This window comes from Silene latifolia, chromosome 10, assembly GCF_048544455.1.
Source record: "Silene latifolia isolate original U9 population chromosome 10, ASM4854445v1, whole genome shotgun sequence".
Lineage (NCBI taxonomy): Eukaryota > Viridiplantae > Streptophyta > Magnoliopsida > Caryophyllales > Caryophyllaceae > Silene > Silene latifolia.
In genome coordinates this window covers 161,999,573-162,143,751 of record NC_133535.1, presented here as the reverse complement: position 1 = coordinate 162,143,751, position 144,179 = coordinate 161,999,573, and the positions used below count along the sequence as shown (strand labels likewise).

At 36.9% G+C, this 144,179-nt stretch overlaps 10 protein-coding genes and 4 long non-coding RNA genes across 17 annotated transcripts in view; 9 read left to right on the top strand and 5 right to left on the bottom strand.

Moving 5' to 3' along the window:
- Positions 1–5,321: 5,321 nt before the first annotated feature.
- LOC141606796 (receptor-like protein EIX2) lies at positions 5,322–8,113 on the bottom strand. Its single transcript, XM_074426102.1, has one exon. It carries the CDS (start codon positions 7,938–7,940, stop codon positions 5,556–5,558), a length of 2,385 nt encoding a protein of 794 aa, XP_074282203.1. The 5' UTR covers positions 7,941–8,113; the 3' UTR covers positions 5,322–5,555.
- Positions 8,114–36,818: 28,705 nt separating this feature from the next.
- On the top strand, positions 36,819–40,626 carry LOC141609507 (uncharacterized). The gene is made up of 4 exons (XR_012527448.1): positions 36,819–37,220; positions 39,057–39,266; positions 40,122–40,214; positions 40,290–40,626. It is a non-coding gene; the product is annotated as an uncharacterized LOC141609507 (long non-coding RNA).
- A 6,191-nt stretch (positions 40,627–46,817) lies between these two features.
- On the bottom strand, positions 46,818–49,196 carry LOC141608814 (receptor-like protein EIX2). Its single transcript, XM_074428159.1, has one exon. It carries the CDS (start codon positions 49,194–49,196, stop codon positions 46,818–46,820), a length of 2,379 nt encoding a protein of 792 aa, XP_074284260.1.
- A 1,814-nt stretch (positions 49,197–51,010) lies between these two features.
- Positions 51,011–61,071, bottom strand: LOC141606795 (putative prolyl 4-hydroxylase 12). Of its 2 annotated transcripts, none has more exons than XM_074426101.1 (7): positions 60,744–61,071; positions 58,788–58,912; positions 58,597–58,654; positions 58,428–58,505; positions 51,923–51,980; positions 51,657–51,829; positions 51,011–51,536 (listed from the first exon to the last, which is right to left on the bottom strand). In XM_074426101.1, exons 2-7 carry the CDS (start codon positions 58,802–58,804, stop codon positions 51,168–51,170), a joined length of 753 nt encoding a protein of 250 aa, XP_074282202.1. In that variant the 5' UTR covers positions 58,805–58,912; positions 60,744–61,071; the 3' UTR covers positions 51,011–51,167. The 2 variants fall into 2 exon arrangements, with proteins under 2 accessions (XP_074282202.1, XP_074282201.1); XM_074426100.1 differs by having other exon boundaries at positions 58,793–58,912.
- Positions 61,072–61,752: 681 nt separating this feature from the next.
- On the bottom strand, positions 61,753–68,804 carry LOC141606793 (uncharacterized). Its single transcript, XM_074426099.1, has 5 exons — positions 67,323–68,804; positions 64,951–65,009; positions 64,159–64,287; positions 63,682–63,817; positions 61,753–62,623 (listed from the first exon to the last, which is right to left on the bottom strand). The coding sequence occupies exons 1-5, from the start codon at positions 68,025–68,027 to the stop codon at positions 62,291–62,293; spliced, it is 1,362 nt and encodes a 453-aa protein (XP_074282200.1). The 5' UTR covers positions 68,028–68,804; the 3' UTR covers positions 61,753–62,290.
- Positions 68,805–70,261: 1,457 nt separating this feature from the next.
- LOC141606791 (uncharacterized) lies at positions 70,262–79,445 on the top strand. Of its 3 annotated transcripts, XR_012526824.1 has the most exons (6): positions 70,263–70,485; positions 70,949–71,137; positions 71,222–72,851; positions 72,901–73,053; positions 78,677–78,934; positions 79,194–79,445. It is a non-coding gene; the product is annotated as an uncharacterized LOC141606791 (long non-coding RNA). The 3 variants fall into 3 exon arrangements; XR_012526823.1 differs by having other exon boundaries at positions 70,262–70,485; positions 78,677–79,416; XR_012526822.1 differs by having other exon boundaries at positions 70,262–70,485; positions 70,949–72,851; positions 78,677–79,416.
- On the top strand, positions 77,815–78,351 carry LOC141606792 (uncharacterized). The gene is made up of 2 exons (XR_012526825.1): positions 77,815–77,903; positions 78,088–78,351. It is a non-coding gene; the product is annotated as an uncharacterized LOC141606792 (long non-coding RNA).
- A 919-nt stretch (positions 79,446–80,364) lies between the features above and the next one.
- Positions 80,365–82,977, top strand: LOC141606790 ((+)-borneol dehydrogenase 2-like). The gene is made up of 2 exons (XM_074426098.1): positions 80,365–80,536; positions 81,999–82,977. The coding sequence occupies exons 1-2, from the start codon at positions 80,487–80,489 to the stop codon at positions 82,795–82,797; spliced, it is 849 nt and encodes a 282-aa protein (XP_074282199.1). The 5' UTR covers positions 80,365–80,486; the 3' UTR covers positions 82,798–82,977.
- A 995-nt stretch (positions 82,978–83,972) lies between these two features.
- On the bottom strand, positions 83,973–88,012 carry LOC141606789 (signal peptide peptidase-like 1). The gene is made up of 4 exons (XM_074426097.1): positions 87,869–88,012; positions 85,870–86,783; positions 85,058–85,243; positions 83,973–84,285 (listed from the first exon to the last, which is right to left on the bottom strand). The coding sequence occupies exons 2-4, from the start codon at positions 86,665–86,667 to the stop codon at positions 84,169–84,171; spliced, it is 1,101 nt and encodes a 366-aa protein (XP_074282198.1). The 5' UTR covers positions 86,668–86,783; positions 87,869–88,012; the 3' UTR covers positions 83,973–84,168.
- A 4,821-nt stretch (positions 88,013–92,833) lies between these two features.
- On the top strand, positions 92,834–101,138 carry LOC141606788 (pectin acetylesterase 9). Its single transcript, XM_074426096.1, has 12 exons — positions 92,834–93,230; positions 93,578–93,660; positions 96,397–96,526; positions 98,622–98,701; positions 98,785–98,871; positions 99,318–99,442; positions 99,579–99,639; positions 99,723–99,779; positions 99,866–99,943; positions 100,259–100,364; positions 100,464–100,612; positions 100,814–101,138. The coding sequence occupies exons 1-12, from the start codon at positions 93,083–93,085 to the stop codon at positions 100,916–100,918; spliced, it is 1,209 nt and encodes a 402-aa protein (XP_074282197.1). The 5' UTR covers positions 92,834–93,082; the 3' UTR covers positions 100,919–101,138.
- Positions 101,139–102,832: 1,694 nt separating this feature from the next.
- LOC141606787 (tripeptidyl-peptidase 2) lies at positions 102,833–120,308 on the top strand. Its single transcript, XM_074426094.1, has 34 exons — positions 102,833–103,336; positions 104,770–104,848; positions 105,438–105,511; positions 106,197–106,306; positions 106,385–106,465; positions 107,218–107,304; positions 107,387–107,529; positions 107,647–107,797; positions 107,883–108,005; positions 108,394–108,477; positions 108,643–108,830; positions 108,963–109,137; positions 109,233–109,354; positions 109,445–109,524; positions 110,622–110,680; positions 110,771–110,925; positions 112,326–112,504; positions 112,983–113,095; positions 113,254–113,424; positions 114,815–114,943; positions 115,419–115,519; positions 115,613–115,730; positions 116,049–116,128; positions 116,270–116,342; positions 116,524–116,609; positions 116,695–116,746; positions 116,836–116,970; positions 117,078–117,149; positions 117,253–117,345; positions 117,691–117,786; positions 118,835–118,933; positions 119,317–119,409; positions 119,613–119,795; positions 119,989–120,308. The coding sequence occupies exons 1-34, from the start codon at positions 103,000–103,002 to the stop codon at positions 120,142–120,144; spliced, it is 4,077 nt and encodes a 1,358-aa protein (XP_074282195.1). The 5' UTR covers positions 102,833–102,999; the 3' UTR covers positions 120,145–120,308.
- A 2,343-nt stretch (positions 120,309–122,651) lies between these two features.
- Positions 122,652–123,512, top strand: LOC141608812 (uncharacterized). Its single transcript, XM_074428158.1, has one exon. It carries the CDS (start codon positions 122,652–122,654, stop codon positions 123,510–123,512), a length of 861 nt encoding a protein of 286 aa, XP_074284259.1.
- Positions 123,513–131,983: 8,471 nt separating this feature from the next.
- Positions 131,984–139,502, top strand: LOC141609506 (uncharacterized). The gene is made up of 4 exons (XR_012527447.1): positions 131,984–132,441; positions 133,043–134,026; positions 138,929–138,974; positions 139,129–139,502. It is a non-coding gene; the product is annotated as an uncharacterized LOC141609506 (long non-coding RNA).
- Positions 139,503–143,227: 3,725 nt separating this feature from the next.
- Positions 143,228–144,179, top strand: part of LOC141609505 (uncharacterized) — a 2,821-nt gene continuing 1,869 nt past the window's right edge. The window contains exons 1-2 of the mRNA XM_074428547.1: positions 143,228–143,396; positions 143,679–144,179. The exon at positions 143,679–144,179 is cut by the window's right edge and continues 691 nt beyond it. Of these exons, the coding sequence (XP_074284648.1) occupies positions 143,834–144,179 (346 nt within the window). The 5' untranslated portion in view covers positions 143,228–143,396; positions 143,679–143,833. The remainder of the gene's footprint in view (positions 143,397–143,678) is intronic.

Genomic DNA, 144,179 nt, shown 5'->3' with positions numbered 1-144,179 from the left:
TAAAAATATGCGATGAAGACTTTAACTTGAAATATATGATGACTTTTAAGTTGTGTGTGCCTGCTGAAAACACGTCTAATAAGTGTCTTTGCATACATATGATAAATAGTATTTTAGTCACTTTTTACCCCGCATTTATATCTTATTACGACTCGATTTTGCGTGCTTAATTGTCTAATTAGCTCATTTATTTACTAATTTATAATAATAGTCGTCGTAGTTATATTTATTAATTAGTCGGAATTTTTATTCAATATTAATATTAATATCACTTTGTTTTAATAATGTGTAGGTAAGGAGGAGTAATGAGACGGAAATTGCGGAGCAAATTGAGTCGAGACGGTTTTGAGACGGGCCAAATGAGAGCTGGACTAAAGAGAAGTCAAATACGAATTGGAATAGTCAAGGCTACAATTGACTTTTGACTTATTATATACATGAACAACTCATTCCCATCATCTACAATTGAACCAAACACGCACTATTATATCAAACCATCATTGTCAAACCAGAAGCATCCCCTGCATCTCGTCACTAACATCCACCATCATTAAACTCGTCATTCCTCCATTAAACCAACAGCAACAATATTCACCACCATTAACAACCATAACCCAACACCACCAAAGCACTTCCCCTGCCATTTCCCTTCCCCTGCCATTCCTCTGATCAACCCGACCCTATTCCACAGCAACAGCCATCATCATCAACCCAACTCCATTCGTCCATCACCATTTTCGCCCACCACACGAGAATTCAGGCCAAACCCGAGTCCAATTCATCAATTCACATCACTCACCTCCATTCTCCATTAACAGCCACCCCGACAAACACCATTTCCACCATTAATCATTATCACCATTCATCCCGTCACCAACATCAATAATAACAGCAGCAGCAACCTCGCCTTCACTCACCTCCACTCGTCCCACATCCGACCACCAATTCACCACAACCCATCATTCCTACTCCAATCACCGTCATCACAACAACCACCCACGACAATCAACAACAACGGCAACTCCACCATCACCAAAGCACAATCAGATTCGAACTCGGGATCCAAACTGAGCTTTTATGAAGCTATGTTGCTCCATGCCGGTGCCCCGGCAGTCGACACCCTCAACCGGCAGAACACACCCAGTTTGTTCCCTTTTTGTGAAGACCTCGCTACCGGTATAGGGACCGGCAGCCGTCTAGCCGGCAAAACGCACCAAATCAACTACCTCGCATCATTTTTGTGATCTTCTACCGGTGCCCCGGTAGCCGGCCTACCAGCATAACGCACACCCATCCTTTTTCTGCTCTTTCTTCACTGCCCTCGCTGCCGGCACAAGCCCCGGCCGCCGGTGGACCGGCAGGACACCACATTGCTGCGTTTTATCCTCACCCGTGTTTCCCCTTCCCCTTTTTCCTTTTTTCTTTGTTTTTCAATTGTTTGGTTTGTGTAAACTTTGTGTCGACAAGAGATTATTAGGGTTATTATTATTATTATTATTAGGATTATTAGAATTATTAGAATTATTATTAGGATTAGATTATTATTATTAGTCTAATTAGATTTGTTATTAGAGGGTGCTTATAAAGGCTCCTCTCTCAATTGTAAACACAACTACTCATTACATTACCCATTACCACCTTAGAAATTAGACTAGTGAGATTACTTTCCTCTCTAAATATTTTGTAGAACCCTAAATTTATTTTCCTCTTACCCAAATTGTAATCTTTACTCAAAAATTAATTCAATTGTTCTCTTGTTTATCCAAGTTCTTCATTCGATCAATTCAAAGTTCCCATGTTATTGGTATAATTCTTTACTCTTATTTCTCTCTTTAATTTCATTTGTTTACATTTTGCTTTTCTCTTAATTCTTGTTTAATTGTTCATGTTAGACTTCTTGTTGTTTAATTGATGCTATTATCTTTCTTGTTCATCTTTTCTTTGTTTTCCATTGTTGTTGCTCTCAAAGATTGAATCTTTGAATTTCTCATGTTAAAGATTGAGTCTTTGAGTTTATTGAGTTAAAGTTTGTGCCTTTAGTTTAATCTTCATTGTCTCTTGAATTAAATTGTCTTTCCTTGTAATTTGAGTTGGGTATTTGCATGATTAGTAATAGAATTTACACTTCCATCATGATTATGCATAAAGAAACCATCTTTGTTATTTTTATTTCTCTTGGTACCATGATTTGTGAGTAGTCTTTTACTAGGACTCGGTTTGACCCAACATGAGTAATTTCACTAATTGATTCACATAAAGGCTAATTATTTGGGGAAATTGGTGAGGGTAGTTTAGAGGAATTACATGTTTTAAGGATCGATTTTGGGTAGTGTCGAGTTGTAACCCTTGTCCACCAACGGGAGTTGGTTAGGTTGTAAATTGGATACCCGAAATTTGACCTTGTCACCAACTAAGGTTGAGACCAGGAAGGAGAACCGAGGAGGGTGCCTCTAGACTAGCGTTTGAAATCGACCTCCGGAAGGAGGAGTGGGATGACCCGGAATACGATGAGTACTTAATGATCTTGACCAAATTCTTGACCTCCTTGGAAAAATGCATGTTTTCGTGGTTGTTGGGTTTTGAGTAGAGCTGTTCATGGGCCGTCCCGTCCATTAAACCCGGCCCATCCCGCCCGCTAAATAAGCGGGTATGGACAAGGCATTTTAAGAAAAATACAAAGGCCCGGCCCACTAACCCGTCCCGAACCCACTAACCCGCTTGTCCGTGGGCCAAAATTTGAACACGAGCCCGGCCCATGTCCGGCCCAAGCCCGCATTTGATCACCTCTAGTTTTGAGTTAGGAATACCAACTTTCGAACCCGGGAGGGGGGTTAGTTGGAGTAGCTAGTGTCCTTTTGCGAACCCGGAAGGGAGGTTCTAGGCGAATTAGAGCCATCTCCTCCTTGCCCGTTTACCTAAACGATTAGCCTAGGGAATTAGTATGTGGAATTACGAATTGTTGTGGGAGAACCGAGTTCTAGGCCTTTTATTCATTTGATTTACAACTTTATTCCTCTCTTACTCATTTATCATCTTTAGTTAATTTGCATTTTATTTCATTTATGTTAGTTGTTTAGTTTAACAATCTCATCTTATATTGCCGACTTAGTTAAGCACGAGAATTTAGACAATTAGTAATCACCCATGCTCCCTGTGGATTCGACCTCGACTACCCTACTACATTAGTTGAGTTAATTGTTTGATCGGGGGAGTGCGACAAACCCCGCTATCAACATACATATGAATTTGAGATAACGAAAGATCTCGTTGAATGTTCATTCTTTCTTAATGGAGTTAAATATTTTCAAAAATAATATCAATGCATTACTATTCAACTTGACTCGACTCTAAACCGTAACAAATAGACCTGGAAAATGAGTCAATCGGGATTGGGTACAGGTCGGATCAGTATGCCATGATTAGTCACTCAATTTTCCCCATTTACATTTTCATGTGGGAAAATTTACCAGAATTATAATTTGAGTGAGGAATTGTTCGGTAGTTAAAAATTCAATGTGAAACATAATAATTTTACATGCACTACTTTAATTGCACATCAATTATAGTGTAAGACGGTCTCAGATCCTTTATGTAAAAAGAAGGCAAACCAATTAGCAATTATTATTTAAATAAAAAGGTAAAAATCATACCAAGTGATTGGCGATAGAAAGGAGACAGGTAGCGGGTGCAACAATGGTGATTGATTATCTTGATTATAATGATGTCCTCTTGTTTTCAGGAGCAGCCATTGTTAAGTAGATGAAGTTCGGAGTAATTGTTATGGAGATTAAGCAATTAGATAGATTTCCGAATGGAAAATGAGAGGGCGTCACCGAGTGACACCCAAAAATTAAAACTAAAATAAATAAGCACATCTCAAAAATAATTTTATCATGGAATATCAAGTAGTTTATGATAATTTTTTTTTCAGGTGTGAAGTTTAAGATAAATTATAGTTCTTAGTATTTACTCATTTCTTCCCTTATCTTTTCTGCATAATAAATAAGGAAATCAGTTTGGACTACGCAGAACACACAATCCACATGTAATTGATTTTGGATTAACATGAATATGGAAAGAGGGAATAATTGAGTAAATCGAATGCCATATGTTTATAACCTGACCAGGAAGTGACTTTAACTAAACCAGACTCCAATTTATCTCCCAATTAAGACTCGACAAAGGGATCTCTCCACTCAACATGTCGTCATTCAAATGCAAAAAATAATTTGTGCCGTTAGCATATTGGTGGAATTCACCATTATTAAAGTCGAATTCATTAATATTAAAGTCGAATTCACTAATATTAAAGAGGGGAATATTGCCTTTGAGCTTGTTGTACGAGAGACGTACAAGTGAAAGACTTGGCAAATTGGTGAAACAATTTGGAATTTCGCCCGATAAACTATTATTATTAATATCCAGAGCAGTCAACGACGTAAGTTGGCACAAAATTCTAGCTTAACACTAAAAGTGTGTTTCATTACTAGTTTAGATCTCGTACACTATATGCACGGTACATATAGAGGTTTATCATTTTAGTGTATTATTTTTGAAATTTAAATTAACTATTCTTTTTTTATTTTTACGTTTCTCATCGTTATATTTTGATTTGAAAGTTCAAAATCAAAATCGTATCAAGCATGAAATGAGTATTTCAATGAAAGTTTTCTTTTAGCAAGAGATTAATCGTGTAATTTTATAAAATTTTACCGATAATATATTTTTAGCCGCAACTTTTTATCATAAGAAATCAATGAATTTTATCGTATGATTCTTTAAACAAAAAAAAATGAATTCGTTTTTATATCATAAAAAGATTGCGGATAAATTTGATAAAATGTTAAATACTAAATGACATAAATATATAAATTTAAAAGATTATGTGTATTATATCTCACCATACTTATAGAATATGCTAAAAAAAAACTTATTTTAGGAAATATTTTTAGGCGGGGAAATTTAGACTTTCACCTATTCATTTAGTAAATAGGGGATTGAGTAGAATACAATTTATATAATCGGTTATCATACGTCACAGTGGGATTTGAACCCACGACCTTTAAATTCAGAGTCTAACGCAATATCCACTCCGCTATGTGTTCACACTGCTTGTTTCTGGCCTTGTTAGTTGTTCCCCACAATTGATATTCATCCGCATCCGGACAATATCCAAAACACACATTCGCAATTCCAAACATCGGATCAAACACATTCATGATTAAAAGGTAATCAATCACAATCAAGTTATGTCAATTCCAGTTTATCTACAATAAAAAACACATTCAGCTTGGTCGATAATTGTTTTAATTGAAACAAGGTTTACTTCTGGTTCCGGCAATTTTTATGGGTGCAATTAAGTTGCTAACAAAATCCTTAAACCACAACATCAATCAAAGTATAATAAGATGCTATAGTAGACTGACTGACTGCTAGAGCACAACAACCAGAAACTAAAATGTTTGTGAAAAATAAGAAACGATACAACATGACAGATTCCCTTATTGTACAAGCCAATTACTTGGATACATCACTACATTAACAAATGAACCTTCTTATCTCCTGATGATTCTCCTAGCCTTGGCCACCCTCACAGCAACTATGACATACAACCAGTTATAGCCATCTTCGACACGCCGGAAAACTGCATGCCTCCACCTCCTATTCAACACCAAACCCCCAACAACACCCCAGAAACCAGTAGCAAATCCTGACATCACTACCAAGCCGAACCCCATTTTCTCGAGCTTCTCCTTTTTATTGCCTTTGCCTTTATTGTTGCTACCCTTATCTTTCTTGTCCACTTTGCCTTTACACTTCTTAGGCAAAAAATCACCACAAAGATAAGGATTTCCGGCATATATTGAGGCTTGGTCAGACAGAGTTTGTAGCTGATTACCAGTCGGGATTGGGCCTGATAAATTATTATAGGACAGGTTAAGGTGGCTTAACATATAAAGTTCACCTATGCTTGTTGGGATACTTCCCCTTAGTTTATTGTTTGACAAGTCAAGTGATTCCAATGACTTCAAACCCCCAATATTCACGGGAATGGTTCCGGACAACTGATTATACGACAAGTTGAGATTCAACAAACCGGAGATCTTTGTCATGTCATCGGGAATGCTACCCACCAAGTTATTGAAGGAGAGGTCTATATCCACCAAATATGGTAGTGTTCTCGTATATGAATACTGTATTCCTTGAATCACCTCACGAACATCATATGTCTCACTAAACATATTTGTTCCGGTCATTTGCGATGGATTGGGTGAAGTCATGGATGTAAGGTTACTTAAACAAGGAGGAATGTATCCTGTAAAATGGTTATGTCCAAGATCCATAATTTGGAGATGAGGCAAGTAGCATATCTGTCTAGGAATAGTGCCACTAAACTTGTTTCCTCTAAGCCTAAATATTTGCAGTGCTCTAAATTTTTCGGCACTAAACCACTTGACCATTTTGCCTGAGAGTTGATTTCCACCAATGTCTAAAACTTTCAGATTTGTGAGATCGTTCAAACAAGAAGGGATCTCTCCGCTCAACATGTTGTCATTCAAATGCAAATAAAATTCCAAGTCTAAACCACCTTGGTAGGTATCACGATTATTAAAGCAGGGAATATGTCCTATGAGCTTATTGTACGAGAGACGTAAAAATGTTAGACTTGTAAAATTGGCAAAACAATTTGGAATGTCGCCCGATAAACTATTATTATTAATATCTAGATAATTTAACGATGTAAGTTGGCAAAAAGAATTGGGGATTTGACCATTAATTTGATTATTGGAAAGCAACAGAACTATCAAGTTAGGCATTATATGAGTTAATCCTTCTAAAATTGGCCTAGAGAATAAATTATCTTGGACATCTAAATAGTCAGCTTCACGATATACTCCTGTTTTACTGCCATTTGATAAAAATTCTCCTGACAGAGAGTTATTAGAGAGGTGGATTTCAGAAAAGTGAACGGGGAAAATAGGAGACCCGCTAAGGTTGTTGTTAGAAAGATCCACCATGTTAAGTCGTTGCATTGTATGAAACCAGCTGGGCATGTGCCCGGAGATATTTGCATTAGACAAAGAGAGCTCTGATAGGTTCTTTTGAGTTTGAAGCCATGGAGGAAGTTGTCCGTTGATGTTACTGGCTGAGAATGATTGAAGTTGGAAAGGAGGAACCCAATCAGAAGACAGATTGAGTGTAAGCATGGTCTTATCCATGTATAGTAATTTCAAGCTTGAGAGGTTACTAAAGTAGGATTCCGCCAAGATTGTACCTTTCAACGGATTGGCACTAATATCTAATGATTGCAGCTTGTGAAGTTTTCTTATTACTGTTAGTATTTCTCCACTCAAGTTATTTTCGGAAATAGCTAGGCTCTTTAAATTAGATAGCTTTCCTAGAGATGCCGGAATCGCACCCGATAAGTTGTTTTGATCAAGGTAAAGGACTAGTAGGTTAGTGAGGTTCCCTAATTCATAGGGAACTAACCCACCAATAGAAGAAGATGCGAGACTGAGATACCTGAGTTGCTTCATCGAACCCATGAATATCGGAATTGAGCTATAACTGAAATCATTGTTGCTCAGGTCCAAGCTCTCCAATTGTCTCAGCTCAAGCAAATACACCGTGGATTCAAGCTTCTCCATTTTAAGTAAGTGATTAGAGTCGTCTCCATTAAGATCAAGCTCTAGAATATGGCCAGTAGTGTTATCACAAAACACACGTCTCCATTTGCAGCATTCATCACCTTTCCACGAAGATGAAACGTGTTTGTCGAAATAGGTGAGGTTGTGCTTGAAGTTGAGCAAGGCCGCTCTTTCAGAAGGTTTACACTTTACGATTGAGCTGTTAGGTGAATTCCCCTTGCAGCTACACCATCTTGTATTGAAAAATATAAATGTGAAAATTAAAAGGGATGTTAATACTACGTTTCCCATTGGTATGAAGAAACAGTGGTAATTGAATAGATGAATTAGATTTTAGTTAAATGTATAAAATTCATTTAAAAAAGGAGGGAGTATATATAAAACAAACCAAAACTACACGTTGCACAGGCTTGGCCGTGGAAGTGCTAGGGGGCCAAAGGGCTACTAGAGAAGACTACTGACTTGAAAGTATGAAAGTCGTCGTCTGTTGTGGGTGGAAGTGCCGTGGAAGTGCTAGGGGACCAAAGTGCCAGGAAAATGTACGCTTGAAAAATTAGTGGATTACATCATGGGTCCCTTCCCTATAAGTACTGTAACAAACAAACAAAACTAAACTAGACGTTATGCAGATTTGTGAGTAGAAATGTACGCTTAACGACCGGGCGAAGACCTTGACTTAAAATACACATTGACTGATGACTACTAGACCTGACAAACAGATCGGGTTGTGTCGGGTTCGTGTTCGTGTCACGTGTTGTGGGTGCCAGGAAAATGTGGCAACAAAACTTTCGTTTTCTTGAAAAATGAGTGGATTACATTTGTTCATCCTAATGCATTGGAGCTAAAAATTTAGATATTTCTTTTGTACGAGTAAATATCTTACGGCTTCCAAACCTTAGGAATTGTCGCATTTATTTTTGGCACTAGGATTAAGGGCTTGCTTGGATTGAGGGTAATAGGAGGGGAATGAATAAGGGAGTAATATGTGAGGTGTATTTCCTATGTTTGGTATGCGGGTAATTATTCACCTCCTGGAATTATTACCCATGTGAAGGGGTAATACATTACCCACCCTCCCCCGGGTAATGATTAAGGGAGTAAAAGATCTACTCAGTAATCATTACTCTTATGCCAAACATATCATCAAGGAACTCATTACCCCACTAATTAATTTCCCCAGTAATTATCGCCCAATAAAACTTACCCCCTTAATAATTCCATGAATTTCAGGCAAGCCCTAAGGAATGTAAGAGATTGTGAATGGAGTAGGGAGTTGTTTCCACCGATTTTTACGCAGTCTGGAATTCGGCCAGGCTATTCCAGGGTATTCCGGTCAGGGTTGATTATGGTAAGGTTAACTAATATGATCCTATTATGATGGTATTGTGGTCATACCTTTACAGGGTTTTATTATAAAGTAAAAAGAGATAAATTAAAAGTAAAGAATAATAAAAGAAGACATGACACAGAGATTTATACGTGGAAAAATTCTTAAATGAAAAAATTTACGGGCACTAAACCAGGAGAGAATTTCACTATGAATTTTGCAAATGACAAAATTCAAAGCCTATTCAAGGTTAGAAATGTATTCATACTGTGATATTTTCATACATTCATTACACGGATAGTGTTCTTTGCGGAGGAAGGATTGTTGGGAGGGGGGGGGGGGGGGTGGTGGTGGTAAGGAAACTCGAAAAAGTTCTAACCCCCCCCTAGCCCTTTCCTAACTCCACCACCATTGATTCTCATGATATGGTTAAGGTTTACATTTCTTTTCCCAAATGTCGCTACTTTTCTCAAAAATAATTTATGTGGCTCATATATCTCTTATTCGCGAGTTTATTAAGCCACAATACGTTTTTCTAAAATCGTAAATCTCGGAACGACGGTCATCTTGAAAAAGAAAAAAAAAACATTTTATGAATGTATGCCCAAACTTTCTTTAACGACTAAACTTTGTCCGATTGAAGAACTCGTAAAGAGGACAATTTAATTGGGATTAATTTTGAAAGGAGAAAATAAAGACAATAAAAATGGGATGGAGAAGCAATATATAGTGAAATATTGTTATGAACTCATATCATTATGATTACCCTTTCTTTAGAATCGACCTCACCGTTGGAGTAGAAAAGCTCTTTGTCTATTACCACTCGAGCTAACTCTTGTTCTTTATCATTATCGTTTCTAATCAACCAAATTTCCAAGAAGTGGTCACTGGAGACGACTTTGACTTAAAAATATGTGATGAAGACTTTGACTTGAAATATATGATGACTTTAAGTTGTGTGTGCCTGCTGAAAACACGTCTAATAAGTGTCTTACATACATATGAATTTTAGATAACGAAATACCTCGTTGATTGTTCATTCTTAAGGAGTTAAATATCTTCAAAAATAATATTAACGCATTACAATTCAACTCAACTATAAACCGTAACAAATAAACCTGGAAAATGAGTCAATCAGGATTGGGTATATGTCGGATCAGTATGCCATGTTTAGTCACTCGATTTTCCCCCATTTACATTTTCATTTGGGAAAATTTACCTGAATTATAATTTGAAATTCAATGTGAAGCATAATATAATTATACATGCACTACTTTAATTTTACAGTAATTATAGTGGAAGACGGTCTCACGGTGTGAGACGGTCCCTTAATGTAAAAAGAAGGCAAACCAATTAGCAATTCCTGCATATACCTACTGAATAGATTACACAAATTAGGCCGAATTCTAAGGTTTTAGCGTATTTGGGCGAGAAAATTGAAAGACTTTGTAAATAATGGGAATTGTAAAATTCCATGAAATAATATAAAAGGGGGAGTGTTTGGTGGTCAATTATTTGGCAAAATGTAGGCATTCAATTTTTCTAGGCATTTCGAATTCCTACTACACGTTAGCCAAAATACGACGACCAGACTAGACCTTGAAATAAAAATGCGATGACTGATGAATTATACGATGCCCTCAACACATGTCTAAGGTTCCTAGTTTCCATGCATTCCCGCACCACCACATGGACCATGTAAGCCACCTCTATCGGGGGCTGCAGTGGCCAAGTGATCATCGCCCCAGCTGGTAGAACCTGAGACCTCTCAACTCCTGTATTTCTGCAAGCTTTAAGGTTTAACCCAGCTACCACTGAACTAGCACCACCTGGTTAGTTTCCTACATATATACTTACACAATATGTATATCTTCGATAGATTACTAATTGTAGTGGATCGTCTACTGCACTTTCCTAATCCTCCTATTCAATAGGCATATGAGTATGTAGGGAAAAAAAAGGTAATAGTTTCGAGGTAATACCCTTTTTTTGGTCGAGGTACATGTCTGTCGAAAGAGCTACCAAAATTTTTTGGACGAAATAAAATAGCATACCTGTATTGGAATATGTGTCCTCCGACAATAATGCGATCACAATTGTCGATCATATTGATCACATATTTAAATCTCATTACAAGAATACGAAAGGATGATACATTACATATATAGTCAACTGGTCCACACATATCGGTAATGATTGGCTGGCTAGAGTTTGACATTACTGTCGTGCGACGGTGGTGATCAGTTGATCCCTTGAGGTCACACCTAAAGAACGATTCCCTTAATTGAAAAAGGTTAATCAATTGTATGTCGATACAGATTAATTAATTCCTTAAAATTGAAAAAATTATTATCATAAGAGAAAAAAATGACATCTTATTATAATGTGATTAAATAAGATTTTATTTAGTAATTTAAGAAGTTATATTACTAAAATTAATCGGTGTTTGCGAAACATGCGAGATGAGAATGATAAGTTAGTTATAATTACAAGATGTTGTGAATTATACTAACTAGTATTTAAATGACCATTTTATGTGAAAGTAATTTTGAATTACTAGTCAATTTGTTAAATGTGATTTATTTAATTTGTAAATGATATTTAATTTGTTAAATATGCATTTTAAATTAAAACATGACATAAGACATGTCACATGTCACATGACATACAATTGTACAATTGACAAAAATAAAATGGACTCCATATTACACTTAATAACCGAAATTATTGGTGGGCATTTTAGTAGCTTTGTCTTATTCATTTATCTTATTCATTTGTCTATGACACTTGATAGTGACATGACTATGGACAAAGGCTTACACAATTTGTCTTGTGAAGAAAAAAAAAGAAAAAAAAAGAGGGTCCTAATACTCCCTCTCACCACCGGTTTTAGGTAGGACAATTGAGAGATTTTTCTCTCAAATTTTCCATTCTCTCATGTTTAAACAAAAACATAAACTTCTCTCTCTTGTTCTTCATAAAATCAAGTTTTATGAATCTAATTTATATAAATCAATCACTAATAATTATAGTAGTAGTATATGAGTATTAGTAATCAATTTTAAGGTAAACCACATTACAAATATCTAGTACATATTAGTTTGTGAGATTTTGGGATAGTCTTGGGTGCAATCAAGAGGAGAATCTCTACTTTGGGATTTTTGGAGGATCATCCAAACATTCATTATAGCTCAATAACCAACAAGTAGGAGATCTTGTTGGTGCCCAAAATGGCCGAAAATTTGATGGTGAGAAAACGATTTTCTCATCTTTTGTTTTTTATTTTGCATGCATAAGATTTGTATTTAATTTTATGACTAAATTAAATGTAACATATATGAATATGTAAAGTAATGAGATATAGATTTCTAATAAGCGGTATCATGAGCATTGGTTGTTTGCATGCAAATCGGTTATTGTTTTTCCGAGTTATACGATTAACAAACAAAACTTATAAATTTGTGTTTATTATGAAATATCACGAAATTTATTATGCATGTTAAAGTTTTTGATTTTATTGTTCATTTTTAATAATAATGGCATTAAAATGTGATTTTTATGATTAAAATGTCATTTTTGGACGAAAAATAGCTAAACTTCGATTTTTACAGTGATTTTTGGATATGTTTTCACATATATTATATTATGATGGCCTGTAAGTTTTCATAATAATATGAGTTGTTATGCTCGAAATATGGATTTTTCAAGTTAAAATCATATTTAAATGGTTAAATAGGTTAATATGAGTTATATTTCGAATCTGGTCATGGAAATTTAGTATGTTGTCACATGCAATTTTACAAGATGTGTGTAAAATATTTGGCTATAATGAAGTCTTTATGCATGATTTATGAATTTTTGATGAAAAATCACATAAATAGTGACTTTAATTAGTAAAAATTGCTAAAACATACTCCATGACTAAGAAAAAACGTCACATTTTGCATTTTATCACATATTTCAGATCTAAAAGTGAAAAGTTAAGAAAAATATTTTTCTCATATTTGTATGGTAATAATTGATAAATCGGATAAACCGCAACATTGTGTTTCTCGATAAATTTCGAAATTTTTAACCTAAGTTCTTGAACATTATGAGTGTGATGGTATTTTTTCAGAATGTTCATGAGTTTAAAATTTCAAATTTCAAATTTATTTGAAATTTTTATGATTTATTTGAAGTTTATGACATAATATTGTATTTTTAAGTCCTTTTATGAACAATATTAAGAAATATAAGTTAATTATTGTCAATATGTTAGTAGAGACTAATTTTGAGCCCTAAGTTGGTTAGGATAATTAACTTGTACATAAATATGAATTTATGTAATTATTGTGATTTTAAAAGGTTAAATCGCGCAAATCCGTAAAAACCGATAAATATACGATATTGGCTCCTTAAAGGCGATTTAGCATAAAATTGGGCATGTTCATACATATTATAATGCTGCATTTTATTTATGATTGTCATAATTTTAGTATTAATTTTATTTAGTATGACCTTAGTTTTTTAATTGATATTACCCGAAATGTATGGGAATATCGATTCGGTTGTAATTTATTGTGATCTCGTATCACCGTTTTGTAATTTAATAGATTTATTTTATTTTAATTACAAATGTATAATAGGAAATTATGTAATTTATTATGTAATTTATTTATTTCGGAGTACCTTGAAGACGGTGCCACTCGAGAAGGCGATCCATTAAAGAAAGTGTTGCCTTGAAATGCGTGCCAAGACCGAAGTTCAAGGGACCAAAGGAGTTGGTTTCCAAATTTGTAATAGTTTATTAGATTTACTATTCTAGGAAGGCCATACTAGGATTTTATTTATGCTTTGCATTTTATTTATATGTTGCATGCATCGCTAAATCGCCATAACTAAACATGCATTTTAAATCGAGTTTATCGACCGTGTCAATTACAATTATCGTAGTTCACCGCTTTAGTTCACTTAAAACGTGATAGATAATAAATTGACATGACATCTCGCTAAAAATAAACAATTGAGACTTAGCCTTACCAAAAAGTAGAAACCATGAAAACCTATTTCGTGAGGGAGTGCACTCGGCCACACCGGGGTACAAACCTTGTTAGGTAGGGGAAGTGGGTGATAAATGTTTATCCACCGAATTCATGTTGATGAGGGTTTCATCGGCTACACCGTGCCCAAGTTAATGTGGGTTTGGATCATGGACACATTTATTCGAAATTTGGATTGAGCTCAACGGAAGTATTCGTAACCGTAGTTGCATGTGTTCCGGGCTAAAGATATATGTTAATGTAATTTTATCGACCAAGAGTTCTAAAAGTAGAATCGATTAAAGAGTTAATCCACCGAGTTATATTGATAAGGGTTTCATCGGCCACACCGTGCCCAAGTTAATATGAATTTGGGTCTTGGAATCATTTATCATAGTTGGGTAGACGTCACTATGTAAATGCTTTACTTGTTATTTACAAGTATTATTATAACGATGAATGTTTTGTTTTCATTATTCCGTTATCATATTGTTCTATTTCTTTACCACAATTCATATACGATATCATTTCGATTTTTGATTCAAATCTCCATTAAAACATCGTAACTAAAGACAAATATGAATTTTTTTCTAAAACCTCGTATTATCCATTGCAAAGATCTCTTGTGAAGAGTATAGATAAAAGTTATTCATTATCAAACAGGCTTTTGATTCTTGACTAACACATCTACTTACAATGGATTGTTTTTCATATACTTAATTGAATTAAGTACCTTGAAGCGATAAATTATTTTGGTAATTAGATTTGTCAGAATTCATAATTGACCAAAATAACGCAACCACTTCAATGAAAGTTTTAAGACTAAAACGATTGAATTGAAGAGTAGTCTTCATAAGATTCAACTTTGCTTTTCTAAGTAAAGATTCTTTGAATTGAGTGGGAGCATTCTCTTAAACCGTTAAGAAAAGGATAAAGGTTTTGAAGAAGTAAAATTAGAATGGAATTGATACAAGGTAATGTTAAAGTAAAGTTATTGAGAATAACGATACTAAACCTATCAATCCCGACCGATAAAGTTTCCATTGTCTTAATTGTTGGACGCTAGAAAGGAAACTACCCCAAATTATTGAAGAATCAACGCTAACAAGTTAGTTGTGGGACATCTAATGGGACCTTCTTCTTTAAATGTTTATTTGATTAACATAAATTTTGCTAGTACTACTTCGTCAATATTAGAAACCAGTGGAGGTTTTCATCATTGTATTCGATACATAAGATGATTATAATATGACAACTAGCATCAAATAATGTCGAGAGATAGAGTCATTGTGTAATCATTCTAGTTTAGGGTTTATAGTTGTACTTAATTATGACTATTAAGTGCATGAACTCTAAATAAGAATATAAACTTGTTAAGATACAAAAGAGGTTTCACTTTTGTGACCCTATACACCACGATTTGATGTATGGCTAGCCCATTATCAAGGTGAATATATTCTAAACCAAACTAGAATGATACATCATGAAGATGATGCAAGACTCAAATTGGTATCACAAGATTAAACCTTAAATTTTGGAATGATGAACGCAAAGAGTTATCAAGTACTCTTGAAACCATTAGATCTTATGGTATATGCGTATCTTGTATTCAAAGTAAGATGTCTCGTGCCTTTTCGTTGAAAAGGAGATCGAGGTTGTAAATCATTGATCCAAAATAGGTTGATCATTTTATTTTACCAACGATTTAAGTTGACGCTAATGTGTTCACTTAATAAGGTAAATAGAGAAATCTTTGAAGAAGTTCAAAGAGTTCAAGGAATCACGATTTAGTCGTGATGGGATTATCAAAGTGAAGACTTTGATATAAGCCAAATGAAATGTGATATAGTATCACAAGTTAATCTCTCTTAACACACATTATGGGATAATGTGTGGTTGGATAAGAAATCAAACGTTATTCGATATGGTTTGGACTTCGATCAAGTTACTTTGAGTTACTTGATCCTTTTGGGGATTTTATCATTTTGTCTAAATTATTTTTCCACTAAATCTAAAACGAATCATATGAGATATGAAATGGTAGGGTACCATGGTTGTAAGTTTTCAAAAGAAACAAATGCTCATTTTTCCTTATTATAATCACGAGTACAAAAGGTTTGTGGCTCGTGAAGCTGTCTTTCTAAAATACAAGTTTATGCTAGAAGACAGAGTGGGAGAAATTATTCAAAGAGCCACAAAGAATGTTATGCCACAAGAAACTGGTCTTTCTTGGCTACACAAACTGGTCTTTCTTGGCTACATGAGACATTTTGTGTGAGACGTTGTTTCTTCAAAACCTAGGAGGTTAAAGCCATCACTTGTTGAAGATGATGAATTAGTGTTACTTTTAGAAAGTAAAGAGCTTGCAACTTACAAAGAAATTGCTTGATTCAAGTTGATTACTTCTGGAAAGTAATGAACATATGACTTACATGAGAACTTACATAAGAGTGTTTAAATCACAACTCAATACAAGGCTTAGTGCCATGAAAATCCGAAATAAATTCCAAGTGAATTGTTAGATATCAAAGCTTGATTGGTAGCAAAGGGTTTTGCACTAGTTGAAATGCTTAAGTCTATTTGGATCTTCTTAGGGATTGTGTTTCATTATGATGATATACATATAGCGAGTGAATCTAAAACCCACTTATTCAATTAGAAGGAATGTATTCAATACATGTCTTGAGTTTTTGTAGATTCTTGCCATCCTAAGATAATGTGAAACTTAAGAGAGAGTCTTAAGTAGGACATCAATGAGTTGGAATCAATGTTTTGATCATGTTATAAAACTTTTCTCGATAAGTCGAGAAATTGTGTTTATACATGGAGTTTAGTGGGAGTTACGGAAATTTTAATTAGTCTTATATGTGGATGACATATTGATTATTGGGAATAATTTAAGACTAGGAGAAAAATAATACATCTTAATATCCGGATTTATGGAGATAAATCCACATGATATTAATGTCAAATAAGGAGTCTTATGTTGATAAGGTTCATGACTAGTTCAATCGAATTGAACATATTTGATTGATTCTATTTGCTTCCATTTTGCCGAATCAATTAAATAGGAAATGATGTATAACACTTCATATACTTTGAGTATGATGAATTGTTTCAAATCGAATTTAAGTAATAGTTACCAAGTAAGCCATAAAGATTACCCTTAAGTGCTTGCAGAAGCATTAAGGATGTAATGCAAAGTGTTTTTTATGCAATTTTGTGTAAGGGTGTTACACAAATGACAATTGACAATTGAGATTGCGCATGGTTTCCGACAAAACCATAATCAAAACACATTAGGATGGTTAAGATACCATTGTGGCTATGTTATTTAAGAAATAGATTTTCTAGAATCGTTCTAGGCAATAAAGAATAAATGAGAAATATTTACAACGGAAATTGAGTACACTTGCAATCATGAGATGTGCAAGAAGGATGAGTCCCGCACACTGTGAAAACAATGGGAGCTATTCTATGGCTAGAGGGCCTATGTCTTGATTGGATCTCGACACGTACTCAGAAAGTTTTGTAATACAAATGTATACATTACAAAGGAAAACGGGTATGTAGTAAGGTTGAGTAAGGTACAAGAAGTTGATAAAACCTATTAACCAAAGTCTTCTCATAGGCTTAACATGATGAGTCATGTCATTTCAATTGAATTGAGATGAACAACTACATTCAAGATCAAACTGGATTATAGAATATGAAATAATAATCAGGTATTGACTATTCATATGTGATAATCACATTTGTCGTTCGAGTTTTTAAAATATGAAAACTCCTTTTATACTTTGTTACATCCAAACGGGTTGTAGAGACAATTGAACCACGTTAAAGTGAACACGGATTAGCATTGTATTCGCCCATAGTTACTTACATGAGGTGACATCTCGAAGTGACTAGAGTGTGATGCGATTGATGGCAAGTTCAAGTGTCATGGAGTCATGTGAGATAACTAGTCGATCACATAGGCAGACTGTTAGGAACACTTTGTCGCACAGTGACCGCTTATAGAGTTCTGGCAAATTTATAAAGCCTGGTCGTGGCGAGAGCTACTATAGTATTCTAATGAGTCGATTCTTTTGACTAAAGACTGTTCGCCTAAGATGGCACAGTTTTAGATTAGCTTTGATTTATTTTACTACGACCTTCGTAAATGGGGTCAAATGGGCATATTTTGGGTTATGATGGCTGTGGCTAGTCGAAGGGAATAGTGCGATAGGAATTGTCCACCCCTTTGTCAGGGTTAAAACAATATCTCAGGGCCACTCGAGGAGTAATGAACTGGAAATGCGTGGCCACGCTCGGAAGGTTTCTATGGTAGAAAATTCCGGTCAATCAGTTATTCTCCAGATCGAGGAAACCACTCTCGATATGATCACTTGCAAGTACGACCCGAAAGACACCTTGCATTGAGTGGGAGATAGTAATAGGACAAGAGAATTGGTGACGCACACTTTTCGAGGACAAGTGGGAGATTGTTGGAATATGTGTCCTCCGACAATAATGCGATCACAATTGTCGATCATATTGATCACATATTTAAATCTCATTACAAGAATACGAAAGGGATGATATATTACATATATAGTCAACTGGTCCACACATATCGGTAATGATTGGCTGGCTAGAGTTTGACATTACTGTCGTGCGACGGTGGTGATCAGTTGATCCCTTGAGGTCACACCTAAAGGACGATTCCCTTAATTGAAAAAGGTTAATCAATTGTATGTCGTCTGATTAATTAATTCCTTAAAATTGAACAAATTATTATCATAAGAGAGAAAATGACATCTTATTATAATGTGATTAAATAAGATTTTATTTAGTAATTTAAGAAGTTATATTACTAAAATTAATCGGTGTTTGCGAAACACGCGAGATGAGAATGATAAGTTAGTTATAATTACAAGATGTTGTGAATTATACTAACTAGTATTTAAATGACCATTTTATGTGAAAGTAATTTTGAATTACTAGTCAATTTGTTAAATGTGATTTATTTAATTTGTAAATGATATTTAATTTGTTAAATATGCATTTTAAATTAAAACATGACATAAGACATGTCACATGTCACATGACATAAAATTATACAATTGACAAAAATAAAATGGACTCCATATTACACTTAATAACCGAAATTATTGGTGGGCATTTTAGTAGCTTTGTCTTATTCATTTGTCTTATTCATTTGTCTATGACACTTGATAGTGACATGACTATGGACAAAGGCTTACACAATTTGTCTTGTGAAGAAAAAAAAAGAAAAAAAAAGGAGGGTCTTAATACTCCCTCTCACCACCGGTTTTAGGTAGGACAATTGAGAGATTTTTCTCTCAATTTTTCCATTCTCTCATGTTTAAACAAAAACATAAACTTCGCTCTCTTGTTCTTCATAAAATCAAGTTTTATGAATCTAATTTGTATAAATAAATCACTAATAATACTAGTAGTAGTATATGAGTATTAGTAATCAATTTTAAGGTAAACCACATTACAAATATCTAGTACATATTAGTTTGTGGGATTTTGGGATAGTCTTGGGTGCAATCAAGAGGAGAATCTCTACTTTGGGATTTTTGGAGGATCATCCAAACATTCATTATAGCTCAAGAACCAACAAGTAGGAGATCTTGTTGGTGCCCAAAATGGCCGAAAATTTGATGGTGAGAAAACGATTTCCTCATCTTTTGTTTTTTAGTTTGCATGCACAAGATTTGTATTTAATTTTATGACTAAATTAAATGTAACATATATGAATATGTAAAGTAATGAGATATAGATTTCTAACAACCTGGTATGTCGAGAAGAGGCTAAACCAAGTTGAAGCAAGAAGAGTAAAATTAGAAATAATGACAGAGCTGATACGCAATGCCAGGCTCAGCGAGGTAATCAATTACACAATGCCTGGTATGCCGGACTTCTTCATCATTCCTCAAGTGCAGCCCTTTTCTGGCATACCTCATTTGACGTTCAGTTACACATGATGGACTAACGTAGTAACCTAAAACAGTAAACATAATCAATAAATGCAATTCAACCTTGGAAAAAGGCGTCCTGTGTACAGCGAGAAACGAAGTAGAAAACGGTACAACTATACAAGGATATAGGCCATTGACAATAACTATACGAGTGATAAAACATGACAGAAACGAACCATCTTATCTCCTGTTAATCTTAGCCTTGGCTGCTCGCAGCCTCACAGCAACTCTCACATACAACCAGTTATAACCGTCCTCAAGACGACGGAAAATGCATGCCTCCACCTCCTATTCAACACCAAGCATCCAACAACACCCCAAAAACCAGTAGCAAATCCCGACATCACAACCAAGTCGGACCCCATTTTCTTGAGCATCTTTTCATTATCAACATTGCCTTCATTGGTTGTACCCTTATCTTGTTTGTCAACTTTTCTTTTGCATTTCTTAGGCAGAAATTCTGCACAAAGATAAGGATTTCCGGCATATACTGAGGCTTGGTCAGAGAGGGCTTGTAGTTAATTTCCAGTCGGGATTTGTCCTGAGAAATTGTTGTAGGACAGGTTAAGGTGGCTCAAGGTGTATATTTCACCTATGCTTGTAGGGATAATTCCCCTGAGTTTATTCTTTGATAAGTCCAGTGAGATCAATGATTTCAAGCCCCCAATATTCTCAGGTATCGTTCCAGATAACTGATTATACGACAAGTAAAGACCCATCAAGCCGGAGATCTTTGTCATGTCATCAGGAATGTTACCCACCAAGTTATTACATGAGAGGTCTATATCCACCAAATATGGCAGAGAGCTCGTATATGAACGCTCTATTCCTTGCATTACCTCACTAACGACACCACGGGAGAAATCCAACAATGGAACATGTGAAATCATGCCTTTAATGTTACTTAAACAACGAGGGATGTATCCCGTAAAATGGTTATGTCCAAAGTGTAATACTACGGTTTTATGAGTCTTTGGGTACTCTATCGAGTAGGGCTTACTCTGTCGAGTAAGTAGTTTTTGACGCAAATCAGTAGTCTGCCTGTATGATACTCGATCGAGTAAGTTGGGTACTCGATCGAGTAGGGGGCACTCGATCGAGTAAGTCACTTACTCGATCGAGTAAGTGTCTTTTACGGGTTTGTTTTGACGGGTTTTGCTAATAACGCGAGATTAATATAAAAGGCTTCCGTCATTTTCTTTAATCACTTTTCACTTTTCTAAACCTTTCAAAAGAAAAAGAAGTTACGTAGTTCTCTCTCGTCGTGTTGTTGACAAATCCTAAGGGCTAGAGTCATCGGATCGTTGTGTTCTTTACGCCGTTGAGAGTTGAGACCGTCGTATTGTGGGTAAGGTCCTAGTACAATTTTTATGTTGTTTCATTGATTTTAGTTGAAACCCTAATTGGGTAATTTGGGGGTTTTGGGAGTATTGTGTTTATTAGATGTTGATTGTATGATTGTATGTTTGATAGGAGGTGATTGTATTGAAGAACGATTTTGATTAGCTGTTAGACCGTCTGTGGTGGTTGCATTCCAGGTAGGGTTTCCCTACTCGGTATTAGTTACATGATGTATGTGGTGATTGTGCTGTAGTTAGTGATTGTTGATTGATTCAGACGGTTGTGATTTCATATTATTGTTGATTGATTCAGACGGTTGTGATTTCATATTGTTGATTGATTCAGACGGACGTTGATGTTGTATTGTGGTTGTTGTTTATCTGTCTGTGTTCTTCGGGGTGCGTCCCTGGCTGAGTGGAGTCACTTGAGGGAGTGGCTTCACGCCCTTGATTCGCCTTCTATGGAACCCGCCACAGAAGGGATGTGCACATTAATGAAAATGGGTTCATCGCTCGACAGAGATGAGCGAGGCTTAGGTGGGAACGGCTGCGGTCCCCCACTGGCGGCGATGAGTATCTGTTACGATGGGTACTCTGGCAGGGCTACACACTTTAGTGTGTAGTCAGTTATGAGGTGATTAGAGATGGAGACTGAGATTGTGTGTGAGCTGTTTGTATGATTGTTTCAGTGTGGCTTTGATTGTGTAATTAGTACTGACCCCGTTTATTGTTTTAAAAACTGTGGTGATTCATTCGGTGATGGTGAGCAGTTATTGAGCAGGTTTGATATGATGCGTATGGGATAGCTGGGATGAGTCATCACGTGGCAGTTAGAAGTCTTCCGCTGTGCCAGACGATATTTTATAGCTTTGATAGTTTTAGTAGTAGACCGTCTGAGAACCTTGTATTTCAGTTTAACAGTTTTGGTTTTGATTGTGTAATCACGTTAAACTATATTGTTATTTAAATCGTGTTTCTTCATTGTCATTCGGTTATCATTGCTCGGGTAACCGAGATGGTGATGTTCTCATACCTTAAGTGGTCCTGGTAAGGCACTTGGAGTATGGTGGTGTCACACAAAGTCCATAATTTGAAGTCGAGGCAAAAAAGCAAATCTGCCTAGGAATAGAGTCACTAAACTGGTTTCTCTAAGCCGGAGTATTTGCAGTTTCTTCAATTTGTCGACACTAAACAAGTTGAATATTTCGCCTGACAACTGATTACCACCAATGTCTAGAACACTCAAATATGAGAGATTGCTCAAGCATAAAGGGACCTCTTCGCTCAACATGTTGTCATTCAAATGCAAATAAAAATGAGGATCAAACCCATTTATGTTTTTATTATTAAAGCATGGAATATGTCCTTCGAGCTTGTTGTACGAGAGAGTACGTACACATGAAAGAGTTGAAATATTGGTCCAGTATTTTGGAATTACCCCTGACAAGCTATTATATTCAATAACTAACTCACACAATGATGTAAATTGGCACAAAGAATTGGGGATTCGACCATTAATTTGATTATTTGTAAGGTAGGAGTGTTTCCAAGTTAGGCATTATATGACCTAAACCTTCTAGAAATGGTCCATAAATGAAATTATGTTTTTTTGGTCTAAACCATCTGGTAATCCGACCCACATTGGGTCGACTAATCCGGATTTCGGGGCGTGTCCAAAGATTACGGTATTTAAACCCCTCCCAATCGCTGTTGTGGGGGATTGATCTGCAGATCTCCCTACCAAGCGCAGCCCCATGCTACCACTGCGCCAACCAACGATTGGTCATAAATGAAATTATGTGAGATATATATCTAAATCTCGCGCTTGATGATAGACTTCAGTTTTACTGTAATTTGACAAAAAAATCCCAAGAGAGCGAGTTATTAGAGAGTTTAAAGCAACTGAAGTTAATGGGAAAAATAGGAGACCCGCTAAGCTTGTTGTTATAAAGTTCCAACCAGACAAGTTGTTGCATTGTGTGAAACCAGTTGGACATGACCCCGGAGATGTTTGCATTAGACAAATCGAGATATGATAGGTTATTTTGAGTTTGAAGCCATGGTGGAAGCCGTCCGTTGATTTTACAGTGATTGGCAACTAATGATCGAAGTTGAAATGGAGGCACCCAATTAGAAGACAGGTTGATTGTTAGCATTGCATGATCCATGTATAAATACGTCAATCTTGAGAGGTTAGCGAAGTGTGGTTCAGACAAAACTATACCTTCCAATGGATTGTAGCTAATATCTAATATTCGCAACTTGGAAAGTTTTCCTAATGATACTGGTATTTTGCCACTCAACTGATTATTATTAAGTATTAAGAACTCCAAGTTTAATGGCCACCTAAGAGATGAGGCTATAGAGCTCAAATTGTTTTGGGAAACATTTAGTTCTTTCAAATTTGATAGATTCCCTAAACATGTTGGAATCTCACCAGATAACTTGTTAAAAGAAAGATCAAGGACTAGCAGATCAGTGAGGTTACCTAATTGACAAGGAACTAACCCACCAAGAGAAGAAGACGAGAAATTGAGATGCCTGAGTTGCTTCATCAAACCCATCAATATCGGAATTGAACTATAACTGAAGTTATTGTAGCTCAGGTCCAAGTGCTCTAGCTGTTTCAACTCAAGCAAGTAAGCCAAGGACTCGAGCTTCTCCATTTTTAACAGGTGATTATTGTTGACTCCATTAAGGTCGAGCTTGAGAATATGGCCGGTTGTGTTATCACAACCCACTCGTCTCCATTCACAGCATTCCTCACCTTTCCACGAAGATGAAACATCTTTGTCGAAGTAGGTGAGGTTGTGCTTGAAGTTAAGCAGGGCAGCTCTTTCAGAAGGCTTACATTTCACGGTTATTAAGTGATTCGCCGAGTTACCCGCCTTACAGCTACAACATCTAGTAGTATTGAAAAAGATGAATGTGTAAATCAGTAGGCAAGTTTTTACCAAATTCTCCATTGCATATAGTGTGTATATAATTGTTTTGGTTGAAACAATTAGGTGTTTATCTTCCTAACTCTTCATGAGTTGTTGGGTGAGTATTTAGTATTTTAGTTATATATAGTGTGTATATAAACTTACTTCAATTCATTCGCCTCAAATAATTATCATGGGGTTGAAAACAAGCAGAGCAAGAGAAATACAGAAAGAGGTCCCAGTGAGAAGCATTATTCTAAATCTGTCAAGGTTGAAATCCATTTATATACGAAAGTTGGTGATGATGAGCACCAACAAGAGGGTGACGAGGGCGTCACAAAGTGAAGACAAGGGCTTCACAAATTGAGATGGAGATAAGTACTCCGTCAATTGATGTTGGTGACAATGGGCATCAACAAGGCCGGTGACAAAAAAAAAATGGGTCACAAAGTGAAGATAAGGGCTTCACAAAGTTAGATGAAGAAAAGTCTTTTTGATCGAGCAATTTCCGCTTTTTGGAGTCCAAGCAAAGAGGCTCAGTTTAAGTCTCGAAAGGAGGCTATGTTTGAAGTTGGGTGTAGAACCTAATATGTGCGGGTGTGAGAAGGATCACAATTCGTTTGAAGGTAATTTGTTCATCAATGGAGATAAGAAGAAATTTGCAAAGCAAGAATTGCAACTAGTTGGTAGTCTCGGTGAAAGATTTGCTAGAAGAAAGGAGTTTCATTATTAAAGAAAATATGAAGTTAAACAAGGTCTCCGTGAAAATATTGACTTTGTATTGGTAATGTTTTTGTATTGTGAGTTATTGATTGGTAGTGGACTAGTGGCCTAGGAGGGCATAATGTGACGATCCGCACACTTGAGCCCTTAGATTTATTTTATGCTTATGTAATTTCATTTTCCTTGTACATTTGTAGTAAGTATTTTCTTAGTAGTTTTAGAATAGGTTTCCATAAATAGGTATATCGCTATTCTGAACTAAACTTGTAAATTCAATGTATCCTGCTACCAGGACCAAACTATCAAATTTGCCTCTTTGAGAGGTGCTAGTCAATGAAAAACCGCTTCTCATCCAAAAGCTTGTTGTTGCTTGTTGCTTGCTTTCAATAATCGTATTGCTTACTTTTATTGCTTTCGTGTGCCGGACTTGATAATCGTGACTAGGATTCCCGACACACACCGACCCGAGACCCGAGTATCGTGCTAGTGGGCGATCCCTCACTAGTACGAAGATCCTTGTCGCTTGCATCTTGCCTTGAGACGGGCAAGGGTGCGCGCCACGGTCCGGCAAAAGTAGCGGACCGTGACATTTTGTATCGAGCCCGGTCTTCGGACGGCGCTGCAAGCCGCATTTGTTTATCGAGATCGAGAAAATGGGCGAAAAGATCGAGGACCGAGTGGATGCCTTAGAGGACGCAATCGACGTCAAGCTTCCCAAACTCGAGGACATCGTTATGCGGATGGCTGCGAGCCTCGAGGAGTTGCAAAAGACGGTTTGTGACCTTGAGACGAAGGTGGACGGGATGGATACCCGCATCCAAGCGATCAGTGGTGCGATCCCCGACGATCGGGAGGAAGAGATCAATCATCTGCATCGAAAGGTCGAGATGTTAGAGAACACTTGTGCCACGCTCGTGAAAGCGGTGGCCAATGACGGGAAATCTGTGGGGAGCCATAAGGTGAAGGCACCTCCACCTCGTGCCTATGATGGGGCGAGGGATTCGAAAGCGGTCGATAACTTTATCTTCGATATGGAGCAATACTTCCGAGTAAGTGGGCTCGACGAAGACGCGGAAGTTGTCACGACAAGCATGTATCTAGTCGACGATGCCAAGATGTGGTGGAGGGCTAGGTACAAGGAAATCGATGCGGGCACGATTACGGTGACATCGTGGGCCGACTTCAAGAGGATCTTGAAGGATCACTTCTACCCCGAGAACACGGAGTTTGTTGCTCGGAAGAAGTTGAAGGAAATCAAGCACACCAAATCAATCCGGGAATATGTGAGGGAATTCTCAGCGTGCATGCTTGAGATTAGCGAAATGTCCGAGACGGATAGGACATTCGAGTTCATTGACGGGTTGAAGAGGTGGGCACAACAAGAGGTCATGAGGCAGAATCCCAAGACTCTGTCTTCGGCCATATCGGCTGCGGAGCGCCTACTCGACTTTCACGGGGAGCGAGAGGCACCAAGAGTTGTGGCACCAACGGGGAATATGGGTGCGTCACAAAGTGGGTACAATGGACAAAGGCCACAAAATAGCGGCATTTCAGTTGGGAATAGTCGGTTCCGTTCGCAAGGAAGTCAAGCCCAATCGGCGAGCACTACAAACTCGCCCTCAAGCTCGTCTTCGAAGGCGGGAAACTCTACTGCTTCCACGACGAAGAGACCGTTCGCGTGTTTTGTGTGCAAGGGTCCTCACAAGATGGCCGATTGTCCGAGCAAAGCGGAGTTCAATGCCATGTTCAAGGAGATGCCGAAAGGGGCTCAAGAACGTCTTGATGGGGCGTTGGCCGACTATCACCAAGAGTGTAACGAAGACTCGAGTGATGGTGAAGACCAACCACGGATGGGCTCACTCCAACGGATCAGCGCGATGGGGAAATACGAAGATTCCTCCGCCAAGAAATCCAACGGGCTCATGTACGTGGACTTGATGGTGAATGGGAAGCAAGCACGAGCCTTGATCGACTCGGGCGCCTCCCATAACTTTGTTACGAAAGAGGAAGCGGATCGGTTGGGGCTAGTTCTGCGGGATGCTAACAGCTGCCTGAAGCCGGTCAATGGGAAAATGAGACGCGTCCAAGGAGTGGCTAAGAAGGTCGCGGTCCAAGTGGGTGAGTGGGCAGGGGAGCTCGACTTCACCACCGTTCCGTTGGATGACTTCAAGTTAGTACTCGGGATGCAGTTCTTTCAGAAAGCATTGGTAGTATTGAAACCAAGTGATGGATCGATGCTACTAATGGGGTCTATCGTAGTGAATACGGTAGATGGCGACGAAGACAAGGGGCAGCATCGAATTTCGGCTATGAGGGTGATACCGATGCCGAAACAAGGGATGCGACCTTGGAGAATGCCTAAAGGTTCGGTGGAGCCGAGGGCGAACAAGACCCAGGCTAACTACGATGCTAAATTGCCTGGGGGACGAAAGAAGAGTCTACCCCCTCACCGAGGAGTAGACAATGAGGGCAGAGATGCCCAAAGAAGTAGGCCTCGTACCATCAGGGGGCCGCGTCGATGTGCTGAATCGACGTCCTGGTTTGCGGGTCAGTCGACCCAAGAGATAAGGCCTCGTACCATCAGGGGGCCGCGTCGATGTGCTGAATCGACGTCCTGGTTTGCGGGTCAGTCGACCCAAGAGAGAAGGCCTCGTACCATCAGGGGGCCGCGCCGAAATGTTGATTCGGCGTCCTGGAGGACTCACATTCCCTTGAATGCAGATGTTGAAGTGACGAGAGACAAGATGAAGGTCCGTTGGAGCCAGTACTTGGAGAAAGCCCGAAAGAGTTCTTTTCAAGCAGCGGCAAAGTGGACTTTCCCGAGAGACAAGGAGCATGTGGTGGACTTGGAGAACATGATGTTCGGCAGCTTCTATGTCAAGGAACTCCAGCCTATCCTTGAAGGGACGAAGAGGCCAGTCATTGTTTGGGACGAAGTGCACATTCAAGCCGAGTTGTACAAGCCAATCCCCAACACGGCATGGGATCGAGCTCACCGAGGATGTCTCATTTGAAGCACCATTCAAGATTTTTTGTGTTGCCGAGGGCGGCAACAGATTAGGTGGGGGAGAGTGTGACGATCCGCACACTTGAGCCCTTAGATTTATTTTATGCTTATGTAATTTCATTTTCCTTGTACATTTGTAGTAAGTATTTTCTTAGTAGTTTTAGAATAGGTTTCCATAAATAGGTATATCGCTATTCTGAACTAAACTTGTAAATTCAATGTATCCTGCTACCAGGACCAAACTATCAAATTTGCCTCTTTGAGAGGTGCTAGTCAATGAAAAACCGCTTCTCATCCAAAAGCTTGTTGTTGCTTGTTGCTTGCTTTCAATAATCGTATTGCTTACTTTTATTGCTTTCGTGTGCCGGACTTGATAATCGTGACTAGGATTCCCGACACACACCGACCCGAGACCCGAGTATCGTGCTAGTGGGCGATCCCTCACTAGTACGAAGATCCTTGTCGCTTGCATCTTGCCTTGAGACGGGCAAGGGTGCGCGCCACGGTCCGGCAAAAGTAGCGGACCGTGACACATAGCTACAATACTCCAACATGTTGGCATAAGATAAATGGTACTCCGGACTGTTTTTGAACGTGTGCAAATATGATTGAAGACGGGTAGGAAAAACCCGATGATCGAGTATGTGACGGTACCGAAACGCGGTAGCCGTAGAATCGGAAGGAGACATTATCCTGCGAAGATTTTCGTCCTATCGGCATGGACGAAGTTTGAAGAAAACGAGAATATGAAGGTCTCGTGAATTTTGGATCTGATAAATTTTGGATCAAGGGGGTATGTTGGATTATTATCATCCAAAATAAGTTTAAGGTGTTTCCTAATTATTAGCTAGTGGTTTATGTGCTTCCTAATTTGTAGTTAATAGTTATTATGAACTACTAGTTAGCTTAAACCATGATTTGAGATCATGGGATAGTGTGTCGTGGGTATCATCCCACTAATTTAGGATATTTAGTTTAATGTGTAAGCCTATAAAAAGGCTATAGTAATGTATCGGAAATAATTAAGTCAGTTTACGAAAACTTTTTCCCTATATTTTACTCTCTTCTCTCATTTTTAGTCTATCAAGCTCGCTATACATCCGAAATATCATTACAGTAGCTTATATTCAGATTAAAACATCCTTATCGAAATATATAGGTGAGGTTGTGCTTGAAGCTGAGCAACTCACCCAACTCATCCTTCGGGTCAGGGGGTCGAGTAGTGATAACGAGTACAGGTCGGATAAGTAACCTCAGTTACTTAAGTAGCTTAATTTAAGATTAATTAGGTGTGAAATCGAAAGCTCGCTATACTTCAAAGACATCATTACAGTAGCTTAATTTAAGATTAAATCAAATTTACACCATTTAGCCTTACCATCTCTATTTAGGATAAGTAATTTCTCAATACAGTATCTTGTATTGAGAAAGATAGTGTATGAATGAATAAAACAGTAGGCAAATGATTACAATATTCTCCATTGTTATGAATTAAGTATGACGCTAATAATTACGGAGTATTTAGTATTTTAGTTATATATAGTGTATATAAACTTACTTCCATTCATTCGCCTCAAATAATTATCATGGGGTTGAAAACAAGCAGAGCAAGAGAAATACAGAAAGAGGTCCCAATGAGAAGCATTATTCTAAATCTGTCAAGGTTGAAAGGTTAGCAAAGTTGATGGATACCCATTTATATACGCAAGTTCATGTGTTAATATAATTACTGTCAAGGTTGAAAGGCTAGCAAAGTGGACACCCATTTATATACCCAAGTTCAGTAAAGACATGTTAATATCATTACTGTCATTTGTCCATTTATATAACTTGAATTAACAGTCACGGCCGTACAATTATTGAACAACAATAATGTTGGGTTCCTTATGTTGATGATAACATGCCCATTTGATTTGTGTTATCTTAGTTTACCTTTTCAGGATATATGATCATATCAAGCTTGAATTAAGAAGTGTTGAAGTTGTTAATCATCCCATTGTATTAAGTCAAGTGTCATCTAATGTACAAGTGAGAAAGTAGAGTATATTAGAGTAATAGAAACAGTCCAGACGACTGTTGCTTTTACAAGTAAACAGCTGCTTGGATTGTTGCCACAACTCGAGAAACTTGAAGTCCCTTTTTATCTTTCAAAAGCTTTCACGTGACTATTATTTTTCAAAGATAAAAATCAGATTTTTATTAAGGAGATGGTATTCAATAAAGAGTGGTTTGAATTATTATTATTTTCAAAATGTTTCCTCTTTATGCAAATTCAACCCTTTGTTTCTTTAAGAAAACAAAGAATGCTTTTTGTCATTTTAGTGTCAACTTGTCATCATGTGACTTGTCTTTTCTCTCTTTGTTTTCTGAATTTGCAAGAGCATTTAAGGATATCTTTCAAACCATCTTTCTCTATTCTTACCTTTGCAAAAGAGGCCTTTTTGGTGCAAGTTTTGGGTGGTTGTTATTGCCCTTCACATGTGAGGTCTTTGACCCTTCAAAACCCTAGCAACCCCTTCACTCACCTCCTCTATATAAACCGTGCCTCTCCTTCATAAATCCCCAAGACTTTTCTGAAATAATTCTTTCATCTTTGCAAATTGTTTTTAAAGCATAAAAATCGTGTTTATTTGCAAAAACCTTTAAAAGTCTTCAAGTTACTACAGTCGTGGCTACTGTTGCTTTTCTATACTAAACTCTCTTGCTTAAGAATTGTTGATCTTGTAAAAGTTGTCCATCTCTATTCTTTGCTAAGAATATGTTAGTGGAAACTTGATCCCATAACATTCTAAGTGTGTTAGTAGAGTTTAGGACGGAGTAGTCTTAACTCTTGACAACCGGAGTAGGTTGTGAGTTGACAACCGGAGTAGGTTGTGAGTTGGCAACCGGAGTAGGTTGCGAGTTAGCTTGTCATAAGAACGGAGTAGTTCTTGTACTAGCTTTACAACCGGAGTAGGTTGGTGTCTTTTATTACAAGGGTCTTTTAGTTGTCGGAGTAGATCACTAAAAGAAAGTAATAAAAAGGTAGATTGGACGTAGGCACTTGAGTATTTGCCGAACCAATTCAAAAATCTCGTGTTCATTGTTTTTTTTACTTTATTTCCGCTGCAATTTACTTTGTTTGTTTTGCTTTGCTTTGCTTAACCTTAGAATGTGATTCATCATATTGTCGCATTTGGTCTCAGATCATATTCCACAAACTGAGACAAATAGATACAGTCAGAACGAATGTTGCTTTCATACTTCAGCAAACATTCATCGTGATACTTGTTTAGTCTTTCAATATTATCCAAAGTATCTCCTAATCTCTTTTGTCCTCGTAACTCACTTTAATTCAATAAAGTTGGAGTTATAGATTTTTAAAAGGGTACCTAATTCACCCCCTCCCCCTCTTAGGTACTTGAATCCATAAACTCAACAATTGGTATCAGAGCCTCGTGCTCTTGATCGAGGCTAATCGCCTTAGAGTTTGATTCGTGGGTAATGGATTCCGAGAAACACTCCAAGATCCCGGTCTTTACCGGTGCGAATTTTGGATGGTGGAAACTCAAAATGGAACATTACATCAAAAGTATCGATTATCAATGTTGGAACATCATCCAAAATGGACCTCTTGTTATTGAGGAAACCGATATTCTAAACGGTTTCACCAAGACAAAAGAGGAAAGAAATTACAATGAGAACGACTTCAAGCTTGCCGAAAAGAATTCCAAAGCAATGTCGATTCTTCAACGTTGTGTTGGTGAGGGGGAAGTTAGTCGAATCTCCGGGTGTCCTACGGCAAAATCTATTTGGGATTCCCTTGTACTTGCTTATGAAGGGACGTCCCAAGTAAGAAAACACCGTATTGACCTTCTCATGCAACAATATGAGATGTTTAGAATGTCAAAGGACGAGTCTTTAAATAGTTTCTCTTCGCGTTTTTCTTGTATTATTAATGAGCTTAAAAGTCTAGGAAGGAATTTCGAGTCTGAGGACATCATTCGAAAAATCCTTCGTAGTCTAACTCCTAAATGGCAACCTAAAGTCACCGCCATAGAGGAAGCTAAAGACTTGTCAACCCTATCTCTTCATGAACTAATGGGATCACTAATGGCTCACGAGTTTAACCTCGATAAGCATTCTAGTGAATCATCAAAGGGAAAGAGTCTCGCCCTCACATCTTCTTCAAGTGATGAAGAAGATGAGGAGGAAGACGAGTTTGCTATGTTCACAAGGAACTTAGCCGGGTTGGTCAATGGACAAGGTAACAAAAGGTTCACTAATAATTACTTGAAAAAACGCTTTCCTAAGAGACGACCTAACTCCACCGTGGGATGCTTTAAATGTGGTGATAAAACTCACCAAATTAAAGAATGTCCCAAGTGGGAAGAAATCAAATCTAAGGAAAGAAGAGAAAAAGTTAAGAAGGACTATAAACATAGAGTCATGAGTGCTATTTGGAGAATGTCCGACTCCGAGGAAGATGAGGAACTCATCGAGGAGGAACTTGAGGCTAAAATGTGTCTTGCAAATCATGGTAAAGAAAAAGTCTCAAAAACCTCAAAACTTGAACACTTAAGATGCCTCATGGCTAACCCCGACGATTCCGACTCCGATTCCGACAACGAGGTAAATCATTTAAAGGCCAAGGCTAGAACTTACTCCAAAGAGAAAGTATGTAAGCTTCTTGATCAACTTTTTGATAAATGTCGGTCCCAAAATGATAAGCTTAATGTTATGCAAAATGAGATTGAGGAAATTGCTCAAGAAAACTTTAATCTGAAAAATGAACTAAAAGCAACAGACTGCGTCACTGTCACTTCTGAGGCTTATGACGAAGTTAAAAGAGTCAACAAGTTAAACAAACATTTGACTAGAGAACTAGAGCGTCTTAGGTTGACCCCCACGGACGTCTCTGACCTTGAAAATGTCAACACTACCTTGGTGATGCAAGTTTCCTCACTAACCAAGGAACGTGATGATATTTTGAAGGACAAAGATGCTCTTGAAAATGAGATCTATGACCTTGTTGTTGAAGTTGTAGACTTAAGAGAAACAGTGTCTAAGACTGTTGCTTCTGACCACGATTTAGACAAGTTTAAAAGAAAAAGTGAATGGTTGGAAAATGAAAACGAGTGTCTTAGGAGTGAGGTTGTTTGTCTCAAGAATGAAATAGAAGATCTCCATGATAGGCTTACCTTCTTTCAAAAAGGTATGCCCGAATGTAGCCCTTCTAGCTCTTCTCCTCACCATAGATCCGACGAAGTCGTTGATCTAAACAAAAGACTTGACGAGATGACATCTAAATATGAAGAGTCCAAAGAAAGAATCATATATCTCGTGTCTAAGCTCAATAACCACACCCACGACTTCATTGTTGAGAAAAGATTGTCCATAGAAAGTGTTAACAATGATGAACTTAAGAGAGAAAAGGAAAAGAATTTGCATCTTCTCTCACGTGTCAATGACTTGACCAATGAACTTGTTAATGCTAAGAACATCACTGAAAAATGGGAAGGAAGTCAAACCGTGTTAAACTTCCTCACGAATCAAACCGATAAATGTGATAAAACTGCTGGTTTGGGGTTCAAATGGAACAGTCAGACTGACTGTTGCGTCCAGAAGCCTAAAAACGATTTTAGAGGAAGGAAGTATGTAGGTCTTCCCGAATATATCATTTGCAATTATTGTGGTGACAATGGTCATGTTTTTAATGGATGCACGAAACGATTTGATGACATTGACAAGAACACCAAAGCATTAAAAGAAATGAGCATTAAGAAAGACACCACAAGTTATGTTGATCACAAAAAGGGACCCAAATTCATTTGGGTTCCTAAACTCAAAAACTAATCTTGTGTAGGGCTTGGTGAGAGGCGGCCGCAATTGGTACTTGGATAGTGGATGCTCTCGTCACATGACGGGTGATAGAAGCCAATTCCTCTCACTTAAAGCGTATGACGGTGGCACGGTAAGGTTTGGTGACAACAAGAAAGGTGAAGTAATTGGTATTGGAAAGGTTGGTAAGTCATCATTACTTTGTGTCTACAATGTGCGGCTTGTTAAAGGTTTGAAACATAATCTCCTTAGCATCTCTCAACTTTGTGATAAGGGTAATTTTGTTGAATTTCGTGCCAATATGTGTCGAATTTTTGATGCCACTACTAATGAACTAATACTCGAAGGAAGACGTGTCAAAGATGTTTACCTAACTAATTTGAACACTCTATCCGGTCACACTATGTCTTGCATGAGTGTAATGAACAATGATCCTTGGTTATGGCATAAAAGGTTTGGACATGTTAGTACAAAAACTCTTAACACCCTTAAAAGACTTGACTTAGTTGAAGGCATTCCTAATATGAAATTTGACTTTGATAAAATTTGTGATGAATGTGCTAGAGGAAAACATGTTAGAAGTTCCTTTAAATCCAAAAAAATTTTGAGTACATCTCAACCTTTGCAACTTTTACATATCGACTTATGTGGACCAATGAGAACTAGAAGTAGAGGTGGTAGTCGTTATGTGTGTGTCATTGTTGATGATTACTCTAGGTTCGTTTGGGCACTCTTCCTAAGCTCTAAGGATGAGACATTTGATGAGTTTCTAATTTGGTTAAGAAAGATTCAAAACAAACTTGATTTAAAACTTGTTTCAATGAGAACCGATCACGGAACCGAAATCGAAAACTCATCATTTGGTGCTTATTGTGATGACAATGGTGTAGACCATAACTTCTCGGCTCCTAGAACCCCACAACAAAATGGTGTGGTTGAAAGGATGAATAGAACCCTTGAAGGAATGGCTAGAACAATGTTATTAACTAGTAAGTTGCCTAAGAACTTTTGGGCCGAAGCGGTAAATACCGCTTGCTACATTCATAATCGTGTCATGATAAGGAGTATTCTAAATAAAACTCCATATGAATTGCTACGTGGTAGAAAACCCAATATTTCATATTTTAGATGTTTTGGAAGCAAATGTTTTGTTCATAACAATGGTAAAAATAATTTGGGTAAGTTCGATCCACGTAGTGATGAAGGAGTATTTATTGGGTACTCCGATCATAGCAAGGCCTATAAAGTTTACAATAAACGAACCTTGTTAATTGAAGAAAGCATCCATGTCATTTTTGATGAATCTAGTGTGCTTGGACAGGTACAAAACATGGATGATGATGATGAGGATGAGGATGATGAGTTTGAGATTGGTCTTGTTCGAAAGGACTTTATATTCACGGATGAAGAAACTCCCAGCACTGAATTGCAACAGACACAGAGACTGTCACCTTCAAAGGAGAGCAGCAACTCAGGGGGGAACACGTAGCACCTCTGCTACTGTTTCTTCTCTGGAAGCAATGAACCAACGATCGTTGCATCCACCTCGAATGAAGAAACCCAAAACAGTGAGGATGAAGAACCTTCCAGGCCAATAGAAACAGATCATCGTGGATCGATGATCTTTGTTGAGGGGGAACAAGAAACCATTGTTCCAAAGAAGTGGAAACATCAAAGCTCTCATCCACTCACTAATCTCACAAGTGATCTCAACTCGGGAATTCGAACAAGATCATCCGTCAACAATCTCGCTCATCTCAATGAGTATTGTGCCCACAATGCCTTCCTATCTCAAATTGAGCCTTCAAATGTAACAGTCGCCTTGACTAATGCAGATTGGTTGCTTGCTATGCAAGAAGAGCTCAATCAATTCAAATGAAACGAGGTATGGCACTTAGTCCCTAGACCGCCTAATCGTACCGTCATTGGTACTAGGTGGGTCTTTCGCAATAAGCTTGATGATTCGGGAGAAATTGTAAGGAACAAGACTAGACTAGTGGTGCAAGGTTATAACCAACAAGAGGGTATTGATTACGATGAAACCTATGCACCGGTAGCTAGACTTGAGGCCATACGATTACTTATAGCTTTTGCGGCTCACAAAGGCATTAAACTCTTCCAAATGGATGTCAAAACCGCTTTCTTAAATGGATATTTGGAAGAAGATGTCTTTGTAGAGCAACCACCGGGTTTTGAGAACAATGATTTGCCTAACCATGTTTTCAAATTAGACAAAGCTCTTTATGGTTTAAAACAAGCACCTAGGTGTTGGTATGATAGATTGTCTAAATTTCTTATTGAAAATGGTTTTAAAAGAGGCTCCGTTGACAAAACATTGTTCTTGAAGCAACATGATCAGACGAAGTTGTTGGTTGTACAAGTATATGTTGATGACATTATATTTGGTGCAACAAATGAACTCCTTTACTTATATTTTTCGGAACTAATGAAATCGGAGTTTGAAATGAGCATGATGGGTGAGCTAGGATTTTTCCTTGGGCTCCAAATTAAGCAATCAAAGGATGGAATCATGATCCATCAACAAAAGTATATTAAGGAAATGCTTAAGAAATTTGGGATGACTAATGGTAAGCCTCATGATACACCGATGGTAGCCGGGTCCAAATTGGACAAAGATGAACTCGGTAAGAATGTTAGTGATAAGGTGTATAGAGGTATGATAGGCTCACTTCTCTACTTGACCGCAAGTCGTCCCGACATTCTCTTTAGTGTTTGTTTATGTGCTAGATTCCAAGCAAATCCGAAAGAATCACACTTTAAAGCCGTTAACACTACTACAAATTTAGGCAAAGATGACGCTATTTTAAGAACGGTTGGACACGGAACCGTCTTCTACTATCCATATAGTTTTGGCGCCATTGATCGTCATATAGATATCACGGTTAATACTGTGAACCGTCCTTATTGTATAAATATTAAGGACGGTTGGTCAAAGCAACCGTCTTAGTATAAAAACGAGGATGGTTCAAATAGACAACCTCTCTCTTGTGTTTAATAAAGAAGACGGTTCCAACATCAACCGTCCTCTTTCTAACACATTACATCATCAAGCCCCCAAATATTTTCATCTCTAATTAAATTTCACATTCTTGCTCCTCCACCCTAACATACTCCGTGCCTAACCCACCACCATCAACAACCACGCCCTAAGCCATCACCATCAACCACCACGCGATCATTCCATCTCCGTCAGCCACCTTCCACCGTTTTCCCTATGTTGTTTTATCCCAACCACCCGAACCTATTCGCCCTAACCCTAACCCATTCACACTAACGCCAATCACCAGGCACCAATCGAACACTTTCTTTCACCACCATGAACACGCCACTGCTGGTCATCCACGCCGCTTGTTATACACGTCGTCGGTTGTCGTAGCGTCCCGCCTCTCTTTTTATTGGTACCACTTCTACTTTGGCTATATTTATATTGTTATTTGTATAAATGTTGAGTAATTTGTTTTGTGATATAAAGTTTATAAAGTTGTTAGTGTAAATACGCTGTAATTTGTGTTGGATTCTATTTGCTAGTGTTTGATTGTGGTCAATTTAGGGAAATTATATCATTTGTTTGAAGGTTAATGGTAGTCAATTATGCGTTGTTATGTGTGTTGACATGCCTCTGCTGTTTTGGGTTCATATTAATTTGAGTCGAATTGGTTAATAGCCAAGTTACAGTTCAACAGAAGAAATATAATTGTGCTCTACTACAAATTAAGACTTATAGAATGGTAGGGAACGGAAGCGTCTTCTATTTTCTATCGAGTATGCTTGAATGTGATCGTATGTAGTAAGAAGACCATGAACACGAGTGTAAAACTACAATGATTGAGACTTGTGAGTCGTTGTTTGTAGTTTGAGACCATCATGAACTATGCATAAAGTTGGATATTAGTGCCCCAGTTAAGCACCAATATATACCATGAAAAAATGTAGGAATAGAAGCTGATATCAAATTATTAGGCGCATCAATAGAAGGGACAATATCTCTACTGAAATTTAGCCTTACCCTAACTGTGTGAACTCTTGCATAACTGCTGCAATTTCCCTATCAAGCTGCATAACATGGATTGATTGCTAAAATAGAACATTAGATATATTAGTGCATCACAACATACATAAGCTTAAGTGGTTTAGTACCAACCTTTTTAAAGGTAAGTTAGAGACTATTAAAGAAGTGGCTACAAGCACCATCACAATACTTTAAAGCTATACTTATTCAAGAGACAGTGAAGAATAGACAATTTCAATAATAGTTTTCATAGTATAAGCGAAGACATGAAGTCTTGTGCAACTATAAAAGCTAGAAATCAACCAACAGGCAAGAAAACAACTTCTTACAGGAAAAAGTTGAGGCCTTGGGATATTCAAGTCAAACAACCCAACAAGATCACCATGAATGCAATTATGCAAATACATGGCTATATGTCGACTGAAAAACCAGAGAAAATAAGTTCTAATAATACAAAAAGAAAATGACATTATTGGCTACACCTTGTACAATTTGATAGATAATAGTACACGCTCAAGACCATCTTACATAAACTATAGCTTAAGGTCGTCTTATATAAACTATAGTATGCCAGAATGTGATGTTGATACTGCTCATGAACAAGTATTCCAGAATGTGATCTCGAGATTGATTGTTGTAACATGGTCTCGGTCATGACATATATCATGTTGAACATGATTACATTACCTGTTAAAAGTTTATAATTCAGTCGTATCACCCAAGTGTTGGATGTTGAACAGGTCTCGAGTTCCAATTATTTGCTGATTAAATTTTATTTTAATCTTGCTGTCACATGAGTGATCTTTTGTATTCTGATTATGGGAAAGGTGGAATACTGCTGGCCGATGAAAAGTCTCATAGTCTCATTTTTCTATGCGTTCATAGTGGGAAAGAAGTTATCTGAACTGATAAGCGAGTAGTCAGACGCCTGGAACAGAGGCTACAGAGCAGAATCGCTGGCGCAATCTGAGCTAACACAGGCTGTTATAGAGTTGATTTAGTTATGACTATAACTTTTACAAGCATTTATGGTCATTGGTGTAGCGGTGCCTCGTGTAAAGACTGTAAATATGCTTGTCATGAGGTGACAAGAGAAGATATATTGTATAGTAACACAATAAGTAGACGTAGTTTTAAAATATCATTTATGTTTTATCTGGACAAAACGTTAATGTGTTTCAATTTCTTTAACTTGCTGATTATATGTTTATTTTGACTCGTGCAGGGGGCATTTGCAGTTAAAAGGGAACGTGAAAATTGGTGTCTTAGTAAGGCAGGAGAGTTCTGGAGAAAGTGAAAGACTAAGTTAGTCCGTGAGTGGTTATACGATGAGGAGACGAGGCCTATCCAGAGGACAAAACCGAGCTTGTGGCAGCAGATAACTCAAGATGAGTGGAACGCATTTGTGGCCCCACATACTACCGATGCATTTAAGGTAATTTTAATGACTTAACAAGCTTAAATAAATTTTGTCCCAGTTCAAGTTTATATGCTGTGAGACGGTTACTTAAGGTATAAAATGATGTTTAGAGGCTGCAAATTGATGTTCTATATTGTCAGACGTTTTTCTGTGATGTAAACTGAGCTTTGGAGGCTACGGATGTTTTGATGTTGTCAGACGGTTTTTTGGTGAATATAAAAATTGATGCTGTCAGACAGTTTGTTATGATGTAAATCGATGTTTTGAATTTAATGTTTAGAGGCGCTGTTGATTTAATCCAAATATGTTACTTCCAGCACAAGTACTAATTACTCCTGTCATCGCAAGCAAGTTTTTAGATCCTAGAATTAGTAGCAGATTATATCAAAATTTGATGGCTGATTAGAGTTAGCATCCCGAATTACTTTAGTATGTCATATGCAAATATTGATGATCATTAGGAATGGCCTTTTCTACACTTTATAACTTATAATGGTTTTCCATTTCTGTTAAATAAATTTACAGTATTAAGGTGTTAAAGTCGACCTTTTGAACTAGCGACAGAGAGTAAAACTTCATACTAATTTACTTCTTTGGGCTTAGATATCTCTTGAAAGCAACAAAAATAACAAGTAAATAAATTGCTTGTTTTTCTTATATGCACCTGTAATCCTTAGGGGGGTTAAATTGATCATCAAGCAGTAAGGAAAGGATATTTAACAAATGCTGAATCAATGGCCCCCTGTAGTTTTTTCTGATGTGAATTGATGGTTAGAGGCTATAATAGATGACTCTATGCTATCACTACCTGTCAGACAATTGTTTTTTTGCTGTAAACTTCTGTTTTGGGCTAAAAACTCATATTTACAGGCAACTAGTGAGAAAAACAAGAAGAATGAGGTCAAGAAGAAATCAAAATACCATGGTTCTCGAGGAGGATATCGAGGAATTGAGAAGAACGTTGTAAGTTAATATTTTTTATTGTTCAAGTCTTTTGCCTTCACAGTTATTTAATATTTTAGCTAATGCTTTTTTTAGAAAGGGAACTTTGTTGCAAAGGGATGTCCATTGGAGAAACATGATCGATATTTAACCTGGCTAAGCGCTCACAAGTCTATGAATGGAGATATGACAGATTACATATGCATTGCGGTTTACGACGACGGTATTTGAAGATAATGTTTAAAGTATTAGCTTAGACAGCTTAAGTAACGCTGTGTGGATGGAAGAACTTGTGTTGGTGATTGAGTTGAACGATCAATTGTCGATAGTTTGTATTTTGCCGGGTGAAACTTATTCCATTTTGTTTGGTTGGATTTAGACTGTAAATGTAAAACTGGCTTGATTTATGAAATCTACAACGATTTTTCAGCTATACGACTATTATCGTATGGGGCATGAATGAAACGATTTTATTTCAAAAATCTAGTGGTAAAAGACCACGAATTTGTGCCAAAACTGTGCTGGATATATTCATAAATTCGCGCTAAATTGATTTTAAACAAATGTAAAGATGACGGTTCCTTAACAAAGCGTGGTGAAAATAGCGCAAAAATAAGGTGTGCCATGTATACACAACAAGACGGTTCATGACAGGAACCGTCCTCTTATGTTTTTGAAAAGAAGACGGTTCAAGACCACAACCGTCCTCTTATTAAATGTAAAAGAGGACGGTTTGACTTTACGACAACCGTGCTCTTAGGCAACGAGGACGGGTGAAATAAGGACGGTTTGTTTTACATTTAAGGACGGTTTTTGACCGTCCTCTTTGGCCATTTTTGTAGTAGTGTAAACGAATTCTTCGGTATTTGATTGGAACACAAAATCTTTACTTATGGTATCCCTTATATTGTCCTTTTGATCTCATAGGCTATTCGGATGCGGACTATGCGGGATGCACGGTGGATAGAAAGAGTACCTCCGGAATTGCAACGTTCTTGGGTCCTTGCTTGACTTCTTGGGGCTCAAAGAAACAAAACACAGTAGCTCTTTCTACGGCCGAAAGTGAGTACGTTAGTGCGGCACATTGTTGTTCTCAACTCCTTTGGGTAAAACAACAACTCTTGGATTTTGGTATTATTTTTGACTCCATTCCCTTAATGTGTGATAATACGAGTGCAATAAATATTTCCAAAAATCCTATTCAGCACTCTAAAACCAAACATATTGATATTCGTCACCATTTCATTCGTGATCATGTGGAAAAAGGACATATTAAACTTATATTTTGTAAAACCGAAAATCAAATTGCCGATATTTTTACTAAGCCACTTGCAAGAGAACATTTTGAGAAATTTAGACTAGAAATTGGGTTAATTAATAGCTCGTGATTTTTAGTGTGAGTTTTACAAAATTCCTTAATTGATTAAATTAAAATTGGATATATGTTATTAAGTGTTCTAAGTGCATTGACATCATGTTTAGACCAAAAATTGACACCGTATTTGTGAGTCGGTAATCACTCAACCTCATATCTAAATTCACGTTTATTATATGCTACCTTGCGTTTCTATTTCGAGTGATTAAATATGTTTAGTTGGGCCAACCACCTCACATACCACATTAAATGGGCCATTAACTACCTCAACCCAAAACCTATGCCTACCCGTCCAAACATCCTAATCCACTAACCTTTCATCTCCAAATCCACAAAACTCCCTCATCTCACCTACCTATTAACCCACCATGGTCAAAACATCTTTCAATACCCACATACCCATCAAACCAACAAACTTGACCTCACCACCTGTCACATCACACCCACCGACATCAACAACACCAACAATGACCTCAACCAAAACCTCCTACGCATTCCCTCCTCATACCTCAAACACGACTCATTCAACAAACCCAGATCCACCAAACCCTCAACCATCACCGAATCCCACTGATCCTCCATCATCCGACGACATCTCTATCTCCACTATGGTAGGACGACGCACACGAGGTGGTCGAAAGAAAAGTTCCACTGTTCCGAGCTCTTCCTCTGAACCGGTTACGGTAGTTGTTGAAGATGTTGAAGAAGAAACCGAGTTTGATTTGAATGAGAATCCCTCTAAGTCCGGCGAGTCTGACCCGACTCCGGCGAAAAAGAACCTCAAAAGAAAAGAAAAAGCCTCTTCATCCCAATTACCCCCAATTTCAGAAAATATCGAGCAGAGTAATGTCGATAACCCCACTGTTGATACTCCAATTGAAAATCCTAGTGAACCTCCCCAGAAAAAATCGAAACCTTTGAAGAAAAAGCTTGTATACCTTTCTCCCTCTGATCCGGTCTCCCTAACCTCGAAATGGGACTTGGCCATTGTTTGGGATCATCTTGAAAGTATTGACCTCCCTACCTCCATTTACAAAAATTGTGAGAGGTTGATGAATATCAAAGCAATCCACTCTCCTCGGGTGTACAACCAAACCTGGTTTGAGCCGCCTGCTTTTCATTCGGTCCGTGACATGATATTGGCTCAAGGTTGGGAAAAATTATTGGAAATTGTTGAGTCCTCCGCAGCGGGCTTATAGAATTAGGTGCATGAGACCGGCCCACAAGCAAGTGAGGTTCCATCCTAAAACCAATTGGTGATAGGAGGAGTAGCCCACTAACTTATAAGCTAGCCTCTTCACTATTATTCTACCGATGTGGGACAATATCCCTCACACACATATGGGAAGAGACCTCAACAGAAATGCGTCAACCGGTCTTTGTGAGCGAGGTAATTCAGTTCTTTGCTACTGTACGTATTGATAAATCTGGTGAATTTCTTACGGCTAAGGTAAACGGTAAGCCTCTTAAACTTTCTCAATCTGATTTTGCTACCGCCCTTGGTATCCCCACCGGAGGTTATGACAAACTCCCCTCCGAAACTTGGGTTGCTTTACCTTATGCCTCACCTCTTAATGTTGCTCAAACCGTGTGTCCTAAAGCCGCTTCTCCTGGTCCAATTAGCAATACCCAAATGCCACCTTCCCTTCGAATCATCTTCAATATGCTTTGTCGGTCTCTTTATCCCTCGGGTGATCGGGGAAAACTCACCATAGCCTCACAATATTTAATCTATCACATTGCTACCCACAAAAAGGTGAACCTAGTCGGGTTAATGTTTAAACGTTTTCAACTCATTTCGACCAAGCTTCGTCGACCTTCTTCTAGCATGATTCACTTACCCTATGGAATGTGGTTATCGGTTGTGCTCAAGGCACAAGGGGTTTTAGTGAATACTAACTTGGGTTCGTTGGATATGTGTGATGTTATGAGTGATGGGCAAATGGGGAAGATGCTTATTAAAATTGAGAATGATGAATTAATTTCGGTGAAAATTAAGAAGGATCCGGAGGTTGGGTCATCTAGTCAGGTGAATACGGGTAGTATGCGGGAAGTGCTTAATGTCGTGGCTGAGTTGGGTGCGTGGCTTAAGGAAGATGCTCGTCAAAAGGACTTGGCAATCTCGGCCCTTGCTTCTACTATGGACCTCATCCGTGGTGAGGTGGATATCATTTCCACCCTTGTGTCAACAAAAGAAGTTGGTGATGATGCTCATGTGGATGATGATCCTTTGGGTAGTGGCTCGGATGGTGAACAAGCCTCCTCCTCTTAGCCTTTCCCTTTCTTCTCGGCCCCTTTAACTTTTTCCCTTGCCTCTTCATTTTGTTCCACCCGTGTTGTGCCCTTCTAAAACAATATTTTCTTTGCTTGTTATTTTGACATTTGGTGGTGTATTTTAAACTATCTTTAGCCATGTTGAACTTTGATTAACTTATGTTTAATCTTTGTTTATGTTGACCTTGTTACCTTGTTACAATTACATGTGTCTTTTATTGTTTTCGTGTGAAATATCTGCACTCTAATGCTTTTGACATCCCTATCCGTTTGATGATGTCAAGAGGGGGAAAAGGTAAACTCATGCTTTGAATCTCTTTGCTTATTGATTAAACTAATGGCTTGTCTAACCTTCTTAGCTTGATTCTTGTTTTGGGGCAATGTAAAAGTGTCATGGTAATTTGATTCTAACTTTTGCCTTAGGTAAGGTAATATTGTCCCTTCTCTATCATTTGATCTTGCTTGCTTAAAATCTTGAATTAAGGTGTTTACATTGCTTAAACATTCGTTTGGGGCTTGTCATCATCAAAGGGGGAATTTGTTGGGTTCCTTATGTTGATGATAACATGCCCATTTGATTTGTGTTATCTTAGTTTACCTTTTCAGGATATATGATCATATCAAGCTTGAATTAAGAAGTGTTGAAGTTGTTAATCATCCCATTGTATTAAGTCAAGTGTCATCTAATGTACAAGTGAGAAAGTAGAGTATATTAGAGTAATAGAAACAGTCCAGACGACTGTTGCTTTTACAAGTAAACAGCTGCTTGGATTGTTGCCACAACTCGAGAAACTTGAAGTCCCTTTTTATCTTTCAAAAGCTTTCACGTGACTATTATTTTTCAAAGATAAAAATCAGATTTTTATTAAGGAGATGGTATTCAATAAAGAGTGGTTTGAATTATTATTATTTTCAAAATGTTTCCTCTTTATGCAAATCCAACCCTTTGGTTCTTTAAGAAAACAAAGAATGCTTTTTGTCATTTTAGTGTCAACTTGTCATCATGTGACTTGTCTTTTCTCTCTTTGTTTTCTGAATTTGCAAGAGCATTTAAGGATATCTTTCAAACCATCTTTCTCTATTCTTACCTTTGCAAAAGAGGCCTTTTTGGTGCAAGTTTTGGGTGGTTGTTATTGCCCTTCACATGTGAGGTCTTTGACTTTTCAAAACCCTAGCAACCCCTTCACTCACCTCCTCTATATAAACCGTGCCTCTCCTTCATAAATCCCCAAGACTTTTCTGAAATAATTCTTTCATCTTTGCAAATTGTTTTTAAAGCATAAAAATCGTGTTTATTTGCAAAAACCTTTAAAAGTCTTCAAGTTACTACAGTCGTGGCTACTGTTGCTTTTCTATACTAAACTCTCTTGCTTAAGAATTGTTGATCTTGTAAAAGTTGTCCATCTCTATTCTTTGCTAAGAATATGTTAGTGGAAACTTGATCCCATAACATTCTAAGTGTGTTAGTAGAGTTTAGGACGGAGTAGTCTTAACTCTTGACAACCGGAGTAGGTTGTGAGTTGACACCCGGAGTAGGTTGTGAGTTGGCAACCGGAGTAGGTTGCGAGTTAGCTTGTCATAAGAACGGAGTAGTTCTTGTACTAGCTTTACAACCGGAGTAGGTTGGTGTCTTTTATTACAAGGGTCTTTTAGTTGTCGGAGTAGATCACTAAAAGAAAGTAATAAAAAGGTAGATTGGACGTAGGCACTTGAGTATTTGCCGAACCAATTCAAAAATCTCGTCTTCATTGTTTTTTTTACTTTATTTCCGCTGCAATTTACTTTGTTTGTTTTGCTTTGCTTTGCTTAACCTTAGAAGAAGTGATTAAATCATCATATGTCGCATTTGGTCTGCAGTCATATTCCACAAACTGAGACAAATAGATACAGTCAGAACGAATGTTGCTTTCATACTTCAGCAAACATTCATCGTGATACTTGTTTAGTCTTTCAATATTATCCAAAGTATCTCCTAATCTCTTTTGTCCTCGTAACTCACTTTAATTAAATAAAGTTGGAGTTATAAATTTTTAAAAGGGTACCTAATTCACCCCCTCCCCCTCTTAGGTACTTGAATCCATAAACTCAACAAACAACAACATCGACGTGAATTTGATAGCGACGATTAGCAATGATAATGACTTTGACTTAAATTATGCCATGATTGATGCCTTATGTTTAAGGTTCCGTCCTCGACGTAAATTTGATTAAACAGAATAACATATACAGAGTAGACGACTGACTACTTGTGCAACCTTTGCCTCAATGGATTGGAGTTAAATAAAACCTAACTCCTAAATCAATCAAACTAATCTTGGAAATTTCAAGCTGATTTTCAATTGTACAGCTCCAGTAGATAATTGATTGCATTTTGTTACTAATTTGGTGTACGGATTTTAATTCAATTCAAATTTAGGAGATGATAATCTACACTAATCTATTATCAAATCAAACAAATCTTATTTCAGTCAAAATTCGGGTTTGAAATAGTAAAACTGCATTGAGAAAATTGTGTGTTGCGAAAATAAACATCAATATTTGCTCCTTTTTTATGTGATAGAAATGCATTCATATAAATTTTATAATTTAATTGTACGATTGTTGACGTAATACTAGTATAATAAGGTTTGCAAGTCCTACGGAGTACTAATACTAGTGCGTGCATAATCCAGAATTTGGTATTTGAAACAGCTTCGAGGAAAATGAAATTATATACTACTGCGTGGATAATCCAGCCTGATTCTAACAGTGGCAATTACACCAGGAAAATTAAACTTATCAAACTCACTCAGCTTTTATGTGCCCGATTAACATGCTGACGAACTCCATAAACAATAACACCAATATCGACATTCATTTATCAAGATTATTTAACTTCTCAAACTCACTCATGCTTTTATAATACTACATGACAAATTCCCCTACTGTGAAAGTCAATTACTTGTAAACATCACTACATTAACAAATTAACCATCTCATTTCCTCTTGATCCTCCTAGCTTTGGCCACCCTCACATACAACCAGTTATAACCATCTTCGACACGTCGGAAAACTGCATGCCTCCACCTCCTATTCACCACCAAACCCCCAACAACACCCCAGAAACCAGTAGCAAAACCTGACATCACAACCAGGCCGAACCCCATTTTCTCGAACTTCTCCTTATTATCGCCTTTGTCTTTATTGCTCCTACCCTTATCTTGCTCATCCTCTTTGCTTTTACATTTCTTAGGCAGAAAATCACCATAAAGATAAGGATTACCGGCATATATTGAGGCTTGATCAGACAACGTTTGTAACTGATTGCCAGTCGGGATTTGACCTGATAAATTGTTGTAGGACAAGTTAAGGTGGCTCAAGCTGTATAGTTCACCCATGCTTGTTGGGATACTACCCCCGAGTTTATTGTTTGATAAGTCTAGTGCGAACAATGACTTCAAACCCCCAATATTCTCAGGTATCGTTCCAGATAACTGATTATACGACAAGTTGAGACTTATCAAGGCAGAGAGCTTTGTCATACGATCAGGAATGCTACCCGACAAGTTATTGTAGGAAACGTCTATATCCACCAAGTATTTCAGATTGCTCGTATATTCTCTCTCTATACCTTGAATTACCTCACTAACACCAGTTGTATCGAAATGCTTATCAAAATACTGTGATGTTATGGGAATAGTCATGGCTGTAAGGTTACTTAAACAACCAGGAATGGATCCCGTAAATTGGTTATGTCCAAAATCCATGAGCTGAAGCTTAGGCAATGAACAAATCTGCCTAGAAATAGTGCCACTAAAATTGTTATCTCGGAGCCTAAGTATTTTAACTTCCCTTAATTTTTCGGCACTAAACCAACTTAGCATTTTGCCCGAGAGCTGATTTCCACCAATGTCTAAAACTGTGAGATTTTTGAGGTCAGTCAAGCACGAAGGGATCTCTCCGCTCAACTTATTGTCATTCAAATGCAAATAAAATGTATTGCCCAATGTCTCGAGCTCGTTCGAATCTTTATTATTAAAGCAGGGAATATGTCCTTTTAGCTTATTGTGCGAGAGACGTAGAAAGTAAAGAGTTGAAATATTAGCCCAACAATTTGGAATTACTCCGGATAAGCTATTATTATGAATATCCAAACCAATCAACGACTTAAGTTTGCACAAAGAATTCGGGATTGGACCACTAATTTGATTACTTGAAAGGAAGAGCATTTTCAAATTAGGCACTCTATGATCTAAACCTTCTAGAAGTGACCCATAGATGAAATTATTTGAGAGATCTATAAAGGTAGCATTTCGATATACTTCTGTTTTACTACTATTTAGCAAAAACAATTCCCCTGACAGATAGTTATTAGAGAGAATGATTATGGAGAAATTAATGGGAAAAATAGGAGAGCCACTAAGATTGTTGTTAGAAAGATCCACCGAGTCAAGTTGTTGCATTGTATGAAACCATCTAGGCATAAGCCCCGAGATATTTGCATTAGACAAAATGAGATCATATAGATTCTTTTGAGTTTGAAGCCATGGAGGAAATTGTCCATTTATTTTGCAGTTATCGGCATAGAATTCCAGAAGTTGAAAAGGAGGCACCCAATCAGAAGACAGGTTGAGTGTTAGCATCGTATCATATATGTCTAAATATGTCAAGCTTGAGAGGTTCGCTAAATGGGGTTCCGACAAAACTGTACCTTCCAATGGATTGTAGCTAATAACTAAACTTTGCAACTTGGACAGTTTACCTATTGATGTTGGTATTTTACCACTCAACTGATTATAATAAAGATCTAGTGTTTTCAAATTTATTAGATTCCCTAAAGACGCTGGAATCTCACCCGATAACATGTTACTATTAAGATCAAGGAATTCTAAGTTTGTGAGGTTACCTAATTCATAAGGAACTAATCCACCGAGACAAGCAAATGAGAGATTGAGATACCTGAGTTGCTTCATCGAACCCATGAATATCGGAATTGAGCTATAATTGAAATAATTGTTGCTTAGGTCTAAGCTCTCCAGTTGTGTCAGCTCAAGCAAATACACCATGGATTCAAGCGTTTCCATTCTAAGTAAGTTATTATATTCGTCTCCATTAAGATGGAGCTTGAGAATATGACCGGTTGTATTATCACAAACCACCCTTCTCCAATTGCAGCATTCCTCGCCTTCCCACGAAGATGATACATCTTTGTCGAAATAGGTGATATTTTGCATGAAGTTGAGCAACGCCGCTCTTTCATGAGGTTTACATCTTAAGATTGAGTTATTTGCTGAGTTTCCATTGCAACTACACCATCTTGTATTCAAAAAGATGAATGTGGAAATTAGTAGGCAAGTTATTGACTGAGTTTCCATTGTTAATGCTATATAAGTTTGTGGAAAACACAAGTTAATAGATACCTTACAATCTTACATATATAATGTACATGTTAATGTCATGAGTTGGAGATCGACAAGGCATATAGTGCCACTAATTTGGTTTCCTCTTAACTTGAGTATTTTTAATGCCCTAAACAGTAAACTGTTTTCCACCAATGTCTACAACTTTCAAATTTGTGATTTCTCCGCTCAACAATGTTGTCGTTTAACTGCAAATAAAATTCAGCGTCCATCCCATAATTATCGGAACCTTTTGTTATTAAAGCAGGAATACGTCCTTTGAGCTTGTTGTAAGAAAAGCGTAGAAATGGAAGAGTTGAAATATTGGTCAACAATTTGGAATTACATCTTATACTAAAATCGTAACGTATATTTTTGCCGAGTGTTAAGTGTATTAGGGCAGAGTACGGATCGGGTATTTGATCCAAAGTGCTAGTTCGGATCGGATATCCATATTAGAAATCCTAAAGTAAGATATCCAATATCCAAACCAATTGTCTCGGATATCCAATGTTCGGGTATCCAAAATAATCGGATCGGATGCGGATATCCATCGGATATCCATACTTTTGAATTTACTTTAAAATTAAGTTTGAAACACGTTCATAGTTTTACATAATGATTTTCCTTCGTATTCTTTTTCCAATGTTCTCGCTATAAAATTTAAGTACCACCTAGATATTTCTCTAATATTTTAAACATTAATTAAGTTGGTGTATCAAATAAAATTTTATTTTCTCGAAATTATACTAGAAAACTATAGTTTCGAATCAGATCGGATATCCAAATGTTTTAATTCTAATATCCATATCCAAACCAAAACCAAAGATTTCGGATCAGATATCCAAACCAAACTTAACTTTTGAATCGGATATCCAAAAAAACGAATCGGATTCGGATCGGATATCGAATAAGTTTGGATAATTGGATTTTTTGCCCAGCCCTAAAGTGTATGGCTAATGAATAGAAATGAAACTATTTACACAAATATTTACATCTACTCCATAAGGCATCATTTTTTTTTTTGACAAATGCAAATATAGTGCGCATTGATGCAATGCATTATTCTTACCTCTTGTCCTTGTGTCCACTGTCCACTGTCCCTCGCTCCCTTAATGACTCGTGAGTGGAAATGTTAGCGAGTGAATGACTGACTTTACTTCAAATATACTCATCCTATTCAGCCTATAGTTCCCTTTTCTCTAATATATGTGAGGAGTATTATAATGAAAGGGGAACTATAGGCTGAATAGGAGGGAGTATGAATGATGACAACATATTGAGCGTAGCATGTACGTGGCAAATGGGCCAACGGATCTGATTCAGGTCAGGTCAATTCGGGCCTGTCGTTTGTATATTCCATTATACAAACGGCTTCTCTAATAATGTGATGGTCGGATTCAGGTCAGGTCAATTCGGACCTGGTAAGTGTGTTTAAAATAAGTTGGGATAAAACGGTTCCACACAAATCATATTTGCTTCTAATAATGTGATGGTCTGATGGTGGGATGGATGACTCGACTGGTATAAGGTCGTTACCAGGATATCGACAATCAAAATAAACGAGAAAATTAAGGAAATCAGGAGTGTGGTGGGAAGAAGTGGCTGTGGAAAGTGAAAATGAGGAATAAGAGTCATCCATCTCTCCCAAGACAGTAGAGTATCCCACTTCCCTAAATTTCCGTTACCGCGATAACAATTATCCTCATCTCACACAGCTAGCTCTCTAATGAGTTTGATGAAACAAAACACCATACTTGCTATGCAAGCAGCATGGGAACGAAATCAAAGAAAGAAGAATAAAAAGATGAAATAATGAGAGAACTGATAACAAAATGTCGGGGATCAGCTAGCTAACCGAGTAAACAATGGCATAATACGGTAAGGTGCTAAATCATGTGTGAACCAAGGATCGCTATGTAACTATCCGCTAGTGAGTGGTTTGGATCAGCAGACTTTACAGCTCTTTCGACATGTCCCGTAATAATCAGGAGACCCAACCATGAATACTGCATTTCTTTGGCATTCCCCTAATGCAGCCCATTTTGGGCAGCTTTCGTCTTCATCCGTGCAGTCACTGTTTTCGTGATCAGTTGGAGCAGTAATCCCACTGACTGCTCTCAGGTAAAATATTTTGACAGCAGACCACATTCCGCCTTCAGTCACCGGGTTTCTCTCGTGGAGGCTCCTTTTGTCAGGAGATGCATTTGGGTGGACATTGAAGAAGAGAATAGCATTTCCTTTAACGGGTTTCAGTAAATTGTTACGGCTAACAGAGTAAGGCCACAACTTGCTCTTCAGTCCTGAGGTTTTGATCTGCATTATTGCACAAAAGACGACTGAAGATGACTAATGTAAAACAAATAAATTGGACAAGCTTCTCATATTGTGGAGTGCAGGGTAGCAAGCGGACAGTGCAAAAAGATTTATTCTCACCTGAGATTCTGGGAAGGAAATATCACCACCCCGAGAAGTGTTTGAAAGACTCAAGATTACAGTCGCCATCAAAGGTTCATTAAGTTGCCATGCCGATTTGTTGCCATAATAGTCGTACTTCTCATTTGTCTGCTCATTGGCATAATGCAGGATTTGTAGAGGCCTGCTATTGCCTGTCAAAGTAGCATACAAAACATGATCATCATAGAAAGATGAATAAGATAACCGAGTTTTAAAGTCAAAACACTGGATTGAAGAAAGTATACCTAAAGGAAGAAGTGTCCAAGCTGAAATCTTTTCCTCTACTCGTGCTACTATTTCATCCTAACAGCAAGAAATATGAAAGAATGAAAGATCATTCATCAGAACAAACAGAATCATATTTGCTGAATTTTGGTATCGGAATTCAGAAACATCATCGAGGAAAATAAAAGTGTATATTACTGCGTGCACATTCCAACCCAACTCTAAACAGTAGCAAATACACCCGGAAAATGGGTTGATTGGGTTGGGGTACAAGTCTGATCAGTTATCCATGTAAAAGGTTGATAACTCTTTATTTTACTCGTTTTTTAACCCACATTTTATCTCTCATTCATCCGAATTAATAACCCGAGTTAGCCTAATTCACCCTTTTTTGTCTTATATAGCACATTACCCATTTAGTTTTAAATGTTGCTATTCTATATTACTTTTTGGAATTTGGTATTGATCTCGTGTTTTCTTTTGTGTAATTGTAGGTATCAAACGGAGCGGAAACTGTAATAATCTAAGTGGATCAACTAAAACTAATTTAAGTAGATCAATTGGGATCAAGTGGATCATGTGAATGCAGGCCTCGGCAATGCTTCACGTGGACTTGGACACAAATAAAGGAAACAAGCCCACTTGTGTCCTCTTGATTAATTTTTCATCAAAAGCAAGTATGCAGCAACATTGTCCAGGGGATTGAAAAACCCTCATTTTTTGTCTTTGGTTCGGGGCAGCTGAGAGACGGGAAAACAGTAGGGAGTAGTTCTAGTATTTTAGATCTTGTTCCTTAAAAATTCCAATCTTTCCTTCATTAGTCTTAGATCAAGCTAGCTTATCCTTCAAGTTACAATAATTGTATGAAGATTTACTTTCTCATTCCCTTCAATAAAAGTTTGGTATAATTTCTTTATCTCTTCTCTTTCTTATTGTTATTTTCATAATTGTTATGTTTTAATTAGTTTAATTTCTTTAATTAGTTAAAACTTTAGTCTTTATTAGTCTTAGCATGCTTAGTGTTAATTTATTCTCATTAGATTAGTTAAAGTTTCAAGCTTTATCACTTTACTTTGTTTAATATCATGTCTAGAGTAGTTATTTATGTATCTTGTGTTGGCTTAAGTATGATTAGTGAGTAGTAATTTTAGCTAGGACTCGGTTTGACCCGACATGAGTAATTTCACTAATTGATTCTCATAAAGGCTAATTGTTTGGGGAATTTGGTGAGGGTAGTTTAGAGGAATGACATGGTTTAAGGATTGATTTTTGGGTAGTGTCGACTTGTAACCCTTGTCCACCAACGAGAGTTGGTTAGGTTGTAATTTGGATACCCGAAAATTGGTCTTATCACTAACCTAGGTTGAGACCGAAAGGGAGAACCAAGGGAGGGTACCTCTAGACTAGCGTTTGAAATCGACCCTCGAGAGAGGGAGTGGGATGACCCGGATTACGATGAGTACTTAATGACCTTGACCGATTTCTTGACCTCCTTGGAAAAGTGCACATTTTTGGGGTTGTCGAGTGTTGAGTTAAGGATTCCGACCTTCGAACCCGAGAGGGGGGTTGGTGGGTAGTGCTAGTGTCCTATTTCGAACCCGAGAGGGGGGTCTTAGGCGAATTAGAGTCATCTCCTCCTCACCTAGCTACCCTTATGATTAGCCTAGAGATTTAATTAAGCGAAGTTATGAATTGTTTTGGGAAGAACCGAGTTCTAGTCCTTTTATTCATTTGATTTACAACTTTATTCCTCTCTTACTCATTTATCATCTTTTGTTAATTTGCATTTTATTTTATTTAGTTTAGTTGTTTAGTTTAAAACCTCATCCAAACTCAATTTATTCGACTTAGCTAAGCACAAGAATTTAGACAATTAGTAATCACCCTTGCTCCTTGTGGTTCGACCTCGACTACCCTTTACTAGTTGAGAATTTGTTTGATCGGGTACGACGACCTCTACCCCGCTATCAAAATGGCGCCGTTGCCGGGGAGCAATGGATCGATATTAGTTGTTTTGTTCTAGTTTAGACTAAGTCTTTGTATTATTTGCATCTCCCTCATATCCAAATGTAGCATACTAGTTTTTGCATTTAGATTATTTTGTAATTTATTTAGTATTAATCATCATTTAATTTGCATTCATGTAGGTTGCATTAGATTTTAAAATTTGTTACATATTGTCACATGTAGTTGCATCCATTTAAAAAAAAAAAAAAAAAAAAATTGAAAAAAATGAAAAGCTAAAAAATACGTCCTTTTATTTTGAATAAAAGTGCCTCTTAACCACACTTTATCCGTCATTGGATGTTGTAAATAATAAGTGTGGGGAGGAGGTTCAAAAAAAAAAAAAAAAACACAAAAACAAGTTCTTTACTTTTTCGAAAACTCAAAAACAACAAAAATATGTTATTTCATTTCAAAAACAAATTTAAAAATCCAAAAATATGTTATTTATTTTTCCTATTCTCTCCCTATGCTTTTGTCCATTGAGGACAATGTACATTTCAAGTGTGGGGAGGGAAATATCCACTCTTGTGAATATTTGTATATATTTGTAAATGCTTGTAAATTTAAGAAAATTCAAAAAATGCCTAAAATTGAAAAATTTCGAAAAATTACAAAAATATTTGCATTGTATATATTTGTTTTGGCTAACAAAGTGACATAGGTACGTTGACATTCCGTGGCAAAAAGGAGACTAGAAGACCATTTGGTATACACGTTCTTATCTCTTTCTCCTTTTTCATTCTCTCTCTTTTTATATTGTTGTATAATATGGAGGAGGATGGGTTTTTGTGCCTTGGATGTTCCTTTGGGGAACTATTGGATTATTGGTGATTGATGTGCTGTTAGGTTTAGTTGACTTGTTGCATGTTTCTACCCTTGTTGTGTTCAATTCTTGCATGCATATGTTCTTGTATATACTTGTTTTTCAATTTGAAATCTTGCACCCGTTTGTAAATAAATGTTTTGCATGAACATGGTCTAGGAAGGGAACCGTGATGAGTTTTTGTGCCCAATTGTGCCTTTCCCCTCCCCGTGACTCGCACCCGTGACCTCTTAGTTAGCCAAAGGAAGCGGGCGTGACCACTGAGTTCGGACCGACCTTGTGAGACCTAAGGCCGTAGGCTAGACCTAAGGCTCGACTTAGCTACTCAAAGGTAAGGGTAGAGCCTCCTAGGGTGGGTACATTCATGCCCCGCCCTCATCTAGGTTTGAGAGTAGGCCTCCTCGCGAGGCGTGTCAAATCAAGACGCATAAGTGTGTCATTTTGTCCTTAGACCATGAAATTGCATTACATTTTGCGCACGTGATATGAAGGAAAATCTGTTTGTATTAACCTCACATAGCCGAATAGCCTTGTTTTGTCCCTTGCATTATCTCCCTTTTTGTTTCACCCCCTTTGAGCCTTAGCCTATTCATTTGGCAAACCCACTTAAAATAGCTACATTCCCATAACCACCCTTCCTTAATCAAGAATTGGTCGGTTTTTGTAGTTGTGTTGTAGGAGGTGATTTGGGTCGTGATGGTGGATGGCTTGCACGTCCACTTGGGTCGGAATTCGGTGTACATTTGGCATTGTATATAAATAAGAGGTTTTGAAAAAGAAATGAAAAGCAAAATAGAAAAGTGAAAAAGTAATGAAAAATCCAAAAAATGAGTTATTTGTGTTGTATAAATTTGTTGTGAAGAGAAGAAAAAGGCAAGCAACACCCCTCCTCATCATTAAACGGGGTAGAAAAAGCCGTTGCTAAATAAAAGGGCAATTTGATGTTTTTCCAAAATGAGTCGGGTTTACACAATTTTTGCATAACTTGGGAAACCGGGTTTTTGTTAGGGTGTAGACGTTACCATTTGTTGAAATAAGAGGAGTACTTTTGAATTTTTCCAATTTGAGTTGGGTTTATGCAATTTTTGCATGGTTTGGGTGATCCTCGCTATGTTAGGGCATAGACGTGTCTCATGTGTTGCAATAAGAAATGGGTTTTTGATGTGTCGGCAATTCTTGAGTTGAACTCCACATATCCAAACGGTGCTTGCACCAATCCCGTTTTGACCTACTCCCTAGCCCCGTTACAACCCTTGCTTCATATCGTGTGCACTTTACTTTTGTTTGCATTTCGTTGGACATAGGACGATTTTACACATTAGATTGCGGGCACGTTTTCGCTAGTCGAGTTAGGAGAGTGATTTTGGTTACTTTTTGCACAAAAATCACCTTGTTCTTTCATTGAGTGACGAGTGAAAACCGCGAGGATGTCGTTGCCTAGGTCCCCTTAGTCATGGGCCGGTGGTTGAATCTCGTAACGGTTCGGTAATTCTCTTCGGACTCGCCTACTTCCCCTTTCCCCGCTCTTGAATGTGTTTCTTGAGTATTGGTCACACTAAGGTTGCTTGAGCCATGCTTAGGGGGTTGGCACCTCCGTTGGAACTTCTGAGACGGTACTCCCGACCAAGACCATGTTTTGTTGCTTGAAAATCCGGCCACTTAGATGAGGAAAGTGGACCATTTTTGTTAGATGCATTCTATTATTTGCTTATGTACTTACATGTTTGATGCATTGCCAGTTTTGTGCAAGACCTTACTTGCCTTGCGAATTTTGCTTTTCCCTCATAAGTAAAATTACGTGAGTTGAAAGGGCGTTGAGTGCGCTAATACTCATTCGGATATTATAGTAGAATAATTAAGTTATGCTTATATTGTGCATTCACTTGGGGATTGGAGTCCTCACTTTTGTTGCATTTTGATCATACTTGAGCTTACTCGAGGACGAGTAAGAGATAAGTGTAGGGAGATTTGATAACTCTTTATTTTACTCGTTTTTTAACCCACATTTTATCTCTCATTCATCCGAATTAATAACCCGAGTTAGCCTAATTCACCCTTTTTTGTCTTATATAGCACATTACCCATTTAGTTTTAAATGTTGCTATTCTATATTACTTTTTGGAATTTGGTATTGATCTCGTGTTTTCTTTTGTGTAATTGTAGGTATCAAACGGAGCGGAAACTGTAATAATCTAAGTGGATCAACTAAAACTAATTTAAGTAGATCAATTGGGATCAAGTGGATCATGTGAATGCAGGCCTCGGCAATGCTTCACGTGGACTTGGACACAAATAAAGGAAACAAGCCCACTTGTGTCCTCTTGATTAATTTTTCATCAAAAGCAAGTATGCAGCAACATTGTCCAGGGGATTGAAAAACCCTCATTTTTTGTCTTTGGTTCGGGGCAGCTGAGAGACGGGAAAACAGTAGGGAGTAGTTCTAGTATTTTAGATCTTGTTCCTTAAAAATTCCAATCTTTCCTTCATTAGTCTTAGATCAAGCTAGCTTATCCTTCAAGTTACAATAATTGTATGAAGATTTACTTTCTCATTCCCTTCAATAAAAGTTTGGTATAATTTCTTTATCTCTTCTCTTTCTTATTGTTATTTTCATTATTGTTATGTTTTAATTAGTTTAATTTCTTTAATTAGTTAAAACTTTAGTCTTTATTAGTCTTAGCATGCTTAGTGTTAATTTATTCTCATTAGATTAGTTAAAGTTTCAAGCTTTATCACTTTACTTTGTTTAATATCATGTCTAGAGTAGTTATTTATGTATCTTGTGTTGGCTTAAGTATGATTAGTGAGTAGTAATTTTAGCTAGGATTCGGTTTGACCCGACATGAGTAATTTCACTAATTGATTCTCATAAAGGCTAATTGTTTGGGGAATTTGGTGAGGGTAGTTTAGAGGAATGACATGGTTTAAGGATTGATTTTTGGGTAGTGTCGACTTGTAACCCTTGTCCACCAACGAGAGTTGGTTAGGTTGTAATTTGGATACCCGAAAATTGGTCTTATCACTAACCTAGGTTGAGACCGAAAGGGAGAACCAAGGGAGGGTACCTCTAGACTAGCGTTTGAAATCGACCCTCGAGAGAGGGAGTGGGATGACCCGGATTACGATGAGTACTTAATGACCTTGACCGATTTCTTGACCTCCTTGGAAAAGTGCACATTTTTGGGGTTGTCGAGTGTTGAGTTAAGGATTCCGACCTTCGAACCCGAGAGGGGGGTTGGTGGGTAGTGCTAGTGTCCTATTTCGAACCCGAGAGGGGGGTCTTAGGCGAATTAGAGTCATCTCCTCCTCACCTAGCTACCCTTATGATTAGCCTAGAGATTTAATTAAGCGAAGTTATGAATTGTTTTGGGAAGAACCGAGTTCTAGTCCTTTTATTCATTTGATTTACAACTTTATTCCTCTCTTACTCATTTATCATCTTTTGTTAATTTGCATTTTATTTTATTTAGTTTAGTTGTTTAGTTTAAAACCTCATCCAAACTCAATTTATTCGACTTAGCTAAGCACAAGAATTTAGACAATTAGTAATCACCCTTGCTCCTTGTGGTTCGACCTCGACTACCCTTTACTAGTTGAGAATTTGTTTGATCGGGTACGACGACCTCTACCCCGCTATCAAAGGTTAAAGACAAACGATGTACATTACATTGCATTTCCGAAACAAGAGAACTTACTTTCACATCCACATCAGCTAATGATCTTGCAGTCCGCCCTTGGGCATCACTGACTACGAAATTAGTCTTTCCACTTGCCTGAAAAATGTGACGTGATAGAGAACACATTAAAGACATCCGACTCAAGCGAATCTCGTTCATATTGGAATAATGGACACAGAATGATTACCAAAGAGATAAGATGGTCACAGTCCTCGTCAGATAAAAAACCTCTGTAAACAAAGACCCTGTCACAATGAATAAATGTCAGTCATTGGCTAGCATATTTACTAGTTTACAATGCTGTGTAGCGCAGCATTAGTTCACTACAGATTAGAAGGATCTTGTAGAGAGTTATTAACAAAGTTATCGTCAAAATACCTGACCTTGGCTGCCATGATAGTTGGATTACCCTCGATGGGTTTACTCTGTCAGACTTAATCGAGCTGCCTGACTTTACAAGAACTTCTTGGTTTCCATATGTATTCCTCAATTCCTTTCGACTACTGCACAACAATAGAAATCGACTGTAATGATCATTCTGATAGTGATACATTTACATTGTAAAAATTGCAAGCAGCAACTATAAGCATGACCAACAACATCATCACTGAGGTGCCTCTGAGACAGCAGTCTACGGTGGGATGAGGACATCTAATATACGCAGCCTTACCCCTATGCTAAAAACAAAAAGGAGGATGCGTGTGGTGGATACCTACCAATCAAATTTGTGAAAAGAATTTCTTAGACTGCAATTTCACTATATAAGAAACGCGTCGAATTTCCTACTGGTATTTGCTTTATTCCAAAAACCCCAAAAAGTAGTTGGTCTTTGGCCCATGCAGCAACAACAGCTCTACCACAATGCCTCCAAGTCTCCGGCAATAGCAAGGTTTCTTGCCCTTGTGATAAGAACACAAAAACACCGTTTCTTGAAGACACAATGAAACTTGCATCGAGACTGCATGAATGAAAAAGACGTAGAAGTAGATTGGTATGTCATTTTTCTCAATTACACTCCTCATCTCTGAACTAGAAAACAGAACTTGTCCCCCTTTTTCATCCATTTCATTAAGCTCTCGTCTATCTTTTAGATTGACTGCTACATGTTATATGACAAAAATCGCCCAAGAAATCAGATACAAAAGATGGGCGACATCTGCCTCTGCTGATAGCCAAAGACTTCTCCAACTAGACCAAACAGGAACTAGAAGAAGATAGTTCAAACAATGTTTTTAGTAAAATTCATCCTATATACACTTCCCAAGCCCAATACAGTAAAAAGGGCAGCCCGGTGCACGATGGCATCCCCGCAAGGCGAGGGTCCGGGGAAGGGTCCCACCACAAGGGTGTAATTGGGGCAAGCCTTCCCTTGCCATTTTGGCAAGAGGCCGCTCCAAGGACTTGAACCCGTGACCTCACGGTCACAAAGCAACACCTTAACAGAATTTGATAAATTTTATAAGTTCAAGCCTCCCATGAACCAACAAAATTCCTGGAAAAGCAATTGCTTTTATTACTAGTGTCATCAGCGCAATGTACACGGAAAGAGAACGCTAGAGAATACTACAAGGGCCGCCTAAGAACCTTCGTAAGGAAATGTAAGGCACCATGAAACTAGGAAAGTCCAGGAACAATTAAAAACCTGGACATTCAGGTATGTAATCGAAAAACCAGTGTCGATCATTGCTCACAAACAACTCTAGTCGAAATAGGCATTCCGATTACTCTATTAAAGCACTATTGGACAATCAAACATTCAGTCAAGATGATAAAACCAATTTGCATCATTTTCTAACAATCAAAGTTTTGATAAAACCAATTATTCAACTTTAACATAACATCAGTAGGTCTTGCTTAAGACGGATTATCCGTTTTATCTAAGAATTTGTGAAACGAACATACAAATTACACAATAATTTAATAAAACAAAACCAATAATGTTATGTTAGATAACAAAGACATCAATCAATAATCAATAATCAATCGATCAATAAGCTAATTACAAAATCAGAATAAAAAGAAACTAACAAATAAATTAGTTAAATTAGTTCTACATAATTTATACAGTAAGTAATACTTGATTGAATACCCAGATCAAAAACAGTATATCACAAAAACCCACATCTGAATAATCAATTAAAATCATATTAAAAACAGCTGGTCTCTCTTAAGACGCGAAGATTAAAACGGGTCAAATATCACCCCACACGCATACAAGAACATTCTGCTTTTATCTCATCTATTCTATTTGACCCGTTTTAAGTTCAAGACGGATATATCCGCCTTAAACAAGAATTTGTGTATAAAAATTGGGAACAAAAGAAATTAGCTTACATTTGAGCAGAAGAGCAAGAGAAATGAATCATGAAAGACAAAAAGAGAAGTCTTGGGATTGGTGACATGATCTCCATCAAAGATGGAAGAATTGATGTAAGGAGTGAAAGAATAATGGTAGATTAGTGGGAAATAGACTGGGAATTAAAATGGGGTTTTATTGATTTTATTGAAGGTTTAATGTATCCGGTTAATCGTGCAAATTCTATGAATTGATCAACTGAGAATACAATTTGAGCATAGGTTGACAAAGATAGTGTGGATTACTGGATTGTGGAATGGTAATTGCCTAATTGGGATGGTAAAGGTAAATATTCCCGTCCGAATCTCTGAAAGCTTCGATACGGTTTCCTATATATTTAGACACGATTCCAAGAATCCTGAAATTACTTTTGGTTTAGAATGGAGTGTGTTTTTAATTTTCTAGGAGGTCACTAATGAAAAATAAAAAATTGAGGCAAGTTTTTTAATTGGGATTGAAACGCGATGTTAGATTTATTTTGTTTTTAGAAGAAAAAATTATGTGAAGACGATATTGATAGAAACGAGTTTTAAGTACTAATTCTACATTCACAGTTGTACTGACTACTGAGTGATTTGGGGGTGACTAGAATTAAAATAGATTGATATTGATCAATCTAACTCCGCTAATCTTAAAAAGTAAATTACGTAATGGTAAATTCGAGTTTACCCAATGAGCAACTTATATTTCGTTTATTTGGAAAACGAGATTTTTTCTGCATAATGGAAATGCTGTCAGTTATGCTGATATCGACATCTATTAGACGATATGAAATGTGAGCTGAGTAAGTTTTTTCGTGGATGACAAATTTCTGTATAAAACGATTTTACAGTTTAGAAACTTTTCATTCGGCGGGTTCAACAGGTATCTACTCCCTATTACAAAGTTGCTAGCAATTTTATCCCTGGATGCCGTCACCGTCAGCATATTATATCAGATGATTCATAGTTGCTAAATTTAAGAGTTCAGATAACCTGCAACAAATCCAATCCAGAAGATTTCACTGAGAATACATTGACAAGAAATCAGCATCTGAAACATTAATTATTCATTTGCAAGTATTCATTGCAGCTGTGCCTGCTTGCTCGATGCTTCCTACGCTATACAATAAGCATACTCGTGAAAAAATACATCAAAAGACACATAAAATGCCTGATTTACAAGAAAACAACCCAGTAATACAGTACCAGGAACTCAGTTGTCTGTCGTTCCGACTCTTCAAATCACAGACGTACAGGTGCACAGTATGAAACATTTAGACAGATTCCATTTTCAGCCAAAAACAGAAGGGTTTTAGAGAAGTATCCGTGTTTGATGCTTGGACGTACACTGCACTCGTGCCAGAAGCTTGAAGCAGTATCCGAGTAGAGCCTAGGTTGTTGTGGGCTTATTCGCAAAAGGATATTGCTTTACTTCCACCGAAGGACAAAAGTAAAGCAATGATAAAGAATAGAAAGAATTGACTTATACCACTATGGCACTATGTAGCCAAAAAACGGGAGGCTTCTGTACAGGAACACCTCGTTTACTTGGTGATGTTTTTGGGGATGAGGTGACCAGATTCGTCCCTGTCAAAAAGTCGTGCTATCAATTCATCCCAGGTCTCCTTTTTCTTGCTTTTTTTGGACGAGTTTTCAGGAGTTGAATCTGGGAATGATCCATCGGAATGTGCACTTTCGTCTTCATGGTCTTCGAAAGTTCCATAGTCGAAAGAAGAGAGAGCGTGAGGTACTGATAGTGTGACAGCCCTTTGTAGTGCAGCTTTGTGTTCTTGTTTGTGTTCTTTGGCTAAAGTCTCTTGTCTTTCCATCTTTTGTTGCACTGGTATTTCCATGATATCGTCCTCCTCTCGCATTAGCTGCACTCAAAGGGAGTACATAAATTAAAAGTTAGAAACTCGCTCAGCTAGACAGTCCTTTTCAAACAACAATAATAATACTTCCTCAGGTGTCTTAAAAGGCTCCCGCAGTTCATCCTATGGTTACGACCCAAATTACACAAAGTCTTCTTCAGTACTATCAGATTATATTCCCACAAACAATTTTTCTGTTTTTAAGTACCTCCTTGAGCCTAAAGCACTAAACTATTAGTGAAAAGATGTGTATAGAAATGTACAAGCCAAATGCCGCTAAAAATTGCAAAAGACACAACTCACAAGGACATATCTACTACAACAACAACAACATCAGAGCCTTAATCCCAAAATGATTTGGGGTCGGCTGACATGAATCATCCTTTAGAACCGTTCATGGGTGAACGCACACCTCAAAAATGCAACAAACAGAAAAGAAAAAGTGAAAAAACAAAAGGGGAGTGAAACATAATACGAAAGCCAAGTAAACTTATAGGTTTTAAAATCGAAGTCCGGATTTCTTTTATAAAAACTTAGAATTTAAATCGAGAAAAGATTAAAACGATTTTGAAAACCGAAATAAAACCTAAGAGTCCGGGATACCTTAAAAGTGAACCATAAGAAAGTTGTTGGTAAAAAGGTGTAATAAATCCGAAAAGAAACAAATAAACTTTAAAAATTAAATAAAAACATTAAATATATCAAATAACGTCAAATACTAAAAGGAATTACTGCATGAATTACAGGTCAGCAGGAAGTCGGGAACAACAGGTGCGTCAAATAACTCATTAAAACACTACATATTTCACATCAACTTCAGAGAAAGTTCAGTCATAGTGCTGCAGAGTAATATATACCTATCTTAAAATTTTCAAGGTACTGTAGGTGATATATATAATCCGAAAAGGAGCACCCATAAGTTCAGTTTAGGTGAAACCCGGGAGATAGACCATTCTGCATGAACTTATCCCAACAGAATAGCCTGATTTCTGAATTTACTCAAGAGATCACAATGTGAAAGGTTTCAAGATAGTCGGTAAGAGCAGTGAGAAAATTTGACTAACCTCCAAGGCCCTTTTTGCTTCCTTCTCTATCCAAATGATAGCATGGTCAGAGGTAGCATTACACGACAGAACAATATGTTCAAATCTTCCATCTACAGGCACAGCTGTCCTAACAACCGGAGGAAACCTCCCACATCTGTAGAAAATTGGAAGTCGATCAGCACCTACGCACTAGTCAATGTGTATGACCCAGATGGCCAAAATTTAAATGAACGTTGCTGTGACATTATCTCGATTTAAAGTATGATGTTAATATGCTAAATGGTTGAGACTTGAGAGGTGACTAACCAAACCTGAGGTCAAGGGTTCAAACCTTGGCCACTTTAAACTATATTTCATGTTTTTTCCGTCTCTTTTCTCTTTGTTGTTTTACCTGGCATTGGTTTCAAATGATGATTCATCCCGGCCAACGCCAAATAATTTTGGAATTAAGACTTAGTGGTATGTACAAAATCTCCACGGAATATCTGAAATTACCTGAATCGTTTCCTTTCAACAATATGATACAAACGACCAGGTGCATACAACCTCCTCGGATCTTTCAGCATACGCTCTTCTGATATGCATGTATCCCTCATGCACCTTAGGCATAGTATGCATGGTAAACTGTGAAATGGAGGAAAATGACAAAACATCATTAAATAATCCTAAGTGATGGTAATCTCTGATGCAGGCGGAAGATTAGTTCGAAATCCACAAGTCATGTGCTAAAAAGGAACAAAGTCAACAAACTACCAACCCTCATGCACACCTCATTATCTGCTAGAAAAATTGAAACATTGGTACCCGAGACTCCAGTCACTCCACAAATTGCACTTTGGTGACCCGGGGTTTTAACAGTTCCTCATTGGGAAACAATGATTGAACAATTTCTCACTTTGGCGGCCCAAGGTATAACGTAGTTAAATTTCTTCAACATTAACATCCATATACATATTAAGAAGTTGTTTCACATACTTTTGCCTCAAAAACAAAACTACCTACTACCTTTACATGCATACAATTGTTTGTTATTTGGATCAAGTGTTTAAATATATTGCACCTAACGACACCACAGCGAGGAATAGCTCAAGCTTCCTCTAAAAAAAAGGGAATAACTCAAGCTAAATCATGTAAGTGGAAATAATAAAACCTCGTGCACGAAAGCAATATTAGCTCAAACATCATGGCACAAAAGTGAAATTTCCACTATATGTTATGTACAAGATAAACATCATACGCTCATATACAGGCTGAAAGATTCCCACCAACTTAAATAGAGCAATTTACCATAAAAGTGATTTGAAAATGTCTTCCAGCGGCGTAGCTGTTCTAGGCAAGAAGTCATCCTGGTACAAGGAAAACAGTCAGATTTATCAGAGGTGATAAGAAGAGGAATGGGCAAAGGACCAGACTTTTAGACACATCCATACTATAGAGAAAGAAAGGAGTTGCCGAATGCTGAGTACTCATATAGTGACTGAAAAGAGAAAGCACCATAACACACAATTAGAACTATCCGGCACAAACTGATAACACTGTTGAGATGCTGAACTCATGAACTGGGTTTCCATCAGCATACAAAAATTGCCAGTGGGTTCCATTGCACCCAAAAAATATTATAATATCCAATGAACAGTGTGCTAGACTGGTAGATGATAAACAGATTATCCTGTCACTGTAAAAGACAAGTTGTTCCCAAACTAGGGCATAATCACAAGGATTCTATTTCACATGTCTTATAGACTTTTAGGGTGTGTTTGGATTGAGGGATTTGGAGGGAAAGGGAGGGGAAGGAATTGAAAGGATGAGAAATCCATTGTTTGGTTACCAAAATGAAGGTAGAAGGATTTGGAGGGGAGGGAAAATGGATCCCTCCATTTCCCTCCTACAAGGCAAATTATTTCCCCACCAATATAGGCAAGATTTGGAAGGAAAACCACCTCTTCCATTCTCCCTCCCCTCCCCTTCTCTTCCTTTCCCTTCCCTCCTTCCCCCTTCCCTCCCTTTCCCTCCTTTTTTCCTATCCAAACACACCCTTAATATAAAAAAAATCCGTCTCACATCATCAAACTAGAAAGTCTAATTCTGTGATAACTCAATTTCAACAAAACTTATGTCAGTCTATAAGCAAGTCACCATACTCACAAGTAGAGCGGGCAAGCCAGACCCGGCCCGAACCCGAGTAAACCCGACCCGACCCGAACCCGAAAATATTGTGACCCGAAACCGACCCGACCCGACCCAATGACGACCCGTAACACGACCCGATTATCAGTGTCCCGAACCCGACCCAGACCCGATATTGACCCGACCCGATACTGACCCAATTAAATTGATGACCCGACAATTATTAAGCTTAATTTTGATCAAAATGAAAGTGATTTTTTGTTTACATTGATATGTTTGACTTAGTAATGGATTAATTAAACCAAATAGTAGGTTAAAAACTAAATTTAATGGTAAAAAGTTATAGTAATGCGATTAAGTTATTGGACCCGATAATGACCCAACCCAAACCCGATACATCATTTGACCCGAGATGACCCGACCCGATAACGACCCGAACCCGACCCGACTCGACCCGAAAGGGTATGCTGACCCGATATGACCCGAACCCGATAAGACCGGACCCGACGTGACCCGACCCAAACCCGACCCGACTGGCCCGATTGCCACCTCTACTCACAAGTCACAAGCCATATCATCTTGACTTTGACACATTTTCTTTCGCTGTCGTATAACTATAAACTTTGATAAACAGACCCAAATATGGCTATAACCACAACATCACCGTTGGTATATGCAATTTTATCCCTATGTTGCCAACACAGAGAGGCTGGTTTCCAGATGATTTAAATTGAAAATTGCAACGACTGACTGTCGTTAGCAATCAAAAGCAGCACAGCCGATTAGACTATAGAAACAAAGAGCAATGAGTCTTTCGTCATATTGCTAAGGACATAATAATGGGCCCAAATATATCAGACTATTTTACAGCGTAATTCTGCTGCAACGACGACAAACAGTCCAGGTTATCTGTACTGTAAACAAAACCAGACTATTAAACATTGCTATCTCTCTTCTCAGCTCTGAGTAGCATGCCAGTGGTCAAGTAAACCTAAGAATGATAGGTAATATTAAGCTAAATTTGAGAGGAAGAACCGATGAGAACTTAGGTCACTTGGTAAGGAGTAAATCTAGCCTAACCAGAGGTTTCGACTTTGATTCCATGGGACGACTCGCTGCTTTTATGATCTTTATTAATTTGAAACTTTATTGGTGACGTGTTCCGTGTCCACCCCTAGACACCTCCACATTAGACCAAAAACATGAAACATTTTCAGAAAATAGCCATGAGTGACACACACACACACTTTGTTGCAACCGACACTTGTAGCCAAACCAAAGTAAAATAGCTTGTGAACCTACTCACCTAGCCATTTAAATTCGGCCTAAACAAGATGGCACCAAAAAAAAAGAGGGTAGAAAATACAAAGCGGAAGAGCAACTACAACAAGCATCCAGATATAGGGATTAGGAGGGAAGGGAGGGTAACGAACAGGGAGAAAAACAGATCCCTCCATTTCCCTCCCCTCTATTGCTAACAAGTAAATCTTATTTTAAGTAACAGATAAGCAAGATTATGAATGCAAACTTGCCTGAAGAACAACAGAATTGATAACATCCGCATATCTTACAGCAAGGTTTAGTGATACACTCCTAGCAGGCGCAATAGCATAGCCTCTAACCCTCTTTCGCTCAATATTTTTCAGTTTCTCGGGGTTTTGTACAGCCACCATGGTCATAAGAGCAGCCACACCAGAGCCAAGAGAATGTCCAGTGAAAGTCAATGTATACTCAGGATACTTCTCCACAAGGTCCCCTAACAAGTTGCTCTCTTTCTCCAATACCCAAACAGCAGAGCGGAAAAGCCCATTATGGACATAACCACCATCAAATTTCTTCTTCCCCAACTTATTATCCAAAAGAACAGCATAGTCACTCTCCTTGGCCATGTTCAATCCTCTAAAAGCCAAAACTATGTCGGAATGGTCATGATCAAGGTACACCATATACGGAGGGGCATGTCCCCGAATATCTTTATAAGTTCTTTTCACCACTACCCACTCAGGGTTAATCCCATACCCTTCAGGTGGTGCCCAAAGAGGGTTTCTAAGATCATCCTCATACACAGCAAGAATATACCGACACAAGCGAGGTACGGGTTCGAATTCCTCAGCCGAAGCTAACCCCCAATCCTCACTGTCATGGCCCGCGGTGTGGAGGCATCGCTTCCACGCCCAACGGGCACAGGCTAGGCAGTACACACATTCAATCAGGGGTATCCCACATATGATAGACATTCTAATTCTAGATCAAAAAATGAGCTAAATTTTCAAAGGGGTAAGCAAGAGAAACATCTAAATTGTCCACATGAATCAAACAAAACTATAAAAAGGCGGTATCTTACGAGATTACTACAAACTGAATCAAAGAAGCAATCTAAATAAGGGATCAATCAACTAATCTGCAAGCTTAACTAGCAAAGTAAGGCTAAAAACAACAAATTTTAATCTTTCATGAATATAAACAATGCACAAAACTTACTAAAAGTAAATTAAATGACAAAATTAATACACAAAATAAAACCCTACAAATCAGCAAACCCCAATACCCAAAATTGGATCTTTATGTATACAATTTAGGGAAACTTGGGTTATTGGGTACTCCCAAAGATTGCAACTTTCTCAAAATGATAAATTGAGCTGAGAAATTACTGGGTAATTGGTCAAAATTGAAAATTCAAAAATGTATGACTGAAATTAGAAGGAAAAATCAAATGGGTTTGAAACAGCTAGCTGTAATAATTATGATTACTAGTCAACTACTGAAACTAAGAAATTTTATTGTACGAAATCATGGATTAGAATTGAATGTAATGTAATTTGTAGCTAGATATGTGACATAAATAAGAAAGAAAGTGGAGATGATGAAGAGTTGGAATGAAAAAAATGATTATTATGTAATAAGTACTTCGTATGAAGGTATGATTGAATGGAATTGAAGTTGCAACATTAAAAATCATGTGGTGTCATGAAAGGACTAGTATATTCCAAAAAGATCTAATTTTGTTGTTGGGAGTTATATTAACTAATTGTTCACTGACTAATGAGGATCTGGAATTCTGGATTGGCACGTTTAACTGAGATCGTGTCATTTATATTTTTAAAGCGTCTTGCTTGTGACGGGTTAATCCCGTTACAAGCTTGTGATCTCTCACAAAAAGGGGGAGGGGACAAGGTGTGGCACCCTTCATGTGTTTCCCTACTCACCTCTCATGAATATTTTGTGAGAGAAAATGGTATCCGTCACAAGCTTGTGACGGATATCGCCGTCACAAATGAGATTTTGTGTTATATTTTTTGGAATACATCATCGTTGTATAAGATTAATTTTTTTTAGTGACTACTTCTGTTTTATTGGAATATGATATGTATAAATTTGATTAAAATATTCCTCGTAAATGAATAAAAATGGCAATGATGGCTTTAGTGGCGGGTGCACTAGGCTATCGTGTAAAGTACGCTCACCTCCGAGGTGCGGTACATTGAGATTCCTTTTTCATCAATTTTTTTTTTTTAAAATCACCATACACCACGTCTCGGGGTATCGTTATAGACAAAATCAGACATTGATGGCTTGAGTGGCTGATGCACTAAGCCATCAAGTAAGACCTGTTGTCTGAGGCGTGATTAGACTTGGCAAAAGCAACCCCGATCCGAAAAAGATGACCCGAGACCTGAAGTGACCCGAACTACATCATCCGAATGTGACCCGAAAACCCGAATTGACCTGACCTGACCCCACCCGAACATGACCCGAGCTTTCTTGACCCGTACTGGCCCGATCCGAAACCACCAAACCCGAAAATGACCCGACAAAATATAACTCTAATTGAATCGAAAAGAATTGAAATGGCTATTTCTCTATTATTCATTGACCCGAAAATGACCCGACCAACAAACCCGAAACCCGAAATGACTCGTTCCGACCCGAGTTAACCCGAAATCAATGAGAAACCCGAACTGACCCCACCCGAATTGGCCCGACCCGAACCCGACCTGTTGACCCGTTTTGCCATGTCTAGGCGTGATGCATGGTGAAAAACTTTTATCAACGGCAAAAAACTTTTTTTTCTTCTCACCATGCACCACGACTCGAATAATGGGTCGTACACGATCACCAAGTGCAGCACCCACCGTAGACATCAATGCCCACAACCGTCATAGTCAATCATTTCAGAGGACTTCCCCTGTTCCATTACGATGTATACATTTGATTAAAATATTCATCACATGAATAAAAATGTATATATCCTACTGAAACAGGGGAAGTATTACGAAATGATTAATGATATGAAGTTTTTTGTCGGGTATAAGTTTATGAAAAGGTTTATGAATAAGGCGGGTATAAGCGGAGCGGGGTGGGTGTGGAGCGGGGTGGGACTCACGTGATACTCGCACCCGTTCCACGACCCGCGACGAATGACACTTTTGAAACCCATTCCCACTCCACGGCCCATCAAATTATTACCCGCACCCGTTCTATTTGGGGGCGGGTGCGGAGCGAGACCCGCCAAAACCCGCCCACTGACATCCCTATATAAAGTGAGCGAGCATTGTACTTTGGGCCTTGGAACTTGGAACTTAGAAGTGGCAATCTCCCGACTACATCAGAGAAGTCGAATAATCGCAACAATGAAAATTCAAAGCCCCCAATTAATCGTCGGAAATTTTAGGGTTTCGCATTTGACGCTTTATTGTAAGTATTTCTCTCTTAATTCAATCTTTATATCGTTTCAAAATTCGATCTTTGTACAATTAGCTTAAATGACATTGTTGTTGTAATTTTTATGATTCATTTAAGCAATTATCAATTCTTTTATTTTGGTTCAAATGAGCGAACTATGTCCCGGGTGAGAATTGAACACCCAACTTCATGTTTGGGTTAAAAGAGTTCTTACCACTTGAGCTAACTCGTGTTCTCAGCAATTATCAATTTTCATGTACCCAATTATGTGCTCGTACTTGCTATGTTAACCCGACACTTCACTTTAGTTGCGTGCTGCCTGTCTGAAACTGGATACTTTTAACACTTCGTTTTAGACCAAAAAGTTGAAAACTTTGCACAAAATAACCGTATCCGACACTTGCAGCTGATATAGTGTAGCTGAAAATGTTGAATTACGAAAGATCACTGGTTTATTGATAATTGTTGTCTGTAGGAAATGGTTCCGAAACAGCTGAACAACAGTCTTTTTGTGGATTTGAACAAGGGTCATATTGTGACCAAGAAAGAATTGGCTCCTCGACCATCTGATCGCTAAGGGGTATGTTAATCCTATTGCCTGGGTAATGTTGCATCGTATCTCGTATGAGCTATACGAACTTATGACTGTGTATTAGGATATTAGGCCCATTAGGGCCGGCTATCGTCTAGGATTCAATACATTGGTTTATATATAATAAACCCTACTAGCATAAACCCTAGACGATAGCCGGCCCTAATGGGCCTAATATCTTTGTCCTAGAATAAGCTTAGGATTGTGTTATTAAGATAGAGGGAAGTAAGGAGTTTGGCTATTACTTTTTAGATAAGAAAGATTAGGGTTATTGCAAAGTTAGAAGGTGGACTTTTGGGTGACTTCATCGCCTTAAAATGAGTCTAGTCCCGTAAATAAGTAAGATGGTTGTAGTTTTGATGTTGCTGTTTAAATATATTCAATTGCATGAAATATGTCTGATACTCTGATTTTAGGCTAAAACAGTGTATATCAACAGTTCCACATGACTAAAAAATAAAAAGTTTTTGTAAAGATCATTTTCAAATTCGACTTTCCTCCTTGTATTATCTTTTCCGTGGCAAGGGTCGTCTCGCTATGTTTAGGCTCAATAGTGAAACAAATCCGTCAGTCCCAGTGTCGGTGCTAGGTCTAGACCTCCCATGTGTGTACCTTTGCTATTAGAGCAAGGTAAGCCCTGCCTATTATTGCCTAAGACTTTGTCATCTCAAACTTTAGCCTGGAGGACACATGAATAAAGAAAGCTGTTTGGAAGTTACGCCTTATTGGGTAGAACTTGGTGACTTGAGCAGTTGAACTTGCATCGAGTCTGGTACTCTGGTTGCCTGAAAATTTCTTGTATTACCTAACGATGATAAATAAAATATAGGAGCAAAACTTATCTATCATCCTCCGGCCTCAACTATAACAGCCCCCTATGCTCCTCTCTCTTCCTGAAGATCATGGTTGCTCCTCATAAAGGACAGATATACTAGCACCACTTATTATTATTAGTACACTTTCTAATGCATTCCTTAATGCTAGTTTCTTTCAAAAGCATTTTACGAACATGTTTTTCTGTTTGATGTCAATTGTGCAATTCACATGTGTTAGATGTGTATGGTAGCATATTCAATTTTTAATTCAGCTTCGTCTTGAACTCGTCCTTGAAGTGATTCTTCCCGGGAAGAATGTCAAATTATCGCGGTGGCAACGCATTCGGAAGGGTTTCCAGTTTAGGGCAGAGGATATGAATTTCTGGTCCCAGTTGCTGGAAATTTAAACTCTGTACCATAACTCGGGAACCGCAAGGAGTGTCAATAATATTGTATGGGTGCCACAGGTGAGAAGTCGAAACGGTGGGTACTAGTTGATGACTAGTTGTCAGGGTAGGGTAGGAGAAAAATTTGAAAGATGGGTTATAATGTTATATGGTTCTTTGTTATAGGTTGGTAACGCACTAACACCACGTCATCAGTGTGACGTGGTGTTTAGGTAACACGGGAATTTTCCTGTCTTGCCGCACATTCTCAAACCAAATTGCATGAAAATTATTCAACGCATACAAGACGTTATTGCCCCCTAACTCGCTTGAAGGCTAAACTTCTTTAGAGGCATTGGGACAATGATAATTGTTTTGAATCTTATGCATTGTAGGAGTCAATTTCAGCTACTACAGTTGCTTTTTTCTTGAGCACAAAATGAAACTTTTGGTTTCTGTTTTGTAACCTAAACGACTTGTTCGTTCACTACCTCTAATCGCACAAAACTTCCCATGGCTCACAATGCTACAAACATGAGATGAGTATTTTGTATCATGGGAAGTTTGCTGTGTGGATTGGTGGGAGTACACGCTACGAACTGTATGGAGTGAATCAATGTCCTGCTTGTCAAAGTTGAAATGCAAATAGAAATGAAACATACATTACATGTTATTGTATATGATTATATACGAAGTGATCCTAAGGGTTGAACTTGTTGCAATTATGTTGTGCCTTCTCCAGAAAACTAGCAAGATGGTGCTATTCGTGAGGACTGTAATTAGGGAGGTGATGCAACCTATATATTAATATGAACAAAGAGTTAGAAAATTAAAGTAAAGAAATGATGATGTATTGTACTGTAAATATCTATGATAAAAGCTGTTCAATGTAGGACTATTGATAGGCTTCTAAGAATAAGAAATGCAGCAACTGTGAATTAGAAAGTTGCTTGGTTCCTTACCAAAATTGTAACAGAGAATTAAGCAAGGGAAAATGATAATTTCATTGATGGTTAATTAACTGCATTACATTAAGCAACTATTTATAGGCTCTAATAGCTTGGGAATTAAGCTAAGTGGACGGCTGTGATTTGGATTATTCATAACAAAATTAGATGCTAATTTGGTGGTGTACTTCCTCCATGTGCTGTAACGGCCATAATTCCCTTAGCTGGCATTGTAGAATCCTTAATCCTTATCTTATGGTGACTCATCATTTTTCCCATGTGATTAGTGGATTGTCTTCCCTCCAATTTTGAAAGATGATTATGCACGCCAATTCCTTGATCAGTTTCTCCATGGGTCATATTGACTGTGATCATGGATAGAATTGCATCATTACCTTCCCCTTCAAAAGATCCTTGACCCCAAGGATCAAGACCAGGATGTTTGTGTTGTAAATCATAAAGAAACTCCCAGGTTGCATCCTCAATTTCAGAGTCTTGCCACTTAACTAACACCTTTGTAGCAGTAATTCTACCTCTCTTGACTGTTTTCCAAGCAAGTATCAGCTCAGGTATCTTCTGTGCATTCTGGTCATGAGGGTAGCTGGGTGTGGGAGGTGGGGTACCATAACATCTCTTTAGCATTGAGACATGAAAGGTGTGGTGGATTTTAGCAGATGGTGGCAGCTCTAGCTTGTAGGCAACTGGTCCAACTTTGCTCAAGATTTTATAGGGGCCATAGTATCTCTTCGCCAGTTTCTGGTTGCCTCTTTGAGCAATGGAGATTTGCCTGTAAGGTTGTAATTTTAGATAGACGAAGTCACCTGGCATAAACTCTCTGTCACTCCTCTTCTTATCTGCTTGTTGCCTCATTCGATTTTGTGCCCTAGCCAAGTTGAGCTTGATGGCTTGTAAGGCCTCTTCTCTGTCCAGGAGACATCTATCCACTGCATCCACTTTACTCTCTCCTGCTAGATATGGCAAGTGTATTGGGGGTGGCTGCCCATACATGACTTCATAAGGTGAGGCTTTGAGGGATGTGTGATATGAAGTATTATACCAGTATTCTGCTGATGGAAGCCATTTACACCAATCTGTAGGGCTCTCATTGCAAAAGCATCTCAGGTATGTCTCTAAGCACCTATTGAGAACTTCTGTTTGCCCATCTGATTGTGGGTGGTAGGCAGAAGACATACTGAGATCTACCCCTTGCACAGCAAAGAGCTCCTTCCAGAAATTACTCATGAAGATTGTATCCCTATCTGAGACAATACTTTGTGGCATACCATGGAGTTTATAAATGAAATCAAAATAAGCTTGAGCAACATCTGTAGAGGAGTAAGGGTGTTTCAGAGGGACAAAGTGAGCTGCTTTTGATAACCTATCAACCACCACAAGTACCGAATCCTTTCCCATAGACTTAGGGAGCCCTTCTATGAAATCCATGCTGATTTCTGTCCATAGAGTGGCAGGAATAGGCAATGGTTGTAGCTTCCCTGGGTAAGCTGCTGCATCATACTTACACTGTTGGCAGGTAGGGCATTTATGAACGTAGTCTTGCACATCCCTTTTCATTTTCTTCCAATAAAATCTTTGTTTGATCCTTTGGTAAGTGGCCTCTATACCCGAGTGCCCTGCTTGAAGAGTATCATGCATCAGGGAGATGATCTTATGCTGCAAATTTTCATGATTACCAACCACCAACTTGCCCTTTCTTTTCAGCTGTTCACCATGCCATGAGAAAAACTTGTGGGATTTAGGGTCATTTTGTAAGTCCTGAATTAAAGAGGCAAGCAAGGGGTCCTCTTTCCAAGCTTGTTGCAGGAGTGCATATAAATTAGTACTAATAGTACTAATATGCAATTGAGATAATTCTGAACTTGTGACCCTTGATAATGCATCTGCAACTGTATTTTCCTTTCCCTTTTTATACATTATCTCATAGTCGTACCCTAGTAATTTGGCTAACCATTTCTGCTGGAGTGGGTTAGTTATCCTTTGATCAAGAAGGTATTTGAGGCTTTGATGATCAGTCTTGATTATAAATCTCCCTTCTATCAAATATTGACTCCACTTGGTCACAGCATGTATTATGGCTAAGAGCTCCTTCTCATACACAGACATCGCTTGGTGTTTAGGAGAAAGGGCCTTGCTAATAAATGCAATAGGATGGTTATTTTGCATTAGAACTGCCCCTATGCCATTTCCTGAAGCATCTGTTTCAATTATAAAGGGCTGATTGAAATTAGGCATGGCCAGCACCGGTGCAGATGTCATGGCCTGTTTTAAATCTTCAAATGCCCTCTGTGCCAACTCTTGCCATTTAAAAGCATTCTTCTTCAGCAATTGAGTCAAGGGTTTACTGATCATCCCATACCCTTTGATGAACCTCCTATAGTACCCAGTGAGACCAAGGAAGCCCCTTAACTGTTTCAGTGTCTTTGGTGTAGGCCATTCCACCACAGCAGCAATCTTAGCCGGGTCTGTAGCCACCCCATCTCTTGAAATAATATGCCCAAGGTATTCCAATTGGACAGCTCCAAAGGAACACTTGCTAGCCTTGGCATATAGGTTGTTATCCTCCATAAGTTGAAGAATCAAATTAAGATGCTGCAAATGCTCATCCCATCCAGTGCTATAGATTAAGATGTCATCAAAAAACACAAGCACAAATCTTCTTAAATAGGGCTGGAAGATCCTGTTCATGAGGCTTTGAAACGTTGAAGGTGCATTAGTTAAACCAAAAGGCATAACTAGGTACTCATAGTGACCATTATGGGTTCTAAAAGCAGTTTTATACACATCTTCTGAAGCCATTCTAATTTGATGAAACCCGGCCCTCAAATCAATTTTTGTATAATACTTGGACCCATGTAGTTCATCTAGCAACTCTTCTATCAAGGGAATTGGGAATTTATCCTTGATAGTTTGCTTGTTAAGAGCCCTATAATCCACACACATCCTCCATGAGCCGTCTTTTTTCTTCACTAGCACAACAGGGGAGGCATATGGACTGGTGCTGTGCCTAATAACTCCATTTTCCATCAGTTCCTTGGTTAAGGATTCAATGATATCCTTATGCACCATGGGAGCCCTATATGGCCTTATGTTCACTGGTTCGGAACCATGTTTGAGGTTAATTCTGTGATCATGACCCTCCCTTAGTGGGGGCAGTCCCTTTGGCTCTTCAAAAACCAGGGGGTATTGACTCAGTAGAGCTTGGATTTCCCTCTGCTTGTTTTCTTCTGATGTAAGTTGCAAAGCAAAAAATTCCACAGTAGGCTCATGTAGCTGTATCATAGCTAACTGGGATCCATTTTCCAGGTCCTTACCCATTTTCTTCTGTTCCTTAACATCAGTGGACTGAGCACCCTTAAGAATGTGTTTTCGCCCTTCATAAGTAAACTGCATTGTCAATTGTTTGAAGTCCCATGTGATGGGACCTAGGGTTTCTAGCCATTGGATACCAAGCACTGCATCACAACTACCAAGGGGAATTACAAAGAAGTCGGCAACGAAGTCTGTGTTTCTGATCCTCCATTTAAGACGGTGAACTGCATGTGAGCACATAAGCTTCCCTCCATTGGCAACCGAGATATTAAACAGAGGTATAGGCTCCATTTCAAGCCCTAACTTCTTTACTATACCAGCATCCACAAAATTGTGTGAGCTCCCACTGTCTACTAATATGCTCAGTGTCTTCCTTCCAATCTGACCAGGGATCCTCATGGTTTGGCAATGGGATCTTCCTGCTAAAGCCTGAAGTGATATTTGTGCAATCTGTGGCTCTGTTTCCTCTACTTCAGGCTCTATTTCGTCCACTTTATCATCCTCTATATCTTCTTCTAAGACAAAGAGCTGTCTCTTATTCTTGCAAACATGTTGGGGGGTAAATCTCTCATCACAATAGAAACATAAGCCCTTAGCCTTCTTTTCCTCCATCTCAGCATTATATGGTCTGTATTTTGGGAAAGGTTTGCTGGTTGTGGGTGAAGAAGTGAATGGTTTTCTTGGTGGATTAAAATGTGTTTTTGATGGTGGGGTAAAAGATGTCTTTGATGGTGTGGGGGTGGGTGGAGTGGGTAGCAGTGCAGGTTTTGAGGAGTTAAAGTTGGATAGGTTGTTTTTGTAGCCTGGTTTTGACTGTAGGGAGAGGGCTGTTTCTTGTAATTTTGCTAGACCATATGCTTCAGATATAGACGTTGGTTTCAACATTCTTACCATGCATGATATATTACCAGCTAACCCACTTAAGAAGCAACTTAGAGCATAATCTGGTTGTAAATCCAACTTACTAATCAATATATCAAAAGCATCATGATAAGATTGCACATCACTAGATTGTTTCAAATCTAAAAGTTCTGACATGGGATCTTCGTAAGCATTCCCAAACCTAGCCTTAATGGCATCCTTGTATTCCTCCCATCCCAAAGGTTCCAGCTTTTTTCTGTTTTTGGTGAAGGCTTGGTGCCAGGCTAAAGCTTTAGCTTCTAAGTGCATAGCAGCATAAGTTACTTTGGCCACATTATCAACATCAGTGACAGAAAAAAATTGGGTGCATTTAAACAGCCAGTCGTCTACATCAGTTCCATCAAAGGTTGGAAATTTTATAGTTGGAGACCTTACCATGGTGTTCATGCCACCAGAGTTTCTGCCTTGGTTCAGTGACAGGGTCGCCAGAGTTTGTACCAAGGTGCTTACTTGATCCTTCAGGGTTTGAATATCAGCTGCCATATCTGGGTTTGTCATAGTTCTTCTTTTTGCAGGTCTGTTTTTGGAGATTTTTGCGTTTTTTGTATAAACAAAAAAGGATGAGTTGAATATTTTTGTGTTTTTTTTGGGATTTTTCCGTAAGTTTTCTCTAATTTTCTGTGTAGGGAATGACCAAAGGAACGTGGCTCTGATGACCAAATGATGCAACCTATATATTAATATGAACAAAGAGTTAGAAAATTAAAGTAAAGAAATGATGATGTATTGTACTGTAAATATCTATGATAAAAGCTGTTCAATGTAGGACTATTGATAGGCTTCTAAGAATAAGAAATGCAGCAACTGTGAATTAGAAAGTTGCTTGGTTCCTTACCAAAATTGTAACAGAGAATTAAGCAAGGGAAAATGATAATTTCATTGATGGTTAATTAACTGCATTACATTAAGCAACTATTTATAGGCTCTAATAGCTTGGGAATTAAGCTAAGTGGACGGCTGTGATTTGGATTATTCATAACAAAATTAGATGCTAATTTGGTGGTGTACTTCCTCCATGTGCTGTAACGGCCATAATTCCCTTAGCTGGCATTGTAGAATCCTTAATCCTTATCTTATGGTGACTCATCATTTTTCCCATGTGATTAGTGGATTGTCTTCCCTCCAATTTTGAAAGATGATTATGCACGCCAATTCCTTGATCAGTTTCTCCATGGGTCATATTGACTGTGATCATGGATAGAATTGCATCAGGAGGTTGCAGGATTTTGTGCCATATGAGAAGAGAATAACCGAGTGCTTCTGAAAGTCGGTAAAGATAAGCGAGCATTGAAGGTAAGCTAAGAGAAAGCTGAGTACCCACACGAGAGCCAAGAGGAAGCGTGAGGAGATGTTTATTTCCTGCGCAAATTTAGGTCTGCTGGAGGAGCTGAGAAGAAAAGGTGAGTTTTGTATTTCCTGTGATCCTGAGTTCCTGCAAAAGACAAGGTAAACAAATGTTTGGGCTAAAAGGGAGTATATACAATTTACGCAAAATCTTATTTCAGACGGGCAGTTTTCCCGTCTGAAATAAGACCGACAAAATGTTGCCATTTTTTAAGAGAATGTAAGCAGTGAATCTACAAAATATTATTACTAGAGGTTTCACTTTTTACCCTGAAAATAGTGGGAAAAATAATGGTAACATGTTATCAGAAAAATACAAACATTTTACTGTCAACTTATAACATGTTGTCCGTCTTATTTCAGACCAAAAACAATGGTCTGAAGCAAGACGCACTGTACAATTTATACTCATATTATTTTAATTGGTTTAGCAACAAATAGGCAAGAATGCAAGATGCAACTAAAAATGAGATGTATGCTGTATCCGAAGTCCGGAGTCCGGACCTCTTGTCGCGTGCATATAATATTTGGAGTTTTCGACACTTTCATTTTTTTCCCTTGTGCAGTTGTGCTAAGGAAAACATTACACTTTTCAGTTCAATTATACTGATAATTATTAAGAATAAAGTGTTATTATTATTATTATTATTCAGTTTGAAACTTAAAACGGTCTTAAAATCATCATACGAAGGACAACTATCTTATTTTACAAAGCAGACATTGTATGTAACTTAAAACGGTCTTAAATCAAACAAAGTTCTTAATCAAAAGTGGATGTATTTTGGACGTCTATGCATGCACTTGATATGTAACTCTCAAATTAAAAAGTTAAATTTGTCGACATCTTCTTTTTGCAACTTTGCAAAGGAGAATGAGTCCAATACGCGCCGTCCATGTTCTCTAAACCACACAAGCCATTCACTAATCGATACAACGCCCCATTTCCACATGGGTCATCATTCTTCACATGCATTCTTCATTTCTTTCACTCTCACTATCTTTGGGACGGTATTATTCCGTCATAAGCTTGTGACCTTTTACAAGGACTAAGTGGGATAACACGTAGAAAGACAAGTGGGAGGATGGCTCACAAGGAGCAAGTGGGATAGCACGTGGAAAGACAAGTTGGAGGGAGGCTGTGAGAGGTCACAAGTTTATGACGATCATAAATAAGACTATTTGATCTTTTACTTCACCCAAATTGTTCTTTTAAGACAGTTGTAATCGTTTTAAACTTAAAACGAGTTAAATATAGTAGGCAAAAGAAAAATGCTTAGAAGCTAACAAAAATTTTGTCATACATATATGAACGGAAGCATATTTGACCCGTTTTCATCACAAGACGGAACTTATTGTTTATGTTAATATGATAAAACCAGCAAATAGTATACCCGTAGATTTAATACATATTTATTGTAAAACATGATCTTTTATTAACTACTTATACTGTTAATAAAGTTGTGTTTAGATCTGTTTTACAATTATATTAATATAAAACCGTCTTACATTAGACTAACTCGAAATGTTTAGCCTTGCGTGAGATATGTCACATGTGCCACATGGGTTGAGTGACAAAAACGCATTTTTTATCATTAAATTTGAGCCGTTTATAAGATAGAAATATAGCAACAAGAATAGTCACTATCAAAGAAGAGAATAATAGTAGCTCAACAAGAAAAAAATGGCTGCTCAAGTCAATAGTAGCATTAATGATCTGCCTCCTAACCAAAGGTATGTAATATTTGATCATTTATACTGTCTTTTCTCATTAATTCTTTTGATTTTGATGTACTTTTACTTGGGTTTGTCTATTTGGGCTTGTTTTCTGATTTTTTAGTAATTTATTTCCAATGGATTTACCTTAGATAGTATGCAGTGGCGGAACTAGGGGGTTAGCATGGACGCTCAGCCCGGTAGAGAAAAACTAAAACTTTTAGTTAGAATTTTCGATTTTTTTCCCTAGTAGGTGCATTACTAGTTTGCCCATGTCCTGGTTTTGCCAATCCATGAACATTTAGATCAACTGTTAAAGAGTTAATTCTAACTTAATTCGAGGTGCTAGTCGAGCACTGAGAATGCAACGGGTTAAAACTTATTAGGGAGAGCTTTACCGTCCTGTACCCAGAAAATTTGTCATGGTTTTGTCACTGATAGTGGGTAGATTGATCACATTGACTTTATTTGGTGTCCCAAATAGTTTGGTGATTTTTAGTTAACATTATTATTTATTAGCTTGAAAATACTTGTTATTTTACCAATTTGCTATGACATGGTAACTAATTATAGGCTTATAGCATCCTTAATTGGATTGTATCAGTAAGATGTGGATTAGATAGGGAAATGGTAATTCTTGCCTAATTGCAGATTTGCAGATCATATCATAATAATCTGTCAAATTGAACTGTGTTGTTTTAGCAGAGTAGGCAGTGGCGGAACTAGGGGGCTGTGGCAAAGGCGTGGTCCCCCTACAGTGAAAAATCGAAACTTTTAGTTAAAATTTTCGATTTTTCTAGCCTAAAGTATAAATCCTACTTCCAGCAGTGGTAGAAGTGGAGTTTGAGCAAGACCTTTAATTTCTGATATGGATAGTTATATGGGTAAAAGCTGTATCTTTGAGTTGTAGAGAACTGAGGATACTGTGGAAATTGGTTGCAGTGATTATTTGAATTCGTTTTCGAGACTGTAAAAATGTTTTGACTGATCATGATTTTAATCATAGGCGAGCCTGTCTATGAGACTCACTGATGGAAATCGGAGTGTGCTGCTTATCGTCGTGTCTAAGTATGCACTTTGGTGCTTTAAAAGAGATTAATTGGTACTTGGTACTTTGGTAGGGTCTATAGTTAAATGAGTCGGTGCACTGCAGCATCAGAAAAGACTATAAGGACTATATAAGTGAGGGTGTGATGTATTGAAAGATGGATGGATGTATTGTTTTTGTTGTTGTAGGGAATTGTATCAAATTAGTCTCTAGAAACACGGAATCGTGTTAATGTAATCTGAGACCGACCAATAAAACTATAGACCTTACCAGTCTACCAGTATTTACAGTAACCACTGATCTCAGGTCTAAACATTTCTGATTGCTGTGATTGTTTTCCTTGCAAGTCAAAGTAACTCGATCTCTCTCCTGTATTTCTCTCTTCAAGTAATTCTCGTTTGACTCGTTTTCACTCATGCGTTACTGCTGTAGGTTACTAGGAAAAGTGGCAATCGTAACAGGTGGAGCAAACGGAATAGGAGAGAGCATTGTCCGTTTATTCCATAAGCACGGTGCAAAAGTCTGCCTACTAGATATCGCAGATGATGCTGGGAAACAACTTTGTGATTCCCTTGGTGATGATCCAAACATCTATTTCCGTCACTGTGATGTCACCAAGGAAGACGATGTCAAACACGCCGTTGACTTCACAGTGGAAAAATTCGGAACACTCGACATCATGGTTAACAATGCTGGGATGACGGGCCCGCCTTGCAATGACATCCGTAGTATCAATCTCTCAGATTTTGACAAGGTATTTGATATAAATGTAAAAGGCGTCTTTATAGGGATGAAGCATGCTGCTCGAATAATGATCCCGGCTAAAAAGGGGTCAATCATTTCTCTAAGTAGCGTGGCAGGTGGCATAGGCGGTTTAGGTCCTCATATCTATACAAGCTCGAAACACGCTGTCGTAGGACTGACGAAAAGTGTGGCAGCTGAACTAGGACAACACGGGATTCGAGTCAATTGTGTTTCTCCCTATGCTGTCCCCACAAACTTGGCCTTCCCTCATTTGGCGGAGAATGAGAGGACTGAAGACGTCCTTGCTGGGTTTCGCGCTTTCTCGGCTAAGAATGCTAATTTGCAGGGTGTGGAGTTGACGGCAGACGATGTGGCGAAGTCTGTACTGTTCTTGGCTAGTGATGATGCTAGGTATATAAGTGGGGATAATCTTATGGTTGATGGAGGGTTCACTTGTGTTAATCACTGCCTAAAAGTATTCAGATGATGTGTGTTTTTACTGTCAATAATACTTGATTAGTATTGCAATTAGCGGTTTCGTTTCGTTTTTACATGATGGAACTTTATGTTTATTTTTAATTAACATTTGATGACAATATGGAATTAATCAATGAAAAGCACGATGCCCAATCGGTTTACAAGAAGGGGCGGAGGCAGGATTTCAAGTATGGGGCAGCAACGTAATTTCTAGTCGAGCAAAACCGCTTAGCTTCATTATTATTGCCTTGTACAAGGGCATTTGGGGTAATAAGCAAAAAATGATCTCAACTAATTTTTTTGAGGTTTCCTAGATTTGTTACTAGCTAGCTCCCCTCTAGTTACGAGTCGGTCATAGAAAAAGAAATCGTTTTATATAATTCTGTGTGATTTTGGTTATGAAATCAGAAGTCACTTTTGGTTAAAGGTATGGAGTAAAACTTATAATCAAAAGTTAGGAATTAACAGACGGGGTAAATTTTATACTCGGAGACTCCGAGTCATTTAGGATAAGGGTTTGTTCGGAGCCATAATATGTAGATCAGGTTGGGTTTATGATATTTCCCATGGGTTATTGCTATGCAAGGCCGTATTTGAACCAACGTCTAGCTGTTCCGTGACTGCTTTATACGTGTGTGATCTACTTACGAAACAATGGCTGCAATACCGCCTGTTTTGGTTTCATGAGTAGCTCCTCAGATCGTGTTCTTCCCCCACAAAATCGTGTTCACGGTGCTAGAAGTCAAGTATGTGAGTACTGTTTTCTTCTGGACTATTGTGTTCTGCTCTGATACAGGCCGCTGGGACACTTATCGCGTGAATTGTGTACCAAATCTTACACTTACCGGACCTTTTCAATACCCGATCAAGCTGGACAGGATTTTGGAAAAGTTTTGACGCAGAGTTATGCCTTTTGTCATGACTGCATCGCCAACACTTGCCAATTTGTCATGACTCCCTCCGTCCCGGTCAATTATTATCCTTTAGTTTTGGCACAAACACCAAGGAAAGAGGAATGGGCCAATCACTAAATGACAAGTGGAACAAATTGAGTGTGAATGATCAAATTGTTCATCAAGTTCATTCTTAAAATAGAAAGAACAACTCCTCACTGAGACGCCCTAATATGGAAAAGGACAACAAATGACCAGGACAGAGGGAGTAATATAATAACCCGTAAATAGAACTACAGAAGTAATATGCTTAGAAGACGATAATAATGAAATATTCAATGTTACCAAATGAGGACTTCCTGCTCAGAAACTTCAAAAGAAAAATCTCTGCCAGTAACTTTACAATTTCCATGCCTTACGCTAGAGCAAGACGGAATAATATATCAATCCGTCTTGCTGATAATATAGGGGTGAGCTGGGTGACAAGATCATACATCTATTGGATGAGCTTTGTCACTCACATTTGTCAAGGAACCATCCCATAGCTCCATCAGTTCTTTTCTAATCCAAGAGACTACAACTATCGGACCCAAGGTTGAAGGCACCTACATTAAACGAGCAACCGGGAATTCAGATTCATATTCTATTAATTACAAATCTGGAATTGAAATTCTCAAATGAAGCAAAGAATAATCATCTGATTGTGCGTAATCTTTTCCGCCATTAAATTAAGAGGGTGCAATATCAACTATGACATGTAGATCAAATAATGGAAAAAAAAAAAAAAAAACCAAAGCGATGAACCATGAAGACATATTGACCAAATTTCAGCATATTGGAGAGGATTAGCATGTTTGACTTAAGAATATGCTATTTATAGCATTTGGTTAATGGCATATTGAAATAGCATATTGGGATCCAATATGCTATTTTGCAATATGCTACTCCTAGCAGCATATTAGGTTAGCGGATTAGAGATAAAAAGAATTGTCTTCTTTACCCCCTTAAAAAATACTAGCATTCCTTTTATATATTTAATAAATAATTTGTTCATGTCCTTATTTGTATTTAGTTCAAAAAATAATTTTAAGTTTCCAACTACAGCACTCTAAAATAAACTGAAAATAAATGGATATGATGATGTCTATGTAAATGCTGCAGAGAACCAACAGAGCAACAGAAATAGATGACATTGTATTCATGCCGATCACATCAAGCAAACCCGGAAGTCAAGACTGTCTCGTAACTCTCGTTCCAAATGAGTTTCTTTTTTTTTTTTTTTTTTTTTTTGTTGGCAACGATAAATAAAGGTTCCAAATGAGTTTCCATTACCATCAATTTCACATAAAGTGTAAAATAATAACATAAGCATCTTACCAGGTACAAAAGTGCTGGTTGCGGAGATTGAGACAATAATCCAGCAGCTAAAGCCGTTACAAGACCTACAGCGTAGCCACAAATGGCATACCATATGTATTTGTGTCCTTTTGATGATGTGATTGGATCCTTGTTCTTTCTATGATCAAAGCTCAGAACTAACGCCAGGAGCATGCCAGGGATAGCCTGATAAAAATGTGGCAAGAAAAATTAAATGTACATAAAATACATATTTGAGGCAATTGCGTGAAAATCACTCTACTAAGGGAAGTTGTACTCGAACAGGACGAAAATTACCACGCTTCGAAGAGTTGTCCATGAATAAACAAACAATACGGTAACTTCACTGCTAATGAGAGCGTAATATACACACTACTAGCCAACAAATGACACGAGGATACTGAACTAGCATATCACGCTCAGTTTGTGCATGGCAGAGGATGACAACAAGGTCAACAACAGTTGTCCTAAGAATGTCATTTAGTTTAAGTTAAGCCCAAAGCATGGAACAATAACCCACCGGTACAGTAACAATCTTTTTAGCTTTAATGAGAAGATTAATGCATTGTTTGGATACAGATGTAGAACGGAAGATTTCAGGGGAGGGTAGGGCAGTGGAATTTTGACGTATTCCGTACAAATCTTTCCTATGATAAGAGGTATTTTAACTATCCTTGTAGGAGGAAAAATAAATCCATCTATTTCCCTACACCTTATTTAGCTAAGAAATGCAAATAAGCAATGTACTTAAATCCAAGTCAAACTCAATAAAGACGGTGAGATTAGCTGATTCAGGTGAAAGGATGTTATACCATATCTCCGAGACCAAGCATCATGAAGCCCGTACTGTATCCTTCTGGATTAATCCCACCTAGCAAATTTCTTGGGAAAACTATCTTAACCGGTAGCTCCAACTTCTTAGTGATTAATTGCAAACCAGGAAGACTCAAACTGTGAGCTACGGTGTGAACAGGATTTGATGCTTGCTTAGTTGCTACCGAAACCATTACATTTGCCCCGAAAAATCTCTCAGAATAGAAAACCCAAAATATGTCATACATAAACAAACACCCCAAGAGCATTGCACATACTTTTATATTTGGAAGTCGCACATGGCTTACGAATGCAACACACAATGAAATACCGAGCATGTTGTTTAAAATCCAATGTCCGGTTACAAGCCAAGCCGACACCATTCCAAAGCATGCAACTAACAGGAACCCTTGGCTTCGTGTGAACGACTTTGAACAACACCGCGACACGAAAGGATCCGCCAATCCAAATTGTGACTTGACATGATTGACATAAGGCGATAGGCAAAAGAAAAGAGAGCACGCTGAGGCAACTGCCGTGAAAGCTGTGAGGATTTGCGACACCGAAGAAAACAAGTAAAACATCAAAATCAAACTGAACGAACTCATTACTGGAATCATAAGTGCCTGAGACCTATCCAAGGTAATTGATGCTTCAGACAAATCGTGATTTCTTTCCATCTCTTTTCCATGACTAAGAGCTCGAAATGCAGACCCAGAAGTCACGGCAACTGCCGTTATAATTAAAGTGATAGGCGCAGGCTCTAACAGAAATACAAGTTGCCACAATGAACCCATAGTTATCTCCGCATTCAACACTTCAGCCAGTCAATTGAACTCTTAACTGTACGAAGTTCTGCAACCAAAGCTGCAGTTTTTCTCTGGTGTTAAATGGACCAAAGAAACCCTGCAACCTGAAATATGTCAAGTAGGAAGAGTCGATGAGTCAATATCATACTAAAACTAATACAAGTGGTGACACATCAAAACATTTTACCAAGAAAAGCTTAACCTCACTCATATTATTTGCTAAAGAGGAGAAAATTACACGCTGAATGCAAAAGAGAATGAATAATGTCGAGACACTAGAAACTTTCTCAGGAGAACGATAAACACCATATGACTCAAGAGTCAAGATCGCATTCATGTAAATAACACCAGTATGATGTACCCAATCCTGTCACATTTTTAGTCATATAAAGCACTCTCTAGTCTCTACGGAGCATAGAACCAGGGGCGAGGCCATGTACGGCTACAGTGTAGCAGCCGGTAGACCAAAACCAAAAAAATTCAGTTAGAATTTCGTGATTTGCTACACCAATATTTACGGCTTTCACACTAATTATCTATACACTCTACCTTGAGTATATATTTTGCTACACCAAAATCAAAATCCTGGACTCGCCTCTGCTTAGAACCAATAGTTATAACAATACTAACAAGTCGCATCTCGAGAAACAATCGTAAATCGTAAAGCAACCAGCACTCTATAAAGCTCATCACTGATACTAAAGCCTTATTCTTTCGAACTGAAACTATCTAATGCAACCTAACTTGAACTGAAGTGGAATTAAGTCCAAAAGAATGGCGCCTAACCGTATTTATTCATTCTCTAAACTACAACTAAAATGCCTCAGATCAATTTTCAGAAATTACCCCTAAATTTTAATGCCATTTATCCTCAACCTAGTATTAACCGTATTATTCGAGCCAATTTCATACGTTTGTTCAATATATGTGACTATGTGAGGTGTATTTTAATAAACGAATTGAATTGTTTGAACAGATGGAGTAACCGAGTAACTATGATTAGGGATTGCAAATCAAACAGTAAAACAGTAAAACTAATCCCAGATATAAATATATATATACCCAATATAAACAAATACCCAAATCATATAATGCAAAAAGAGATCTTTCAAGAAATACATGAACAAAAAATGATGAATACTAGTAATTAAAAATGTGAAGAATTAAGGGATATGAAGTTTGGACTAACCTTGGATTGAAGGAGATTTTGGGCAAAGAAAAATGCAAGAAAATTGGTGTTATTGGGAATTGTTCTACACTTGCACAGTAAGCACCCTTTTGACTCTTTAGTTACATAAAAAACAGTCAGATTGAAGTAAAGGAAAGTTATTATATTTACTTGTATTATTGACGGTCAGTCTATTTGTATAAAAATATAATAAAATACTTATTTATTAATAACAATAATAAATGCGTTATTTTTCATATAAATAAAACATCTAACAGGGTGAAATCGTCTTATTTTCTTTGAAATTTGTGAAAGTATGGAATTGTAAACGTAAAATTTGACGTATTTTGCATTTGGTCCCTTTTCTTGCATAAATGTTGTTTCAATAACTCTAATATGCAAATGTTAACTAGTTTAGTTGGTAAAGTGATCAATTTATGGACTATACAACCAGTTGTATATGTTGTACGGTGTTGAACCCGAGCTTTGTGTCAAAGTATCCGAGCTTTATATTAAAGAATATGAGCTTTATTAGAAAGTATTGAGTTCATTCATTTACACATTAAAAACATAAAATTTAAATTAGCTCAGAAAGAATACACATAAGCTCGGATTCTTATACTTGGTTGTACCATGCTTATGGTACAACTGGATGTATAATCCTATTTGTAGTAAAGCAGTTCATAGACTATACATCTGAGATACTACCTCTTATTGTTTATTTTCTGAGTTTTATTTTAAAGTTTTTGAGTTCTACTTTAGTATAAAGTTTTTGAGCACATTTACTAAAACAGTACACTAAAAAAATATAATATTGCTCAAAAACTATATTTATAAATGGTAATATGCTCAGAAAAAATGTGTATATGCTCAAAAACTACAAAGTATGAGGTACTACCTCAGATGCGTAATCCTTTTTCTCTTCCATTTTTTGTGGGTAGATTTTGTTGGTTAGTGGGTACTTTGGGCCCAGAGTGGGTTATGTCAATTATGATCCATGGACCGTCGAAATCATAATAATGTGATGGCTCTTCTCCATTCAACTCTCGCGCATATTGGACCATTGGAATGTCTACAAATCTACAATATGATATGCACTATTGAAAAATGAAAAAATAATAACCTTATTAACATAAGTACTTGTATTTATTTACCATAAAATTCATCTTGATTATTGTAGGCCTTATCAAGTTCAAGGTCAAGGCAGACCATCGGCACACTTGGAGGACTTAAGGTGGTGTTTACATATCGTCTGTGAACATGGTTATATTTTAACTCAACGAGACTCAAACCCTTAACTTCAAGGACACAAGGTGTACTCTTTGCCGTTGGGAGTTGGGACCAACCCTTATTGGTACTTGGTAGAATGACAACCTTATATGAAAATGTTAGATATCATCATAGAATATGACTGTCAAATAAAATTTTAAACATTACGAGTACAAGTTATTATAATCCCCTATAGACTAAAAGATTAACACATCTCTATATTTTCCCGCTTGCATTTCCCGCCCAAGTGAATTATACTAGATAGTAATATTTATTTCCTATTTAATTTATATTCACTATCTATATTTACTAATAAAATCTCCTTTACTACTAAGAGAATAATATTTCTCTTATTTCCCTCCAAATGCATCTATCTAATTCAAGAAACAAATAAAATATTCCTTCTTTAAACTATTTAGTATAGATTAAAATTATTAAACTATTTAGTATAGATTAAAATTATAAACTATCTTTTTTATTAAACTATTAACTTTGCTAATTGTTATAATTTTTTCATCAAAATAAATTAAATTTGATGTTAAATTATAAACTGCACGTTGTAAATTCTTCATTAAATGTTATAATTTTAATTTTAGAGAATAATTTGACACATATGTACCATTAACTTTGTGATAATAGAAAATTCATTAAAATATTTGGAGAATTATTTAAATAAATAAATCATTAATTTCATGGTTAAAAAAAATATATTTATTTCATAAAAATACACATTTCATAATGTTACTCGATTCTCTTTAATTAGTTTTTCATTATAATTAACACCCTAGAAAATAAATATTCTATATATACCGCGCATAGCGCGGGATCTATGCTAGTTATGGTTATAAGAAATGTATTGATTCAGTGACTTTTATCTATAAGATTGACTCACCGAATAATTTGTAACATAAAATAAAGGGTTATTTAACCTGAATACTCCAACCTATTGGTAGTATTCTCGTAATACTCTGAATTCTAGTTTAACCCACAATAAACCATACTATTGACCCCCTATTCTAATAATGTAACGGGTGACCTGCTACCTGTTTAACAAGTTAAATGACCCTATTATTCCATTATTTCCTTGTAATTCACAAATCCATCCACCTATCTTTCCCTAGTCTAATAATGTATCACCAGCACCCCTTACCAAAAAAAAATACACAAATTATAATCTATCACCAGCACCACGATCACCGCAGACCGCCACACCCAAGTCTCGACCCACAAAGCCCAAAGCTCATCCACCACCACCAACACCTCAAGAACCATTAAAATCGTGTTGACCGGAGTGAAGTTGAAGAGCAAGAGAGTGGAAATCATTCGCGATTCCCAGGGATGTTGGTCACCTGGTCTTGTCCCCTGTGGTACGTCGGCATCCAGCTGTCGATGCGTAACGTACGAGGTTGGAGATGAGATGAAAAAAGGGAACATGTAGAATGGAGGTCGACAATTGAGAAGCACCAAAGAAGAACCCACAACCAGTTGACATTTACCCCAAATTGATTTGGGATTTGGGATTCGGGTTTGGTGAAGCGACGAGGACGATCTATGGTGGCGGAAAGTAGTCAAAGTAAGTCAGGAGGATGGTGTTTTGCAGTTGATATTTATCCCAAATTGATTTCGGGTTTTGTTTGATGATGTTGGTGCTAACGGTCTTTGAGAACGGTGATGTCGTGAGTGGTGAATGGTGGTGGAGAGCCGCTGGTGTAAAGGGGTAGTGGTGTAGGTGCTAAAGTGTTGGTGTTAATGGAAGATGAAGAATGGGGGAGGAGTGGTGAGAGGAAGATGGAGTGGTACCGGTTGTATTACCTGTGTTAACAGGTCTAAAAGGACTCAGGTATATTATTAGAATAGGGGGTCAATAGTGTGGTTTATTATGGGTTAAAGTAAAGTTCAGAGTATTACGAGAATACCACCAATAAGTTAGAGTATTCATGTTAAATAACCCTAAAATAAATTATTCAAAGTGCTCGAAATAAAGTACTTTATATACGAGTTCAAATTCCTAATCGCAAATAGTTCTATTAGGGCATGGCAAAAAGGTAGTTAAAATAAAAGATGTTAGCTAGTTTACCTGGTAAACTCATGAGAAATACTCATGATCTAAGTCCAAATCCCATCAGTAGTATATTCGACCTTATGACTCACTTAACACCAAAAAATGACATGACGAAAATCGTTATTTCACATGGCTCTTTCAAGATCAACCTCGATCTTTTTTTCCCTTTATTCTAAATGCTATGTAATACTCTAATTATCAAGTGTTTTGAATGAGTAAAATTTGTAGTGGAGGGCCTTAGTTGTGTCGGGAGGAGGTCCGTTCTCTCCTAGTTATCATCTTTCCATGTAAATTTATCGTCCGAACCCCCTTGGCTAAGCGATAGAGTATTAGATATTCACACACGAAGTTAACAACTTAGACCACAACCCCTTTATCGTTTGTTCTACGATCCGTCACTCAATACAACTTTTTCTCCATCTCCTTCCAAGAAGTAGGTTAAGTGAATTCTTGCCTACAATGGTTGCATTCTAGCTTGACTAAGCTATAGTAAACATGTCAATTTATTAGTCAACTCCCACAACATAGCCAGGTAGAAATGATGAAAAACAAAGGCTTCTTTTTAACAACTTGATACAATTTGGTCATTTGGAGCTGGAAGTCACACAAGAAGCGAGAGTCGCGGATAAATTAGGCTCACTTCAACAAATCAAGTTAATCAACCCAATCAACTCCCAAGTTTGTTCAACTTCCACTCTCAATTTGTCAAAGGCCCACTTACTTAGTATACCTCCTCACACATAGGAAAAAAATTACGTCCCACCCAAAACAATCACAATGCTCAATAAACTAAAAGAAAAAAATTCCTTAAATTTGACACTCTTAAATTATGAGTCATCTTGAATCGAGTCGTGTTGGTACAAAACCAACTAATTGAGACATTAATTGACGGTTATTCCATCAAATCTTACCAGTTTTAGATTGTAAAAGTTAGCGTTATTTATTTCAGTACTTGGTATTAGGGTTGGAATGTTGGATGACTTAGATCCAAATACAAACATTTTTTCAATTATGTTATTTAACCCTAATTATTGAAAATCATGAGATTGGTTAGTGAAATTGTAGTGACAGAGCCCGGATTTATGGTTAGGAGGCGAAGAATTTTGTAAATTTAACTAGAATTTTCGAAATTTCATTTTTCAACGGAGGTGAGCGCCCTTGCTAGCCCCGACTTGTAAAACCATAAAATTAATTAATGGCCTACAAGCCGACAAAAAAAAATGATTTAAAACCTCCATTCTCCAAGACGACTTAAAAAAAAAGACACAAATTCTCATTGAAGACATGACATATCCGTCACAAGCTTGTGACGGATACCATTTTACCTCACAATATATCCATTTTTTCTCTCTCTGCAACACTATTTATGTGGTCCCCTTTCTCCACTAACCCATTTTGTTACCATTTTATGTCACAAAATATCCGTCACAAATGATAACCCGTCACAGACCAATTGAAAAAAAGAATGATTTTAAACCCCTTCATTAAACGTAAGACGTATTTATAAATCGGGCCAATTTGTCTTTTAATATTTCCTTAATTTCCTTTTTTTTTTGGCTCGATCTCATAAATCACAAATTCAATCATAATCAAACCATATGCAAATTGGACCCACAAACACACTCTTTATCTTCCCTCAAAAGCATGTCTCTCCTACCATTTTCATTTTCCTCTAATCTTTATACCTTCTCCTTTCATACTCTTCCCGCCATTTATATTCCTCTTCCAACTCTTAACAATTTCTCCCAATTAATAAAACTCCCCTTCTCTATTCACTTACCCATTTTACATCATTTTATATCCGATCGTCTTTCAAAAGACCTACTCCAAAATTCATATACCTTCAAATATACAAATTAACCAATTATATTCATTTATTCATATTTTTTTTAAAAAATTATACAATGTTGTTAACTATAAGCGTGAGTGTACTACTGTTGATCCTGACATTCGGACCGTGGTACGCGTACGCTCAACCAAACCACCATTCGTCACGGCTTTTGGTTGGTATGACATTGGTGAATATAGATAGAGCCGCTGCTCTTGGCGCTTGTATGCATTTTCTCTTTTTTTGCTATAGTATCAAAATTATACTTTCCGTCAATCATTTGTTTACTTTCAGTTAAAATACTCCAAGAGGAAAAAATAAACAAATGAATGAGACGAAAGAAGCCCTTATTGGAATTAATGTTAATGTTTTAAACGGAAAATATCTATATTTATATTAGACAATTACGTATGAAGAAATACATTTTCTCCTAATACGTAATATGGATATTTTCCGTTTATGACATAACATGAATTCCAAAACTAAATATTTATCTACGAATAATATTAATTATTTTTTATTTACGTCGCATCCAAATAATTTTGTGAAAATGGTGGGTGGTGTTATGAAGATTGCTTGGATGGGAGTTTACCTGCGTATCATTTACATAGAGGATTCGGTGCTGGTGCACGCAATTGGCTTTTACAATTTGAGGTAATTATCTTTTAAATATTGATGTGCATTTTATTATTAAATATAAAATCTTTCGGTTTAAAGGTTTAACTTTCAAATCCTTACTACCCATCATAAATTATCGTATATAACGATATTTCAAACTTGACTATCATTAGAAAACTATACAACATTGTATTCATGAGAATTATCGACTCAGTTTATTTATTGTGTTAAATGAGTCACGAGAACAGCATAACATAAGGAATAACGTGAAATTTAAAGTTAATTGAACTGAAAACGGGGTGTTAAAGAATTTGCAAAAGGGGTTAATATTCAATTGTTTGTACTTTGTACGTATCTTAGTTGATTTCAATAGTTTACACTTTTGGATTAGCCAACATTTTTCTCAAAAGAATCTTATTCCTTTGGCTTTTATGTCAAAAAGGGTTTGCAATCAAATCGCATAATGAGGTGCACTGTTACTCTAGTATACGGACTTTTAAGTTATAGTCCAAGTTGCGGGCCATATTATGGCTCATTTAAGATTGTGTATAAACGGGATACAATTGGTGAATGGTGATCGAGTCAGTTAGATAGCGGATAGATAAATTATTTTGGCGTAAAGGAAGTCATAACTCATAAGGATAATTTTGGTGCTGATTGGTTGATGGAATTTAGGCACGGTTCTTTCTAGAATAATTTTAGCTCATTTTAATTTAGCCCGGTCCTATTCCGTTCAGTTCAGCTTTAGTCAGTTTTGTTCAGCTCATCTCTTCATAAAATTATCTCTTACTTCAGCTTCATTCATTCCAGCTCAACTCCATTCAATTTAGTTTTAATTCAACTCAATCTCATTTAATTCAATTCAGCCGAAAAGAACAAAGCCTTAAACTTAAGTCATGAGTAACATCTCTCATGAGTTTATCAATTAAACTGGTTGGTACCTACACAATTTGGTATACTTTATAGTGACACTATTTTTGATAATTTATTCTAATTGATTTAGCTCTTGCTAGAGGTGGTCACGGGCCGGGTTTACCCAACTCGACCATGCATGGCCCTTGGAGGGTACGACGGGCTGGCCGGGCCGGTTTAAGGGAGGCCGACCCGAGTCTAGTGTAAATTTTTTTTTATTTTTTTTTTTGTTTTCAATGGTTCAAGGGCGGGCTGGGTCCATTTTCTTCGACCTTGAACCGGCCTGGACAGTTCATGAGTCATACCGGGATCGAGGGGCGGGTTGGCCGGGCTTGGGAAATGTTGACCCGAGTGCTGGGTTAGGCCGGATTGGCCCGTTCATTTGGCCAGATCTAAATGTTAAATAAGATGCGTAAAGATGAGATGTAGCCCCTGTTCTTTTGGAGTGAAACTATCTGAAGTCTGAACTGAATTTAATGGAGCTGAACTGAACTGAACAATTGAATGAATCTGAAATAAAAGGTTAATTTGTGAAGAGAAAAATTGAACTGAACTGAATAAAACTGAACTGAACTAAAATGAGCTGAAATTGAGTCGGTGTAGATTATTTTGTACCATAACATTTTGTGTCATATTAAAGTTACATAGTACTATAAAGTTTGAAACAAACGTTTCCATAATAATCAACAAGTTTCAATCAAGTTTGTGCTAGTGGATGTTGGGAAGTATTATGGATGAGATCTATGAATTCTTCGAATAGTCGATCTTTATTAAGTTTGAGACGTCTCAACAACAAATTCATTAATTATTATTATTATTATTAATTAAAATGATAGAGAGTATGCTTTAATTAGATAAGTCTATTCATTTATCCAATTTATGTGGACCAACCGGCATTAACACTCTAGTTAGTTTCCGGCTGCTGGTTGATTATGATTTGTGAACAACCCATTTCCTTAAATTTTTAATCTTATGCGTGTCGTTTTCATAGACAGTGTAGTAGTGTTCTAGTAGTTCACTAGTTCATATATGTTGACAATGTCGCCTAATGGTCCATGTGCAATGTGAGCTGTGTAGCTAGCTAATTAAGCATTATAGCTAGTTAAGGAGTACCAATTAGTTGAATCATCACATTTAGGTGTGGTAATGTAACGAGACAGCTCGCGAGTAGCTTGAGATTGACTCGGTTAAAGTTCGGTCAAAGCTCGACTCTATGAGCTTAACTCGTGCTCCGCTCGGGTCCTTTGTGAGTAAAGTCGAGCAAGACCAAGCTCGACTCGAAAAGCTTGCGAATAACTCGATATTTTTTAATACTATAAATTGTACATGAGTTTAATTTTCATATAAGTCATAAAAATAAAACAATCTTACAATAAAAAAATGGACTATCGGCTCTAGTGGTTCAATAAGTTAAATAACATTCAACTAGTCTTGCTATAGACGGATATATCCGTCTATAGCTAAAGACGGGTCAAATAGCTTAAAAGTGGTGACATTTTTGGTACTCACCACCCCACTTAGCTTGTTGCTTGTCCTATTAAGGAATGTGATATTGTATTTGACCCGTCTTTATTTATATACGGATATGTGTCGTTTATAATGAGATTTTATGGATAACATTTACTAACAAAATTATCAACATGGTAAAATGAAGCTAGTCTAACTTCTTATTCTAAGCAAATGATCAGAGTTCAAAACCCTAATACTTCAATATTTAAATTGATTTGTTCTACGATGACGTTGTATACCCGATATATATGTAAAAGACATTTTAAAGTTAGTTGTTCATTGGTATGATTATGTATATTGGGTTATTTGGGTATAAATGAAATGATGAAGTATATGATGAGATGTCGGCAGGGAGGAGGATGGTGCAATGATGTAGAGTCATGCTTGGAGAGGGCTATTACACGCCGTGGTTCCACACGCTACATGACTAAATTTGAAGTCTTTTCTGGAATCCTAAGCAACAATCACTCCCTTAACCCTGGTACCTACACTTTTTCCATTACTCCCTAACTATTTTTTTGGATGATTAGTACTTATTGGTTGCCACCGTTGCATGCTGTGATAGTGTGATGGATAAAAGGTCAAAAGTGACCATTTTTTAACATAAAATGGTCACTTTTTAAGTGGTCGCGTCATACGACAGTCTTATAATATAACCTGTGAGGTCCAATTTATCCAAATGCTTCAATTTTTGTCTAGAGAGGCTAAAGGAGTTTGGATTAAGGGGTTCGAACTTAAGACGTGAAGTAGCATAATATCAATAGTAGAATGACAATGTGCTTGACATTTTTCATTGGATTGGTAATGGCTTGTTTTGGCCAAATATCGCTTGTAACAGCCAAATATCAACTTATTTTAAATGTTGTCGAATATCGACAATGTGTAACGAAATTTTAAAAGTGGCGATTTTTTTTTATTTTTATTTTAACATTGATTGATTCATGTACCCCAATTTAAGTGACTAATTTAGACCTAATTGATTAATAAGTTCAAGGTTTACCCTACAACAAGAGATTAGAAGTATCATAGTTTCCTTTTGTAAAGTTACAAATCTTAAATCTTTTGACTAAAAGCATAAAGACAACAAAGTTTGTGGCCATAATGTAACCTTCTACAAAACATGACAGTCTGGAATAATTTGTCCATATTTTCACCTACAACATGTGCGAAAAAAAATGGGCTTAACACTTTTATTAGTGACTGATTAACTTAGTTCACAATGTTACGGACAGTCTCTTTCGGATCTTTTCCTCTCATAAACCGATAAAATTAACATATGGTAAATTTGTAATCACTTGCATTTGTCATTCATAGAAGGTATGAACAAAGTTAACCTAGGGCTGATCCATTAATGTTTTCTAAATTTAGTCATAATTAATTTTTTTGAAAAAATGTTAAATTTAGCCATAGCCTAGTCGGCCCAGTGGCGGAGCCAGGGATTGACCCCAACAAGAGCGAAAGGAAAACTCAAAAAAATTGGAAAATTTTAACTAAAAACTTTGAAATTTCTGACCGTCATAGAAGGTACTTTAATTTTCTGTGAGAAGAGAAGGTTGGAGAAAAGACGGAAAATAGAAGCTCGTTAGCATTTCTCTTAACTTAGTACTTAGTACTTGCTGCTTAATACACATACTATACAGAATAGAAGCCACAATTTCCTGTTTATTTCCTGCACATTGATAAGATGAAATTTCTTTTTCAGTACCTTGAAATTTAGCTCAGGTTCTTGTGACTATTTAGTTTTATGTCAGGAAACTGTTGTCATGGCAGTCAACAAATGTCATACTTGAAGACAAATCCATGTTCATCACACGTTCTATTCTTGTCTTCTTCCAATTTCTAAGAAAAAAATAGTCAAGTATTTAACTAAGCAAGGAAAGAAAGTAATGAGATCATGAATTTCGGTTTCCTAAATTGATTTTCATAGCTTTGGAGACCGCGTAACTCTTTTGGTATCGTGTATTTAATACGCAAGCATTCAGAAACAATCTCTTTGTGTTTTAAGGGACCCTTTACTCGGTTTTAGGTGAAGTTGTAGAGGCACTGAGTTAATGTTGCGGTTGTATAACGAGGAAAATGGAAAGTGAGAATTCCCTAATGTAAAACTTTGCTGCATAGTGGTCCTTCATTATTACTCTGATGGTCTTAGTTTGTTTTTTCAGTTGTACAGCTTCAGTATCACATGCATTCTTCTTGTACATAGATGTAATCTAGGAAAACAACCAAATTAGGTCAGAGCTTCTGTTGGTAGTAAAGTCAACTAGACAAACTTACTTGGGTCACCCCTTTATCAGCAGCTTAATTAGTTTATGAGGGTTTAAAGTTGAGATCTTGCATATCATTGTATCAGCGATTCAGCGTTCAGTCCGATTTTAGCTAGTTATGAATGTTAATCAGTGTAACACTAAATGGAGGTTCCCAGGGAATTTTAGCCGGAAAATGAATGCTAAATGAACATAATTGATGACAGTAAAAATTTGATGTTTGCTGGTGTAAGCAAATAATAACATGAGAATCTGAAAGCAATTTTGGCGGTTTTTCTTAATTCTGACTTTCTGATTCTGTAATATGCTCAGATTTTTATAATTGGAACCGGGTGAAGCTTAGATATTGTGATGGAGCTTCCTTTGCCGGAGATTCCAAGTTCGACAATGGGGTAAAATTTATAAACTTAAGTGCAGCTATCAGTTTCTGTAGTTGGCAATCTTCTTCTGTAACATTGACATTTACGATAAACAGACCTCATTGCTGTACTTCAGAGGGCAAAAAATTTGGCAAGCAATTATTTCTGATCTTCTTCCCAAAGGTTTAGCGCATGCAGAAGAGGTATTCTTCTGCTATAAGCTATATTTAGAGCATGTTTGTCTGAATTGTATTTCCTTCCCTTGCATCAAGTGCTCCCGTCTACAGCAGAATACGAAGGGTCGAAAGCATGTAACTTTGCACGTGTTGAAAACATAAAGACGATTGTTTTCACATGACACAATGAAAATTGCATTGAACGACTCCTACTCCATATATATGTAAAACGCGGCTACATTGTACAGCAATTTCCGAGTGTTTTAGTTACTGTCACTGAATGTAATGTATCTAAACCTTTAACCCAAACTGGAGTTTCCACTGCATTTTCAAAGGGGAATTTGACCTTCTAATCCTTATAGAAGGACAGAAACAAACTAACACTTTTCTGGGAGCGGTAATTTTTTGAAATGTAGCGTGTCTTAGAAGAGGCGGAAGCTGTAAATAATATTCCGCTATCTTGTACTTTGCAGGCTTTGTTATCTGGCTGCTCTGCCGGGGGTTTAGCTGTGTTCTTGCATTGTGACAGCTTCACCAGATTTCTACCAAGAAATGCTAGTGCCAAATGTTTGAGTGATGCAGGTTTTTTCCTGGATGCGTGAGTCCTCTAACTTTTTAACCATGCTACTAGATATCGGTTTCAATATTGATCTCGAGGTTTCTCAGTCTTTTTGCCCCTCTCTAGTTTCAATAATTAACAAAATCCGTCAAAATTGTGCTTCTGTCTGTTGCAGAACAGATATAAGCCAGAACTACTCAATGAGGTCCTTCTATTATGATCTTATTGCTCTTCAGGTACCTTAAGCATCTATACCGAGTTCAACAAGTCTCGCTCTATACTTAGTTATCCTGTATAGTATTAACAAATGCAATTACAGGGAGTAGAACAAAGTCTGAACAGTAACTGCACCACCTCTGAAACCGATCCTTGGCAGGTATGATTATAAAATACCACTCGATAATTGTCTCACTTCTTCATGATATGGTGATCTGACAAGCTTCACTGTCTGTCTTATCTCAGTGTTTCTTCCCACAGCATGTCCTAGGTTACATAAACACTCCATTCTTCATCTTAAACTCTGCTTACGACGTGTATCAGGTACACTGTTAGCTAGACCACCTAATTTTTAATTTTTTTTTTCCCTGACGAGGGATTTAATCCCCCCGGGCACATGCAATACCCTGCAAACCACGTGTGCCATGTAAATCATCCCGTAGGAAGACAGGTAACCATAGCCTATGTCGCCCCAGGGAGTCGAACCCGGGACCTCGCAACTCCTGCAATTGCAAGCTTTGAGGTTTAACCCGCACTCCACTGGACTCAAGGCACTTGGTTTAGACCTCCTAATTAGACTAAAGGATCATACATGGATTTCTTCTTTGCTTAATTAAAGGGTTTCATTTACTGTGGCAGTTTCATCACATTTTGGTACCGCCTTCTGCTGATTTGCATGGACATTGGAATCACTGCAAGAATAACATAACAGTATGCACAGAAAACCAGATTGAAGTATTGCAAGGTTATCAGATTTCATAGTTTTCACAAGTATACATCAAAGTAATTATCCTAATAACCCGACATCTAAATTATAGAGCTAATCTTAAGACCGTATTTGCAGATTATCGGGTGGAAATGCTGAAAGCTATATACCCTTTCTATAAGAAATCAATTACAGGAGGAATGTATATAAACTCATGCTTTGCACATTGCCAAAGTGAGTCACAGGATACCTGGTTCGCAGTAGACTCCCCCAAAGTGCATAACCAGGTACTTACTCTTTTTGTTTTTTACTGAATGATGAACCTCAGTAAGATTTTTCGCGCAAACAAAATATACAACATGATTAAGCCAGTGTTTCAAAGACTCGCGCACTGCTTGTTAAGGGGTCGTATGTACAGAACCTTACCCCTTTGTTAAAAATTTCTGTAAAATTAGCAAAAGATGTATTGATGAATGCTTATCTTGCAGGCTATTGCAGAAGCAGTGGGAAATTGGTATTTTGAGCGAAACGTGACAAAGTTGATAGATTGTCCATATCCTTGCGACACTACCTGTCGTAACCTTATAGTTTAGGCCGATATATGAACTAGGGAACAACATCAGCAGCTATAGAGAATGTATAGTTAGTTAGATTCTTAGCGATAGCATACCACAATTCTTTCCACATTTTTCTGCTTTGTTTACATAGAAGGAATAGTATATTGCATTATTCAAACTAACAGAGAATGGTTCATTCATTTGTCGACACGTTAGATGCTATTTGTTGCTATTGCCTATTACCATGTGATTTTCATTTGGTGTCGTGAACTCCGGTCTCTTGTGCTGTGCTAACGGAGATCATGTAGAGACGCAATTTTCAGATGACCGGAACGACTCGTGAATAATGTTTATAAGCTAACCCAATGATATTGTGTACCATCAAACCAAGCTATTCTTTCTGCAAAGTAGTAGTAAAACGATTCTTCAACAGAAATAGCCGAGCTGAGAATACATAAGAGTAATTTTCGACTGAAAGCCCTAACAGAAAATTTCATTGTGAATTTAGATTGGGCTTGGCCATATGCTGCTGAGGAAATCAAAGCCCAAACTTATGTACACTTTACAAACATTACTCGAGCCACTTATTAACCCACTATAAACAGGACATACTTCCTCCATTCAACTCCACTCTACCTATTTCTATTTTTTACACTATTCACAAATGCACATTCAATCTCGATTTTCTCTCAATACATAAGTGATAATATATTCATGTGAGATCTTGTTTGATTCGTCTTTACGAGTACATTAAAAATATCTAACTTTTATAAATTTTGCAAATACGTAGCTAACGATATTTACCGCGTAAAACACGCGTTGGCGAACGTGAAAAAGCAAAGTGGTAGAGTGGAGTTGAATGGAGGAAGTATGTACCAAAGTTAGCTGATGTGAGTGGTAAGGACTCTTATTTCTTAAACAAGTGGTCACAAGTTCGAATGAAAAAGCCAAACTTGGGAGGAGTCAACCCATTAAATTGCCTTCAGTACCCCGAAGGAGATTGCCCCAGCTGTCGGTAGGGGATACTCCTGGTCAACATAATCTGACCCGCACACAACACCAAAATTGACCCGACCATACTGAACCCAACCCGAATATTTATAATCGCATACTGATCATTATACCAAATAACTTGATAACAACTCACCCGAATATGAATTGAACCTGAAATGACCAACCCGACCTGAATTCTTTCAAACTCGAACCCGAATTGACAAAATATGAAATCTGACCCTATTTACCAGTTTGTCAGGTCTAATCCAATCTCACTTGTGTGATGTGTGTCACGAATTATTCCGGCGAAAACTAATCCAAAGCCAAATTGATCATTCTAGCTCATATCCAAATAGACAAAGCAACACAAGAGTCGATTCGATTACTCATTCGAACACAAGGTACACGAGATGCGTTAACCTGATTCACTTTAATTTAAGTACTAACACATCCAACACAACTAGCATTTTCATAATTCCCACCAAATTGACCGATCTAACTCATATCAAGTAAAATTAAGCTGATTCAACCAAATTCGATATAAAGTTTGTAGTTTAAATTCTTAGAGAGTTCATACTAACATTCCCAAAACTCATTCAAATTCAGAGTAACTTAACCCCGACTCAACCTAATCCGAACACAAAACAAATCCAAATTATCCAATACAATCAACCTAACTATATCCGCATACAATAAGTCTTGCTGAAGACGGGACGGAGCAAGTGACGGATAATGCCACTCACAAAACGAATAGGGGGACAAGGTGGGGGCACTCCCATGTGCTTCCCTCTCTCCTCTATATGGGTCATTTGTGAGGAAAAATGGTATCCGTCACTTCAAAGTGACGGATACGTGCCGTCACAAATGAGATTTTGTGATCCGCATAATTCAATCCAACCTACCAAATCTATTATGAAATCCATTGGTCAACTCACCTCAAAGGCTCAAAACCCAACCCAAGCAAAAGGACAAATGTTGTAATTTCACACCTCCCAAAGCCAAAGCACCACTCTCCAACCCAATCCCATAGTCTCCTTCAGTCCTTCACTGAACTTCACCTTCTAGTCTCCTACGTGTCAACAACCACCGCTTCTGCTGAAATTACCATTCTACCCCTCATACAAATGCCCTCATTATTACACACTTATGCTGGACCACACCATTTGACTCTCGCTTCCTCAAGTAAACTCAAACTCCACCTCCTCCCCTTACTACGACGTCGTTTTACACCTCGGACTGCTACGTCAGCGATGCCTGAAACTCATTCCTCTTCTACGACGTCGTTTTCTTCCGTCTCTGAAGTTGCTGCTGTCGTCGGTGGTGGTGGCAGTATCGGTAAATTTAAGCAATCTGAAGCCTCTTTTCTTGCTTCTCTTATGCCTAAACGAGAGATTGCTGCTGATAAGTTTATTGATGCGTATCCTAACTACGATGGCCGCGGCGTTATCATCGCTATTTTCGGTAATTTTTCGATATCATTTTAATCGTACTTTCTCTGTTTCATTTGATTGTATACGTTTTTCAAAATATCGAAAATTGTATTATATTGACTTTTGTGTTTATTTTAGGTTCTTTACGTTTTGATTATTTTGTGACGAGTATTTTAAATTTTAATCAAATGTATATAATCACTTGGCAATCATTTGATTGCTCATTACTTTTTGTTGATTTGCACGTGCGATTATGATTATTTGTGTTAAAAAAAATAATCGGAAATGATTGTTACTTGATGAGCAATCATATGATTTATTAGATCATATATTTATTTATGATTTGCTTTTTATTTTTGAGTATATATGAGGATTTATGATTTCATCATGTTTACGTGCATGTATGATTCGTAATACTTTTTGTTGTTGTTGTTGTTGTTTCGATTTCGAATCGGAATATATTGATTATTTTGTAATCCATACTTCGTTGACGAACGAAAATCCATTTGATGAGCTTGTAAGTTTAGCGTTTGTGGTTAACTCGTTACTAACGAGGTGACGATTTATTTATACTCCCTCCGTCCCGGTTATTTGTTGTCCTTTGATTTTGGCACAAAAACCGGGAGCCAATTACTAAATGACAAGTGGAATAAATTAGGTATGAATGATCAAATTACTCATCAAATTCATTCTTAAAATAAAAAGGACAACAAATGACTGAGACACCCAAAAATGGAAAAGGACAACAAATGACCGGGACAGAGGGAGTATTTCTTTAGTACCTTTGCACTAGATTATGAATATGCTGAGGATTTGATGATTGCGTCTATGTTTTGTCTTGTTTGTGTATAGAGATCTATTTGTCCCTATTCTTGAATTTGTTTGGACTTTGCGAGATCGATTACTTGCGAATTTCCGTAGCTACTAGAGGAGCTAGGGGTTGCATCAGCAAATATAGTAGATATCGATTTTTTGGCAAGCGATAAATCGTTTGAAATATTGAGTGTGTATATTCGAGTGAGTGATAACTTGGCAAGCATATTAGTTATAGGAGCTGTGGTGTTTTGGCACTGATCTAGTAGTGTAAGAGTTGATTATGCCCGGAATTTGGTTAAAGGTGTAAAATGTGCATCATCTCTACTTTGCTGGCTTCTAGAGGACTGAGGAGCTAGGAATTTTGTATCGACAATGCAAATAGATGCCATTTTTTGGCAAACGGTAAATCATTTGAAGTATCTAATGTGTATCTTCTAGTGAGTGATAACTTGACTAGTATATAAGTTGGATGAGCTGCTGAAGTTAGCGGGTTCTGTTTCAATTCGGAACTATAGTAGTGGAAAGGTGATTAGTATTTATAAAGTACTCGTATCTAGTGTTATTGTGTATTATGCTCATCTGTGGCATACAGGACTGAGTTTCTTCGATATATTTATTTACGGTGGCTTTCCATTTGCCTGCATTCAGATTCCGGCGTAGATCCTGCTGCCGCTGGTCTACAAGAGACATCAGATGGGAAGCCAAAAGTTTTGGACGTCCTTGACTGGTATAATTTGACCGCTTTCTTATGAAAAAGCAGATTGTATGATTTTACTCTTAAATTTTTTTTTCTGTTTAACTCCTTTGCGAAAAAGGTTGATCTTGATATTTTAGAAGTTCGGGGCAATGTGATGCTTGGTATCCTAGTTTTGTTGTTTATCTTTGTAACTTTGAATGTGCTCTCATTTAGTGTATCATTAAGTTTGAAGTCTAGAAACCTCCTTTTCCTTCTGCCCGTATTTTTATTATCTAGTCAAGGTTTATTTAACATTACTGGTGCAAGAGAAATATTATCTACCTTCTCTTTTCTACCTTCTCTTCTACATTCTCCTCTCACAACGATTAAAATATCGATTATTTTGCTTCATTCACTTGTTTTCTGACCCCACACGATATATACTAAATTAATCGATTGTGAGAGAGTAAAGGGAGAAGGTGGAAGAGAAGGTTGGAGGGAGAAGGTGCATAGCACCCCTCCTGGTGCAAATACATTTAAATTGACCAGACTCCAGCTTGTACAGGTGATAATATCATGTTTCATTCCGTCTTTTTAAAACTGCACTTATAATGATATAATCTTCTTGTTTTTTTATCAGTACTGGAAGTGGGGATGTTGACACATCTACTGTGGTGAAGGCTGATGAATATGGCTGCATTTGTGGAGCTTCAGGTTGGTTATTCACTGAATTGGTTCATAGGACTTGGACATGATGAGAAGGGATCAGTTATTCATGTAGAGTTAAGATTGTTTCTCAGTGGTGTTAAGTGAGGTCATATTGTTTATTAACAAGTAATTATTGCATTTGTGCTTAGTATGTACTTTACATTTAGCACAAATATATTGATTTTCTTTTCAAAATGATACGACATGTTAAATATTTTCTACAGGTTGCTTAGTCTTATTTAGGGATTATCCATGATCATGCTTTTTTTTGTCACATGAGTTTCTGCATCTTTCTAGACAAAGTTGAAAAAATTGGTAATGCATTATTATGAAGAAACGCCCAGTCTCAAGTTCAAGCGCTTGAGATCCCACGTGTCTTTGTTAAGCCAACAATGGCATTCATATGAAACATCTCCATATCATCCTGGAGTGGCTGTTTCAGATTTTCTTTCTTTTTACTCGTAGTCTTTGCATTGTATCCATCATCTTTCTTCTAATTTGTTAGCCATGAATATTATATGTACTCCCTTGAGTAGTTAACTTTGGACATCAGAAGTATCATCAGCTGATTGCTCCTTTGGTGATCCCTTTCGCCAGAGTTACTGTGTCTGTGTAGTATACACTGGAAGTTTACCTTATTTGCTTTATACTGCTATAACCTGATGTTTCCAATTTGTGCATGTACTAACAGGTTCCTCATTGGTGGTGAATCCTGCATGGAAGAATCCTTCTGGAGAATGGCATGTTGGTTATAAATTGGTCTATGAGCTATTTACTGATGATCTCACATCCCGTTTGAAGGTACATGGATTTTTTTTGGCTTCTCTTATGTTTTGTTTCAGTAGCCACCAATGCTGAAATCTTTCTTTCTATGTGCAGACGGAGAGAAGGAAGAAATGGGATGAGAGGAATCAGGAAGCAATAGCTGAAGCCGTAACAAACCTTCATGATTTTGATAAGGTTCGATGTGGCCCATTATATCAAAATTTTGTTCCAGACTTCATGTATGCGTTTCCTCTATATCTTGATGAGAAATTCGTGGTTTGTTTGGATAGAGGGAATTGGAGGAGAAGGGGGGAGGAAGGGGACCGGGGAAATACAAATTCCATGGTTAACAAATAGGGTTGAAGGAAAACGGAGGGTAGGGAAATCTTCATTTCCCATCCTCTAAGACAAAGCAAAATTCCTCCAGCAGAGGATAAATTTGGAGAAACCCCTTTTTTCTCCCCTTCATCCCCCCCTCCACATCCCTCTTTAAATGCTATCCAAATACGCCGTTAACCTCTATGCTGAAAGCTTGAACTTTTGGTAAAAATAAATGTTCACCCTTCTAAGTTTGAGAAACTTAACTATCATAGTTGCTTGATGTTCCTTCATTTGGCATTACTGGTGATCTCTTGATATTTTTTTTATTAGTATTCCATATATCAGATTGATGATTGGATAGAATAAAAAGTAAAAAAAATCTCTTCTCCCTTTCCTATTTTACATTCTTTCAAAAGTTTCTTTCCTTTTCCTTAGTGATTTTAGTTGTGGGCGAGGAATGGACATTTCTCGTTTTAGTGACTAATGACATTTGTTATCTCCTGACATTGGTTAGAGTTCTTAGAGCCACCTTCTGTACAGAGAGTGTCTACAATGTTTCGCTTGTTCCTTCCTGCAATTGGGCATGGGTTTCTATTATATTGACTTTTAACATAATTCTTTTTTAGAAACATAGGAAGGTTGAAGATCATGATCTTAAAAGGTTGCGTGAGGATCTCCAGAGCAGGGTGGACTTTTTGCAAAAGCAAGCTGATGTAAGTGTCGGACTCTGAGGGACTTAGTTTTTTAGCTTTATCATATGTGGTACTTCTTTTCTGAACCATTTCTTGTGCTCAGAGCTATGAGGACAAGGGACCTGTGATTGATGCTGTTATCTGGCATGATGGAGAACTCTGGAGGGTTGCCCTTGACACCCAGAGTCTTGAGGATGAACCAGACAAAGGGAAACTTGCAGATTTTGTCCCTCTTACAAATTTCAGGTAGTTGCAATCCAGCAACTTCATCATTCTATGCACAATAAGTTCAAACAGATGACACGAGCCATTCAACTTTTCTATATAACCTTATTTTGTATAGTATTTTTATCTTTGTTGCAGGATCGAAAGAAAGTTTGGTATATTTAGCAAACTAGATGCATGTACCTTTGTAACTAATGTATATGAAGAAGGGAATCTCTTAAGCATTGTAACTGATTGCTCACCCCATGGAACTCATGTTGCTGGGATTGCCTCAGCTTTCCACCCTCAGGTTCAGTCTTTTCCTCCATCTCTCTCTATAAATTGTTTGCTGCATTTCACCTTCTAATTGCAAGGGAGGAGATTCTAATCTACAGGAACCCCTGTTGAATGGAGTTGCTCCTGGAGCCCAGATTGTATCCTGTAAGATCGGTGATGCTCGACTGGGCTCAATGGAAACAGGTACAGGCTTGACTCGCGCTATAATTGCCGCTGTGGAGGTGAGATTCCTGAATGCTTTAACAGATATGTGGCCATAATGTGATTTATCTTTACCAGCTTACTAATATCTTGTTTAAGGGGTTCTGTTATAGATGTGATGTCACCCCTTTGTTTTTTGGGAGATGAGAGTTGTGGAGGATGTTTACATCTTGCTTTGACTTCTTGAATATTTACACTCTTTGTCTTTAAGACGTTTATGTTGGTATTTAGACTGTCTTGGGACATAGTAATAAACCGGTCATCCTTGTATCTATAATTCTACTATTATCTTGAGATATTGTGATAACCCGTGGGTTAAAATCTATCATCTTATCTATGTGCTGCATTCGTAATCATTTAATCTCATTCCTATGATCACAGCAACTTTTTGTTTCTTGTCCCTTGCAGCACAAATGTGATCTGATCAACATGAGCTATGGGGAACCTTCGTTGCTGCCAGATTATGGACGGTTTGTGGACCTAATTAATGAGGTAATTTTGCTCTGTTTTTGCTTTGATCTGTTCTACACTTCTACTAGAAATTTAATACATATAAAATGTTTGCTATGTTTGCTAACCTACGTTGTTTGTCCTCTTCCATCTTTGACATTTTGTTGCCATGTAATAAGCATGAAATCTTTATCGTGACAATTCTAGGTTGTAGAAAAGCATCACTTGATATTTGTCAGCAGTGCCGGAAATGAGGGGCCAGCATTAAGCACTGTCGGAGCACCTGGAGGCACTACGTCAAGCATTATAGGAATTGGTGCTTATGTTTCACCTGCAATGGCTGCTGGGGCTCATTGCGTCGTGGAAGCACCGAACGAGGGTCTAGAATACACATGGTATATTTTCCTAACCTTGCCGTCGTTGCTGACTTGCTGCTCTTGGATCTGAAGTAATCAGCTTTGCATTCTCCTGTACTTTTTTTTTAGTCTGTAGCGTATCTTGACTTTGTGAGGTTGGTTGGGATGCAGGTCCAGTAGAGGGCCGACTGCAGATGGAGACCTTGGTGTTTCTGTAAGTGCACCTGGGGGAGCCGTTGCTCCTGTTCCAACATGGACCCTTCAACGTCGAATGCTCATGAATGGAACCTCAATGTCCTCTCCATCTGCTTGTGGAGGAATTGCATTAGTCTTAAGTGGAATGAAGGTATTGGCATGCTTTAGTTTGTTTGCAACAACTACTATAACTCAGTATGTTTCTGTTGAACTGATTTCCATCACTTTATGCTTTGCTTTCATCAGGCTGAGGGTATTCATACTAGTCCATACAGTGTGCGTAGAGCTCTTGAAAATACATGTGTTCCTATAAGTAGTGTGCCAGAGGAGAAGTTGACCACAGGAATGGGCCTTATGCAAGTAGACAAGTTAGTATTTATTTCACGACTTGCATGCTACTACAAGATTGTGTTATCCTTAATCTTTTCCTTGTTGACGATGTATTTCTTTTTCTTCAGGGCATTTGAATATGTTAAACGATCTCTTGATGCTCCTTCTGTTTGGTATGAAGTGAAAACTAATTTATCCGGAAAGACAAGTAAGCCTTTCTCGTGCGCTTCCTATATTTCTGCATCGTTTTGCTGGTTAATCCTTAGACAGTTAGACTCCAAGTAGATTAAAAATTTAATGGTCTTTTGTTTTCTCATGAGCATATTAATTTTTTAAATAAATTATTGAAGCAATGCATTCCATTACGATTATTTAGATATCTGTACGGAAGTAGAGACTTATCTCATAAATTATGACGGACGGTATAAAAGCTCAATCTACTGTTGGCTAGTTGTGGAAATAATCTGCTAAACCATATTGAAGTTTGGCTCTTGAAAGTTGGAGAACATATTGGAGCGTGTCAACTTATTAGTGTTCTTCAGATATCAGCTTCACTGGAAAGTCCTCCCCAAATAAGAGTCTATCCTTCTTCATGAGATCACCTGCTGCCTGTTCTATGTGGCGAGCTTAGCTGGTGTTTTGATGTCAATGTCAGTTGTGGTCGTTGTATTCCTTATATTCTGGAGTCCCCGACTCCTACAACTGCTGTTGAGTTTTGCTGTCTGTCATTTTCCAAATTTATAAGGGAACACTACATCAGGCTAGTGACAACTGATCTACTAAACCTGAGACCATAGTTACATACTTCTTGACTGATATGTGATCCGTCGTAAGAGCCGATGATAATTTCTATCTTTGTGAGCTTACCTGCAAAGGAATATGCTTCAGGGTAGTAGCTCAGCATTTACATTATTCTATACTGTGCACTTCTACTGTCCAATTGCTGATAGATTTAGTGTTGCTTGTAGATTTAAGAGTTAGCCTGCTTTGTCATTCATGTCAGGTCACATTAGAATCCGTAGGAGCGCTTTTTCCATATGGGACACATGATCCCACCTGTGGAGTCGTATCTTTTATACATAAGTATGGCTTCTACTAATCATCAAGATCCTCGACTACAACTTATGAGTATTTCATTTTCTAAGCTACTCATGTGTGTTGCTATAACTATGTCTAATACTTCTAGATTTTAGAGTACTAGCTCATTGTAGTCTGAAAGCGTAATTCAAATGCGGTTTAGTGAAGCTTGGCAGAGAAAACTTTGTATGTGAATTACTAATGTAATTTACATTTTTTTGCATGCAGCACCTACTTTTCGAGGAATCTACTTGAGAGAAGCGTTTGCGTGTCAACAGCCTGCTGAGGTTAGTCTATCGAATTAATCTATAAATAACTGAGGCATTTAAATTTCGTTTGATTCTTCCTTTTAGAATCTAATGTATTGTTGTCAACAGTGGACGGTGCAAGTTGCTCCAAAATTCCACAGGGATGCAAGCAATTTAGATGACTTGGTTCCGTTTGAGGAATGTATTGAGTTGCACTCCAGCGACACAACAGTTGTGAAGGCTCCCGAGTATCTTCTCCTGACTCATAATGGTCGTAGTTTCAAGTTAGTCACTGTATTCTTTACTGGCTATTTTCAATTTTGGTTCAAGGCTTAATGGTTATGGTGCATCTTTTATATCATTACCTCAGTGGTCGGTCATTTATGTGTTGTCTCCTGCTTTGATTTCCTGTCAATATTGTCACATCCTTCTTTTGGAGAACTGGCTTGTTCACTTGTTGGGAATGTGTGATCTGAATCATTCTAGGGCGTGTGTCTTGCAAGCGTTTTAGCATACATTCATCTAATACATTATGTAGCGCAACCAATTTTGCTGATTCATTTTATATTCATAATTTCATGTTGTATCTTTACTTATAGAATGTGTTTAGAAGCATCCTGAAAGCCTCTAGATTAGTGCAAATTAGAAATTTTATTTTTATACACACTATGGAAGTGTATGAGGCTCTGTTATTCCCTTTGTTCCTCATGATAGAGTCATAGCTTGGAGAGGAGATATTATGTTTCAGAGCACTGAGCTTTCAAAATCTAGGTTTGTGCATGTAAATCTGTATTAGTAGAAGGATTTGGTACAATGATACGTTTAGCGGGTGTCTGCTCATTATATGTAGCCTCCTGAATCAAACTCCCTTTATACTGGCTTGCAAATGAAAAAACAATTATGTGAGCAGGTGAGCTGTAGTAAATAGGCTTCACTGTCTGCACTTGGTAACCTGCTTATTTATTCTATGTTACCTTAAGGAAGAACACCACCTTTTGTGCTCTTCAAGACAACCTGCATTGTAGATATTACTTAATTATTCTGGAGAGGGGCCTTAGTTTTTTTACGTATAATACTTAGTACTCCGTACGAAGCTGCTATTAAGTTTTTCACAAAGAACTTCATATAGGGACTGAGTCTTTTCTTTCACAAGATCTTGATAAAAGAGTGAAAAGTTAGGATAAAGACGTTTGAAGTTCTTTAGTGTCAATATTCTGTTTCTTGCTCTATGTTGCGTATAACTGAGCTATTGGTTACATTAATCAATTTGTGGTATTTGGGATTTTACCGTCTATTGTCTTCTTTCCGGTTTCTGCCCTTAAACAAGCCGACTATAGGCTCTTCTCGGGATACGGTCTCTGTTATCCAGATAGTTTGGTCACTTTAGTGCTATCTATTTCATCCTCTTTGAAACGAGCTATTTTCTTGCTTGTCAACTGATTTACAATCAAAACTATCAAATTGCAATGGGAGTCAAGTAACTGATAGAGGTTGTAGCATTTTCAGCGGTAACTGTATTTCAGGCGACTCTTAAATGCAGCTCATATATCAGATTCCCTAAAAACGTTTTCCTTTCTTCTAGCTTTTTGAATAGTTTTATTCCGCTTGCATGTGACTTATATTTTCTATGCTTTTGTTGCTCTACTATTTTATTCTAAGCTTTTATCTCTTATCTTTTCCACAGTGTGATTGTCGATCCGACTAATCTTGAAGATGGCCTACACTATTTTGAGGTCTATGGGATTGATAGCAAGGCCCCGTTGCGAGGTCCTTTATTTAGAATTCCAGTAACCATTACAAAGGCAATGGCTGTGAAAAATTGTCCACCTGTGGTATCCCTGAGGGGCATGCAGTTCCATCCAGGTACATTATGAGTCTAGATGTTTGGTTACATAGAAATTCTACCTTCCTCCATCTATCCTTGTGTAAACAGAGCACCCTATGAATTTGATTTAATGCCAGCTTACATATTATTCATGGACCATAGTGTTGGATCTTTGTATCCTGATCCTTTCGAACACTTTTTGAGTACTATAGCTTATGACTCTATAGTGTTTAGTGGACATGGTGATAGTATAGTCATATAGTAATCTTGCCCAAACTGCCGCCCATGTCTTGACTGTATTGTGTTTAGTGGATGTGATTCCTGACATCTTACTACAAGAAGGAATTACGAAGATCTCTGAAAGCATGCAAATGGTAGGTGGTTGTCGTCTCATTCCTAATACCCAATAAGCTGGTTGGTGAGATAGAATAATGTAGGTAGTAAATCCAAGTTGTGACATCTATTCTGTGAGTATAAGCTTTCCACATCATTAGTCAGCAATCTCTTATTTACCAGGTCACATAGAAAGGCGATATATTGAAGTACCTCTTGGTGCTACGTGGATTGAGGCAACAATGCGAACATCTGGTTTTGATACATCTCGTAGATTTTTTGTCGATGCTGTACAGGTTTGGAAACTTTCCTTTTTTTATTAAAAATTCTTTTAATAATTAATAAAATTAACAGGGAGATTTATTATCGTTTTTTGGTGCTTGATTATGCGGTTTTTATCCTTATTCATGCATTAACCGACAGCGTTTGGTCTATATCTATGTTGTTATTGCAGCTTTCTCCTCTGAAAAGATACATGAAAACGGAGAAAGTGGTCACGTTCTCTTTTCCATCAGCCAAGACCTTCGCCTTTGCTGTAGAAGGTGGTAGGACAATTGAATTAGCTATAGCTCAGTTTTGGTCTAGTGGAATTGGAAGTCAGGAGACAACAATTGTAGATTTTGAGGTACAATTGTCAATTAGTGTTCTTATTATCTGTTCTAATTTCCCATTTGTTATTCCTTTTTTGTCCTTTTGCTTGGATCATGCTCATTGGCTTTCTTACCTTGGAACCCTACTTATTGCATTGAGGTTATTTGAAATTTGAGATGCATATTGCTTTCACCATAGCAGCTGAGTACAAATGTACATCGCAGTTCATGACCAGGATTTAGACTATGTGTCAACTTGTTCAATAAAGTAGGCCACATCACTTTAAACTTGTTATAGAAGTTCTGCATGAAGTCTCATCAACCTGTATTAGTTTATATCGGGCTTGAATTTTAACCTTTGAAGATGAATGGATGGCTGGTTCTGGGTTCATAGTTTTTACCGTTTTGGAACATCTCTCTTTAATGTCTTTTCGTAAATAGGCGTCACCTCTTTTATATTCCTGAATTAATAATATCTCTTACTATCAAAAACAAATTTGGGATCCTGGAAATTAGTGGAACATAGTCTAATCACTAATGTAGTTGGGAGGAAGTTACTTTGAATCACTCTTTCATCTCAAGCATTCCTCTGGGCCTTTTGTTATCTCTTATTTCTCAGCAATCATGTTTGTGCGGCCAAGCATATTGGAAAGCCGTGACAGAATGATGAATTTGTTAAATTGGTATCCTGAAATGCCTCTTTGGTAGGATAACACCTGCGCTGTCTGCCTGCCTGGAACTGTGTTTAGTAATGAGTAGGCATGGGTTACATTGCATGCTGTCTCCTGCACATGCTTTTTGTACAGGATCATGGGCTTCATGGCTTTTATAAAGGTTAAAAAAGCGAACCAATATGCCGGAGAGAAGAACACCTGCAACTTTTTTCTCCATATGTGTGTCTTGTCTTCTAAGGAAAGAGAGTCATGGTCAGATAGACAGGTTGTCGGACCTGTTTCTGCATTTTGAATCTGAACACTTCTTAAGTTCTTGTGGTAAGGCCATTAACACTATTGGATGATTAGAAAATAATGTCTCTGCCATGTGTCCTTTCCTCCCTTTCCCTCTTAAAGTGTACCCAAACATAGCCTTAGGCTGATTGAGTTGAATTCCTACAAAAATTAGTCATCTAGGTTTATCTAGGATTGTAGAAGTGTTTGTGCAAAACTCCTGGTCAGTTAAGTTCTCTTTTTCCGTTTCACTGATTTTTCACTGTGCTCGTGTGTCGTCCTGATAGTCCATGATGGATGAACTTTGCTTATCTGGATATTAATTTGTGTAGTGTCTAATCTTGTGTAGAGCATGTTATATGTATTTGGAAATATGTACCTTGTTGCCGCTTCAAGTTTTGCTTATACCCTGTTATCACTTTGGTAATCGTGTTACTCATCTTAAGCTTAAACTTCTGCTCGTTATGTAAATGTGTAGATTGAATTTCATGGTGTCAGTATAAGCAATGAGGAATTGATGCTTGGTGGGAGTGACGCTCCTGTAAAGGTAGATGTTGGCAGCTTGCTATCGTCTGAGAATCTGGTTCCTTCGGCTTCTCTTAATAAGGTAAGATTGTCTTCAGTTGTCAAAAGAGTGAAGCTGTTGATATTTCATTATGTGCCTTGGGACTTCAAATTATTGTGGTTTAGAAGGAATAAAAGGAATTTATCAATTTTATTATTTTATGTTAAAAGAGTCCAAACTCACTTTTGAAACTGTTGTATGATTGGGGTAAGTGTTACCTTTTAACTGGTACTTGGCTTCTCCTCAGTTTTTAGATATAATAAATCATGGTAGTCCGAGAGATAATTATCCAGTTTTCCTTTGTATATGGGTGTGTTGTATGATTGGGGTAAGTGTTACCTTTTAACTGGTACTTGGCTTCTCCTCAGTTTTTAGATATAATAAATCATGGTAGTCCGAGAGATAATTATCCAGTTTTCCTTTGTATATGGGTGTGAGCCTTTTGGTGTCTTTTTGTACATCAGCATCACTCTTTGGTAAAAATAGTTCAATTGTAACTACGCTTTCTTGGATGCAGGTTAGAATTCCATTCCGTCCAGTAGAGAGCCAACTTCGTACTCTTCCAACAAATCGGGACAGATTACCATCAGGGAAGCAAATATTAGCAATGACTCTAACGTGAGTCTTGGGAGTAATTATTAATGTCAATGATGTTCTTACCATTATTTCATTGCCGCCGAGTTAATCATGTCCCTGTCTATTTCTTCACAGCTACAAGTTTAAACTAGAGGATGGAGCTGAAGTAAAGCCATATATTCCTCTACTTAATAATCGCGTGTACGATACAAAGTTTGAGTCACAGTTCTATATGATCTCAGATGTGAACAAGGTTTGTCCTGGCTTTTAGTTTCCTATCTAGGATTGTAATGTCCTTTTCTATGTACATTAAGAGCCTATTACTGATGTTACCTTTGAAGAAGAGCTATTGGTGGCTGTTCTGTGTATCTAAGAAAATATATGGCGTTTGCGTATCTGGTGCATCCTTCCCATCCCGTTTGTACCTTCCTGTTTCATGTTCCAGTACAAACTTCTACGTTGATATCATGAAATCATCTTACTTAGTCAACCTAAAAATATTCCTGTTCGTACATTTGATTGCGTTTGACTTCTAATTTCCGTCACCTCTGCTGTGTGCTTTTGAATGTAGCGTGTATATGCTGTGGGTGATGTTTATCCAAAAGCTACAAGACTTCCTAAGGGTGAATTTACCTTGCAACTGTATTTAAGGTAAATAGAAGTTGACATCACAAATTCAGAAAATGTTCATTTTACCTGTTAAGGGCCTTAAGGCAATTAATGCATTACGTTGACTGGATAGTTGGGAGATAAATGGTGTGCAGTGCTCACAGAGTTTTTATTTCCATTCAGGCATGATGACATGCAACTATTAGAGAAAACGAAAACTCTCGTCATATTCATTGAGAGGACTTTGGAGGACAAGGTAGTTGTTCTTCTATCTTTTACAATCTTGCCCGTTTCACATTTTAATCCCCCCAGCCCCACTCCCCACACCTGTAGGTTTTGGTTCAGCAAGGATTCCGGCTTTCTTGCCCTCCTTCCGACCGGGTCTATTCATATTATACATATTTATCGACAGGATATTGTTCTCTTTTTTTTTTCAGGAAGTTGTCCGGTTAAGTTTTTATTCTCAACCTGATGGCCATATGACAGGAAATGGTAGCTTTAAATCCTCCGTTTTGGTCCCAGGGTATGCTTTCTCATGTAAAAAAATGTTTTTCACCTTCTCCCGACCAGCTTCTCTGTCATGCATTTCCTTGGTATTTGTGTTGCAGATTAAAAGAAGCTTTCTATGTTGGTCCACCAACAAAGGACAAACTTCCAAAGGTATTAAAGTCGCTTGCAACATGAGTCCATGACCTCATGCCATAGCATACAGCTATTTCTCATTGACTAGTTAACTTTTCTGTTTGCAGAATTGTCCTGAGGGATCACTTCTTGTTGGAGCTATTTCATACGGAAAGTTATCTTATTCAGGGAATAAAGGTGGAGGGGACCCTAAAAAGAATCCCGTCTCTTATCAGATATCTTATGTAGTGCCTCCTAATAAGGTTGTTGAAATACACATATCAATTCTATATTACGAGTTTGTGCTAGTATAATATATTATGTCATTGCAATGCTAAGCTGTTCATTAATCTCTTGCCTAATATATCAGCCTGATGAAGAGAAGGGAAAGAGTTCTTCTGGATCATCTACCAAAAGTGTAGCTGAGCGGCTAGTAGAAGAGGTAATTGTTGCACGAGAAATCGAGAATGACTGACTATCCATGTTTTTTTAATCTCGTATACATTTTAGTAGTATCTATTTACATTATCGTTCTGTCTTCTTAGGTGAGGGATGCTAAGATAAACTTTTTAACAAGCCTGAAGCAGAACAGCGACGAAGAGCGCTCGGAATGGAAAAAGTTATCTTTATCTTTGAAGGTGATATGCTTTCTATTATCACAAGTTTGCTCTACATCTGTATGGATCTGTAATTTATTTATTTCGAACAATATGCAATAAACATTGCTGCAGTTTGGAAGAAATAATAATGATAAATTGATAATGAAGCTGAAAGTTTCCCTTTTTCCATTTAGATTTAACATCTAAAGCAATCAAATGCATTAATAACTGCGCTTGGTATTACACTATTACCACTGTTGAAAGAGGAAACTATTCTGTTGTCAACAATGGATTCTTCGTGGTCCAAACTCTGTTTGTCTAGTAAAATGTTTTGAGTATCTAGTTGTTTACTAAAATGTTGGAATATTGTATGTTGCTTTACAGTCTGAATATCCCAAGTACACCCCTTTACTTGCTAAGATCCTGGAAGGTGTGCTTTCTCAAGATAACCTGAAGGACAAGTGTCGTCACTTGGAAGAGGTAATTTGCCGCTTTTTGTCCTCACTGTTCAATGTTGGATCATTTATACGACTATTTAAAGCGTGATTCGATTTTGTGGTGTTAAGTTACTATCATTTTCAAGATATAGAAGTATATGGAGAAGCAGAGCTCTTACAAAGTTTTTGCATTTATATACCCAGTATATTGATGTGTTTCTTTTTTGTTGTATGTGACTACGTGCACCCAATTTCCTTGATATTAGACTAGTATAGATCTTGCGCAATGCATGCGCGGTATATATAGTGTGTTTTTTAGGGTAATACTTATACATTTTAAATTGACACCTCATCAATATTTAATATTTCACTCCATTGTATTTTGATATGAAACAAAAAAAAATGAAATGGAATACTACTAATCAAAGAGAATTGAGTAAAGTTATGAAATGTGTATTTTTATGAAAATACATTTTTACCATAAAACTACTGATTTCATTTTATAAATTTTCTCCAATTAGTTTAATGATTTTTTGTCACGAACTTAGTAGTATGTGTCAAGTTATTCTCTAAAGTAATAATAATTGCATTATGAAAAATTTAACTTATAGTTTATAGTTTAATACCAATTTTATTTTATTATAATGAAAAAATCATAGTTTTCAATTTAATTAAAAATTAGAGTTTAATTATAAGATTATATTTTAAGGAAAAGGTAAGTCTATTGAAAGAAAATTTCACTTGTTTCTTTGCTGAGGTAGATCCATTTGGAGGGAAAACTAAGAGAACTTTTATTCTCTTAGACCTTAGTAGTACGAGGATAGGCATTTTCCCATGAGATCGCTTATTAACTAGCAGCATAACTGATCAAAACTTTGCTATTTAAATGACTGGGAAGCAGTGTAGATGGTATAATAGTCTCAACATAGGTAAAAAGTTCATGAATAGCCCGTCGAATCCCCGTTTCCACAAAAAATAAACATGCAGCCAAAGAAAATTTTCTTACTGTAATAGAAGTATAGAACTTAACCTCGTTATATCATCCTTTCTATTTTTGATATCTTGCATAACTACTTGTTACTGTTTTGTAGGTCATTAGTGCAGCTGATGAAGTTATTGATAGTATTGATAGAGATGAGCTGGCAAAGAATCTTTCACAAAAAAGTGTTCCTGAAGATGATGAAGAAGAGGTGAGTAGTATGTTAGGAACTTATTAGGATAGTCGAATGTGCATAACATTTTGTAATGCTGTACTTTCTCCCCGATGCAATATACAAAGAATGGTAACACCTCTGCCCCCCTCATCTATGAAGCTGCCTCATTGTTTTCCAGGCGGTGGTTGTTTTCAGCGACATTTATTTTGTTTCGTTAATCTGTGTGTAACACCACCTACAAGCATATATTATCAAATGGCAGGTTTTTTTGTAGCTGTTTACTTGCGGTGGTTATGTCCTTTGGATAAAACCAATTTACATAATATTAATGTTCAAACAGCGTTACGGAAACTAATTGATTTTGTTTTACCGGCATTTGTTGTTCTACTTATTTGATTTTTCGTCGTTAAATTTGCCAGAGATTCAAGAAGCAAATGGAGACGACACGTGACTATCTTGCGAAAGCTCTTTACGAGAAAGGATTAGCATTAGCAGAAATTGAATCATTGAAGGTTGTAAATATGCCTTTAGACTTTTTTATTTTTGTGTTTTTCTTACAACCACTGCATTTGCTGACTTAATAAAGAAAGGAGGTTCTTTAATTGCTATGAAAAGAATACTCCTGATTTCTTTCGGAAGTATCTAGTTTTTCAGTTTTTCACCTGTTTTCCATTCCATGATTTGGACTAAAAAAAGCACTGGTTTGACCTTGTAGGCTGAAATAAAATCTCCTGATGCTGTAAGCGATCAGGCTGCTATGTCAAATGATACACAAGAAGATTTATTTGAACCAACTTATAAGGAGTTGCGGAAATGGGTAGATGTGAAATCATCTAAGTATGGAATTCTCTCTGTGATTCGGGAGAGACGTTCTGGGAGGCTAGGAACAGCCCTGAAGGTATGTAGCCTATTAAAGTGCTGGGCTGCTGGCAGTCTTTTTTATTGTGCATGTTTGTAGTCTCTTGTGAAACTGTCGTATTAATATATAGCGAGACTGTCTCAATTATGAGAATCTGCGACTTTCAGAAGCAGTTTGTCGGTTGACTATGAGTATGTTGGTAGTTCGCGAGTTTGACATTGTTGCATGTTAGGTGTTGGATGATATCCTAGAGGACGGAGAACCTCCGAAGAAGAAATTGTACGACTTGAAGCTTTCCCTGGTTGAAGAGATAGGATGGAAGCATGTAGCTGTGTATGAGCGACAATGGATGCATGTCCAGTTCCCTTCAAGCTTGCCTCTCTTTTAGAGCTAACTAAGTTTCATTCAGGTATTTTGTATTCTCAAGGTGTTCGACATGTTGAACAGAGCTACAACCGCTACAAATTAGTTTTGTTTTTTTATTCGAATTGTCGACATTGTAATCACCAAGTACATTCGTATTTCTCCTTCGCATGTGAAAAGTTAGGACCTGAACCATAACTTCTTAGCCTTTAGTTTACTGGGGATAGTCTTTTATGAGTTACACTAGCAGTTTATCAAAATACCTTTTTTTATTCGCGAAAAAAAAAATCAATTTAGGTATTTTGCAAAATTGCTCCAAATTGCCCAAGTCTTCTATGCATACTTTTAACAATAAATGGATGGCCATATATGTACCTGGTTATGAAGTATTCTCGATATTTTGCTTGAAAAATTGAACTAAAAACTCATTTTAACCATATTGAATAAATGGGAAATGGATCCTCTCCATTTCTCTTCTCTCCATTTCCTCTCACAATCTCCTTAAATAATAATTTCTTCTTTCACCCTCATTTTCCTTTATTTTTATGCGTAAATTTAGAACCGTTAGATTTTGTCAATATGCGATCCGGACCATTAATAGGTACTTGCCTCTCCATTTCTTTTGAGGAAATGGAGAGAAAATGGGCTCGAATAAATGATCATACAAATTATTACTATCTCTTTACTTTTTAGAGAGAGAATTTTCTCTCGTTTTGGGAGTTTTTCTTTTCAGTTTCTAAACCTCTACAACTTCCTTTCTCTGTCTTCAACACTTGTTCGCATACGTACCAAACTTGCTTTAATATTCTGCTCTTTCTTTTGGTTTACCCAAAATCTAATCATTGACAAAAACCCTTTCTAATGGTTAAAACCTTTTCGTTCCCTAGATATCTGACAACCCTTTCTCTCCTTTTTCTTTCTTCTTTCTCTATCCTTTCTTGGTAGGCCATTTTCAAAATGGATTTATTCCTAGACGAAATATTAGTGACAATGTCCTCATTTCACATGAGCTTTTCAGCATATTACGAGGAAAACTAAAGGTAAGAAAGGTCTTTTAGCTCTAAAGATTGACATGAGTAAGGCTTATGATCGTCTAAACTGGAATTTTATTCATAATACTCTTATCCATATGAATTTCTCACCTGCTATGGTCTCTTTAATTATGAATTGCATCACCACTGTTTCCTATGATATCATGATTAATGGGAGTGCTGGGAAGACTTTCAAACCTCGAACAGGACTACGTCAAGGAGATCCTATCTCCCCATATATTTTTGCCCTATGCACGGAGGTTCTATCACAAATGATACAGTCTGCTCAACGGAAGCAAGAATTACGTGGAATTAAATTATGTTTGTCGGCCCCTGCAGTTTCTCATCTGCTGTTTGCAGATGACTCTATCTTCTTTATCGAGGCGACCTCTCAATCTTGTCAAGCTCTTAAGAACATTCTTCGTTCTTACTGTCAGGCTTCTGGTCAACAAGTTAATAAAGATAAATCAGCTATTTCCTTTAGTCCTAATTGTACTTTTCGGATGACACGTTTATGCATGAAGATTCTGAATGTCTCAGGTAATAAGGCAATGGGTAAGTACTTGGGCTTACCCACTGATTTTGGTGCGAATAAAAAAGATATTTTTGCACTACTTATTGAGAAGGTTCGCTCAAGAATTCTTAGTTGGAATAACAACTTCTTATCACCTGCTGGACGGACGCCGGTAAGTGTGAATATAAAGATTGATTCTTTATTATCACAATTCTGGTGGAGTGGTACAAGTAATCGGAGTTGCCTTCATTGGTGTAGTAAGCTGTTCATTCACAGATCAAAGTCTAATGGAGGTTTGGGAATCCGGAATATTGGATGTTTGAATCAAAGCCTCTTGGCTAAGGTGGGCTGGAGAATTCTTCATCAACCTACCAGCTTGATTGGGCGTACTTTAGGCTCTAAATATAGGTTGACTCCTACCAATATTATGGCTCCTTTGGGAATAAGGAATGCGTCCTTATCTTGGGGAGCTAGGGGAATACTTTGGGGTATTGATTTGCTGCGTTCTTCCTTGTCCTGGGCTATAGGTTTTCCTTCCACTCTTGATGTTTGGCATGACAAATGGATAAGGGGCGCTTCACTTGGACAACTCCTTCAGCTAAATGCATCTGATTTAGCTCAAAAGCCATCTATGAGTGTATGTCAGTTGCAAAATGAATTTGGGGAGTGGAATATGGAATATGTTCTCGCTGTCTGTGATCAGTCTGTTGCTCCTGCTATTTTTTCAATTACTTCACCAACTGAAGATACCCAAGATAGTCTCTTCTGGACGGCCACCAGAAATGGCATTTACTCAGTTAAAACTGGCTATTCAATCGCTTTAAATAATCTCTGGTTGCAAAAAGCCTCAGATACTGACCTTCACCGTATGGAGCCTTACGTTTGAATTTCTGTAAAACACGTCTATGGTCTCTTCCTGTCCATGAAAAATGGAAGCTTTTTCTCTGGAAAATTTAATCTAAAACCCTTCATGTTGGAGAGGAAGGGATGAAGAGAAGTCTTGATTGGAACTACTCCTGCAGCCTTTGTTTGGATGATTCATGTCTGGAAACATCGACTCATCTCTTTCGCGACTGCTCCCTTTCGTCAAGAATTTGGGCTGCTTCGTTTCTGGGTATCCGTGGACAGATGGGGCACAACATCTCCATCCAGGCTTGGATTATTAACTGGATTAATTTCCTTTTCCAAAAATCTGATTATGTTACAACTGTTCCTATTTTCATCAGTACACTTTGGCGTATTTGGTGCATTAGAAATAGTCATAAGTTCAATGGTGTTGCTCCTGATCTTGCTCTTTCTATGACCCAAATCATGGCTGAAGCTTCTATGGTTACTTCCTGCATAAATCATCGCCTTCCTACCAAAGTAAATTTGGACTTACTGACTTCTGATGACCTATCTGCATCTACAAATATTCGCAATTACTTTCTTGTTTTTCTCATTGGTCACACCCTTTGTTCGAATTATGTTCGCCTGAAGTGTGATGATTCTTGGAAACATGGGTTCAAGGCTGCAGCTGGCTGGCTTATTCAGTATGCCAATGGTGAAGTTTTTCGACAGGATTCTGCTAGGTTCTGGGCCTCTTCTCCTCTCCACGCTGAATCTATGGCTCTTCTTTATGCTATTACCGATGCTATCAGTCATGGCTTTCGACACATTGATGCCACGACGGATTGTCTTCAGTTAGTTCTTCAAGTTACAGGGAATATGGACGTCTCTCACGATGCTAAGCTTATTATTCGCTCTATTATTAGTTTAATTTCTACTACGCATTGTATCTCGATAAGTTATTGTCCTCGTCAGCTGAATAGGATTGCCCATTTCATTGCACGTCTTGCCATGGAATGAGTGATTCTATTATGTGCTTTCCTCTACAAAAAAAAAAAGAATAAATGATCATGTAACTTTTTCATCAAGGGAGATTTTCAGAATGTGTTTGAAGGCACATGTTAGAAAAATTACTTGGTGCTAGAATACTCGTGTTTCCGAAATGTTCGGGATGGCCCTTTGTGCTTGTATCCTTGGAAAATTCTAGGCCCAAATCTGTACTTCTGCGAAGCACGTTTATTAGTAGCATGTGAAGTCACCCGGGACATCCGGTATCACGACCAATGTTTGTCACCGGTGGAGTTGTTTGGTGCTCCGATCAGGTCTCCGGCTTGCCCAGATGAGTTCTTGCGGCTGTGTCACCATAGTCCTTACTAACTTAAGCTTGACCTTGTGACGTTAGCTTCAACTCTAATAACATCAATGTATTAAAATAATGTGTAAAAATAACAATTTGTTGTATTAATTCGAAATTAGTATTACTAAGATAATGGTGATAATGTCGATGAAGAGGGCATGGATAAACATTCTCCAAAGAGTATTCCACCGGGAAATGTAGTCTTTGTAATGACATCCGTTTTTTTTCCATCAAATCATCGTGATTCATTAATTTGGTAAGCAAGACGTCATCGGAAATGGTGTCTTTTTGTCACAAAACAGGTTATTTCTAATGACATGTCCATAAGTGGGTAATATATTTGCTCACGGAGTTGTACAAGCGCAAATTTTCATACATGTTTTTTTCGTCTGAAATTAAGACGGAGAAAATACCGTCATCTTATAATAAAAATTACCAATTAAGAGCAATCATATCTTATTAGACAAATATTCAGAATGTTTTGACAAGTATTTTCGATTTCAACACAAAATATTTTGTAATAGATTTTTTATACATCAGTTTGGAAGAATAGTGTATCAGTATGTATGGTCTACCAATGTTTATTAGTACAACATCTCATCTTGTGTCTCATGTATTGCACAACTTGGCGTGGGTATCCAAACAAAGTACATAGAGCATATCAAAATAATAGCCCACCAAAATAGAAGTATCCAAACATCTCATGTATTATCCGATTCTTTTGACAAGATGTACATAGCCTCATAGGCCATTTGTCTCTAGTTCTCTAATTAGCCTATGGAGTAAACAATGAAACAATACTACACCGACATCACCATAGTAAGAGAAATGTCATTTCTAAGTTTAAGCAAAGTGCTTTATTACAATACCTACTAATAAGTCAATACATAGACCACTTGTAAGTTCAAGCAAAATACTTTACTACAATACCTACCAGGCTACCAATAAGTCCATACATAGAACACTTTCAAGTTCAAGCAAAATGCTTTATTACAATACCTACTATTCCATACATAGAACCGTGCAAAGGTCACAAAAACAAACACTCATCAGGCCATCACTACATTTGATACATCATACATCACACATCAGTATCACTTCACTTCAAGTCCTTCTCACTTTCCATCAAAATACTTCTCGGGCCTGTAATACCATAGGTTGAATAATTAGAATATATAGGTTAATAATTAGATTAAAGGTTACTTAGGTTAGCAAGTTGTTTAGCAGCTTGCGCAAATGCTCTCCGGAAAAGTCGCAAGAAGGAAATTTATACAATCATCATTGACAAATACGGGCGGCTGATTAGGAATTCCCTAATAAATAACAGTGATTAATTTAATTTTCAGTATCTTATCATAATAGTGAAACTGAAATTGATGTTAGAAAGGAAAAAAAACGAGACTTACCATACGACAATATAGGTTGCTCCGTTGCATGACGGAAAAATCTAGGTTGCTCCGTTGCATGAGTGGTGTACACACAGAAGTTGTACACCAATCAAATGAGTCTAATAAAATACCAAAATGGATTGAATCACTTACTAAGATGGCCCATCTAGTAATCCCAAAAGGGTTACCATATCCAATGGTATCCTAGCTTGCATGCCCTTGAAAAAGGTCCCGAGAATCAATGATTTCAAGGCGATGAAATCATAGTTCGCATCCGGAGAATTAGGGGTCGTGACATATAATTTGCGTAGCCTGATTTCACCTCGCGAAACGACAATATTTTCTTCCGAAAATGTCTTAGCCAGGAGATGAACACCCTCATTACGCATGTCAAAGGCGAGGGAAATCAACAATCTAATTCAAAAAATACATTAGAAAATGGATTTGATTAAAAACTCAAAAGCTCAAAGAATTACCTGATTGAATGTCTCACAATGTGGTGAACACGGTAGAGACGTTTTTTTGTCAGTCGATTATTAAACGTAGACAATGGATTAATTTTGGTATATAGGTGAGCAAGCCATCCTTTGAAAGAGTTGTTGTCAAAAGCTTCATTTTCATTCTTGCGTAAGACAATACGGTAAAAATGAGGCTGTAGTTTCTTATATTTTCACGGGTACAAAGAAGATAACAACAACAATAGTAACAATAGTCGTGGCAAAATACTAATAAACGTAGGAAAATTCATTGCAAAATATTAATAATCCGTGGCAAAAATTTAGTAAATTGTGGTCATATATACATAACATAATTATATTTTGACAATATATCATGGCAACATACCTATTGATTAATAAAAACTTTTTTTTTTCTTATGGGGCTCTTTTATTCTCAGATCCCAATGTGATCATAATTCCGGACTTGCATAAAACCATCAACGTCACAACATAACTAGTCCCGTTAATTTCACGGGTAATAAAAATAGTTTTATCTCATAAGATAAAATTGCATAAATAAACTACATCAATTTTGGATGAAATGTAAATATATTGGTAAAAATCGGTTATGACATAATAATGTAATTAATTTACGCAAAGCAATAAACGTATTAATCAATCTCATAATGTAATATGCACTTCATCAAAAATTATATTTGGCAGCGGAAAATACGGGCACAATCAAATCTCGTCTTAACTAGTAAGTCATATCAGAAAAATAAACATTTTTGACGATTTTAGGTGCCACTGATTAAACTAATTTCTAATCGTAACGTCTCAAAACATTCTCTAGCTAACGACTTAGTCAAAATATCGGTCCATTGTTTCCGATTACTACAAAACTCAAGTTTTATATTCCTCTTTTCAACCTGGTCTCGTAGAAATTAATGTCTGATTTCGATTTTTGAAAACGGGTATGATTCAAGATATTACTAGTCTTAAACCCGTGCAAATTGCACGTGTGTAGTTTCAAATTTTGTTATCATAAAATATTGTTAAGATAATGGGTTATATTTTGAAAAAAGTCATATTAAGGTTTTCGTTTTGAATGTCAAATTTATATGTAATTTACACTCAATAAATGCGAAACAACTAAAGATAAATAAAACAAATATAATAGAACAGTATTACAATGTACAATCATAAGTAGAAGATATAATAACATCTCAAAATAATCTCTATATAGACAATATTATTTGTTTATCAGAATCATCGATATCTTTTGTAACACATATTCCTATTTAAAACAAACATAACCGTGTTAATCATAAAACGGATCAAGTATCATACATAAGATAAGACTAAACAGAATGCAATAAAATTGGTAAAAAGTTTGTCCCATCTATGTAGGTGGGGTATTATTTGACGTGCTTTATTAATAAAACGGAAATATCTGTCTTAAAGAAGACATAAACCTATCAAAGGATGACCGACCCGAAAAACCGACTGAAACTCGCCAAAAAATAAGCTGATCTTCGCAACCCAAACCCGTAGACGCCCCGAACGATAATAACCCGCCTATTTAGAGTCAAGACTCGTCAAACCCGTGACCCGAAAACACGTAAATTTATTAAAATTTTATATATAATGCAAATAAAACTAATATAAAATGAAAAAAATAAGTTGAACTTTTGAATAAAATATGCTTATACTTTATGACTTTTTTCAAAATATAAACCATTATCTTAACAATTAAAGAAAATGGGCATTTTTAAACAGTCGTCATTTAGACCCGTTTTGACCCGAGATCCGACCTAAAATCCTTCTAAACCCGTATTTTATTAACTGGAAATAGACACGGCCCATATTTTACCCGAACTCGTAACTCATCCGTCCGACTCGTTTGACAGGTTTAACTGTCTGAAGACCTATTGAGCAAGTAATATCCGAAAAATTCAACAATACGAAATTACTAATCATCGGTGAACGGGTCGAAATTATTTTGAAGAAGTCTCATGTCCATGAACATTGCAATTATAAAAATTAAAAATAATTATATGTATATTTAAAATTAAAGAAAATAGACATTTTTAAACAATCGTCATTTAGACCCGTTTTGACCTGACCTAAAATCCCCGTAAACCCGTATTTTATTAACCGGAAATAGACCCGGCCAATATTTTACCCGAACTCGTAACTCATCCGTCCGATTCGTTTGACAGGTTTAACTGTCTGAAGACCTATTGAGTAAGTAATATCCGAAAAAATTCAACAATACGAAATTATTGATCATCGAACGGGTCGAAATTATTTTGAAGAAGTCTCATGTCCATGAACATTGCAATTAACGGCCCATAAATAACACCTAAACAAATCCATCATAGTCGTCATATAAATTCATTGCAACATTCTCATTCCCACCCAAAAACCCTAACTCAACGCTCTATCTATCATTTTTACTGTCTTACCTCTTGCTTTTCACCCACAAATTGATGCAATTATTAAAAAAAAAAGATTTTATCAACAAATATGTAGTACAGCTTGTTCTTTTGAATCCAACAACAAACATTCTAATTCTCTTGGTGCTTTTAATGTCTAGTATTTTCGGCTTTGCTCTTTACCACTAATCTTCTCATAAGGTTTTTTCCCCATATTTTATTATTATTCATTATTTTGAACAATTTGAATTAATTTGTTGCCTTTTTTTCGATTGCAATTTTTTATACATTTTTCTTTGGTTAAATTTGTTCTTTTTGAACAATTTTAACACTCGTTTCAAGTTATTATGGGCTTTATCCTCAATCACTATTTATGTAAATGTTTACTCAATTTTTAATATAATCTAATCCGTGAATATATTTTTATTAATGTAGTTGATTTATTATTAGATCTGTGATCCTTTTTCAAGGAAACACCTTCATATTTAGTTTTATCCTTTCGTAAATCAATTTTCTCTCTCTTTTTTTTTTTTAGTTTACGTCAAATTTCTTTGTTTTATTCGATATATTAAAATGAGTTGTAACAAATGTTAAATTTTCAATTCATTACTTTTATCATATTTCTTCACTTACAATTAATCTAACCTTATTATTGTTCGTTGCATGAATATACTTAGTACAATGGATCCATCTATAATTCAATATATAGAATTTTATGCTTGTGGTATTGGTTAATGGGAAAGAAATTTGTTAAATAATGATGTAAAATTAATAATTGACCTATTTAATGTGCCAAGCAGAAATATCGTCATCTATTAAATAAATCGTTCTAGTGAACGTTGGGTTGGCTACATGACTGAGAAAATATTCTTTTTCTTTTTTTTTTTAAAAAAAAATTGGCTTTCAACCACAGGATGACACATCAGCTCTGTGGTTGTTCTTTTAATAAACAGGATTTAGAAATTTGAAAGAGTCGTTATACGCAAAAACATAAATTAAATGCTCTCCACAATGCTACAACAATTGCCCTAATGTCATCGATCTCTACTTCTATCTTGCTGCCGGTGAAGGTAACCATTAAAGATATATTATTTCCGTCTCAGTCATTTATTTACTTTTTATATCGATTGCGAGGAATTTTTTTAATCTAACAAGACATAGAAATGTTTGGGAGAGAAGTATAAATTTGCCTATGCTTGCAATTGTTCTCATATCATGGTTGTCTTCGAAACATATACTCCGTATAACGTTTTTTGCAATAGTGTATTACTCCATTAAGAATATTGATCACAATTAGCATCGATTGACCATTTCAATTAAAAGGGAACATAGAAATGAAATTGTTGTTTATATTTTTTATTATTTGTAAGGAATATTTTAATTAAAGTAAACAAACGACTAGGACCGGGGAAGTACTTCATTAGTAAAAGTTACCATCATAACAACTAACACAATAGACGATATTTACTTATTTACTTACTAGTTACTATTACTTGTCTACATTCTACTTGTATTGTGCAAAGCTTATTACGTCCAAGTTCAAGAGCTAACGTTTGCACAACTCTAAAATGTAGGCGTATGCCTTCCAATATTATGTGCGAATCCGGCCAAGGAGGAAAGGAATGACAGAGATTAAGAGTTCCGGTATCACGACCGGGGTTCATTCCATTAGTGGAGTTATTGGGCGCTCCGGTCACGTCTCCGACTTATCCCGATGAGTTCTTGGATGATCCGGCTACGTTATAACCTTAGTCCTTTCTAGTTATAAATTACTCGTACGATTTTATCATTTTATTACACATATACTCTAGAATCTTTATCAAGATAATGCTCAAATATTAAAAATTAAAAATGTAACTTAATTTGACATGAAACTATTTGTAAAAATGATGTCCATAATTGTAATTTTGGACAATAAACATAACTTAAAATAAGGAACAAACACGTCATTACCAAAGAAAGCAGTGTCTCTTGCTGATGGTACAAGTAGTTTGGGTGATGCTGTTTTTATTAGTCTTAAATGACTAATGCTTAAAAGGATTGAAAGTACTACTTGTATCAACAAAGTGCACTTTCTTTTATGGTCATCCATGCAAAAGAACTCCACAATTAAGCGTGCTTGGCTGGGAGTAGTCTTAGGATGGGTGACCTCCTGGGAAGGTTCTCGGGATGCGCATGAGTGGGGATAAAATGCGCTATGAAGGACCCGTGTTGATCTGTGGGCCATATACACAGCCTGGCGAGCTATCATAAGTAACCGCTCCCGACCCAGTTTGGGTCGGGGTGTTACATAGGTAATTGGAAACTCTTGTGTCAATTCAGCTCCCGGATGTCAACCAAACTAGTATTGGGCAATTCACATGAATTGACCAATTCATGCGTTTTGTAAAATCATGGGAAATTAATTCTCGTATGGCAACCAAAAGAGGCCAATAGTATGATAATATTATTTTTAATAATTAAGTAAGTTATACAATTAGGTTCAGGTTACACGCCAATCTTATATGATGTGAAAACTATCAAATTTTTTCTTTTTTATACGGTTATACAGCTTAAGCATGTTACTAAGCTATGACATTTAAAGTCTTTATACATTATTGTCCTAAAACCGTGCATTTGCACGAGATTTACACTAATTAAAATATAAATTAAATTAAGTGTTATCTTTGGGCTAGCTTCTCTTATTTTGGCCAATCATATGCTATAAAACAGTCCTATAGGAGAGTTGTTGCACTCACTTTGATTGTGTTTTCTCGAACAACAAAACCTGGTTTCTTGGTTCTCGAAGTGTCAGGCTCACGATCTCCGGTTTGCTTCCAAAATCAAATATCGCAATGTTCTTAAATGTTGTTGATGAGACGACTTGCTCAATCTATTATTCGAGCTTATTTTTCATATTAAACGGCTTCTCTGGTCTATTGTGAATTTGTGATAGTATTTGTGTTGTTTACTGAGCTAACAATCTTCTTTAACACCAGTGAACTAAGCATATTTTTTTCCACAAGAATCTAGGGCGGATAGCGGACCGGAAGGACCTTTCCATTACCCTTCTCACATCAAATCGACTGACCTTACCTTTAGCTGACTTGTGTAATATCATGGTGAACCGATATCACATCTTTCTCTTTATTTGATCACATCTTTATTTCATCCTTGCTATTTTAATTGTTGTTTCTTTTATTGTTTTTAACATCGTTCATTAGTTTAGTTAAAACAAATCAAAACCCCCTACTTTGTGACCGTAGACAGACTGAATAACAAGTAGATAGTGACCGCGAATACGATACCCGACTTACCTCTGCTATATTAGTTAGAGTCGGTTAGTTTATTTTTGATAGGGTTGCGACAACCGTGTCAACATTGTCTTGTCTTGTTAGGTTGGGTTTGGGTTTAGGTCGAGTTTTGGTTTTGTGGGATCATTATAAAGTTCATTTTCGAGTCGGGTCATTCTGATAATTTGTGAGGTCAAGTAGAGTGTAGATTGAGTTGTGTCTGATCGGCACATCAGTTCATTACCAGGTCCATTTTTTTCAATTTATTTTACCAGTTCGAGTTGAAATACGGTCGTTATCAGGTTATCTTTAGATCAAGTCAACCTTTGACTTAATTAACGAGGGTTGGACTCGTTTTAGAGGTCACCTAAGGTTGGAACTGTCTTAATCAGGTTTTATTAGATTATGTGTCATCATCAGGTCGGATTTGGTCGGGTCAATTTCAATTTGCAACAATCCTATCGAATGATATTACGATATTTTGAGTTTTCAATTAATAATTAGGAAAAGTCTATGATTAGGAAAGCTTATGTTTTAGAAAGTATCCTAGTTTATGTTAAAGGTTTTGCTCGGTTCGGGTCAAACTTACTCGTCTAATTTGTTTAGGCTTTAACAAGTGAGAAAAACGACAATTGTTTCATCAATATATGTCTCGCTAGTTGCTACCGCCTTACTCTCATACTACCATCTCCATCATCGGCACTGATTGCCCTAACAAAATTGAAACCCTAGCAGGTATTTTTTTTTATCTCGTTAATTTCTGGGAAAATTGTATAAGTTAGCTTATGAGCTCAAGTTATTTTTTTTTGCTGATTTTAGGCTTTGGTTATGTAACTTGTATAATTGATGACTGAATGTATGTAACTGGTTTACGAGATACTCCCTCCTCCCCAATAATTTGTTTACCTTTTTGTTGCTCAGGATTGTATATCAATGGAAGAAAGTAGAAGGCTTTTCTTAATTATGACTAGCAATAACGAAAACCGTTTTTCGTTATATCGGATACGCGAACCACGTTCTGCTCTTGATATTGGGGATGAAATGACGGTTAGAACAAGTCCAATGGTAAGCTAGTTGCAACTAGCTTACCTTTGCCACATCAAATGTTAAGCTACAACTACCAAACTTGTACAATGGTTTAGCTTTGTTTATACTAGCTTGATTGAACCCAACTAATTTCTTATTGGTTGTTTTTTTTAGTGGGACCACTTAAGCTAGTTGCTCAACCTAAGCAATCATACTTGGCTATCTCCAATGGTTTAGCCACTAGCTTGCAATTTTAAGAAATTGCAAGCAAGTCCCTAAGAGCAACTCCAATGGTTGTATTTAAGGACTTGCTTGCAATTATTAAAAATTGTCAGGCAGTATGCTCACCATTAGAGACGAAAAATATGATGATGCTTATAAGCCATTGTAGCTCTACCAAGCTACATGGCTTGACATTTAAATGGAAAAAATAACTAATTAAAAAATAAGAAAATAATTTAAAATATTATATTTAATATCATGTGGGGGATTCTAAGCTACAATGTACTGTAGTTTACCATTGGATGACGATGTAGCTCAAAACCTATGTTGCTTAGAAAAGTAATGGGGAAAGACAGGCTACATGTCGTCATTGGAGTTGCTCTAAGCTAAACCATTGTACTTGCTCTTAGAAACTTAGAGGAACCACTGTTCGAGATGGATAGGTCCGTCTTCTCTGACGCTGTGAGTTTTGCTGCCGTAGGATCACGCATATTCATAGTTGGTGGATTCTCGTACGATGATAAACAGGAAGTGCGAGCTTCTAAGGATGTATTCATCTATGATACTAAGACATCCGAATTTAGCCGAGGACCATCTCTTAATTATGGTAAGATGTCTCCTCATCTATTTACGCTCAGTTCCAAATTATTCGCTTTGTCAGACGCTCTTTATAATGATGATCGTAATAGTAGCCCTCCAAAACGAGAGATTTTATTTGAAGTGTTGGATAATTCAAAGCTCGAGTGTGGGTGGTGTCCTTTGCCAATCCCAACCCTCAACATTTCCAAAAACCGTCTTCGTCCTAAATACTTGGTTAGTGCATTTGTGCCAATGATTTTAGATGGCGGTAGCAGTTCAGAAGGAGTTGTTTTCTTGAGTGTAGGTCAATGTGGCACTTATGTTTTCGACATATCTAAGGAGATGTGGGATTTTGTTAGTGATGAAGTTTTTCCTTTTCTGGACATGGAAGTACAATACACACACTTGTTCTTTGTGTTGTGGTATATCCATAAAAACTAAAACGTTTTGTTTTTTTCGATTTAATTATAACGGTGATGAAGATGAAATGACTAATATGCTTCAAATTCATGAAACTAGTTTTCAGGACCCTTTTAGTTTTTCCCCGCCATTGCCCCCGTTTCTATTTACTCGCCCAACAAAAATGGTTCAAGGCCCTGAATTTTATTTTGTCGGAAGCGGGGTTGATAAGCCTAACGTAACAAACACGTTAGATGGAAATCGATATGTGAAGATTAGTGCGTACGAATTATCTAATCTCAAGGTTGACGAAGAAGAAGTGCAAAAGCCGAAGAAATGTAAGACGATAAAACCCAAAGAAGAGACGGTAACACAAGTTAAGTTAACCGGTTTATGGAGATTGAGTTATTTTGGAGGTCCGGCAGGCCCGGTCCTGAGATTTGTGGGGCCCTAGGCAAAAGTCTAGATTAGGGCTCCGTTTAAAAAATAAAATGTATGATCATTTTCTTTAAAACACTAGTTCTATTACTCGTGAAATTCACGAGACTATCTACGTTTTTACGTTGATGGTGTTTTGTAAACCCGGATTCGCGATCGCATTTGGCCTTAAGGAAAAAAGAAGACTCGTAAGAAAAAAAAACTTTTATTAATCAATAGGTATATTGCCATAATATATCGCCAAACATATGTTACGTTTATGACCACAATTTACTAAACTTTATCACAAATTATTAATATTTTGCTATGAATATTGTTACGTTTATTAGTCTTTTGCCACGATTTTTGTTATTATTGTTGTTTGTCTTCAATATTTTGTCTTTATTTATTAAACTCCCCCCGTTCCGGTCATTTGTTTACTTTTTACTAACTTTAAACCCGTACAAAAATTACACGGATCTACTCATTCATTTTATTTGTAACATCTTAATAATGAATGGAGATTTTTACAAAAAATGCACAAAATTCTGATTGAATAATGTTTTATCAAGATTTATTGATAAAAAAAGTATACAATTTGTATACGAAAGTTTTGTCTATATTTATGTTATATTCTAAAAATTAGAAAAAAAATATTCACAGATACTCGTATATTTTATGTTATCTTCGATACAATCATATAAACATAAAAGCTCAATATCCTCTCTCTTCATTGTCTATTGATTTAGAGCGATTTCCTAGGCTGAAGTACCATCGGAATTTTAAAATAGTAAATTAAAAGATAGCTAATATCATAATTATAAAGCTACATATATTATTCAGTTGGTTAAAAAAAGATAGAGATTATAAGACTTTAAATACTAGAGTTTAGTATCACATGAAATTAAATGCTAAATTTTAGTATGTATAGGATACTATATTACTATGTATGTATTCTCTCTATGTATCATTATATATGGTTAAATTTTTAATGTAAAATTTTCATGTATGGAAAATCTCTCCTAACCACCCTTATACATTTCCCTCCTCTTCCCATGTCATATACTCATATTGTCATGGATTTATTGTAGTTGTGTATTTTTTTTTTAGGAAAGTATTGTAGTTGTGTATTGCTATGTTATTGTATATGGTAAATTTAACGTTATTATTTTTTTTATTATGATTGTTTATAATGTTGTTTAATTTTTTTTTTGTGCAGTGAGGAGTATTACCTACGGAAATTTGATCAAATAACGTAATATATAACCCTCGATAGTATTGAATGGTGAGGTTTTATCATATTATTTAGTTATTCATGTTTTTTGTAGTTGTGTATTTTTTTTTGAGGAAAGTATTGTAGTTGTGTATTGCTATGTTATTGTATATGGTAAATTTAACGTTATTTTTTTTTTTTTTATGTTTGTTAATAATGTTGTTTAATTTTTTTTTGTGCAGTGAGGAGTATTACCTACGGAAATTTGATCAGATAACGTAATATATAACTCTCGGTAGTATTGAATGGTGAGGTTTTACCATATTATTTAGTTATTCATGTTTTATGACATGGTCTATTCGTCCAATTATGCCGAATTTCATTAATGATTGCTTTATTTTTTTTTTAAAATAAGTTTTTTTGTGAGATTGTCTCATATTAAGTGAATCCAAGACTGACTTAGTTATGGGAAAATTTCTCATATTTTCTTATATGGACGGTTTATATACTTTTTATGTGAAACAGTCTCATATATATGAGAATTTATGCAACTATTTCAAAATCAACTTTCAATATCATATGAAAAGTAAGGGGGCTTTTGCTTCCCTTTTTTCTTATAAATTCTGCGTACTATTTAAGAAATTCAAAATATACTTGAATGGTGAATGCAGGCATGAATCTTCAAGATAAATAAAAAACATTGCATAAATATCAATCCTTCTGAAAGAAGAAGAAAATTACATCATTCGGTACTCATGCATGTAGCACGTAAAAGAAAGAAACTAAAGAGAACAATGCACCCATGAGCAATTACAAATATGAAAGATCAAGGATTGAGAAGCTTTATAATAAAAAATTTGATAAAATAATTAGTTATTTCCAATCAATTAATCTGAGAGTTTTATAGTAATTGATTTTTTTTTTATCAAATAAGTAGTTCATGATTGTTGAAGTCTTTCACATAGTGACATTATGTATCATTTTTTCGCTTTCAATTTTAAACAATACATTATAATATAGATCTCGAATTATATACCAAGTTGTTCAATACTCCCTTCACCACTTAATAAATCACAGACTTGACCATTATCTAAACAAAATTACGATTTTAATAACATAGTTACATTTTAGCTCGACATTGTTCAACCATTATCGTAGCACAACTACACCATTATCATAGCGTTAATTAGTCAGTGGTTCCAAGTAATATCTATAACGATTTTCTCGGTTGACGACCACACTCAACACGGAAAGCATTACATTCCAATTTAGTAAAGTATACACGTCATGTATTATATGATAGATTTATGAGAAGAGGAAGAATTGTATTAAGAATTGTATGTCTTACATTGATATAGGTAGTACATGTATATACTAATATACCATGTGCTAAATAAGGGTAGATATAATACTATTTTTGTCAGAATATCAAAATTTGAAATACTTTTAGATAGAGTCTTTACTCCTTATGAACCAAGAAAAGAAATTATATAATACAATTAAAAAATTAATTAGTTATTAAGAATAGGAAAACAACTTGAGAACATAAGTAGTCACTTATTTAACATTGTGACAGAGAGTGATTGATTGAAAAATTTGAGTTTGAATAAATAATAGTGTATGCGACTTTATTTACTTTACAAACATGAGTATTATTAATTAAATAAATAGATACCAGTCTTTTAGTAATTGATTAATTTTTGCAATGACGGTTTTAATACTATTCCATTTTGAAAACAACGAAACAAGTTTGATTTCGTAAAAACTCGGAAATCCATTTGTATATGGTTGTTGCTTAATCGCCATCCCCCTAAAACTAAAAGAATAAGAAAACTAAAACTTTTTCCCGCCTAAATGCTCATACCTATAAGTGGGCCTTTTTTTACATATTACTATGTAGGGCTTAGTGTACGCTGTCAATTAATCTATAACATATACAAGTCCACTAAAATCTATAACATTAGTACACGCCAACTATGCTACTAAAAATACATGTCAACTATGCTACTAAAAATATAAAATTTTTACATATCCTTCTAATAAAGGTTAATTAACATACGCACCAAAATTAGGGATATACATATCATTATAATATACTAATATCATAAAAAGATCTTATTTCAAATCATTTATGTACTATTACACCTTCCATAAAATACCCTAATCGTAATCTTTTGGGTCAAATAAAAGGCCAATTAAAATTATTTTTTCTAATTAATCTTTTGCTGAATTTAAATCGTAATAATTTTGTTTGGTGTCGGTGGAATCTGGCTGTGGTCGTCGGGAATTTTTTTAATCATAGTATTTGTTTTGTCGGTTGGAAAGGGGAGTGATGTATTGAGTTATTAACAAAACAAATAGTAGTTTGGGTCAGGTTATTGTTTGTAAGAAATCGGGTTGATTAATGGTTGGTGTTGGATAGGTTGGGGTAGTGTTATACTCTCATTTGGGCCGGGTTATTGTTTGTAAGAATATGGAGAAAATAGTAGTTTTAATTGTTTATGAATCGTCCGTTTAGATGTGTCGTATTATTTTTATATTTGTTTTCGTTTATAAAGTTAATATGCGATTTACTTACATTTTGTTTTTAACTCAATGATCATATCCCCTATTAGTAGTGACCCTATATTAGAGTATATTTTTGAATAATAATCGGTTTTCATTATTTGTAATAATAAAAAACGAAATTACTTTTTCACATACGAATTTTACTCTTTCACATACATTTTTTCATTAACTTTCCATACCATACCCTTTTTTCTAACCTAAACAAATTAAGTGTTTTATATGTACATTTTCCCCTAGAATCGAATTTAATTGCTCTAAAAACTTAAAAGTGGATTATAATTCTCCAATGAGTGAAATAATTTAGTTGTTTAGCAATTATTAATTTGTTTTGTTGAAATTATTAGGATTATCAATTCGTAAAATTAATGGATAGTTTATCAATTAGGGTTTATAGTTGGAAAAAACCAAGAAGTAAAGGTTATAGAGTTTCAATTAGTGCGAACCCTGACGATTGCCGATTTATTTGACAAAATATGAGTGGCCAAATGATCCAGTGAGGATTGATTAGTAGTGAAGATTGATTAGTGGGGCAATAATGCAAGAAGTAATATCAGTCGCATATCATAAGTGGGGCAGTAAATGGGTTGTTAAATCTTGCACTCTTACACTTACGTTGGATCATGGTCGGGTGGAGCACGGCGTCCGGAGTATGATTGGACGGATTGGGTTGTCGGAGGGAGGTGAAAGGAAAGGAGATGAAAAAACATCAATTGGGTGAGGGAGGAAAAAATGATAAGGGTATAATTGTAAAATGCGTATGTGAAAGAGTAAAATCCGTATGTGAAAAAGCACGACCCAATAAAAAAAGGCTCGCACAAAAATAATTTAATCTAAAAGTCCTTTAAATAGTACACTTTTTTTGGTGCATATCACTAACATTATAAGGTACATTAGAACTTATTATAAGTACAACTCATTTATATAAATATCTTAAATCTCCACTATACAAGTCAAGCTCACAAATATCCCGCTTTAGCTCTCTAATGCCGTGCTTTAGCACGGGATCTCAACTAGTATAAACATGGAATAATTTGTATCTACATACGACAACAATGGGTCTCTTTCTAGCTTGGGCCCTAGGCCGCCGCCCCTCCAAACGACCCTCAGAACCGGGCCTGAGGTCCGGTCTGTGATCCTCTACTACATGTCAAGGCCGCTTTTGCCATGTAAGTAGCCGCCTTGCATATAAAAATCTTTTCATTACTCACTTTATGCATTATTACTTGTCATTACCAATAGTATCCCAAATAAACTCTTTGGTGCTTTTGTGCATAACGTTTGTGGTAATTAATCGTGGTAAATTCTTGTGCCACTGTACAGGTAGCTAGAGAGGACTTCTTTGGTAGGTAGCGGGAGAGGACGCATTAGACTCGTTCTATAGTACTTTCTTCGGTAGTTCTCTTTTGCCGCGGACAGACTTGGATCCTAATTTGTGTTGCAGAATTATATGTATTTCTGCAATATTTATATATGCTCTCTATTCTTAGGTTGTATGAAAGTTATCTTTTGTTGAGGACGCTTTCAGATCTTCTTTATGTCGTAGAAACAGTAGAACTATATTACTTCCCCAAAGGTACTGTAGTATTTGTGCAAATCATTTTCCTTCGGGAATGATAACTTATTTAAGTTATTTATAACATTCTTGTTGTTTCATTTTCGGCTGCTTGTTTTTCTCAGTTCAGCATAGTTGTATATGTTGAGAAATTAGCGTTAATCTCCCACGCGCAACGGAAGTAACCAATCGATAAGTAAAGACAGTATTTAGGGTCAAACCCAGGGCAAAACCTTCCAAACCGGAAGTAAAACTCACTAGCCAAATCGACTAGAATCCACTATAATAATATACTATCAGTACAACTACTTTTGTTTGAGGTGAGTCAATTTGGCTCGATTTAGTTAACACTGGGTCATCAAGATGATTCATAGGTGAGAATAACGTGAGATTGAATTTGGAATAGGTATGTCTATCCATATTGGGCTTAGTGGCTTGGATATTGGTGGCTACAACTACTTTACCTGCTGCCTATTTGGCCATTTGGAAGTGTTGGACTAGAGGCCATCAAACATTGACTTTGGTCGAATAAGGTTTGAAATTCTTTTCCAATCTCAATAAGGTCATGTTCTTTTGAACTTAAAATCAGTTAATTTAAGTTCACTTCAAACCTTATAAGTTCAGTTTAGTTTTGTAGATACCTCATTTCTGCACCTTCCGCAAACCACTCGGTGATGATTTGGCCGCATGTTTGGTACGCGGAACGATTTATGACAATTCGTAAGTTTATCGTCAAGTGATAGCTCAAATACTTGTGTCTACTCCTTGGTCGTCATCTACGCGCCGTTACGGTCGTTTTGACAGTAATTAGAGTACATTTGGAGTCCGGGTCAAAAACCGTCTTCATTTTCTAATAACCATTTAAAATGCCGAGTCGGAATATTCTGGAATGTTCCGGATATTTCTATTCCATATTTCAATCTTTTAATCTTTTGGCAAAGTATTTTCCGAAATTATATTTTAAATAAAAAGGAAATTGAGATCAAACGCAATTCCATAATAGAAACGCGGAAAATCTTTCTTCCGCAGGAGAAAGCCTCTGGGGAAAGAACGCAGCACCTGCTGCGCCTCTTCCAAGAGTCGCGGTGGTTGCTGCGCCTCTTCCCCAGCTCCTTTCTGCGTATTTTAAGATCTTTTCGAGATTTACTTCCAAAATTTTATCGAAACCCTAATTCCTCCGTGTGATTAGTATAAATAGGGACCTTATATTTTTTTCGGTTTTTTCCCATGGTACCCTCGAATTATATCAGATTACACATGGTGCCCCTCATTTTAAGTTTCTACACATGGTACCCCTGGATTTACCTTTTTCTTTCCCAAAATACCCTTTTTCAAACTTCCGTCATAACACCGTTAGTCCTATTATCTAAATCCTTAATTAATCTACTAAACAAACCTTTAATACCTAAATCCTCAAATCAACCATTATCATCATCTACAAAAAAAAAATATATATATCAAAATCCCATCACAGCCAGACCAACGACCACAGACCCGCCCCACGGAAGACCCATACCAACCACGCACAAGGCGGTCCCAACCCATCCTTACCACTCGAAATCTGCATCACCATTTGCAAACCACCTCCCATTATTCTTTCCCCTAAACAAGAATCATCAACACCCACCAACCACCACTAAAAACCAACACTCGACACCAACCACCACAATTGTGGCCCACACCGCAAGCAAACAAAGTCGCCGGCACCGACAAGTCATACCTGCCACCGATGAGCCGGTTCACCTCCACACCGAACTTTTTAATCCTTTTCTTCTACCCTTTAAAATTACTACTCACCTCCAAAATCACCACATAAAACACCAAAAAATTCCTCCTTGAAACACGAAACCTTTTTCCCCTCCCCTCAAGACACGAGATCTGGTCGTTTAAGGGTGAGGTCGTGGGTCTAAAATACGTCGTTGGCGAGTTATAAGAGATAGATACGTCGTGTCGGGAGGGCGGTAGAGTGGCGTCATCAGTGGTGGTGGTTGGATTGGATGGTGTCGTTGGTAATGGTGGTGGTGGACCGTGGTAGTGGTGGTGACGGTGGTAAAGGGGACGGGTGAGATTAGATTTAAAAATGTAATGTAAGAAGATGAAGAATTGAAGATTAGTGTGTAAGAAGATGAAGTAAGAAGATGAAGAATTGAATATTAGTGATTGAAAGATGTGTCATGGGTAAAAGCAAGAGGCAAAGTAGTGTTTAGGAGATATAAACTAACGGTGTTATGACGGAAGTTTGGCAGAGGGTATTTTGGGAAAGAAAAGGGTAAACACAGGGGTACCATGTATAGAAACTTAAAATGAGGGGCACCATGTGTAATCTGACATAGTTCGAGGGTACCATGGGAAAAAACCGTATTTTTTTTTATTATCTTCGCCTATTATTTTATTTTTCCATTTTTTTATTTGTTTAACCCTTTATTTTTCATATATGTATAGTTTCTATTCTTACCAGCTATGAGTTCAACATGACAAACAAAACCTTATATTTCACCTCATTCATAATTTTTTTTTTAAAAAAAAAATATAAGTTGCAAACACACAAAAAAAAAAAAAATGTTGCAAACCTTTTATCTCTCTCCCGTAACTTTGGTTATCAATTTACCCTATTTATTTTACTTTATTATCTTCTTAATGATGATCTTTTTGCTTTCCCCTCACAATTATATAACAATAATCATAATTTTCATGTTATTAAAAAAAATGGTATGTAAAGTACAATATTATAAAAAAGCAAGACTAAATATTTCACTAAGTCATCTCACTAAGCCATGTGTCATAAAAAAAATCATTTTTTTATTATCATGTGTCACATGCTTATTATTAAAAAACATTAAAAATATAAAGTCTCAAACATACAAAAAAATTTAAAAAATTGATTCAAACTTTTTATCTCCCTCTCATAACTTTAGTCATCAATTTACGAGTCCGTTTTTGAAATAATGCTCAAAAATAAAAGAATTGTCGTTTTGGGTCGGTTTTGAAAACAATTATCGAAATGGTGTCCACGTAGGCTCGGTTTTGACGAGCCTGTATGAGGCTTAAACACGCCATACGTATTGGCGTGTTTAATTCAAAGAACACGCCATACGTAATGGCGTGTTTAGGCAGTCCAAAAAACTAACCAAAGTCAGTAGCTGAAAAATATTAGCAAAGGAAACACGCCATTACGTATGGCGTGTCTTAAGAAGAAAACACGCCATTACGTATGGCGTGTTTAAGCAGCAATATTTTCCAACCGTAGAACCATCAGTCACTGGACTTGGGCTGGAAAATAGAGCTGCATACTTACATGGCATTGATTTCATTCACTCATTGTATTAATTAGATTGTATAATCTATACAATCTAATTAAAGGGGTACTTAAAATGACAAATTCAATTAAATGTAACATGGAAATTTTAATGTGACGTGGATTATCAATTTATAGTTACATACTTACATGGCATTGATTTCATTCACTCATTTATAAATAAATCTGTACAATTTAATTAAATGGTACCTAAAATGACGAATTTTAATGTGACAAAATAATGTAAATATAATAAACTTTTTTAGTTTTCTCTCATCTTTATACCTATTAATAATTAATACATTCTACTAATTTAGCATATCACTTTTTTCTTAAATGATGAATTTTTTGCTTCCCTCCTCATTTATACTATCTATTTATACTACCTATACACATTGCCATATTTTTGTCTACGATTATCATTTCTTGTGTTATCGCTGTTTCTCTACTTGTCTACCTTAAACACCTTTGAGGTTTTATTTTGTCGGTCTAAACACTTTAATTTATTCAATCAATAAAGAGAACTTAAAATAACGCCTAAATATTGATTGGAAGATAAACATTTATAGATCATAATCTTTAAGCTAATTAAAACAATACTAAATTATTAATGATCCCGTGATATTCACGCGCTCCAAAACTAGTTGAAAGTTGAAACCCTAGAAAATTGAATTGAATTGAATTTCCTATTAAAATCGAGAGTAGCAGCAAAACAAAGGCCGATATATGGATCAGGATCAGGTATTTATTTTATCTCGTCATTGATTATGATTATTTTTCAAAATAAAAGTTAGCTCATGACCTCAAGAATAAGTTAGATGCTTAATTAGTTGTCAAGTTGTTTTTTTTTTTTTGGTTATTGATTTTAGATGATGTGTTGCCGTTGTGTCAAGGTATTGATTCATTGAACCGGGTTTTCCATAATAGATTCCCGTCGTAACTCATAACCTAACCCTAATTCCTCTAACATTGCTGTTTGGTTTATGAGTTTAGTAGTTGATTCAATTTGTTATTGTTGCTTAGGGTTTAGTATCAATGGAAGGAGGCAGGCAACTATTCGTAATTATGAGCGACAAAAAATATCGGGCTTGTTTATATCGGATAAGTGAACCAGGCCAGCTTCTTCTAATGTTGAAGATGAAACTATTATCAGAAGTTTAGGGGAGCCAGTGTTGAATATGGATAAGTCCGTCTTTCCTGATTTGATGGGTTTTGCGGGAATTGGTTCACGTATCTACATGATTAGTGGCTACGACACTTGTAAGGGCAAATCAGTTGATTCTAGGAATGTTTCTATATACGACACCTTGTCGTCGACATTGGTCCGAGGACCATTGTTGAATTCCAGCAAAGTTAACGCCTACCTGTTTACCATAGGCTCGAATTTGTATGCTTTATCGTGTTTTATTTATAGCTCAGACTTTATTATGCCTGGAAAACAAGAAATTCAGTTTGAAATGTTGGATACTTCCGATCCTGAAGGTGAGTGGTGTGCCCTCCCTGTTCCGAGGCTTTTGGTTTCTC

Bases quoted from the DNA above. Each gene is read 5' to 3' on its own strand.
- LOC141606796 (XM_074426102.1), bottom strand. From the start codon at position 7,940: ATGGGAAACGTAGTATTAACATCCCTTTTAATTTTCACATTTATATTT.
- LOC141608814 (XM_074428159.1), bottom strand. From the start codon at position 49,196: ATGGAAACTCAGTCAATAACTTGCCTACTAATTTCCACATTCATCTTT.
- LOC141606795 (XM_074426100.1), bottom strand. From the start codon at position 60,820: ATGGAGATCATGTCACCAATCCCAAGACTTCTCTTTTTGTCTTTCATG. The intron at 58,913-60,743 runs GTAAGCTAATTT...ATTGTTGTGCAG, and splicing joins TCTTGCTCTTCTGCTCAAAT to TAGTCGAAAGGAATTGAGGA. The intron at 58,506-58,596 runs GTAATCATTCTG...CACATTTTTCAG, and splicing joins GTGACCATCTTATCTCTTTG to GCAAGTGGAAAGACTAATTT.
- LOC141606793 (XM_074426099.1), bottom strand. From the start codon at position 68,027: ATGTCTATCATATGTGGGATACCCCTGATTGAATGTGTGTACTGCCTA. The intron at 64,288-64,950 runs GTAAATTGCTCT...TCCATTTCACAG, and splicing joins ATTTTCAAATCACTTTTATG to TTTACCATGCATACTATGCC. The intron at 62,624-63,681 runs GTTAGTCAAATT...CTTTGAGTGCAG, and splicing joins AAGCAAAAAGGGCCTTGGAG to CTAATGCGAGAGGAGGACGA.
- LOC141606790 (XM_074426098.1), top strand. From the start codon at position 80,487: ATGGCTGCTCAAGTCAATAGTAGCATTAATGATCTGCCTCCTAACCAA. The intron at 80,537-81,998 runs GTATGTAATATT...TTACTGCTGTAG, and splicing joins GATCTGCCTCCTAACCAAAG to GTTACTAGGAAAAGTGGCAA.
- LOC141606789 (XM_074426097.1), bottom strand. From the start codon at position 86,667: ATGGGTTCATTGTGGCAACTTGTATTTCTGTTAGAGCCTGCGCCTATC. The intron at 85,244-85,869 runs GTATAACATCCT...CATTTTTATCAG, and splicing joins TGCTTGGTCTCGGAGATATG to GCTATCCCTGGCATGCTCCT. The intron at 84,286-85,057 runs GTAAGATGCTTA...CGTTTAATGTAG, and splicing joins AACCAGCACTTTTGTACCTG to GTGCCTTCAACCTTGGGTCC.
- LOC141606788 (XM_074426096.1), top strand. From the start codon at position 93,083: ATGTTGTTAACTATAAGCGTGAGTGTACTACTGTTGATCCTGACATTC. The intron at 93,661-96,396 runs GTAATTATCTTT...AGATGTCGGCAG, and splicing joins ATTGGCTTTTACAATTTGAG to GGAGGAGGATGGTGCAATGA. The intron at 98,702-98,784 runs GTAAAATTTATA...TACGATAAACAG, and splicing joins ATTCCAAGTTCGACAATGGG to ACCTCATTGCTGTACTTCAG.
- LOC141606787 (XM_074426094.1), top strand. From the start codon at position 103,000: ATGCCCTCATTATTACACACTTATGCTGGACCACACCATTTGACTCTC. The intron at 104,849-105,437 runs GTATAATTTGAC...TTTTTTTATCAG, and splicing joins GTTTTGGACGTCCTTGACTG to TACTGGAAGTGGGGATGTTG. The intron at 110,681-110,770 runs GTTAGTCTATCG...TGTTGTCAACAG, and splicing joins CGTGTCAACAGCCTGCTGAG to TGGACGGTGCAAGTTGCTCC.
- LOC141608812 (XM_074428158.1), top strand. From the start codon at position 122,652: ATGAAGAGAAGTCTTGATTGGAACTACTCCTGCAGCCTTTGTTTGGAT.